The sequence below is a fragment of the Pleurodeles waltl genome, chromosome 6, assembly GCF_031143425.1.
Source record: "Pleurodeles waltl isolate 20211129_DDA chromosome 6, aPleWal1.hap1.20221129, whole genome shotgun sequence".
Classification (NCBI taxonomy): Eukaryota; Metazoa; Chordata; class Amphibia; order Caudata; family Salamandridae; genus Pleurodeles; species Pleurodeles waltl.
The window spans coordinates 346,979,839-347,124,017 of NC_090445.1; the positions used below are offsets into that span (position 1 = coordinate 346,979,839).

Consider the following 144,179-nt stretch of genomic DNA (forward strand, 5'->3'; position numbering starts at 1 on the left):
AACTTTTTACCTGCACTAGTTATATTAAATCCAACAACTGGAAGTTGTGGGATTTATTATAACAATCAATTTGATACCAAATTCTTGGTATGTAACATTTAAGGAGACTTTAAAATTTAAAATAAAGTCTGCCCATTCTAGCCTATGAAGGCCATTTACTTCAATGAGGGAAAAACGAATTTGGCTGTTTTTACCTCACCAGGGCTTATAAATCTATTTTTATAAAGTCCCTGCTTATAGTTACATGGCACCCAGCCCTAGGGGCACATAGGGCACACCTTAGGGGTGACTTATATGTAAAAATAAGGTAGTTTAAGACTTTGGAAGTACCTTTAATTCCAAAGTCGAATTTGCATATAACTTTAATTTAAAAGCAGCCAGCAAGGCAGGCTTGCTTTTAAAATGACACTGGGCACCTCAGCAATGCACCTAGGTGTGCACCACCTATGCTGTGGTCCCTAAACCTACATGCCCTACCATATACTAGGGACTTATAGGTAGGTTAACTTAGCCAATTATAATTAGCCTAATTTGCATATCCATTTTACACAGAGCACTGGCCCTGGGACTGGTTAGCAGTACCCAGGGCACCATCAGAGTCAGGAAAACACCAGCATAAAGTGGAAAATGGGGGCAAAAAGTTATGGGGCCTCTGCAATCAGCCCCAGTTTCTCACACAACCCCCCCCAGCCCACACGCCCAGGAGACTCAGCCCAACCCTGGGAGAGTCTTCCTGGCTTGTTAGGCGAGGAAGACAGTGAAGAAAACTGGCTGTCCCTTTGCAGGGCCTACTCTGCCTTACATCCTCCTGTCAGGGTCTCTCCCTCTGGGTAGTGAACCCACCCCAACAATGAAAGGACCCATTTCAAACTGAAACTTCCCTCTAGGGGGGTCTTCCTCCTCTCTCTCTGCCAACTTGGGTAGTGAGGTGCCCACCTCCCCTACTCCAAACTTTGCTAGGGCAACACCTAGCTTACCCAAAGAGGTCACCCAACACTTGAGCAACCCCACCATGACCAATAGGGTCAGGGGGCCTACTTTGCTATTGGCCCTGGGGTCTGCCTCCCAGGCCAAGTACAGTGCTGCCAGGAAGGCTAGCACCCAGCAGAGGCTACTGACAGCTGTCAGTACCCAGAACCACACCCTAAGCTCTCCACTGACAGGTGGCTGAGCTGCTTTAGGGGCAACTTTGGGGTCCTGGCACCCCTCTTGCTGTCTAGAGTGGGGGGCTACCACCTCCTGTGGCAGACACCCTCCTTCCACTCTCCCTTCTGTCAGTGCAGGGGCAACACCTTGCATCTGGACAGCTGCCTGACTACTCAGGACTTCCTTGGGGTCAGGTGAGGCCTCACCAGTGCCAACTCTGGGCTCCCCCCCTACTGGGGCAGAAGGCCCTTGGCTCCCTGGAACTCTCTTTAAGAGTGGCCTACCCTTCCTTTTCTTCTTTCCTTTTCTTGGGGACCCCTGTCTCTTAACTGTAGGGACTGACTCCCCAGGACTTTGGGTTGGGGGGGCGCCCTGGGCGACCACCCCATCTGTGACCAGACTCATCTCTGGGAGGTCATTGCCCAGGATACAATCTAGGGGGAGGTCAGCACTGACTACCACCCTAATCCAGTCAAGGATACCCTCCCTCTCTAGGGGCACTATGGCTACAGGTTTGGAGGTGACCTCCCCTGTGGCTATCCTGACTTTCTTTGTCTTTCCTGGGACATACATGTCTGGCGTCACTAACCGGTCACTCACTATAGTGTGACTGGCACAGGTGTCCCTCAGGCCAGTGGTAGGGATCCCATTCACTTGAATGTGGTGGAAGTGCCTACTCCCACCCTCAGGGATCACCAGCTTACCATCTGGTCCTGTCTCCCAGCACAATGCTAGGAGGACTTCATCATCTGAGGAATCCTCCTCTATGGCTACACTGGACAGCCCAGTGCTAACCACCTTCCTTGGACAGGCTGCATCTCCTCTGAAGTGACCTGTCTGCTGACAGTCAAAGCAAGCCCTACTGTCCAAGAGTTTTTTTAACCCTGGGTCTCCCTGTCTCTGCTTGTCAGAGTGGGAGTGGGATTTATTCTCCTCCTTCTTAGGGTTCTGGGGTACAGAGGGAGTCTCTGTGGTGGGCTTACCACCTCCCTCCTTAGGTTTTTGGGGACCTGTCCCCCCCTTCTTGGAGTTTCCCCCCTGGGACTTGACAACCACCCTGGTTCTCAACCACTCATCAGCTGCCTCCCCTAGCTCTCTAGGGTTGGTCTGCTTAGAGTCCACTAGATGCTGGCGTAACCTTTCTTGGATACAATTGGTCAAGATGTGCTCTCTCATGATCAGATTGTATAACCCCTCATAAGTATCTACTTTGTTACCAATAATCCAGCCCTCTAGTGCCTTTAGTGAAATGTCCACAAAGTCAACCCAAGACTGGGTACTGACCTTCTGGGTGTCCCTGAACTTCATTCTATATTGCTCTGGGGTCAGACCAAACTTCTTGGCTAAGCACCTCTTCATACTAGGGTATGAATCTGCCTCCTCCCCCCTTAAGGTCAGAAGCCTATCCCTCCCTGAGTTGGGGACCAACTCCCACAAAAGGGAACCCCAGTATTGAGGCCTAACCCTTCTCATTTGGAGTGCCCTCTCAAAGGCCCCCAGCCACTTATCTATGTCATCCCCCTCTACATAAGCAGGAACTACCCGCTTGGGTAATCTGGGGCAAACTCCCCCACCCATGGACACCTCAGCTTCTTTATCGCTGCTTCCATCTCTTTTCTCTTTGTATGCCCACTTTTTCTTTTCTAGGGCCAACTTCTCTGCTTCCAAAGCTATGTATGCTAGCTGGGCCTCCAGCTCTCTTTCTCTGATGGATGGGTTCTCTCCTCCTGAAAGGACCCCCTTCCCACCACTAGCTTTGGATCTGCCCCTAGTGACTGTATTTACTGAGGACCGTTCTTCCTCGTCCTCACTTAGGGTCAGATGCCTTCCCTCCCCTGAGTGGTTAGAGCTTGCATCCTCCCTTCTTTCTCCCTCCTCTGGAGCTTCTTCTGACTCTACCTCTTGGGCCTCAGCCCATGCTGTCAGGGATGTGATCAGGATTTGCTTCCTGAGATCAGTGGTTCCAGGCAACCCTCTTTCAATACACAACCCCCTAAGCTGGACTACTGTCAGTGTGGGTAGGCTAGCCAGATCAAGCTCCATGGTTCCCTAGTTTTGTGTCAACAAAAACTTTTTGCAAAAATTGGAAACAAGAATTTAGAAAAATTACAAAAATTCAATAATTGAAATTAATCCAAATTAAAAATTAAAAACAATTTTTGCACTAGGACAATTTAAAGGATTTTTAATTTGTTTTACCCAAAACTGTAACGTGATATTGAACACAAGTACAGGATCCCACCGCTGCCACCAATTATGTTGGAAAATGGGTTATTGGTAGGGCAGGTAGGTACCTACACCTAGCAACAAGCCACTAACCTCCACATAGGTACAGTTAGGTCTCAGTAAATTAATCCCAGCTCTACCCTTGGTAGCTTGGCATCGAGCGTCAAGGCTTAACTTAGGAGACAAAGTGTAAAGCATTCAAATATCACAAAACAGTAATTAAATAAAACACAGGAAACAGTTTAAAAATCCAAAACCAATTTATAAAAATAGCTTATATTTTTATCTTTAAAATGACACAAAAACGATTAAAATCGGTTCAGGGGAACCGGAGATATGAATTTTTAAAGTATTATTATTTTCTAGCGCTTAGAAACAAAAAGCGCCAATCGGGTCATCTGGTTGCACCAGGACCGGGGCAAAGTCAAACTTTCAGGCCGACCGCGATGGAGCCCTGCTCGGCTACAGGTCGCGGGAGGCCTCGGTTAAAAAGTTACCTTCTGACTTAGTCTTTATTTTGAAGTTTTTCTTCACCGGGACGAACCTGCCAGTTGAATCCGACCTCCTGGAGCCCTTGTCCGGATACGCGAAGTCGGTTTCCTCGGTGGTGATTTTTACCTTCGGACTTAGTCGTTTTTTCGAGATGAAAATCCTTCGACCGGGGTAAACCTGGATCTTGATCCGACGTCCATGGAGCCCTTCTCGGATACGATGGCTGGGAGGTCCCGGTCAACTTTTTACGTTCGGACTTAGTCTCTTTTTTGGATGTTTTTCTTTACCGGGACGAACCACGAAGTCAGGCCGGGTCGCGGTTGAGGCAAGCCGGCTAGAATTTCCGCGGCGGGTCGGTCCCTCTCTGGAGCTTTTTTCCAAAAATTCTCAAATCTTTTCCAAACTTCTGGGGCTTCACCCAGATGTTCTTTTAAGGTTCTTTTGGGATCCACAGCTCACCCCAAGGGTCCAGAAGTTCTGTGATGGTCCTTGGGGGGTGCGGACTTCAACTCCCAGAATGCACCTGGCGCAAACTCCTTTTTGGCCACTGGACAGTGGTCAGCTGGTCGCTTTCTTCAGGAGTTGGTGCAGGGGACTCTGGTTAGCAATTTTTCCCCTGTAGCAAACAGGGAGTCCCTCCTTGAACCAGCTGAAGCCAGGCAAAGTCCTTCTTGTGGTGAAGCCCAAGTGTGCAGCTGGTGCAGTCCTTCTGAGTGCAGGTTCCAGGTGCAGGCCAGGGGTCCAGCAGGGCAGTCCTTCTTCTCCTTAAGTTCTTTCTTCTTGAAATTTGGTGGGGATCTGAGGCGTGGGTGCAGGTCTGCCAGTTTTATCCTTGCTCCTGGGTGAAAAGCAGGGGGGCCCTGGTTCTCCAATCAGGGACAGGGTCGTCCCCCTGTGATGACCACTTCCTGGAAAGTGTGGCAAAAATCCATCCCAGAAGGCAACAGTCTCTAAAAATCCAAAATGGATGAATCTGATTTTTGGAGGAGAGATCTGGCTGAGCCCACCCACTGGTGTGGCTAAAAATCATAAACACACCCCTCTCCTGCCCTCTCCTAATCTAATCAAGGGGGCACCTAGCTGTCTGGGGTTGCAGGATGTGGGGGTGTTGCTGGGTGCTCCAGATGTCCTTCTCTGCCTTTGAAGACCAGTTTGGCAGCCCTCCCCCTTCCTGCCTCACCATCTGCTGAGGGGAGATTCTCTCCCCCAAGCACATTCCTTTGTGTGAAGCCAGGAAACTTCACACCTCATTAAAGTAGCCTGGCAGAAGCTGCTGCAGGCTGGCCAATCAGAGCACAGCAGCAAAAACAATGCAGAGCTGAAATTGGCAACTTTTTAGGTAAAGTCTAAACTTTTTACCTGCACTAGTTATATTAAATCCAACAACTGGAAGTTGTGGGATTTATTATAACAATCAATTTGATACCAAATTCTTGGTATGTAACATTTAAGGAGACTTTAAAATTTAAAATAAAGTCTGCCCATTCTAGCCTATGAAGGCCATTTACTTCAATGAGGGAAAAACGAATTTGGCTGTTTTTACCTCACCAGGGCTTATAAATCTATTTTTATAAAGTCCCTGCTTATAGTTACATGGCACCCAGCCCTAGGGGCACATAGGGCACACCTTAGGGGTGACTTATATGTAAAAATAAGGTAGTTTAAGACTTTGGAAGTACCTTTAATTCCAAAGTCGAATTTGCATATAACTTTAATTTAAAAGCAGCCAGCAAGGCAGGCTTGCTTTTAAAATGACACTGGGCACCTCAGCAATGCACCTAGGTGTGCACCACCTATGCTGTGGTCCCTAAACCTACATGCCCTACCATATACTAGGGACTTATAGGTAGGTTAACTTAGCCAATTATAATTAGCCTAATTTGCATATCCATTTTACACAGAGCACTGGCCCTGGGACTGGTTAGCAGTACCCAGGGCACCATCAGAGTCAGGAAAACACCAGCATAAAGTGGAAAATGGGGGCAAAAAGTTATGGGGCCTCTGCAATCAGCCCCAGTTTCTCACACAACCCCCCCCAGCCCACACGCCCAGGAGACTCAGCCCAACCCTGGGAGAGTCTTCCTGGCTTGTTAGGCGAGGAAGACAGTGAAGAAAACTGGCTGTCCCTTTGCAGGGCCTACTCTGCCTTACATCCTCCTGTCAGGGTCTCTCCCTCTGGGTAGTGAACCCACCCCAACAATGAAAGGACCCATTTCAAACTGAAACTTCCCTCTAGGGGGGTCTTCCTCCTCTCTCTCTGCCAACTTGGGTAGTGAGGTGCCCACCTCCCCTACTCCAAACTTTGCTAGGGCAACACCTAGCTTACCCAAAGAGGTCACCCAACACTTGAGCAACCCCACCATGACCAATAGGGTCAGGGGGCCTACTTTGCTATTGGCCCTGGGGTCTGCCTCCCAGGCCAAGTACAGTGCTGCCAGGAAGGCTAGCACCCAGCAGAGGCTACTGACAGCTGTCAGTACCCAGAACCACACCCTAAGCTCTCCACTGACAGGTGGCTGAGCTGCTTTAGGGGCAACTTTGGGGTCCTGGCACCCCTCTTGCTGTCTAGAGTGGGGGGCTACCACCTCCTGTGGCAGACACCCTCCTTCCACTCTCCCTTCTGTCAGTGCAGGGGCAACACCTTGCATCTGGACAGCTGCCTGACTACTCAGGACTTCCTTGGGGTCAGGTGAGGCCTCACCAGTGCCAACTCTGGGCTCCCCCCCTACTGGGGCAGAAGGCCCTTGGCTCCCTGGAACTCTCTTTAAGAGTGGCCTACCCTTCCTTTTCTTCTTTCCTTTTCTTGGGGACCCCTGTCTCTTAACTGTAGGGACTGACTCCCCAGGACTTTGGGTTGGGGGGGCGCCCTGGGCGACCACCCCATCTGTGACCAGACTCATCTCTGGGAGGTCATTGCCCAGGATACAATCTAGGGGGAGGTCAGCACTGACTACCACCCTAATCCAGTCAAGGATACCCTCCCTCTCTAGGGGCACTATGGCTACAGGTTTGGAGGTGACCTCCCCTGTGGCTATCCTGACTTTCTTTGTCTTTCCTGGGACATACATGTCTGGCGTCACTAACCGGTCACTCACTATAGTGTGACTGGCACAGGTGTCCCTCAGGCCAGTGGTAGGGATCCCATTCACTTGAATGTGGTGGAAGTGCCTACTCCCACCCTCAGGGATCACCAGCTTACCATCTGGTCCTGTCTCCCAGCACAATGCTAGGAGGACTTCATCATCTGAGGAATCCTCCTCTATGGCTACACTGGACAGCCCAGTGCTAACCACCTTCCTTGGACAGGCTGCATCTCCTCTGAAGTGACCTGTCTGCTGACAGTCAAAGCAAGCCCTACTGTCCAAGAGTTTTTTTAACCCTGGGTCTCCCTGTCTCTGCTTGTCAGAGTGGGAGTGGGATTTATTCTCCTCCTTCTTAGGGTTCTGGGGTACAGAGGGAGTCTCTGTGGTGGGCTTACCACCTCCCTCCTTAGGTTTTTGGGGACCTGTCCCCCCCTTCTTGGAGTTTCCCCCCTGGGACTTGACAACCACCCTGGTTCTCAACCACTCATCAGCTGCCTCCCCTAGCTCTCTAGGGTTGGTCTGCTTAAAGTCCACTAGATGCTGGCGTAACCTTTCTTGGATACAATTGGTCAAGATGTGCTCTCTCATGATCAGATTGTATAACCCCTCATAAGTATCTACTTTGTTACCAATAATCCAGCCCTCTAGTGCCTTTAGTGAAATGTCCACAAAGTCAACCCAAGACTGGGTACTGACCTTCTGGGTGTCCCTGAACTTCATTCTATATTGCTCTGGGGTCAGACCAAACTTCTTGGCTAAGCACCTCTTCATACTAGGGTATGAATCTGCCTCCTCCCCCCTTAAGGTCAGAAGCCTATCCCTCCCTGAGTTGGGGACCAACTCCCACAAAAGGGAACCCCAGTATTGAGGCCTAACCCTTCTCATTTGGAGTGCCCTCTCAAAGGCCCCCAGCCACTTATCTATGTCATCCCCCTCTACATAAGCAGGAACTACCCGCTTGGGTAATCTGGGGCAAACTCCCCCACCCATGGACACCTCAGCTTCTTTATCGCTGCTTCCATCTCTTTTCTCTTTGTATGCCCACTTTTTCTTTTCTAGGGCCAACTTCTCTGCTTCCAAAGCTATGTATGCTAGCTGGGCCTCCAGCTCTCTTTCTCTGATGGATGGGTTCTCTCCTCCTGAAAGGACCCCCTTCCCACCACTAGCTTTGGATCTGCCCCTAGTGACTGTATTTACTGAGGACCGTTCTTCCTCGTCCTCACTTAGGGTCAGATGCCTTCCCTCCCCTGAGTGGTTAGAGCTTGCATCCTCCCTTCTTTCTCCCTCCTCTGGAGCTTCTTCTGACTCTACCTCTTGGGCCTCAGCCCATGCTGTCAGGGATGTGATCAGGATTTGCTTCCTGAGATCAGTGGTTCCAGGCAACCCTCTTTCAATACACAACCCCCTAAGCTGGACTACTGTCAGTGTGGGTAGGCTAGCCAGATCAAGCTCCATGGTTCCCTAGTTTTGTGTCAACAAAAACTTTTTGCAAAAATTGGAAACAAGAATTTAGAAAAATTACAAAAATTCAATAATTGAAATTAATCCAAATTAAAAATTAAAAACAATTTTTGCACTAGGACAATTTAAAGGATTTTTAATTTGTTTTACCCAAAACTGTAACGTGATATTGAACACAAGTACAGGATCCCACCGCTGCCACCAATTATGTTGGAAAATGGGTTATTGGTAGGGCAGGTAGGTACCTACACCTAGCAACAAGCCACTAACCTCCACATAGGTACAGTTAGGTCTCAGTAAATTAATCCCAGCTCTACCCTTGGTAGCTTGGCATCGAGCGTCAAGGCTTAACTTAGGAGACAAAGTGTAAAGCATTCAAATATCACAAAACAGTAATTAAATAAAACACAGGAAACAGTTTAAAAATCCAAAACCAATTTATAAAAATAGCTTATATTTTTATCTTTAAAATGACACAAAAACGATTAAAATCGGTTCAGGGGAACCGGAGATATGAATTTTTAAAGTATTATTATTTTCTAGCGCTTAGAAACAAAAAGCGCCAATCGGGTCATCTGGTTGCACCAGGACCGGGGCAAAGTCAAACTTTCAGGCCGACCGCGATGGAGCCCTGCTCGGCTACAGGTCGCGGGAGGCCTCGGTTAAAAAGTTACCTTCTGACTTAGTCTTTATTTTGAAGTTTTTCTTCACCGGGACGAACCTGCCAGTTGAATCCGACCTCCTGGAGCCCTTGTCCGGATACGCAAAGTCGGTTTCCTCAGTGGTGATTTTTACCTTCGGACTTAGTCGTTTTTTCGAGATGAAAATCCTTCGACCGGGGTAAACCTGGATCTTGATCCGACGTCCATGGAGCCCTTCTCGGATACGATGGCTGGGAGGTCCCGGTCAACTTTTTACGTTCGGACTTAGTCTCTTTTTTGGATGTTTTTCTTTACCGGGACGAACCACGAAGTCAGGCCGGGTCGCGGTTGAGGCAAGCCGGCTAGAATTTCCGCGGCGGGTCGGTCCCTCTCTGGAGCTTTTTTCCAAAAATTCTCAAATCTTTTCCAAACTTCTGGGGCTTCACCCAGATGTTCTTTTAAGGTTCTTTTGGGATCCACAGCTCACCCCAAGGGTCCAGAAGTTCTGTGATGGTCCTTGGGGGGTGCGGACTTCAACTCCCAGAATGCACCTGGCGCAAACTCCTTTTTGGCCACTGGACAGTGGTCAGCTGGTCGCTTTCTTCAGGAGTTGGTGCAGGGGACTCTGGTTAGCAATTTTTCCCCTGTAGCAAACAGGGAGTCCCTCCTTGAACCAGCTGAAGCCAGGCAAAGTCCTTCTTGTGGTGAAGCCCAAGTGTGCAGCTGGTGCAGTCCTTCTGAGTGCAGGTTCCAGGTGCAGGCCAGGGGTCCAGCAGGGCAGTCCTTCTTCTCCTTAAGTTCTTTCTTCTTGAAATTTGGTGGGGATCTGAGGCGTGGGTGCAGGTCTGCCAGTTTTATCCTTGCTCCTGGGTGAAAAGCAGGGGGGCCCTGGTTCTCCAATCAGGGACAGGGTCGTCCCCCTGTGATGACCACTTCCTGGAAAGTGTGGCAAAAATCCATCCCAGAAGGCAACAGTCTCTAAAAATCCAAAATGGATGAATCTGATTTTTGGAGGAGAGATCTGGCTGAGCCCACCCACTGGTGTGGCTAAAAATCATAAACACACCCCTCTCCTGCCCTCTCCTAATCTAATCAAGGGGGCACCTAGCTGTCTGGGGTTGCAGGATGTGGGGGTGTTGCTGGGTGCTCCAGATGTCCTTCTCTGCCTTTGAAGACCAGTTTGGCAGCCCTCCCCCTTCCTGCCTCACCATCTGCTGAGGGGAGATTCTCTCCCCCAAGCACATTCCTTTGTGTGAAGCCAGGCCACTTCACACCTCATTAAAGTAGCCTGGCAGAAGCTGCTGCAGGCTGGCCAATCAGAGCACAGCAGCAAAAACAATGCAGAGCTGAAATTGGCAACTTTTTAGGTAAAGTCTAAACTTTTTACCTGCACTAGTTATATTAAATCCAACAACTGGAAGTTGTGGGATTTATTATAACAATCAATTTGATACCAAATTCTTGGTATGTAACATTTAAGGAGACTTTAAAATTTAAAATAAAGTCTGCCCATTCTAGCCTATGAAGGCCATTTACTTCAATGAGGGAAAAACGAATTTGGCTGTTTTTACCTCACCAGGGCTTATAAATCTATTTTTATAAAGTCCCTGCTTATAGTTACATGGCACCCAGCCCTAGGGGCACATAGGGCACACCTTAGGGGTGACTTATATGTAAAAATAAGGTAGTTTAAGACTTTGGAAGTACCTTTAATTCCAAAGTCGAATTTGCATATAACTTTAATTTAAAAGCAGCCAGCAAGGCAGGCTTGCTTTTAAAATGACACTGGGCACCTCAGCAATGCACCTAGGTGTGCACCACCTATGCTGTGGTCCCTAAACCTACATGCCCTACCATATACTAGGGACTTATAGGTAGGTTAACTTAGCCAATTATAATTAGCCTAATTTGCATATCCATTTTACACAGAGCACTGGCCCTGGGACTGGTTAGCAGTACCCAGGGCACCATCAGAGTCAGGAAAACACCAGCATAAAGTGGAAAATGGGGGCAAAAAGTTATGGGGCCTCTGCAATCAGCCCCAGTTTCTCACACAACCCCCCCCAGCCCACACGCCCAGGAGACTCAGCCCAACCCTGGGAGAGTCTTCCTGGCTTGTTAGGCGAGGAAGACAGTGAAGAAAACTGGCTGTCCCTTTGCAGGGCCTACTCTGCCTTACATCCTCCTGTCAGGGTCTCTCCCTCTGGGTAGTGAACCCACCCCAACAATGAAAGGACCCATTTCAAACTGAAACTTCCCTCTAGGGGGGTCTTCCTCCTCTCTCTCTGCCAACTTGGGTAGTGAGGTGCCCACCTCCCCTACTCCAAACTTTGCTAGGGCAACACCTAGCTTACCCAAAGAGGTCACCCAACACTTGAGCAACCCCACCATGACCAATAGGGTCAGGGGGCCTACTTTGCTATTGGCCCTGGGGTCTGCCTCCCAGGCCAAGTACAGTGCTGCCAGGAAGGCTAGCACCCAGCAGAGGCTACTGACAGCTGTCAGTACCCAGAACCACACCCTAAGCTCTCCACTGACAGGTGGCTGAGCTGCTTTAGGGGCAACTTTGGGGTCCTGGCACCCCTCTTGCTGTCTAGAGTGGGGGGCTACCACCTCCTGTGGCAGACACCCTCCTTCCACTCTCCCTTCTGTCAGTGCAGGGGCCACACCTTGCATCTGGACAGCTGCCTGACTACTCAGGACTTCCTTGGGGTCAGGTGAGGCCTCACCAGTGCCAACTCTGGGCTCCCCCCCTACTGGGGCAGAAGGCCCTTGGCTCCCTGGAACTCTCTTTAAGAGTGGCCTACCCTTCCTTTTCTTCTTTCCTTTTCTTGGGGACCCCTGTCTCTTAACTGTAGGGACTGACTCCCCAGGACTTTGGGTTGGGGGGGCGCCCTGGGCGACCACCCCATCTGTGACCAGACTCATCTCTGGGAGGTCATTGCCCAGGATACAATCTAGGGGGAGGTCAGCACTGACTACCACCCTAATCCAGTCAAGGATACCCTCCCTCTCTAGGGGCACTATGGCTACAGGTTTGGAGGTGACCTCCCCTGTGGCTATCCTGACTTTCTTTGTCTTTCCTGGGACATACATGTCTGGCGTCACTAACCGGTCACTCACTATAGTGTGACTGGCACAGGTGTCCCTCAGGCCAGTGGTAGGGATCCCATTCACTTGAATGTGGTGGATGTGCCTACTCCCACCCTCAGGGATCACCAGCTTACCATCTGGTCCTGTCTCCCAGCACAATGCTAGGAGGACTTCATCATCTGAGGAATCCTCCTCTATGGCTACACTGGACAGCCCAGTGCTAACCACCTTCCTTGGACAGGCTGCATCTCCTCTGAAGTGACCTGTCTGCTGACAGTCAAAGCAAGCCCTACTGTCCAAGAGTTTTTTTAACCCTGGGTCTCCCTGTCTCTGCTTGTCAGAGTGGGAGTGGGATTTATTCTCCTCCTTCTTAGGGTTCTGGGGTACAGAGGGAGTCTCTGTGGTGGGCTTACCACCTCCCTCCTTAGGTTTTTGGGGACCTGTCCCCCCCTTCTTGGAGTTTCCCCCCTGGGACTTGACAACCACCCTGGTTCTCAACCACTCATCAGCTGCCTCCCCTAGCTCTCTAGGGTTGGTCTGCTTAGAGTCCACTAGATGCTGGCGTAACCTTTCTTGGATACAATTGGTCAAGATGTGCTCTCTCATGATCAGATTGTATAACCCCTCATAAGTATCTACTTTGTTACCAATAATCCAGCCCTCTAGTGCCTTTAGTGAAATGTCCACAAAGTCAACCCAAGACTGGGTACTGACCTTCTGGGTGTCCCTGAACTTCATTCTATATTGCTCTGGGGTCAGACCAAACTTCTTGGCTAAGCACCTCTTCATACTAGGGTATGAATCTGCCTCCTCCCCCCTTAAGGTCAGAAGCCTATCCCTCCCTGAGTTGGGGACCAGCTCCCACAAAAGGGAACCCCAGTATTGAGGCCTAACCCTTCTCATTTGGAGTGCCCTCTCAAAGGCCCCCAGCCACTTATCTATGTCATCCCCCTCTACATAAGCAGGAACTACCCGCTTGGGTAATCTGGGGCAAACTCCCCCACCCATGGACACCTCAGCTTCTTTATCGCTGCTTCCATCTCTTTTCTCTTTGTATGCCCACTTTTTCTTTTCTAGGGCCAACTTCTCTGCTTCCAAAGCTATGTATGCTAGCTGGGCCTCCAGCTCTCTTTCTCTGATGGATGGGTTCTCTCCTCCTGAAAGGACCCCCTTCCCACCACTAGCTTTGGATCTGCCCCTAGTGACTGTATTTACTGAGGACCGTTCTTCCTCGTCCTCACTTAGGGTCAGATGCCTTCCCTCCCCTGAGTGGTTAGAGCTTGCATCCTCCCTTCTTTCTCCCTCCTCTGGAGCTTCTCCTGACTCTACCTCTTGGGCCTCAGCCCATGCTGTCAGGGATGTGATCAGGATTTGCTTCCTGAGATCAGTGGTTCCAGGCAACCCTCTTTCAATACACAACCCCCTAAGCTGGACTACTGTCAGTGTGGGTAGGCTAGCCAGATCAAGCTCCATGGTTCCCTAGTTTTGTGTCAACAAAAACTTTTTGCAAAAATTGGAAACAAGAATTTAGAAAAATTACAAAAATTCAATAATTGAAATTAATCCAAATTAAAAATTAAAAACAATTTTTGCACTAGGACAATTTAAAGGATTTTTAATTTGTTTTACCCAAAACTGTAACGTGATATTGAACACAAGTACAGGATCCCACCGCTGCCACCAATTATGTTGGAAAATGGGTTATTGGTAGGGCAGGTAGGTACCTACACCTAGCAACAAGCCACTAACCTCCACATAGGTACAGTTAGGTCTCAGTAAATTAATCCCAGCTCTACCCTTGGTAGCTTGGCATCGAGCGTCAAGGCTTAACTTAGGAGACAAAGTGTAAAGCATTCAAATATCACAAAACAGTAATTAAATAAAACACAGGAAACAGTTTAAAAATCCAAAACCAATTTATAAAAATAGCTTATATTTTTATCTTTAAAATGACACAAAAACGATTAAAATCGGTTCAGGGGAACCGGAGATATGAATTTTTAAAGTATTATTATTTTCTAGCGCTTAGAAACAAAAAGCGCCAATCGGGTCATCTGGTTGCACCAGGACCGGGGCAAAGTCAAACTTTCAGGCCGACCGCGATGGAGCCCTGCTCGGCTACAGGTCGCGGGAGGCCTCGGTTAAAAAGTTACCTTCTGACTTAGTCTTTATTTTGAAGTTTTTCTTCACCGGGACGAACCTGCCAGTTGAATCCGACCTCCTGGAGCCCTTGTCCGGATACGCGAAGTCGGTTTCCTCGGTGGTGATTTTTACCTTCGGACTTAGTCGTTTTTTCGAGATGAAAATCCTTCGACCGGGGTAAACCTGGATCTTGATCCGACGTCCATGGAGCCCTTCTCGGATACGATGGCTGGGAGGTCCCGGTCAACTTTTTACGTTCGGACTTAGTCTCTTTTTTGGATGTTTTTCTTTACCGGGACGAACCACGAAGTCAGGCCGGGTCGCGGTTGAGGCAAGCCGGCTAGAATTTCCGCGGCGGGTCGGTCCCTCTCTGGAGCTTTTTTCCAAAAATTCTCAAATCTTTTCCAAACTTCTGGGGCTTCACCCAGATGTTCTTTTAAGGTTCTTTTGGGGTCCACAGCTCACCCCAAGGGTCCAGAAGTTCTGTGATGGTCCTTGGGGGGTGCGGACTTCAACTCCCAGAATGCACCTGGCGCAAACTCCTTTTTGGCCACTGGACAGTGGTCAGCTGGTCGCTTTCTTCAGGAGTTGGTGCAGGGGACTCTGGTTAGCAATTTTTCCCCTGTAGCAAACAGGGAGTCCCTCCTTGAACCAGCTGAAGCCAGGCAAAGTCCTTCTTGTGGTGAAGCCCAAGTGTGCAGCTGGTGCAGTCCTTCTGAGTGCAGGTTCCAGGTGCAGGCCAGGGGTCCAGCAGGGCAGTCCTTCTTCTCCTTAAGTTCTTTCTTCTTGAAATTTGGTGGGGATCTGAGGCGTGGGTGCAGGTCTGCCAGTTTTATCCTTGCTCCTGGGTGAAAAGCAGGGGGGCCCTGGTTCTCCAATCAGGGACAGGGTCGTCCCCCTGTGATGACCACTTCCTGGGAAGTGTGGCAAAAATCCATCCCAGAAGGCAACAGTCTCTAAAAATCCAAAATGGATGAATCTGATTTTTGGAGGAGAGATCTGGCTGAGCCCACCCACTGGTGTGGCTAAAAATCATAAACACACCCCTCTCCTGCCCTCTCCTAATCTAATCAAGGGGGCACCTAGCTGTCTGGGGTTGCAGGATGTGGGGGTGTTGCTGGGTGCTCCAGATGTCCTTCTCTGCCTTTGAAGACCAGTTTGGCAGCCCTCCCCCTTCCTGCCTCACCATCTGCTGAGGGGAGATTCTCTCCCCCAAGCACATTCCTTTGTGTGAAGCCAGGCCACTTCACACCTCATTAAAGTAGCCTGGCAGAAGCTGCTGCAGGCTGGCCAATCAGAGCACAGCAGCAAAAACAATGCAGAGCTGAAATTGGCAACTTTTTAGGTAAAGTCTAAACTTTTTACCTGCACTAGTTATATTAAATCCAACAACTGGAAGTTATGGGATTTATTATAACAATCAATTTGATACCAAATTCTTGGTATGTAACATTTAAGGAGACTTTAAAATTTAAAATAAAGTCTGCCCATTCTAGCCTATGAAGGCCATTTACTTCAATGAGGGAAAAACGAATTTGGCTGTTTTTACCTCACCAGGGCTTATAAATCTATTTTTATAAAGTCCCTGCTTATAGTTACATGGCACCCAGCCCTAGGGGCACATAGGGCACACCTTAGGGGTGACTTATATGTAAAAATAAGGTAGTTTAAGACTTTGGAAGTACCTTTAATTCCAAAGTCGAATTTGCATATAACTTTAATTTAAAAGCAGCCAGCAAGGCAGGCTTGCTTTTAAAATGACACTGGGCACCTCAGCAATGCACCTAGGTGTGCACCACCTATGCTGTGGTCCCTAAACCTACATGCCCTACCATATACTAGGGACTTATAGGTAGGTTAACTTAGCCAATTATAATTAGCCTAATTTGCATATCCATTTTACACAGAGCACTGGCCCTGGGACTGGTTAGCAGTACCCAGGGCACCATCAGAGTCAGGAAAACACCAGCATAAAGTGGAAAATGGGGGCAAAAAGTTATGGGGCCTTTGCAATCAGCCCCAGTTTCTCACACAACCCCCCCCAGCCCACACGCCCAGGAGACTCAGCCCAACCCTGGGAGAGTCTTCCTGGCTTGTTAGGCGAGGAAGACAGTGAAGAAAACTGGCTGTCCCTTTGCAGGGCCTACTCTGCCTTACATCCTCCTGTCAGGGTCTCTCCCTCTGGGTAGTGAACCCACCCCAACAATGAAAGGACCCATTTCAAACTGAAACTTCCCTCTAGGGGGGTCTTCCTCCTCTCTCTCTGCCAACTTGGGTAGTGAGGTGCCCACCTCCCCTACTCCAAACTTTGCTAGGGCAACACCTAGCTTACCCAAAGAGGTCACCCAACACTTGAGCAACCCCACCATGACCAATAGGGTCAGGGGGCCTACTTTGCTATTGGCCCTGGGGTCTGCCTCCCAGGCCAAGTACAGTGCTGCCAGGAAGGCTAGCACCCAGCAGAGGCTACTGACAGCTGTCAGTACCCAGAACCACACCCTAAGCTCTCCACTGACAGGTGGCTGAGCTGCTTTAGGGGCAACTTTGGGGTCCTGGCACCCCTCTTGCTGTCTAGAGTGGGGGGCTACCACCTCCTGTGGCAGACACCCTCCTTCCACTCTCCCTTCTGTCAGTGCAGGGGCAACACCTTGCATCTGGACAGCTGCCTGACTACTCAGGACTTCCTTGGGGTCAGGTGAGGCCTCACCAGTGCCAACTCTGGGCTCCCCCCCTACTGGGGCAGAAGGCCCTTGGCTCCCTGGAACTCTCTTTAAGAGTGGACTACCCTTCCTTTTCTTCTTTCCTTTTCTTGGGGACCCCTGTCTCTTAACTGTAGGGACTGACTCCCCAGGACTTTGGGTTGGGGGGGCGCCCTGGGCGACCACCCCATCTGTGACCAGACTCATCTCTGGGAGGTCATTGCCCAGGATACAATCTAGGGGGAGGTCAGCACTGACTACCACCCTAATCCAGTCAAGGATACCCTCCCTCTCTAGGGGCACTATGGCTACAGGTTTGGAGGTGACCTCCCCTGTGGCTATCCTGACTTTCTTTGTCTTTCCTGGGACATACATGTCTGGCGTCACTAACCGGTCACTCACTATAGTGTGACTGGCACAGGTGTCCCTCAGGCCAGTGGTAGGGATCCCATTCACTTGAATGTGGTGGAAGTGCCTACTCCCACCCTCAGGGATCACCAGCTTACCATCTGGTCCTGTCTCCCAGCACAATGCTAGGAGGACTTCATCATCTGAGGAATCCTCCTCTATGGCTACACTGGACAGCCCAGTGCTAACCACCTTCTTTGGACAGGCTGCATCTCCTCTGAAGTGACCTGTCTGCTGACAGTCAAAGCAAGCCCTACTGTCCAAGAGTTTTTTTAACCCTGGGTCTCCCTGTCTCTGCTTGTCAGAGTGGGAGTGGGATTTATTCTCCTCCTTCTTAGGGTTCTGGGGTACAGAGGGAGTCTCTGTGGTGGGCTTACCACCTCCCTCCTTAGGTTTTTGGGGACCTGTCCCCCCCTTCTTGGAGTTTCCCCCCTGGGACTTGACAACCACCCTGGTTCTCAACCACTCATCAGCTGCCTCCCCTAGCTCTCTAGGGTTGGTCTGCTTAGAGTCCACTAGATGCTGGCGTAACCTTTCTTGGATACAATTGGTCAAGATGTGCTCTCTCATGATCATATTGTATAACCCCTCATAAGTATCTACTTTGTTACCAATAATCCAGCCCTCTAGTGCCTTTAGTGAAATGTCCACAAAGTCAACCCAAGACTGGGTACTGACCTTCTGGGTGTCCCTGAACTTCATTCTATATTGCTCTGGGGTCAGACCAAACTTCTTGGCTAAGCACCTCTTCATACTAGGGTATGAATCTGCCTCCTCCCCCCTTAAGGTCAGAAGCCTATCCCTCCCTGAGTTGGGGACCAACTCCCACAAAAGGGAACCCCAGTATTGAGGCCTAACCCTTCTCATTTGGAGTGCCCTCTCAAAGGCCCCCAGCCACTTATCTATGTCATCCCCCTCTACATAAGCTGGAACTACCCGCTTGGGTAATCTGGGGCAAACTCCCCCACCCATGGACACCTCAGCTTCTTTATCGCTGCTTCCATCTCTTTTCTCTTTGTATGCCCACTTTTTCTTTTCTAGGGCCAACTTCTCTGCTTCCAAAGCTATGTATGCTAGCTGGGCCTCCAGCTCTCTTTCTCTGATGGATGGGTTCTCTCCTCCTGAAAGGACCCCCTTCCCACCACTAGCTTTGGATCTGCCCCTAGTGACTGTATTTACTGAGGACCGTTCTTCCTCGTCCTCACTTAGGGTCAGATGCCTTCCCTCCCCTGAGTGGTTAGAGCTTGCATCCTCCCTTCTTTCTCCCTCCTCTGGAGCTTCTTCTGACTCTACCTCTTGGGCCTCAGCCCATGCTGTCAGGGATGTGATCAGGATTTGCTTCCTGAGATCAGTGGTTCCAGGCAACCCTCTTTCAATACACAACCCCCTAAGCTGGACTACTGTCAGTGTGGGTAGGCTAGCCAGATCAAGCTCCATGGTTCCCTAGTTTTGTGTCAACAAAAACTTTTTGCAAAAATTGGAAACAAGAATTTAGAAAAATTACAAAAATTAAATAATTGAAATTAATCCAAATTAAAAATTAAAAACAATTTTTGCACTAGGACAATTTAAAGGATTTTTAATTTGTTTTACCCAAAACTGTAACGTGATATTGAACACAAGTACAGGATCCCACCGCTGCCACCAATTATGTTGGAAAATGGGTTATTGGTAGGGCAGGTAGGTACCTACACCTAGCAACAAGCCACTAACCTCCACATAGGTACAGTTAGGTCTCAGTAAATTAATCCCAGCTCTACCCTTGGTAGCTTGGCATCGAGCGTCAAGGCTTAACTTAGGAGACAAAGTGTAAAGCATTCAAATATCACAAAACAGTAATTAAATAAAACACAGGAAACAGTTTAAAAATCCAAAACCAATTTATAAAAATAGCTTATATTTTTATCTTTAAAATGACACAAAAACGATTAAAATCGGTTCAGGGGAACCGGAGATATGAATTTTTAAAGTATTATTATTTTCTAGCGCTTAGAAACAAAAAGCGCCAATCGGGTCATCTGGTTGCACCAGGACCGGGGCAAAGTCAAACTTTCAGGCCGACCGCGATGGAGCCCTGCTCGGCTACAGGTCGCGGGAGGCCTCGGTTAAAAAGTTACCTTCTGACTTAGTCTTTATTTTGAAGTTTTTCTTCACCGGGACGAACCTGCCAGTTGAATCCGACCTCCTGGAGCCCTTGTCCGGATACGCGAAGTCGGTTTCCTCGGTGGTGATTTTTACCTTCGGACTTAGTCGTTTTTTCGAGATGAAAATCCTTCGACCGGGGTAAACCTGGATCTTGATCCGACGTCCATGGAGCCCTTCTCGGATACGATGGCTGGGAGGTCCCGGTCAACTTTTTACGTTCGGACTTAGTCTCTTTTTTGGATGTTTTTCTTTACCGGGACGAACCACGAAGTCAGGCCGGGTCGCGGTTGAGGCAAGCCGGCTAGAATTTCCGCGGCGGGTCGGTCCCTCTCTGGAGCTTTTTTCCAAAAATTCTCAAATCTTTTCCAAACTTCTGGGGCTTCACCCAGATGTTCTTTTAAGGTTCTTTTGGGGTCCACAGCTCACCCCAAGGGTCCAGAAGTTCTGTGATGGTCCTTGGGGGGTGCGGACTTCAACTCCCAGAATGCACCTGGCGCAAACTCCTTTTTGGCCACTGGACAGTGGTCAGCTGGTCGCTTTCTTCAGGAGTTGGTGCAGGGGACTCTGGTTAGCAATTTTTCCCCTGTAGCAAACAGGGAGTCCCTCCTTGAACCAGCTGAAGCCAGGCAAAGTCCTTCTTGTGGTGAAGCCCAAGTGTGCAGCTGGTGCAGTCCTTCTGAGTGCAGGTTCCAGGTGCAGGCCAGGGGTCCAGCAGGGCAGTCCTTCTTCTCCTTAAGTTCTTTCTTCTTGAAATTTGGTGGGGATCTGAGGCGTGGGTGCAGGTCTGCCAGTTTTATCCTTGCTCCTGGGTGAAAAGCAGGGGGGCCCTGGTTCTCCAATCAGGGACAGGGTCGTCCCCCTGTGATGACCACTTCCTGGGAAGTGTGGCAAAAATCCATCCCAGAAGGCAACAGTCTCTAAAAATCCAAAATGGATGAATCTGATTTTTGGAGGAGAGATCTGGCTGAGCCCACCCACTGGTGTGGCTAAAAATCATAAACACACCCCTCTCCTGCCCTCTCCTAATCTAATCAAGGGGGCACCTAGCTGTCTGGGGTTGCAGGATGTGGGGGTGTTGCTGGGTGCTCCAGATGTCCTTCTCTGCCTTTGAAGACCAGTTTGGCAGCCCTCCCCCTTCCTGCCTCACCATCTGCTGAGGGGAGATTCTCTCCCCCAAGCACATTCCTTTGTGTGAAGCCAGGCCACTTCACACCTCATTAAAGTAGCCTGGCAGAAGCTGCTGCAGGCTGGCCAATCAGAGCACAGCAGCAAAAACAATGCAGAGCTGAAATTGGCAACTTTTTAGGTAAAGTCTAAACTTTTTACCTGCACTAGTTATATTAAATCCAACAACTGGAAGTTATGGGATTTATTATAACAATCAATTTGATACCAAATTCTTGGTATGTAACATTTAAGGAGACTTTAAAATTTAAAATAAAGTCTGCCCATTCTAGCCTATGAAGGCCATTTACTTCAATGAGGGAAAAACGAATTTGGCTGTTTTTACCTCACCAGGGCTTATAAATCTATTTTTATAAAGTCCCTGCTTATAGTTACATGGCACCCAGCCCTAGGGGCACATAGGGCACACCTTAGGGGTGACTTATATGTAAAAATAAGGTAGTTTAAGACTTTGGAAGTACCTTTAATTCCAAAGTCGAATTTGCATATAACTTTAATTTAAAAGCAGCCAGCAAGGCAGGCTTGCTTTTAAAATGACACTGGGCACCTCAGCAATGCACCTAGGTGTGCACCACCTATGCTGTGGTCCCTAAACCTACATGCCCTACCATATACTAGGGACTTATAGGTAGGTTAACTTAGCCAATTATAATTAGCCTAATTTGCATATCCATTTTACACAGAGCACTGGCCCTGGGACTGGTTAGCAGTACCCAGGGCACCATCAGAGTCAGGAAAACACCAGCATAAAGTGGAAAATGGGGGCAAAAAGTTATGGGGCCTTTGCAATCAGCCCCAGTTTCTCACACAACCCCCCCCAGCCCACACGCCCAGGAGACTCAGCCCAACCCTGGGAGAGTCTTCCTGGCTTGTTAGGCGAGGAAGACAGTGAAGAAAACTGGCTGTCCCTTTGCAGGGCCTACTCTGCCTTACATCCTCCTGTCAGGGTCTCTCCCTCTGGGTAGTGAACCCACCCCAACAATGAAAGGACCCATTTCAAACTGAAACTTCCCTCTAGGGGGGTCTTCCTCCTCTCTCTCTGCCAACTTGGGTAGTGAGGTGCCCACCTCCCCTACTCCAAACTTTGCTAGGGCAACACCTAGCTTACCCAAAGAGGTCACCCAACACTTGAGCAACCCCACCATGACCAATAGGGTCAGGGGGCCTACTTTGCTATTGGCCCTGGGGTCTGCCTCCCAGGCCAAGTACAGTGCTGCCAGGAAGGCTAGCACCCAGCAGAGGCTACTGACAGCTGTCAGTACCCAGAACCACACCCTAAGCTCTCCACTGACAGGTGGCTGAGCTGCTTTAGGGGCAACTTTGGGGTCCTGGCACCCCTCTTGCTGTCTAGAGTGGGGGGCTACCACCTCCTGTGGCAGACACCCTCCTTCCACTCTCCCTTCTGTCAGTGCAGGGGCAACACCTTGCATCTGGACAGCTGCCTGACTACTCAGGACTTCCTTGGGGTCAGGTGAGGCCTCACCAGTGCCAACTCTGGGCTCCCCCCCTACTGGGGCAGAAGGCCCTTGGCTCCCTGGAACTCTCTTTAAGAGTGGACTACCCTTCCTTTTCTTCTTTCCTTTTCTTGGGGACCCCTGTCTCTTAACTGTAGGGACTGACTCCCCAGGACTTTGGGTTGGGGGGGCGCCCTGGGCGACCACCCCATCTGTGACCAGACTCATCTCTGGGAGGTCATTGCCCAGGATACAATCTAGGGGGAGGTCAGCACTGACTACCACCCTAATCCAGTCAAGGATACCCTCCCTCTCTAGGGGCACTATGGCTACAGGTTTGGAGGTGACCTCCCCTGTGGCTATCCTGACTTTCTTTGTCTTTCCTGGGACATACATGTCTGGCGTCACTAACCGGTCACTCACTATAGTGTGACTGGCACAGGTGTCCCTCAGGCCAGTGGTAGGGATCCCATTCACTTGAATGTGGTGGAAGTGCCTACTCCCACCCTCAGGGATCACCAGCTTACCATCTGGTCCTGTCTCCCAGCACAATGCTAGGAGGACTTCATCATCTGAGGAATCCTCCTCTATGGCTACACTGGACAGCCCAGTGCTAACCACCTTCTTTGGACAGGCTGCATCTCCTCTGAAGTGACCTGTCTGCTGACAGTCAAAGCAAGCCCTACTGTCCAAGAGTTTTTTTAACCCTGGGTCTCCCTGTCTCTGCTTGTCAGAGTGGGAGTGGGATTTATTCTCCTCCTTCTTAGGGTTCTGGGGTACAGAGGGAGTCTCTGTGGTGGGCTTACCACCTCCCTCCTTAGGTTTTTGGGGACCTGTCCCCCCCTTCTTGGAGTTTCCCCCCTGGGACTTGACAACCACCCTGGTTCTCAACCACTCATCAGCTGCCTCCCCTAGCTCTCTAGGGTTGGTCTGCTTAGAGTCCACTAGATGCTGGCGTAACCTTTCTTGGATACAATTGGTCAAGATGTGCTCTCTCATGATCATATTGTATAACCCCTCATAAGTATCTACTTTGTTACCAATAATCCAGCCCTCTAGTGCCTTTAGTGAAATGTCCACAAAGTCAACCCAAGACTGGGTACTGACCTTCTGGGTGTCCCTGAACTTCATTCTATATTGCTCTGGGGTCAGACCAAACTTCTTGGCTAAGCACCTCTTCATACTAGGGTATGAATCTGCCTCCTCCCCCCTTAAGGTCAGAAGCCTATCCCTCCCTGAGTTGGGGACCAACTCCCACAAAAGGGAACCCCAGTATTGAGGCCTAACCCTTCTCATTTGGAGTGCCCTCTCAAAGGCCCCCAGCCACTTATCTATGTCATCCCCCTCTACATAAGCTGGAACTACCCGCTTGGGTAATCTGGGGCAAACTCCCCCACCCATGGACACCTCAGCTTCTTTATCGCTGCTTCCATCTCTTTTCTCTTTGTATGCCCACTTTTTCTTTTCTAGGGCCAACTTCTCTGCTTCCAAAGCTATGTATGCTAGCTGGGCCTCCAGCTCTCTTTCTCTGATGGATGGGTTCTCTCCTCCTGAAAGGACCCCCTTCCCACCACTAGCTTTGGATCTGCCCCTAGTGACTGTATTTACTGAGGACCGTTCTTCCTCGTCCTCACTTAGGGTCAGATGCCTTCCCTCCCCTGAGTGGTTAGAGCTTGCATCCTCCCTTCTTTCTCCCTCCTCTGGAGCTTCTTCTGACTCTACCTCTTGGGCCTCAGCCCATGCTGTCAGGGATGTGATCAGGATTTGCTTCCTGAGATCAGTGGTTCCAGGCAACCCTCTTTCAATACACAACCCCCTAAGCTGGACTACTGTCAGTGTGGGTAGGCTAGCCAGATCAAGCTCCATGGTTCCCTAGTTTTGTGTCAACAAAAACTTTTTGCAAAAATTGGAAACAAGAATTTAGAAAAATTACAAAAATTAAATAATTGAAATTAATCCAAATTAAAAATTAAAAACAATTTTTGCACTAGGACAATTTAAAGGATTTTTAATTTGTTTTACCCAAAACTGTAACGTGATATTGAACACAAGTACAGGATCCCACCGCTGCCACCAATTATGTTGGAAAATGGGTTATTGGTAGGGCAGGTAGGTACCTACACCTAGCAACAAGCCACTAACCTCCACATAGGTACAGTTAGGTCTCAGTAAATTAATCCCAGCTCTACCCTTGGTAGCTTGGCATCGAGCGTCAAGGCTTAACTTAGGAGACAAAGTGTAAAGCATTCAAATATCACAAAACAGTAATTAAATAAAACACAGGAAACAGTTTAAAAATCCAAAACCAATTTATAAAAATAGCTTATATTTTTATCTTTAAAATGACACAAAAACGATTAAAATCGGTTCAGGGGAACCGGAGATATGAATTTTTAAAGTATTATTATTTTCTAGCGCTTAGAAACAAAAAGCGCCAATCGGGTCATCTGGTTGCACCAGGACCGGGGCAAAGTCAAACTTTCAGGCCGACCGCGATGGAGCCCTGCTCGGCTACAGGTCGCGGGAGGCCTCGGTTAAAAAGTTACCTTCTGACTTAGTCTTTATTTTGAAGTTTTTCTTCACCGGGACGAACCTGCCAGTTGAATCCGACCTCCTGGAGCCCTTGTCCGGATACGCGAAGTCGGTTTCCTCGGTGGTGATTTTTACCTTCGGACTTAGTCGTTTTTTCGAGATGAAAATCCTTCGACCGGGGTAAACCTGGATCTTGATCCGACGTCCATGGAGCCCTTCTCGGATACGATGGCTGGGAGGTCCCGGTCAACTTTTTACGTTCGGACTTAGTCTCTTTTTTGGATGTTTTTCTTTACCGGGACGAACCACGAAGTCAGGCCGGGTCGCGGTTGAGGCAAGCCGGCTAGAATTTCCGCGGCGGGTCGGTCCCTCTCTGGAGCTTTTTTCCAAAAATTCTCAAATCTTTTCCAAACTTCTGGGGCTTCACCCAGATGTTCTTTTAAGGTTCTTTTGGGGTCCACAGCTCACCCCAAGGGTCCAGAAGTTCTGTGACGGTCCTTGGGGGGTGCGGACTTCAACTCCCAGAATGCACCTGGCGCAAACTCCTTTTTGGCCACTGGACAGTGGTCAGCTGGTCGCTTTCTTCAGGAGTTGGTGCAGGGGACTCTGGTTAGCAATTTTTCCCCTGTAGCAAACAGGGAGTCCCTCCTTGAACCAGCTGAAGCCAGGCAAAGTCCTTCTTGTGGTGAAGCCCAAGTGTGCAGCTGGTGCAGTCCTTCTGAGTGCAGGTTCCAGGTGCAGGCCAGGGGTCCAGCAGGGCAGTCCTTCTTCTCCTTAAGTTCTTTCTTCTTGAAATTTGGTGGGGATCTGAGGCGTGGGTGCAGGTCTGCCAGTTTTATCCTTGCTCCTGGGTGAAAAGCAGGGGGGCCCTGGTTCTCCAATCAGGGACAGGGTCGTCCCCCTGTGATGACCACTTCCTGGGAAGTGTGGCAAAAATCCATCCCAGAAGGCAACAGTCTCTAAAAATCCAAAATGGATGAATCTGATTTTTGGAGGAGAGATCTGGCTGAGCCCACCCACTGGTGTGGCTAAAAATCATAAACACACCCCTCTCCTGCCCTCTCCTAATCTAATCAAGGGGGCACCTAGCTGTCTGGGGTTGCAGGATGTGGGGGTGTTGCTGGGTGCTCCAGATGTCCTTCTCTGCCTTTGAAGACCAGTTTGGCAGCCCTCCCCCTTCCTGCCTCACCATCTGCTGAGGGGAGATTCTCTCCCCCAAGCACATTCCTTTGTGTGAAGCCAGGCCACTTCACACCTCATTAAAGTAGCCTGGCAGAAGCTGCTGCAGGCTGGCCAATCAGAGCACAGCAGCAAAAACAATGCAGAGCTGAAATTGGCAACTTTTTAGGTAAAGTCTAAACTTTTTACCTGCACTAGTTATATTAAATCCAACAACTGGAAGTTGTGGGATTTATTATAACAATCAATTTGATACCAAATTCTTGGTATGTAACATTTAAGGAGACTTTAAAATTTAAAATAAAGTCTGCCCATTCTAGCCTATGAAGGCCATTTACTTCAATGAGGGAAAAACGAATTTGGCTGTTTTTACCTCACCAGGGCTTATAAATCTATTTTTATAAAGTCCCTGCTTATAGTTACATGGCACCCAGCCCTAGGGGCACATAGGGCACACCTTAGGGGTGACTTATATGTAAAAATAAGGTAGTTTAAGACTTTGGAAGTACCTTTAATTCCAAAGTCGAATTTGCATATAACTTTAATTTAAAAGCAGCCAGCAAGGCAGGCTTGCTTTTAAAATGACACTGGGCACCTCAGCAATGCACCTAGGTGTGCACCACCTATGCTGTGGTCCCTAAACCTACATGCCCTACCATATACTAGGGACTTATAGGTAGGTTAACTTAGCCAATTATAATTAGCCTAATTTGCATATCCATTTTACACAGAGCACTGGCCCTGGGACTGGTTAGCAGTACCCAGGGCACCATCAGAGTCAGGAAAACACCAGCATAAAGTGGAAAATGGGGGCAAAAAGTTATGGGGCCTCTGCAATCAGCCCCAGTTTCTCAAACAACCCCCCCCAGCCCACACGCCCAGGAGACTCAGCCCAACCCTGGGAGAGTCTTCCTGGCTTGTTAGGCGAGGAAGACAGTGAAGAAAACTGGCTGTCCCTTTGCAGGGCCTACTCTGCCTTACATCCTCCTGTCAGGGTCTCTCCCTCTGGGTAGTGAACCCACCCCAACAATGAAAGGACCCATTTCAAACTGAAACTTCCCTCTAGGGGGGTCTTCCTCCTCTCTCTCTGCCAACTTGGGTAGTGAGGTGCCCACCTCCCCTACTCCAAACTTTGCTAGGGCAACACCTAGCTTACCCAAAGAGGTCACCCAACACTTGAGCAACCCCACCATGACCAATAGGGTCAGGGGGCCTACTTTGCTATTGGCCCTGGGGTCTGCCTCCCAGGCCAAGTACAGTGCTGCCAGGAAGGCTAGCACCCAGCAGAGGCTACTGACAGCTGTCAGTACCCAGAACCACACCCTAAGCTCTCCACTGACAGGTGGCTGAGCTGCTTTAGGGGCAACTTTGGGGTCCTGGCACCCCTCTTGCTGTCTAGAGTGGGGGGCTACCACCTCCTGTGGCAGACACCCTCCTTCCACTCTCCCTTCTGTCAGTGCAGGGGCAACACCTTGCATCTGGACAGCTGCCTGACTACTCAGGACTTCCTTGGGGTCAGGTGAGGCCTCACCAGTGCCAACTCTGGGCTCCCCCCCTACTGGGGCAGAAGGCCCTTGGCTCCCTGGAACTCTCTTTAAGAGTGGCCTACCCTTCCTTTTCTTCTTTCCTTTTCTTGGGGACCCCTGTCTCTTAACTGTAGGGACTGACTCCCCAGGACTTTGGGTTGGGGGGCACCCTGGGCGACCACCCCATCTGTGACCAGACTCATCTCTGGGAGGTCATTGCCCAGGATACAATCTAGGGGGAGGTCAGCACTGACTACCACCCTAATCCAGTCAAGGATACCCTCCCTCCCTAGGGGCACTATGGCTACAGGTTTGGAGGTGACCTCCCCTGTGGCTATCCTGACTTTCTTTGTCTTTCCTGGGACATACATGTCTGGCGTCACTAACCGGTCACTCACTATAGTGTGACTGGCACAGGTGTCCCTCAGGCCAGTGGTAGTGATCCCATTCACTTGAATGTGGTGGAAGTGCCTACTCCCACCCTCAGGGATCACCAGCTTACCATCTGGTCCTGTCTCCCAGCACAATGCTAGGAGGACTTCATCATCTGAGGAATCCTCCTCTATGGCTACACTGGACAGCCCAGTGCTAACCACCTTCCTTGGACAGGCTGCATCTCCTCTGAAGTGACCTGTCTGCTGACAGTCAAAGCAAGCCCTACTGTCCAAGAGTTTTTTTAACCCTGGGTCTCCCTGTCTCTGCTTGTCAGAGTGGGAGTGGGATTTATTCTCCTCCTTCTTAGGGTTCTGGGGTACAGAGGGAGTCTCTGTGGTGGGCTTACCACCTCCCTCCTTAGGTTTTTGGGGACCTGTCCCCCCCTTCTTGGAGTCTCCCCCCTGGGACTTGACAACCACCCTGGTTCTCAACCACTCATCAGCTGCCTCCCCTAGCTCTCTAGGGTTGGTCTGCTTAGAGTCCACTAGATGCTGGCGTAACCTTTCTTGGATACAATTGGTCAAGATGTGCTCTCTCATGATCAGATTGTATAACCCCTCATAAGTATCTACTTTGTTACCAATAATCCAGCCCTCTAGTGCCTTTAGTGAAATGTCCACAAAGTCAACCCAAGACTGGGTACTGACCTTCTGGGTGTCCCTGAACTTCATTCTATATTGCTCTGGGGTCAGACCAAACTTCTTGGCTAAGCACCTCTTCATACTAGGGTATGAATCTGCCTCCTCCCCCCTTAAGGTCAGAAGCCTATCCCTCCCTGAGTTGGGGACCAGCTCCCACAAAAGGGAACCCCAGTATTGAGGCCTAACCCTTCTCATTTGGAGTGCCCTCTCAAAGGCCCCCAGCCACTTATCTATGTCATCCCCCTCTACATAAGCAGGAACTACCCGCTTGGGTAATCTGGGGCAAACTCCCCCACCCATGGACACCTCAGCTTCTTTATCGCTGCTTCCATCTCTTTTCTCTTTGTATGCCCACTTTTTCTTTTCTAGGGCCAACTTCTCTGCTTCCAAAGCTATGTATGCTAGCTGGGCCTCCAGCTCTCTTTCTCTGATGGATGGGTTCTCTCCTCCTGAAAGGACCCCCTTCCCACCACTAGCTTTGGATCTGCCCCTAGTGACTGTATTTACTGAGGACCGTTCTTCCTCGTCCTCACTTAGGGTCAGATGCCTTCCCTCCCCTGAGTGGTTAGAGCTTGCATCCTCCCTTCTTTCTCCCTCCTCTGGAGCTTCTTCTGACTCTACCTCTTGGGCCTCAGCCCATGCTGTCAGGGATGTGATCAGGATTTGCTTCCTGAGATCAGTGGTTCCAGGCAACCCTCTTTCAATACACAACCCCCTAAGCTGGACTACTGTCAGTGTGGGTAGGCTAGCCAGATCAAGCTCCATGGTTCCCTAGTTTTGTGTCAACAAAAACTTTTTGCAAAAATTGGAAACAAGAATTTAGAAAAATTACAAAAATTCAATAATTGAAATTAATCCAAATTAAAAATTAAAAACAATGTTTGCACGAGGACAATTTAAAGGATTTTTAATTTGTTTTACCCAAAACTGTAACGTGATATTGAACACAAGTACAGGATCCCACCGCTGCCACCAATTATGTTGGAAAATGGGTTATTGGTAGGGCAGGTAGGTACCTACACCTAGCAACAAGCCACTAACCTCCACATAGGTACAGTTAGGTCTCAGTAAATTAATCCCAGCTCTACCCTTGGTAGCTTGGCATCGAGCGTCAAGGCTTAACTTAGGAGACAAAGTGTAAAGCATTCAAATATCACAAAACAGTAATTAAATAAAACACAGGAAACAGTTTAAAAATCCAAAACCAATTTATAAAAATAGCTTATATTTTTATCTTTAAAATGACACAAAAACGATTAAAATCGGTTCAGGGGAACCGGAGATATGAATTTTTAAAGTATTATTATTTTCTAGCGCTTAGAAACAAAAAGCGCCAATCGGGTCATCTGGTTGCACCAGGACCGGGGCAAAGTCAAACTTTCAGGCCGACCGCTATGGAGCCCTGCTCGGCTACAGGTCGCGGGAGGCCTTGGTTAAAAAGTTACCTTCTGACTTAGTCTTTATTTTGAAGTTTTTCTTCACCGGGACGAACCTGCCAGTTGAATCCGACCTCCTGGAGCCCTTGTCCGGATACGCGAAGTCGGTTTCCTCGGTGGTGATTTTTACCTTCGGACTTAGTCGTTTTTTCGAGATGAAAATCCTTCGACCGGGGTAAACCTGGATCTTGATCCGACGTCCATGGAGCCCTTCTCGGATACGATGGCTGGGAGGTCCCGGTCAACTTTTTACGTTCGGACTTAGTCTCTTTTTTGGATGTTTTTCTTTACCGGGACGAACCACGAAGTCAGGCCGGGTCGCGGTTGAGGCAAGCCGGCTAGAATTTCCGCGGCGGGTCGGTCCCTCTCTGGAGCTTTTTTCCAAAAATTCTCAAATCTTTTCCAAACTTCTGGGGCTTCACCCAGATGTTCTTTTAAGGTTCTTTTGGGGTCCACAGCTCACCCCAAGGGTCCAGAAGTTCTGTGATGGTCCTTGGGGGGTGCGGACTTCAACTCCCAGAATGCACCTGGCGCAAACTCCTTTTTGGCCACTGGACAGTGGTCAGCTGGTCGCTTTCTTCAGGAGTTGGTGCAGGGGACTCTGGTTAGCAATTTTTCACCTGTAGCAAACATGGAGTCCCTCCTTGAACCAGTTGAAGCCAGGCAAAGTCCTTCTTGTGGTGAAGCCCAAGTGTGCAGCTGGTGCAGTCCTTCTGAGTGCAGGTTCCAGGTGCAGGCCAGGGGTCCAGCAGGGCAGTCCTTCTTCTCCTTAAGTTCTTTCTTCTTGAAATTTGGTGGGGATCTGAGGCGTGGGTGCAGGTCTGCCAGTTTTATCCTTGCTCCTGGGTGAAAAGCAGGGGGGCCCTGGTTCTCCAATCAGGGACAGGGTCGTCCCCCTGTGATGACCACTTCCTGGGAAGTGTGGCAAAAATCCATCCCAGAAGGCAACAGTCTCTAAAAATCCAAAATGGATGAATCTGATTTTTGGAGGAGAGATCTGGCTGAGCCCACCCACTGGTGTGGCTAAAAATCATAAACACACCCCTCTCCTGCCCTCTCCTAATCTAATCAAGGGGGCACCTAGCTGTCTGGGGTTGCAGGATGTGGGGGTGTTGCTGGGTGCTCCAGATGTCCTTCTCTGCCTTTGAAGACCAGTTTGGCAGCCCTCCCCCTTCCTGCCTCACCATCTGCTGAGGGGAGATTCTCTCCCCCAAGCACATTCCTTTGTGTGAAGCCAGGCCACTTCACACCTCATTAAAGTAGCCTGGCAGAAGCTGCTGCAGGCTGGCCAATCAGAGCACAGCAGCAAAAACAATGCAGAGCTGAAATTGGCAACTTTTTAGGTAAAGTCTAAACTTTTTACCTGCACTAGTTATATTAAATCCAACAACTGGAAGTTGTGGGATTTATTATAACAATCAATTTGATACCAAATTCTTGGTATGTAACATTTAAGGAGACTTTAAAATTTAAAATAAAGTCTGCCCATTCTAGCCTATGAAGGCCATTTACTTCAATGAGGGAAAAACGAATTTGGCTGTTTTTACCTCACCAGGGCTTATAAATCTATTTTTATAAAGTCCCTGCTTATAGTTACATGGCACCCAGCCCTAGGGGCACATAGGGCACACCTTAGGGGTGACTTATATGTAAAAATAAGGTAGTTTAAGACTTTGGAAGTACCTTTAATTCCAAAGTCGAATTTGCATATAACTTTAATTTAAAAGCAGCCAACAAGGCAGGCTTGCTTTTAAAATGACACTGGGCACCTCAGCAATGCACCTAGGTGTGCACCACCTATGCTGTGGTCCCTAAACCTACATGCCCTACCATATACTAGGGACTTATAGGTAGGTTAACTTAGCCAATTATAATTAGCCTAATTTGCATATCCATTTTACACAGAGCACTGGCCCTGGGACTGGTTAGCAGTACCCAGGGCACCATCAGAGTCAGGAAAACACCAGCATAAAGTGGAAAATGGGGGCAAAAAGTTATGGGGCCTCTGCAATCAGCCCCAGTTTCTCACAACACGCAAGGCTATTTTCATTATGGTACACTGTTCTGGTTTTGTTAATGGCAGAACAGTGCCTGCTGGGAGTTGTAGTGCTGTCAGTAGCCATACTACCCACACCATACACAAACACTGTGCCCCCAGGTGAGTTTAGTTTACATGTGGGATGCCAGGCAGGGGTATTTGGACAGTTGGACACCGGGGTGGTGATTGGGTTGGCTGGTAAGTTGTGAAAAGGTGATCAGGGAGCATCCAAGACAGTACTTTAGGGTGACAATATTGGTGTAGTGACTTACCCTACTCAACTCTCCCAGGTATTCCTGTCAAGCCCTCAGGATGCAAGATGCCCAAGACCTTCTCCTCCCATTATGTGAACATTGGGGCAGGAGGTAGGGGACCACCGGCAGTCTTGAGGACTGCCAGCTGGTGCCTGGCAGTCATGGAACGGGCCTACCCCATGAGGTCATTCCATCTCTTCCTGATGTCCTCCCTTGTGTGTGGATAGCTGCCTACAGAATTCTCCCTGTTGACTATTATTTACAACATCTCCATTTTCCAGGCAATAGAGGTTTGTTGGACTTGTGCTCCAAATAGGAGTGGCTCTACTCTGATGATTTCGTCCACTACAACCCTCAACTCATCGTCTGTGAAGCTGGGATGTTTTTGTGGGGAAATGGTGGTGGTGGAAAACATGTAAAAGAGGGAAAAAAAGGGTGATGAGGTGTGGGTGCTGTGTTGTGTTGTGATGTGCAGGTGTGGGATGAGTGGTATTTTGAATGTGGAGGGGTGCCTAATCTATGGTTCTGGATTTTTAATTGGCGCTCTGTTTTCTGTGTGATGTTCTGGTTGTAAAGGATTGTGGGGTGTTAAGGAGTGTGTTTTATAGTGCAGTTTGTAGGTGTGTCCCATGTGTGGATGTCTGTCAGGTGTGTGGAATTCAAACTGTCCAATGTGGTGGTGTGTATCAAGTTGGTGACCACCGCAGTTCACACCGCCATTGGTTTTCAGCCATTGAAGAACTGCTATTGTGATATGTGGGTCATAGTAGGTTGAAATTATTTTTGACGATCTGGAAGTGCTAGTGGTGGAACTGCCTCTTTCCCGCCCTTCAGAGTACTCATGGTGTCAGAATTTTAGTCTGTCCTGGCTGTGTAACTTATAATATGGCTGTCTGTATGACCGCCAACATGGCGGTCTTTTGGCGGCTGCCATCGCGGGGGTCTTGCCAGAAGACAGCCAAACTCTTAAGGAGGACCTAAGTCTTTATCTGCGGGTCTTAATATGAACTGGTGGCTGCTGGCGGGGGCCACCGGCACTCATTTTTGGGTACAGGCAGGAAAAAACACATCAAGTGGAAAGACAGAGGATGTGGGATGAGAAAGAAGGAAAACTGTCACAAAGGAAGAAAGCAGGAACCTTAAGAGTGAATTAAAGCATTAGAGGGTGTCTGTTAATGGATTAAAGAGATTTGAGGTGAGTTTAACTAAGCAGCCTTGGTATACAGCGCAGCAACATGTTATTGCACTTGACACGGGTTTCATTGTGAGCTTTGGGCACCAACACTCACTTTTTTACAAGCTAAGCAGTGGGTATCTGTAGAGGGCCGGTGCTCGGCCAGAGAATATCTCTGCAACCTGTCTACTGGGTTCAAGAATGAATCAGTGTGCGATATCACCAGCTGCTGTGAATGGAGATAGTGTACATTGGCTTGATGTCTCTACAGGATCTCTTGAATATGTTTTTAAGTTGGATGATTGCGTTTTGTTTATAAAGACCTATGTATTAGCACTGTGAGGGGTGCCAAGTAGCTCCAGAGCACCTGATTCTAGTCTGCTGCTGCCCTGTGTTGCCTGTGCTTACGTTTGCATGATAACAGAGGTAGCCATCTGAATCAGGATTTCTGCAGCACACCTTCAAAGTCCCAATAACAGAAACTGTATGCAAACCCATGCCTAAGAAGAGTGAGACATGTCAGCTACAGATACCACTCAGAAAGGCTTTAAACAGCAGTAACCAATCAGAACAATCTATTTGGGCAAAGGCATGCTTCCTTTACTCCCCTTTAAGACCTTTAATGTGCTCTTTTCTTACAAGTTAGCCATCAAAGGTCCCCGCGGGAAGTATGCTCGTCAGTGCTATAAGTGCAGAGCCGCTGCCGAATCAACAAAAACACCTGCTGCTCCTACACACCATGTTTGTTTGACTTTCCACACGAGAGAACCTTGTGGCTAATCAGAAGTCAACGTTACACCACTAATGGACATAGTGTCTCCTTGACACTTTCCGGGCATATATAGAATCCGCACTTCACACGCTCGCCTGCACATCCTGGGTGAAGCTTTCACGGCACCATGACTCTCCTCCCTCTGCTGTGCTCCCTGGCCCTGGTCAGCACCGCCCTTTGTAAGTGACAACAGTAAGACTTCATCACTGCTTGCTGCTAGGGAGTCCTCGCCCCCAGACCAGGAAGTCATCTGTAGTTCTTATTATCCGGTCTCTGAGAGACAGCAGTTGTACTTCTCTGCCAGAACCTAAAGGGCTATCTTCCAAGCTGGGACAGATTTGTTTTCAGAAGGAAAATGCCCTCGGTTCACAACCATATGTCTGCTTTTGAGCAACCTCTTGGTTAGAAACGTGGTCAAAAACACTTAACCTGTGGTCTTCCATCGATGACCCTGAACAAACGATCAGGGCCAGAAGAGTTTCTTTTTGTCAATCTAACGAGGCAGAGGGCGCAGGAGCAACCCCAACCTTCCTCTATTCGACAAAGATGACAAGGGTTCACCTTATTCCTTTAACGGGTCGTCGAAGAGTACCATGTTGCACAAAAGCACGTTTGTAACATGCCTACCTAACATGGTGAGGCAAACTAGTAATGTTTCACATTGTGATGCTTTTGGACTCAAGTCAACTAGTGTTCTCTATTAGACTCGAACGATAAACTGTGCCCTTCTGTTTCTAGGCTGTGGGGTCCCACAAATCCACCCGGTGCTGAGCGGCTTTGCTAGGGTTATAAAGGGCGAGGAAGCTGTCCCTGGATCTTGGCCTTGGCAAGTCTCCCTGCAGGTAAGGACAAGTGTGCAAATCCAAATGGAGATAATATACCAGCAAGATAGTGTCCTATGGGAGTGGGGCTACGGTCCCACCGGAAACTTCTAACAGGACCCCCAAGTGCAGTTAAAGGAGGCCATGACGGCCAATATTGTGCATTCTGCTGGCTGTGCTTTGTGAACAAAGCTGTGTTTCTGCAGCTTTATAAGAGAGAATTAAACATTGGGTGAGTGGACGGTTGATTTTCATGTCGGCTTTATGTTAAAAAAATCGGGAATGGGGCCCCAACTTTGAACACTTTACAGGGATAGAAATAGGGACACAAATAGTTGTGAGTGGTCATTTTGGATTCGTTTCTAAATTTTCAAATTAATTTAGGGCAGGAAGGTTCTATGAACTTTGAGGACAGATTCTTCCAAAATGGGAGCCTATTTCAATTCCGATGCATCAGTATTACCATCCAGGGCAAGGAAATCCTGAAAGCTACACCTTCAATCCGTAGCTCTGGCACTCTTCACTTTCCCTCATATTGTAATAATCGATTGTCAGGCTGTGAATAAAGCCAATGAGCTCTGTCTATCCCCAAGTATATACATTATACAGACAAATATTGTCTAAGTGACTAACATGATTTGGTGAAATTTGTTGCATTCAACTCCAATGTAAATCATTTTTTGACTTACCTTTTTCTATGTAAGGGTTGCAGAATTTGTTTTTTAGTGTTTTGGCTGTTTCCAACGGTTTGCAGACCAAAGTTGTGTACAGGGGCCCTCTTTTGTTTTCACGTATCCCCAAGGAGGTTCAAAAGGAATGCCTGTCTATTTGAGAGCTGCAGTAGCACATATTGGAAATCTTCGGACAGCCCTATTGAATATAGCATTTAATATCTCTGTCTTGTAAGTTCAGAGCTTGGAGTATGTGAAAGAATGTTAAGTAAATACCATCAGAATAGACAAAATGCGTCCGACCTGCGTGCATCCTTGTCATGAAGTGTCGCTGGTTTTTAGGACCAGTGCTACATTACTGTAATCAAAGTATTCTTTCCTGAAGCACTGCTAGCTGTAAACATGCTCAGGTATAAAACTCATTCCATCCCTCATATGAAATAACCCTACTCAGGTCGGATTCCCATAGTTTTAGTCCAAGAGATCGCACTTTCTTGGATGGCCTGATAAGCATTATATTTATATATAAAGGTATATAGAAAATATAAAGGGATTGAGAAAGGTCGGGTACCATTAGGTTTGACACTGGGTCTTGCAAATCTGACACTGGGTCTTGAAACCATTCATTAAACATTCGTTCTAGATGCATTTTAAAGAACAAAAAATGGTGCACAGAAAAGAGCTGACATCAAACATGCATGAATGAACCACCTTGGCTCATTAATGTCAAAATGTCACTGCAATTTCATTCCTGCGTGCTCATGTTGCACAAAAATATTTGATATGTAAATAAATAGTTTCAAGTTTATTCGAAAACATCTAAGCAACAGATAACTCACTTTTAGTAAATTAAGATTATAGGTTTGACAGGAGGTCCTGTCAAACTTTGGAAAACATGAGGAGCGATGATCATTAAATAATGGATGCTCACTCTGGAACGAGCCCAAGTGCTGGATCTTTTTATTAGCATACATGCTTGTATGAGCTGGGTTTCTCTCCAAGGGACCACAACTCTGTATATTCTGTGCACTATTGTGGATGACCCACTTGCATGTTGTGTTTATTTCGCAGGAAAAGGACGGATGGCATATTTGTGGTGGATCCCTCATCAGTGCGCGGTGGGTCGTCACCTCTGTCACATGTTCAATTACGTAAGTGGTCAACATTTTTCATATCAAACATCAGAAGCAATAACAGGATTAGACAAGATCTTTTCATTTGTGGTAGGTGTATAGTCCATAATTGGGTATAGTATGGCTTTTAACATGTTTATGCATACAGTAGTTTTTATTTCTGCACCTTACATGTGCTACAGAAGGTAGGTGCTTAAAGTGATTGTGATGTCACGAGAAAGCAGAAAAGGCTTTTTGATCAAAGATATCCCTAAAGCCTGCAATTTTATTGAGTTCAAAGGATTTGCATATAATGAAAACAAAAGTGTTCGATGTGTAATAGAAGAAATATATTAAGTGTTTATCGACCACTTTATTGTGACCCACTCCAATGAAAACAGTGGATTAACACTGAGTCTAATTAAAGTGTCTATCAAATATCTCACAAAGCATCAATACAAAGAGTGTTCCTAGTAAAACACCAATATTTTAGGACGTGCTTGTTGGAAAGAGCAAAAAGACTTTTAAAAAACAGTACATAAAACAGACTTGCAACCATGTAATTGAGACACCTTGGGCAATAACTCACCAGCATTCATATTTCATATAGATCCAGATGTTTTATCCATGTTTAACTGAATAAATTCCCTGAATGGTAACAATATATTAGAGCCCAGAACCAAACTGACCTGATGCTAAATTTACTTCCAGCAATCTGAGTGGATGGAGTACTCTGCAAACATGTCTAAACCATTTTGTTACATGCCACTTTCACTGCATTTTCCATCTTCTGGAAACAAGTTTCATCATTTCCAGAAGTGTCCAATAAAGGTTTAACACAATTTGCAGTTCCTAGGTTAATACTCATTATTGATACATTCTTCAAGTATCTGGACCAATAATTTATTTTCATGAGGTGATCAAGCTCAGATTACTAATCTGGTTTATTTTTGGTCAATAAATGTAAATACTCCTCACAGAAAAACATGTGTTTGCTTACAAATGAACCATGTATGTAAGGTCAAGCAGTCTCTAGAACTTTATTTGCCAAAAAGGTGTTCACCCGTATTATAGAAAAGCACTTGGATGGTGTTCATTACTGGTAAATAGTTGTTCTTCTGATAGCTCATATCTAGACCTCAATTTCTGAAAATGAGAAAAACCTCCCCTCACATCTTAGTTTATAGAGACCACGTTATTTAGTCTTTTTGTGTTGCATAGCTACTCTAATTATATTTTGCACTCTATACATCATATCCAAGAGTATTCTACCTAGAATACACTTGAGGTAGACTGTTGTGCAAAGAAAAGATGAAGGGCCTCATTACGAGTTTGGACGTTGGACGAGCCAGCATGAGATCAATGTCATCCCAGGGGCCTCACCCCCATCGTATTGCGATGTTCCAACTGGGCTATGACGACATTCCTGCTGGTCAGGCCGGCCCGGCGAGAACAGTAAAACGTTACTGGTCTCGGCTCCCAATACCATAGCACAACAGCACCCTCGGAATGCGCACTGTCTGCAGACAGCAGCAGTACGCATGCCGAGAGTGCTGGGCAGGGGGGCCACTGCACTGCCCATGACATAGTCATGGACAGTGCAGAGACCCCCTTGTGGCCACAGCACTTCCTTTCCACAGGCTTTGAAAAGGCTGGTGGAAAGAGGAATCTCAATCAGCATGGCGGTGCTGAACTCATCACCACCGTGGCTGACCATAAATCCACCTGCCCTCAGCCTGTCAGGAACCATGTTCCTGGCAGGGACGGTGGCCCCCTGGCAAGCCACCCACCAGGGTGGTAATGTGGCAGTCAGACCACCTGGAGTGTGGGGGTCTGACTGCCACCATAGGCTGGAGGTCTCAGAACCTCCAACCTGGTAATGAGGGCCTAAATAAGTATTTAACAGGTCTGCAAGTCACATTCTGCCTAAGTAGTTTATGTACACTTTCAATTACTCAACTCAAATCCGATTGGGCGTTAAAGGATGCCTCACCACCCCCAAGAACCTGGCAACCAATAATGCTGGAATAATTTTCAGAATGGGATTGTTGCCATCAATGTTATTTTACTGAAGTCATAGCCATTTTTAAACATTCAGGCATCGCACGCGGAATAGCAAATGAGCCATGCTAATTCAGCAGGAGAGTGGTAAGAATGTAGTTTGTAGTCTGGTGCATTTTGATGTACACTGTCACAAATATGATATAATATTAAAGGATGATGTGGTATGCATTGTCGTTTGCAGGCACCAACTTTTCCATTGAAACAGCAGCAAAATTCACACTGACCACACTGACATGCAGTTTTACTAATGAAAATATATAGCACATGTTGGACCTGGCTTTCTCTGATGGGTCATCCCCAAACTTGTTTTTTTTCTTCCCTCCTGTTTTGCTGAATTTGTTTATGTTGTCCTTAGGTCTCTGTGCACTTTACCACTGCTAATCAGTGGTAAAGTGGTTGTGTTCACTCCCTAAAACATGGTAACATTAATTACACTTGATTGGCTTAGTTAATTTTCTTATACATCTCTTGTAAGTGGTGCATTGTATATCGAAGTCTGGTAAATTAAATGTTAATAATGGGTCCGCAGCACTTACTGTGCCATCCACTTAAGTAGCACTTTCAGACATGTCTCACGCCAGCCATTTGCAGCCTGGTTGCAGATTAAACTGGTAATTCAACTTAACTTGTCAAAATAACCCACTTGCTAAACTCCAAACTCCCCTTTTAATACATATGAGTCACTCCTAAGGTAGACCCTAAACAACTCATTGGACAGTGTGCATTATATTTACAAAGTTGGCCATGTAGTTTTGAGTTTTACATGTCCTGGTAGTGAAAAACGAAAGAAATCATATTTCACTACTGTGAGGCCCACCTCTCCCATAGGATAACATTGGCTTACCGTATTATATTGAATAAGCGATAACTCTGGTGTGGGAACAGGTAGAAATGTCATTTTTGGTGCCTAAGAAATTGTAATTTAAAATGTTCTTTGGATTTTGAGTCCCAATTTTGGAAATGTCATGTTTAGCAATTTGCCATTTTCTTGTCCTAGCCATTTAGTGGTTGCAGCCTGTTTCCTGAGTGGCATTACTAGGTGTACATGGAAGATGGCCTATGTATATTCCTCCAAGACAGCCATACAATGGGGGACTGGATGTAAGCAAGATGGGCTATCTTGGCAGGATGGGAGGGTGGAATTGAGCACTTCCCCACTTGCACTTCATAAACATTGCCTCAGCACACACACAAAGAACTTCATTCTAGCCTGTTGTGGACCCAGACTCAGTGGAGCCTGGGCAAGGAGTAAGGGAATTTCAGACACTTCTGTGTGGGTTTTTTGTTCCACTTCATAGCTGGCACCAGGTAAAATAAATAGGACCTTTAGACACACTCTTTAGTTCACACCTGGACCTGTGGATGACTCTCATAGGACTGTCCTACTGCCTGTGACTTACTATACTTGCTTGCTGTACTGCTAGGACTACCTGATGCCTGAAGAGTGCCCTGATGCTTGAATCCTGCTTCTCTGCTTGCACCCAGGACTACCAGAGTGTCTCAAAGAGGTTATTGACTGGCATCCTGATAAGAACCTCAGTGATAGGAAGGGCCCCAACCATCTTGAACCTGCACCTGGACCCAGTCTGAATGAATTTTGATCCTACCAGTGGTGCCCCTCCAGTCTTGGACCATTGGAAGTGGTGCCAAATCCAAAATAGGCCTTAGCACATTTTCTGCCAAAAACTGCTTTGAGAGACGAGAGGAGACCAGGACCTACCTGCTCGTCGATTTGCCTGAAATGCTTTACTGGTTGGCCCGACTTTTCAATAGCTCCCACTACATTCTTTTCTGTAGCAGCAAATCCTGTTAAGCGGCTCGCTATCAGAAGGTTATTCTGCTTCATGGAGCCCTTGTTGCCTATAGCATGCACCTTTGTTCCGCTGTGGATTTTTGACTTCCAAAGAAAAGACTAAGGGCCTGATTTAGATTTCGGTGGATGGTTTACCCTATCACAACGATGACGGATATCCTGTCCACTGAAATATAAATTCAATAGGAAGTAATGGGATTCATATCACCATTGCGATGAAGGAACCCTTCCGCCGAAATCTAAATTAGGCCCTAATCCGAATGTAGAAATCTACCCAGGGACATCATATAGCACCTCCATGATGATGATGTCTCCTTCTTGGAGATCACCAGCTGCCGTGCCACACTGAAATTTACCTTCTAAGACATTGTTTTTTGACATGTTTTCAAAGTCTGAAGGTAAGTGGAGACCTGCCCTAAACCCCTTTATGTATCCAAACTGTGGTCCACTGCGGTCAGCCATAACTTTTAACTTTGTTCAGGTCTTGCACAACTAGATGTCTGTGGTTGGTGCTTTCATCTTTTAAGCATGAGATTTCACTTAAAGCATTAAAAATTCATAATTCTGGTTCCACTGTTTGGATTTTCTTGTTTTGGAGTCAAATAATTTATTACATTTTACTCTATTTTTCTAAATTGGGGTTGGGATTTTTCTTATGTTGTGTTTTCACTTTATTACTGCTTGAGTGCTGCAGAATTACTTTACACATTCCCTCTAAGTTAGCCAGAGGGCTAGGGACATGTTAATTTAGTGGTTCACTGTGAGAAGGCATGTGACTGGTGCTTGAGAAACCCTCCTCAACCAACAGCCCAATTTCTACCAGTGCCGAACAATAATGTGTGGAAATCAGGATCAGCAAATATTTATTTTACTGCAAATTACCCAGTAAAGTGTCTTGCTTTGTTTTGATTCTATTTAAATCTCTGTTTCCATCACACTTCAATTTTACAAAGATTTGCTTTATTTATTCTTTCCTAACTGCTGATATATTCATGTGCAGGTATTTAAATGTTGTTGTGTGTTAAAAAAAAAACTGACATTCTACAGCCTTTTCTTTCTCACTCCCTGTACCCCAGCAAGTTTGTCAAGGAGTTCACGCTACAAAATCCTCTAGCCTTTAAGTCCGATAAAGAAAAGTAAACATCAATCTGCATGTTAAAAGAATAAGCAGCAATTAGTCAAAAGATGACGCCTGCTACTTGACCTCTGTCTTTCAAAGCATAGCAAATGTGAGAAGATAAAAACAAAATTTAAAGTCACCTTTATTGCTCATTCACATTCTGAACTCCTGTGTGTTTACTTTGGGTTTACTGCAGAAGCACCCACAAACATACTTTCAGCACCTATGCACTCTCTGTGCTGAAGCCTCCAATATGTCTGCTGTTATTACCCTTGAGGAGTTGGGAAAAGTGACATTAGAGGCTCTGGTCCTTCACAAATAGGTCTTCAAAGGCCCTAGACACTGGCCCTTCCTCCTCCGCAAATGCCTGATAGGATAAATGACTAATCTTATTTGTACGTAGAGTTGGTTGTGTGGGACATAAACCTAAAGAACTGGAGGGTGACTGTATTGTCGTGAACTTTAGAAACCCACAGATAGCTGGTGAACTGCTACAGATCCTTAACTGCAATTCAGCTGGCCTCTGATGTATTAAAGCTTTAATCCTGGGTTTCTTTCATAGGACACATAGGGAGGAGAAGTACTCCTAAAACACCCTGAAAATTCAGTAAGCACATTGGAATCTTCCACAATGATCTCCCTAATGTCACCTATTAATAAGTATTCAGTACTTTCAGGTTTAGAGGAGCAGAATTGACTTGAATACCCTACTTTAGAGGGGTTTGATAACACAGCAAGGGAACCATCAATAGTAATGCCTCAGCTAACCACTAGTGAATTAGAAGGCCCATCTTGTGTAACCTCAGTGGAAGAAGCTATTCCTCAACCCTGCATGCTGTGTTCCAAGTCTAAGGAGTCTGTCAATCTAAATGGGAGGCGTAAAGAGATCAAGGGCCTGATTATGAGTTCGGTGGACAAGATGACCCATCTGCCGAACTTCTGATGGGGAGGTTGCCGCCATACTGGCTACCTCCACAGCGGGCCCATTACGACATTCCCACTAGGCTGATGGGTGGAAACCAAAGTTTCCATCAATCAGCCCAGGGTGAAAGTGGAGGCAGCATTGTCACTGGCTTGCAATGCTCACTGCCTGCACAGCAGACAGTGATTAATGCGAGGGTGCTGGGCAGGGGGACCCCTGCACTGCCCAATGCGAAGTGCATGGGCGGTGCAGGGGACCCCCTGTTCCTGTTCTCTGCCAGCCTTTTCATGGAGGTGAAGCCACCATGAAGAGGCTGGCGGAGAACCAGGTCATAATCAGCAGGGTAGTGCTGAGTTCAGCGACCCCCTAGCTGACTCCGACCTGGACTGCTGTCAGCCTGTTGGGAACATTGTTCCCCGTGGAGACGGCGGTCGTTTGGTGGTTTGACTACCAATCTCTTAATTTGGCAGATGGACCGCCAAACTGGCGGCAGTCAGGACTGCCACCATGAGGCTGGCAGTCACAAGACCACCAGCCCCGTAATGAGACCCTAAATCTTGAGTTGGAGCATCACAGGGACAGCCAAAAAAATGATAATAATAGTTGGATGAAGTATGTTAAATTACATGACATAGTTCTCTTGCAGGAATTTCATTAACCCTGCAGCCCCTTCACCAGTGAGGCAGGTGTGGAAGGGCTGACCGCTTGGTTCAAAACAACATTGGCATGCTCTGTGAAGCCAGTTTCTACTAATGCTGATTTATTCCAAGGCTCCCTGTTGACATGGAATGATAAATTCAAACTTTGATATACATTTTTAGAATGAGAAATTCTCTGTGCCAATCTAAATTTTGTTCAGCTATTTGATTTTACAGATAATCACATGAAAGCTTCTTTTCCAGAGACATGGAACTTTAAGATTAGGCGGACATAGCAATATCCTGGCTCTGTGTCTCTTCAATGGGGGGGGGGCGGTGAAAGAGACCCGCCAGCACAGGGGATGGAATCTTGCTGCTCCCTTATATTCTTCAATATAATCTCTGCAGTGCCATTGATTTCTTGGACACCTCACCAAGTAGAATTCCCACCCATGACTCTATAAGAAACCAGTCAGTGATAGATTGTATTTTTCTCTGTGGATATCTCTTATATCAATTAGTGGCAGGAGGTATTGAGTCCAGCATCTATAGTGATCATAACTCCCTAATAATTACCATCGGTATGTCTGATGAGAAAAAGAAGGGCATGGCGGTGGGTACTAGGGAGCTCACACTAAAGACAACAATCGAAGGCTAGTGTGGAGTGGGGCTGACTTTCAAGGGATTGTGTGTTATGTAATGATAAATTGCCCCTGGTTAACAAATGTATCTCAAATGAGCAAACCTTTACTCCAACAGTAGGGGATTTTGAAATGCTTAGGCAATTTATTCAAAATTATTTGACTAAAACAGTTAGGATTAGTAAAAAACAATCCCAGCTTTGGTTCGATAGGGAGTGTAGGCTAGCTGCGCCTGTTTACATCATGATCTCCATGCTATTCCTAGAGATAGTGCTAAAAAAGCCAGATGTAGGAAATACTATATACTAATCCTGCAGAAAAGAAAAGTGGACTACCAGTACTAAGTATGGGACAGCTTAGTCGCTGCATGAAAGGTGTAAAATGCCAGTTTGTTGTGGAATACAGAAAATAAAAGTGAACTGTCCAATGGTATTTACGCAACACTGGGGCACTAGTATAGGTCCTAATAAATGGGTAGATCATTTTGCCTGTATGTATAGCCTGGGTGATGCAAGTGAGGAGGGCATAAATCAATATCAGCTAAGATTCCTGCTGGACATTGAAGGCCTAAGTCACAAAAGTCCATGCAGTCACAGCAGACTCCCCACAGTTGTGGTGAGGGTGGCTGCAGTCACAGTGGGGTCCTCTCACTCGAGGAGTGACCCCTGCAATGGAAAACTTCTGTACAGAGGTCCCCGCCACAAGTGTGGGACCCCTGCCGCAGCTGTAGAGGGTGCTGCCACGACTGTGGGGCCTCCACCGCGACTGCAGGGCCCTTTTGTGAATTAGGCCCTGATTTTTTTTCAGAAGAAGTTATTGAGGCAATTAATGCCAGCCTCTCAAATAAGTTCACGCGCTTTATGAAGGCCAGATGGATTTATTTACATTACATTTGCAGTTGTGGGCCCATATTATTGCATATTTTATCAGGCATGAAAAACTGCCTTGCTGCAATTGAGGAGAATGATCATAATTGTCCCCCTATTTAAAAAGGGGTCTTGAAGTAATACTAACTGTTATGAGCCAACATCTCTTATGAACTCCACGGTTAAGATAGTTGGAAGGATAATTTTGGAAAGGATGTTAGTTTGGGCACAGACAATGGTATTTTTTAGAGACTTCAGTATGGGTTTAGAGACCGAATGGGGGCAATTAAACAATTCCTCAATTTGCATCTTATAATTAATAAATACACCATAGCAAAACAAGGGGCCATCTATCTAGCCTTCATGGACCTCACCTGAGCCTCTAGCAGTGTGGTGATGTCCACATTGTGGGCTAAGCTAGAGAGCCTAGGGGTTGACAAGGGCCTCATAGAGTTTTTGAGGGCCCTGCATTATGATCTCTCTGCTACCGTCAGGTATGGACCTAGAGTTCAATGCACCAATCCATTTTCAACACTCAGTTACTTTTCCTTCTGTATGTTAATGGCCTAGAGGAGGCATTGGTGACCAAGGGGGCCGACATGCCAATGATCAAGAATACTCCTATCCCTGCCTTAATTTATACAGATGGTGCAATGCTACTTGCCAGAACTACCAAGGGTTTGAAATTATTAATACAAGGCTACATTGTTTTTATGACCTCTTTGAAGTTGGTAGTGAATCACTCCAAGACCTTTGTAATGGCCTGCATTTTAATATGCCGACTTTGACCGTAGATGTAAAAACAATAACATAAGTTAATGAATTTTCTTATCTTGAGATAACTTTTGGCTCACAGGGTTTCGAGTGTGCATGCGGGTCCAGGGCAAGACTCTGATTTCTTAGTTGTATTGGGTTTATTTCTAACCTGGCTTCTTTTATTGGTAAGAAAGTCATTGTCCCTTTTTAAAGAAGTCTATAGGAAGAGATGTCTCCCAGTTTTAACCTATGGTACGAAAATGTGGGGATACAGAAAACTGTCTACCCTACAGCGTGGGAAAACAGAGTATGCAGAAGACTCTTAGGCCTTCTGCGTAGTAGCCCAAGTTTGATATTGTATGAGGAGCTTGGCTTTAAGTACGTTGAGGATCACATTAATATGGCCCCATTGCTACTGTGGTGCTCTCTATGGAGCAATCCTAAAGCCCTGCTTCATACAGATATCATTGAGGACTGTCTATCTCGCAGCATGGGTCCTCAAATTCCATGGCTGGTTTACATCAAGTGGTTGTGTTGTTTATTGGGTAGGCCAATTGTTTTCTTAAACTGGAAGGGCTGGGTAAAATCAACAGATCCCAGCTGAAATAATTGTTTCCTGAAATGAGACAGTGAGAAAGAGAAGTAGGATAATTAGGTAAAACCCAGAACAAGGATTATATTTTGATCCAACCACTCTAGGGCTTGAGTCATGTCTAGAGTCTGTAACAAGCACATGGAACTGGATTCACTTAAGTAGATCCAGACTTGGGTATTTTAGATGGCACCTATGTTTTCCCCTTAGGCATTATGACTTATCTTCTATCCTTCTCTGCCGAGACCATGAAAGTCTCCACAGAGTTTGTTGGATTTGGTGTTTTTTTGTAGATTATATTCATGTTTTACAGGGTGCCTCTATTTGCTATCATAAATGTAGGTAATCTATAGTGTACTTGCGGACACTGAGCTCACCACAGATCTGTGTTAGCATTACCTCATATCTTAAAAGCACTCCTAGTGATATGAGTCTTTTGAACTAAAGATATAAGATAGTCAGGATTTTAACATAATGTTTTTAATGCAAAATTAAGTGTGACTATTATGTATTTGCTTTTATTATCATATTTAATATAAGAATAAATCTACTAATTGATTGATAGATTGAGCAATCTAGTCTGAGCTGCTACAGAGCCAATCAGACCAGACTATGGCCTTCATTATGAGTTTGACGGATGGGAAAGCCCGTCTGCCAAACTCCCAACAGGGAGGCTGCCACCATACTGGTGACCATCCCATCAGACCTATTAGGAGTTTCTCGCTAAGCTGATGGGTGGAAATCTCAGTTTCCGCCCGCCGGCCTAGTGGGAAACCAAGATAGAGCATTTTCTCTGGCACGTAATTGAGCCAGCGACAATGCTGTAGCCCGCAGGGTGCACCAGCACCCTCTCAACAGACAGTGAACATTGAGAGGGTGTTAGGCAGGGGGACACCTGCACTGCCCATGCCAAGGTCATGGGCAATGCAGGGGTCCCCTGTAGTCCCCCACACCTGTTCTCAGACAGCATTTCCATGGTGGTGAAACTGCCATGAAAAGGCTGGCAGAGAATGAGGTTGTAATCTGTAGGGCAGTGCTGCATGCAGCGCTGCCCTGGTAGATTACAATCTCCGCCACCACCAGGTCATCAGGATCACCAATCCCTGTGGTGCTGGTCTCACCACCAGGGTCTTTATGTGGGTGTCGGACCGCCACAGCAGTGGATGTCCTGACTGCCATCGCTTGACTGGTGGTCTGAAGACCTCCAGCCTCGTAATGAGGCCTTAACTGTTGATACCTGCTTTGATTAGGTGAGAGCAGCTACTCATATTTTTGAAAAAGCTCCTGCTAACCATAACCATGAAGAGCCATGCCCCTCAGACCATATTTTGTTCCAATGAAGCAAGGAAGCCAGGCTGCATAAGTACAATGGTTTTCACATGTTAAGCAGAAAATGTATTTTTGTGGTCTGTGTTTGAAGGTGATTTTTGTTATTTTAGGATGCTGTGCACCACAAAGAGGTGGATTGTGAGTTCTTTGAATCTGGGTAAGAATGCTAATCTAGTCCCATGGCTGCAAATAGGTTGGTCATCATCATGAAAGACAGATGCGCTTCCTGGCCATTCTTTGCAAGTCTAGATAGATGGGTACAATCACAGCTGCAGGTGTGTGGCCTGCAAACGTTTGAAAGGTAATATTATAAACACCCTCTTTCTAGCCTCCAACTGTGATTCCTTTATTCTAAGGATGTGTGATGTTACAAAGAGTTTTCCTCCACAACATAGTAAAGTTCATGTTTAAAACTTCAAAATCCTTATGAATTTTGAAAACCCAAAGAGAGAAACTTCTTTGTGGGAGAAAAATTGCAGAAAATGTAGTTGAAGTTGGTAAGCTCAGCAAAGACTGAAGGCCTCTTTGTCGGAAAGTATCCTCTTTTTGATATGGTTACCCACAATTTATGCCTGATGTCAGTGTGCTTGACTGTGTTCACAGGGATCCTGCTAACCAGGACCCCAGTGAGTATGCTCTCCCTCCTCTAAATGTGGTTGTTGCATACTTGTAACCCAGTATTTCACCCACAACTGGCATACTGGTGCCCCCTTATAAGTCCCTAGTATATGGGATTAGGTACCCAGGGCATTGGGGTTCCAGTGGATCCCTATGGGCTGCAGCATATGTTTTGCCACCCATAGGGAGCCCATGCAAAGGCTTCTGCAGGACTGCCATTGCAGCCTGCGTGAAAGGGTGCAGGCACCCTTTCACTGCCATTTACACTGCACCAGGTCACTTCTAAGTCACCCTTATGGCAGGCCCTCCAGCCCTGAGGGCAGGGTGCAAAGTACCTGTGTGTGAGGGCACCCCTGGACTAGCCATGATGCCTCAATGACGCCTAGGACCATTTTCCCAGACTTCGTGAGTGCGGGACACTGGACATAGGTGTGTAAAGGACATGGCTCACTACATATGTGTAGGAAAGTAGCCTCTTTCTAGCATGGTTACCCCCACTTTTGGCCTGTTTGTGCATGTGTGTCAGTGTGTTTTTACTGTGTCACTGGGATCCTGCTAGCCAGGACCCCAGTGCTCATAGATAAAAAAAAAAAAAAAACTATATGTCAATGTGCTTTGCCTGTCTCACTGGGTTCCTGCTAGCCATGACTCCAGTGCTCATAGTATGTGGCCTAACTGTGTCACTGAGGCTCTGCTAATCAGAACCTCAGTGCTTATGCTCTCTCTGCTTTCAAATTTGTCACTGTAGGCCAGTGAATCCATTTACCAATTTTAATTGGCACACTGGACCCCCCTTATAAGTCCCTAGTATATGGTACCTAGGTACCCAGGGCATTGGGTTTCCAGGAGATCCATATGGGCTGCAGCATTTCTTTCGCCACCCATAGGGAGCTCAGACAAACCCTTCCACAGGACTTCTTTCGACATCTGGTCTTAGTCCCCTTCCTTTGCAGGTCTTCAGTTCCAATAATCCAGCAGTTGTTCTTTGAGGACTTGGTAGGCTGCTACAAAATCCCAAAAACGAGGTGTAGTGTGACCTAAGGAAACTTGAAGTACTTTATGTAGGAAGCTGGCCTGGCTTATAGTGGGTACCTGATGGTACTTACACCTTGTGCCAGGTCCAGTTATCCCTTATTAGTAGGTTGGTAGTGTTCTAGCAGCTTAGGCTGCTAGAGGTAGCTATAGCAGAGCAGCTTATGCTGAACTAGGAGACATGCAAAGCTCCTACTATACCACTTATATCATATAGTTACTATATCATAAGAAACACAATACTCAGGGTTACTAAAGATAATTTTAGTGATAAATATATTTTAGTGACAATGTGCCAAAAATATCTCAGAGGATATACTCCCTTAGGAGGTATGTAAAATATACAAAATATACACACAAACCAAAATCAGGTAAGTAAAACAGTCAGAAAGTAGTGCAAACACTGTAGAATACAATAGGATGCAATAGGCCTGGGGGCAACACAAACCATATACTCCAGAAAGTGGAATGCAAACCACGAATGGACCCCTAGGCTAGTGTAGTGTGTAGAGGTTCGCTGGGAGAGTAAGAAAACACTAAGGGTGTCCAAGATACCCCACCCCAAGACCCTGAAAAGTAGGAGTAAAGTGATACTACTTCCCCAGAAACACACTAAACTCGTGATAGAGGATTCTGCAAAGATCACAACAGACTGCAAAGCCCTGAAGATGGATTCCTGGACCTCAGGACCTGCAAAGGAAGGGGACCAGGTCCAAGAGTCGTGAAAGTGTCCGGGGGCCAGGAGCCCACTAAACCCCGGATGAAGGTGCAAAATGGCTGCCTCTGGAAGGAAGAAGCTGAAGATTCCGCAACAACGAAAGGTGCTAGGAACGACGAAAGCTTTGTGCAGAAGATGTCCCATGTAGCGCTGGAGGATGCAGAGTTGTTTTTTTAGAGAAAGTCAACAAACAAGCCTTGCTAGCTGCAAAGGTCGCTGTTGAAGAAAAAGGGTGCTGCCCAGGCCCAGGAAGTACCAGGATAACGCCACTTGGGAGAGGAGACAGAGGGGGCACTCTGCAATAGAAAGAGCCCATGCACCAGAAGGCAGCACCCGCAGAAGTCCTTGAACACGGGTTCAAGAAGACTGAGTACGGCAGTTGTCTCAACACTACAAAAGAGGTTCCCACGAAGCCAGTGGTCAACTCAGTGAGTTGAGCAATGCAGGACAGAGTGCTGGGGACCTGGACTAGGCTGTGCATGAAGGATTCCTTGCAAAAGTGCACAGGAGCCCTAGCAGCTGCAGTTCACACTGTGCACAGGATTACTGTCTGGAGAGGGGAGGCAAGGACTTACCTCCTCCAAATTTGGACCACTAGACAGTCTGGGACACTTGGGTCCACCACCTGTGTTCCAGGGGCCATGCTCTTCAGGAAGAGAGGGGTCCCAGAGTACCGGTGACGCTGAAGTTTGGTGCCTGCTGGAACAGGGGGATGATTCCGTTGACCCACTGAAGATTTCTTCTTGGCTTTAAGTGCAGGATGAAGGCAGGCATCCCCTAAAGCATGCACCACCAGGAAACAGTAGAGAAAGCCGGGAGCATTAGACTCTACAATGTCGCTGGTAGTTTTCTTGCTACTTTGTTGCAGTTTTGCAGGCGTCCTAGAGCAGTCAGTGGTCGATCCTTGGCAGAAGTCAAAGAGGGAGATGCAGAGGAACTCTGGTGAATTCTTGCAAGTCATTATCTGAGGAAAAGCCCACAGGAGAGACCCTAAATAGCCCTAAGAGGAGGATTGGCAACCTAGTGAGGTAAGCACCTATTAGGAGGGGTCTCTGACGTCACCTGCTGGCACTGGCCACTCAGAGGCCTCCATTGTCCCCTCACACCTCTGGATTCAAGAAGGCAGAGTTCTGGGACACACTGGAGGAGCTCTGGGCACCACCACTGGGGTGGTGATGGACAGAGGAGTGGTCACTCTCCTTTCCTTTGTCCACTTTCGAGCCACAGCAGGGACTGGGGGTTCCCTGGACCGGTGTAGACTGGCTTATACAAGGAGGGCACCATCTGTACCCTTCAAAGCATTTCCAGAGGCTGGGGGAGGCTACTCCTCCCCAGCCCTTAACACCTATTTCCAAAGGGAGAGGGTGTAACACCTTCTCTCAGAGGAAATTCTTTGTTGTGCCTTCCTGGGCTGCCCAGACCCCAGACGGGAAGAACCCTGTCTGTGGGTTTCAGCAGCGGTAGCAGCAGAGAAAACCTCAGATAGCAGGTTTGGCAGTACCCGGGGTCCATAGTGGAGCCTCAGGGATGCATTGGATTGGCACCCCAATACCAGATTTGGCATGGGGGGACAATTCCATGATCTTAGACATGTTACATGGCAATATTCTGAGTTACCATTGTGAAGCTACATATAGGTATTGACCTATATGTAGTGCACGCGTGTAATGGTGTCCCCGCACTCACAGATTCTGGGGAAATTACCCTGAACTATGTGGGGGCACCTTTGCTAGTGCAAGGGTGCCCTCAAACTTAGTAACTTTGCACCTAACCTTCACCAAGTGAGGGTTAGACATATAGGTGACTTATAAGTTACTTAAGTGCAGTGTAAAATGGCTGTGAAAAAACGTGTGCGTTATGTCACTCAGGCTGCAGTGGCAGTCCTGTGTAAGATTTTTCTGAGCTCCCTATGGGTGGCAAAATAAATGCTGCAGTCCATAGGGATCTCCTGGAACCCCAATACCCTGGGTAACTAGGTACCATATACTAGGGAATTATAAGGGTGTTCCAGTGTGCCAATTAGAATTGGTGAAAATGGTCACTAGCATACAGTGACAATTTTAAAGGCAGAGAGAACATAAGCACTGAGGTTCTGGTTAGCAGTGACACAGTTAGTCACTATACAGGTACACACATTCAGGCCACAAACCATGAGCACTGGGGTCCTGGCTAGCAGAATCCCAGTTAGACAGGCAAAAACAAACTTACATACATGTAAAAATGGGGATAACATGCCAGGCAAGATGGTACTTTCCTACACAACCCCCCCCCCCCAAACGAGGGACAATAAGGCTAACCTTGCCCAGATGAGTCTTCATTGTCTAAGTAGAAATATCTGGAGAGTCCATCTTCATTGGAGTGCGTACTCCTAGGTCTATGTTCCACTATATAGTCCATTCACTGTAGGGAGATGGACCACCTCAACAATTTAGGGTTTTCACCTTTCATTTGTTTAAGCCATAATAGAGGTTTGTGGTCTGTCTGAACAATAAAGTGAGTACCAATCAGGTATTGTCTCAACTTTATCAGTTCCCAGACCACAGCAAAGGCCTCCCCCTCTATGGCAGACCAACGCTTTTCTCTAGGGGTCAACCTCCTGCTGATAAAAGCAACAGGTTGATCCTGGCCCTCAGTGTTAAGCTATGATAGAACTGCCTCTACCACTAATTCAGACGCATCAGTCTGGACTATGAATTTCTTGGAGTAACAAGGGCTTTTTAGGACAGGTGAAGAGCACGTGGCCTGTTTGAGCTCATCAAAAGCCTTTTGACAGCTAGCTGTCCACAATACCTTTTTAGGCATCTTTTTGCTGGTGAGGTCATTAGGAGAGGCAGGTATGGAGCCATAGTTCTTAATGAACCTCCTATAGTACCCTGTGAGGCCTAGGAAGGCTCTCACCTGGGTTTGAGTTGTAGGGGGAGCCCCTTCCATAATAGTTTGGATCTTCCCCTGCAGTGGTGCAATCTGTTCTCCATCTACCAGGTGGCCCAGATAAACCACCTTCCCCAGCACTATCTGGCACTTTGAAGCCTTGATAGTGAAGCCTGCCTTTTGCAGGGCCTCTAAAACTTTCCATGGGTGGACCAGGTGATCATCCCAGGTGGAGATAAAGACAGCTATATCATCTAGATATGCTGCACTAAAAGCTTCCAATCCTTGCAGGACTGTATTCACCAACCTCTGAAAAATGGCAGGTGCTTTTTTCAAACCTGAAGGGCATAACAGTGAACTGATAGTGCCCTCCAATGGTGGAAAAAGCTGTTTTTGGTTTAGCATCTTCTGACAAATTAATCTGCCAATACCCTGCAGTTGAGTCAAAAGTGCTTAGATACTTGGCAGAAGCCAGTGTATCTATTAGCTCATCTGCCCTGGGTATAGGGTGAGCATCAGTTTTGGTTACTTGATTGAGACCTCTATAGTCAACACAAAACCTAATTTCCTTTTTACCATCTTTACTATGAGGTTTAGGCTCAATCACTCCCAGATTTAACATTTTCTGTACCTCTTCTTTTATGCAGTCTCTGACATGGTCAGGCTGCCTACAAATCTTACTTTTGACAGGTAAACTGTCTCCAGTGTCGATTGTGTGCTCACACCAGGTAGTTGTACCTGGGATCAGTAAGACGAGGTCGGAGAACTGGTCCAGGAGATTTATGCAGTTGTCCGTCTGTTCAGCAGTAAGGCAATCTGCAAGCACAACCCCCTCCACTAAGCCATCAGCTTCAGTGGTGGAGAAGAGGTCAGGGAGAGGGTCACTCTCTTCTTCCGGCCCCTCATCAGTTGCCATGAGCAGGGTTAAGTCAGCCCTGTCATAATAAGGTTTTAGGCGACTGACATGGAGCACCCTAAGGGGACTCCTGGCAGTGCCCAGGTCTACCAAATAGGTGACCTCACCTTTCTTTTCTACTATGAGATGGGGTCCACTCCATTTGTCCTGGAGTGCTCTTGGGGCCACAGGCTCCCATACCCACACCTTCTGTCCTGGGTGGTACCGGGTCAGGACAGCCTTCTGATCATGCCATTGCTTTTGGAGCTCTTGGGTGGCCTGAAGGTTTTTACTGGCCTTTTTCATGTACTCAGCCATTCTGGATCTTAGGCCAAGTACAAAGTCCACAATGTTTTGCTTAGGAGCTTTTAGACGTTGTTCCCAATCCTCCTTAACGAGAACAAGGGGGCCTCTTACAGGGTGCCCAAAGAGGAGTTCAAAGGGGCTAAAGCCCACTCCTTTTTTGGGGTACCTCCCTATAAGCAAAAAGGAGGCATGGCAACAGGACTTCCCATCTCCTCCTGAGTTTTTCAGGGAATCCCATGATCATACCTTTGAGAGTTTTATTAAACCTCTCAACCAGACCATTTGTCTGAGGATGATAAGAAGTAGTGAACTTGTAAGTTACATCACAATCATTCCACATAGCTTTGAGGTATGCAGACATGAAGTTACTACCTCTGTCTAACACCACTTCCTTAGGGAAACCCACTCTGGAAAACATACCCAGGAGGGCTTTTGCCACTGTAGGAGCTGTAGTGGTCCTTAAGGGGATAGCTTCAGGATACCTAGTGGCATGGTCCACTACTACAAGGATAAACCTATTGCCTGAAGCTGTTGGAGGGTCTAGGGGGCCAACTATGTCAACCCCTACCCTTTCAAAGGGCACCCCAAACACGGGTAGTGGAATTAAGGGGGCCTTAGGTGTGCCACCAGTCTTGCCACTGGCTTGGCAGGTCACACAGGAACGACAAAACCCCTTAGTGTCCTCTGACGTGTGAGGCCAGTGAAACAATGGAGCAAGTTTTACTCTGGCCCAAATACCCAGCCAAAGGAGTATCATGAGCCAAAGCCAGAAGAAACTCCCTATACTGCAAAGGGATGACCAATCTCCTGGCAGCTCCAGGTTTAGGGTCCCTTGACTCAGTGTAGAGGAGGTTATCTTCACAATAGACTTTATGGCTGTCAGTGATATCCCCATTCTGCTGTTTGACAGCTTGTTGTCTTAAACCCTCTAGTGTGGGACAGGTCTGCTGTGCCACACTCAGCTCTTCCCTAGCAGGCCTCCCTGCACCCAAAAGCTCTGCAGTGTCTGCTGCTAGCTCCTCTGGTGTTGGCTCTGCACAGGGAGAGGATTCGTCTTCCTCTAAAGGGGAATCTTCTGGAGAGGGAGGGATAGTGGGCAAGGATTTATCCTTTCTACCCCAGCTTTTGGGAGCACTTGGTCCACTGTTCCAGGATCCAAGTTTCCCTGTCCTCTTTGCCTCTGGGCCTGAGCCCTTGTAAGAGCAAAGATATGCCCTGGAATGCCCAGCATTGCTGCATGAGACTCCAACTCCACTTCAGGCCAAGCTGATGCCTCCAAATCATTGCATAGTAAGCAGTCTACAGGTAAATCAGTGTCTACCACAACTTTCTTTAGACCAGTAACTCCCCCCCAGTTGAGATTCACAACAGCCATGGGGTGGCTAAGAGTGTTGTTATGAGCATCAATCACGTGGTACTGCTGGCCAAGTAGGTGTTGATCAGGGTGAACCAGTTTCTCAATAACCATAGTGACACTGGCTCCTGTATTCCTGTAGGCCTCAACCTCAACACCATTTATTAGGGGAAGTTGCTTGCACTTACCCATATTAAGGGGACAAGCAACCAATGTGGCAAAGTTAATACCACCATCAGAGACTAAAACAGCCTCTATGGTCTCCCTAACAAGACCAACCCCAACTACATTACCAATGGTAAGCCCAGCTACACCCTTTGATTGGCTATTTGTGGTATTCTTCCCACCACCACTGCTATTACTAGGTGCAGTAGAGGACGCAGTTGGGGTTGTGGTAGTGGGAGCCTTGGTGTTTTTCTTTGGACAAGTGGGATCACTTGCCCAATGGCCTTTACTTTTACATAAATAACACCATGGCTTCTTTTGATTGTTAGAAGAGGATTTGGACCCACCTATCCAGATGATTTTTGTGGGCCTGATGAAGACTCAGAATGTTCTTTATCTTTGTCCCCACCCTTGTCAGAAGACTTACTATCCTTCTTCTTGCCATCCTTGAAACCACATGTATGAGCTTTTCTGCTCACTCTTGTTCTGACCAATTTGTCTGCCTTCTTTCCCAGTTCTTGAGGAGAGGTCGGATATGAGTCTATAAAGTACTAATGCAACAAGTCAGACACACAATTATTCAAAATATGCTTGTGAGAAAGTAGCCTCTTTCTAGCCTTGTTACCCCCACTTTTGGCCTGTTTGTGAGTGTATGTCAGGGTGTTTTCACTGTCTCACTGGGATCCTGCCAGCCAGGGCCCAGTGCTCATAGTGAAAACCCTATGTTTTCAGTATGTTTGTTATGTGTCACTGGGACCCTGCTAGTCAGGACCCCAGTGCTCATAAGTTTGTGGCCTATATGTATGTGTTCCCTGTGTGGTGCCTAACTGTCTCACTGAGGCTCTGCTAACCAGAACCTCAGTGGTTATGCTCTCTCCTTACAAATTGTCACTAACAGGCTAGTGACCAATTTTACCAATTTACATTGGCTTACTGGAACACCCTTATAATTCCCTAGTATATGGTACTGAGGTACCCAGGGTATTGGGGTTCCAGGAGATCCCTATGGGCTGCAGCATTTCTTTTGCCACCCATAGGGAGCTCTGACAATTCTTACACAGGCCTGCCACTGCAGCCTGAGTGAAATAACGTCCACGTTATTTCACAGCCATTTTACACTGCACTTAAGTAACTTATAAGTCACCTATATGTCTAACCTTTACCTGGTAAAGGTTAGGTGCAAAGTTACTTAGTGTGAGGGCACCCTGGCACTAGCCAAGGTGCCCCCACATTGTTCAGAGCCAATTCCCTGAACTTTGTGAGTGCGGGGACACCATTACACGCGTGCACTACATATAGGTCACTACCTATATGTAGCTATACAATGGTAACTCCGAATATGGCCATGTAACATGTCTATGATCATGGAATTGCCCCCTCTATGCCATCCTGGCATAGTTGGCACAATCCCATGATCCCAGTGGTCTGTAGCACAGACCCTGGTACTGCCAAACTGCCCTTCCTGGGGTTTCACTGCAGCTGCTGCTGCTGCCAACCCCTCAGACAGGCATCTGCCCTCCTGGGGTCCAGCCAGGCCTGGCCCAGGATGGCAGAACAAAGAACTTCCTCTGAGAGAGGGTGTGACACCCTCTTCCTTTGGAAAATGGTGTGAAGGCAGGGGAGGAGTAGCCTCCCCCAGCCTCTGGAAATGCTTTGTTGGGCACAGAGGTGCCCAATTCTGCATAAGCCAGTCTACACCGGTTCAGGGGACCCCTTAGCCCTGCTCTGGCGCGAAACTGGACAAAGGAAAGGGGAGTGACCACTCCCCTGACCTGCACCTCCCCTGGGAGGTGTCCAGAGCTCCTCCAGTGTGCTACAGACCTCTGCCATCTTGGAAACAGAGGTGCTGCTGGCACACTGGACTGCTCTGAGTGGCCAGTGCCACCAGGTGACGTCAGAGACTCCTTGTGATAGGCTCCTTCAGGTGTTGCTAGCCTATCCTCTCTCCTAGGTTGCCAAACCCTCTTTTCTGGCTATTTAGGGTCTCTGTCTCTGGGGAAACTTCAGATAACGAATGCAAGAGCTCATCCGAGTTCCTCTGCATCTCTCTCTTCACCTTCTGATAAGGAATCGACTGCTGACCGCGCTGGAAGCCTGCAAACCTGCAACATAGTAGCAAAGACGACTACTGCAACTCTGTAACGCTGATCCTGCCGCCTTCTCGACTGTTTTCCTGCTTGTGCATGCTGTGGGGGTAGCCTGCCTCCTCTCTGCACCAGATGCTCCGAAGAAATCTCCAGTGGGTCGACAGAATCTTCCCCCTGCAACCGCAGGCACCAAAAAGCTGCATTACCAGTCCCTTGCGTCTCCTCTCAGCACAACGAGCGAGGTCCCTCGAATCCAGCGACTCTGTCCAAGTGACCCCCACAGTCCAGTGACTCTTCAGTCCAAGTTTGGTGGAGGTAAGTCCTTGCCTCACCTCGCTGGGCTGCATTGCTGGGAACCGCAACTTTTGCAGCTACTCCGGCCCCTGTGCACTTCCGGCAGAAATCCTTTGTGCACAGCCAAGCCTGGGTCCACGGCACTCTAACCTGCATTGCACGACTTTCTAAGTTGGTCTCCGGCGACGTGGGACTCCTTTGTGCAACTTCGGCGAGCACTGTTTCACGCATCCTCGTAGTGCCTGTTTCTGGCACTTCTCCGGGTGCTACCTGCTTCAGAGAGGGCTCCTTGTCTTGCTCGACGTCCCCTCTCTCTTCAGGTCCAATTTGCGACCTCCTGGTCCCTCCTGGGCCCCAGCAGCGTCCAAAAACGCCAAATGCACGATTTGCAACTAGCAAGGCTTGTTGGCGTCCTTTTGGCAGGAAAACACTTCTGTACGACTCTCCAAGGCAAGAGGGATCCGTCCACCAAAGGGGAAGTCTCTAGCCCTTTTCGTTCCTGCAGAAACCTCAGCTTCTTCTGTCCAGTAGAAGCTTCTTTGCACCCGCAGCTGGCATTTCCTGGGCATCTGCCCATCTCCGACTTGCTTGTGACTTTTGGACTTGGTCCCCTTGTTCCACAGGTACCCTAGATTGGAAATCCACAGTTGTTGCATTGTTGGTTTGTGTCTTTCCTGCATTATTCCTCTAACACGACTTCTTTGTCCTTAGGGGAACTTTAGTGCACTTTGCACTCACTTTTCAGGGTCTTGGGGAGGGTTATTTTTCTAACTCTCACTATTTTCTAATAGTCCCAGCGACCCTCTACAAGGTCACATAGGTTTGGGGTCCATTCGTGGTTCGCATTCCACTTTTGGAGTATATGGTTTGTGTTGCCCCTATCCCTATGTTTCCCCATTGCATCCTATTGTAACTATACATTGTTTGCACTGTTTTCTAAGACTATACTGCATATTTTTGCTATTGTGTATATATATCTTGTGTATATTTCCTATCCTCTCACTGAGGGTACACTCTAAGATACTTTGGCATATTGTCATAAAAATAAAGTACCTTTATTTTTAGTATAACTGTGTATTGTGTTTTCTTATGATATTGTGCATATGACACTAAGTGGTACTGTAGTAGCTTCACACGTCTCCTAGTTCAGCCTAAGCTGCTCTGCTAAGCTACCATTATCTATCAGCCTAAGCTGCTAGACACCCTATACACTAATAAGGGATAACTGGGCCTGGTGCAAGGTGCAAGTACCCCTTGGTACTCACTACAAGCCAGTCCAGCCTCCTACATTGGTTGTGCAGTGGTGGGATAAGTGCTTTGAGACTACTTACCACTCTTGTCATTGTACTTTTCATAAGAGAAAAATATACAAAACAAGGTCAGTGTATATACACATAGCCAAAAAGTTTTGCATTTCCTCTTTTCACTCTTTTCTAAGTGCTGAAAAGTACTTCTAACTTTCTAAAAAGTTCTAAAAAGTTTTAAAAGTTTTTTTCTCTGTCTTTCTAAAAGCTCTGACAAACTTTTTATCTTTTACTATCACTTTAACTCTCTCTAAAAATGTCTGGCACAGGCCAAAATGTTGATCTGTCCAAACTTGCATATGATCACCTTAGCTGGAAAGGAGCAAGGAATCTCTGCATAGAGAGAGGTTTGAGTGTAGGGAAGAATCCTTCCTTAGAACTGTTAATTAACATGCTTAGAGTACAGGATAAGGCCATAAGTGCCCATCTGTTGAAAAAGTAGCTAATGGTTCTCAATCTGATCCAGGGACTCCCCCAGGAAAAGATTCAGGAAAGAAAATTCCTAGCCTGCCCATTACTAGACAGTCTAGCATAGTTGGTAATGATGATGAGCCACACCATATAAATAGTGTTGTCTCACATCATAGCAAAAGCATTTATTCTCACCATACTGGTAGTGATGTTTCTGTTAGCCAAGCTGTTATGGTGGCTTCTGTAAGGGACAGGTCTCCTTCTGTTCATTCCCATCATACCTCTGTATCTAGAAATGTCCCTCCCACCCACCCTGATGACAGATTGTTAGAAAGGGAGCTCAATAGATTGAGAGTGGAACAAACCAGACTGAAGCTTAAAAAGCAACAGCTGGATTTGGATAGACAGTCTTTAGAATTAGAGAAGGAAAGACAGAAGTTGAGTTTAGAAACCCATGGTGGCAGCAGCAGTATTCCCCATAGTCATCCTGCAAAAGAGCATGATTCCAGGAATCTGCATAAGATAGTTCCCCCTTATAAGGAGGGGGATGACATTAACAAGTGGTTTGCTGCACTTGAGAGGGCCTGTGTTGTACAGGATGTCCCTCAAAGGCAGTGGGCTGCTATCCTATGGCTATCATTTAGTGGAAAAGGTAGGGATAGGCTCCTTACTGTGAAAGAAAGTGATGCCAATAATTTTACAGTTCTTAAGAATGCACTCCTGGATGGTTATGGCTTAACCACTGAACAATACAGGATAAAGTTCAGAGAGACCAAAAAGGAGTCTTCACAAGACTGGGTTGATTTCATTGACCATTCAGTGAAGGCCTTGGAGGGGTGGTTACATGGCAGTAAAGTTACTGATTATGAAAGCCTGTATAACACAATCCTGAGAGAGCATATACTTAATAATTGTGTGTCTGATTTGTTGCACCAGTACCTGGTAGACTCTGATCTGACCTCTCCCCAAGAATTGGGAAAGAAGGCAGACAAATGGGTCAGAACAAGGGTGAACAGAAAAGTTCATACAGGGGGTGACAAAGATGGCAATAAGAAGAAAGATGGTGAAAAATCTCAAGATAAGCATGAGGATAAGGGTAAAACCAAAGATCCCACTTCAAATCTTAAACACTCTTCAGAGGGTGGGGATAAAACTAATTCTTCCTCTTCTTCTCAACCTGCACACATTAAAAAGCCTTGGTGCTTTGTGTGTAAAAACAGAGGCCATAGGCCAGGGGATAAGTCCTGTCCAGGTAAACCCCCTGAGCCTACCACCACTAATACATCAAGCTCTAGTGCCCCTAGCAGTAGTGGTACTAGTGGTGGGACTGCTGGCAACAGTCAAGTGAAGGGTGTATTTGGGTTCACTTTTGGGTCCATAGTAGAAACTGGGGTAGTCACTCCCAAGACAGTTTCTGTCACACCTAGTGGCATTGGTCTTGCCACACTGGCTGCTTGTCCCCTTACAATGGATAAGTACAGGCAGACAGTTTCAATAAATGGTGTTGAGGCCTTGGCCTACAGGGACACAGGTGCCAGTATCACTTTGGTGACTGAAAACCTAGTGCACCCTGATCAACACATCATTGGACAACAGTATAAGATTATTGATGTCCATAACTCCACTAAGTTTCTTCCCTTAGCTATAATTCAGTTTAGTTGGGGTGGAGTTACTGGCCCTAAGCAGGTGGTGGTATCACCTAGCTTACCTGTAGACTGTCTCTTAGGTAATGACCTAAAGGCCTCAGGTTGGGCTGATGTAGAGTTTTATGCCCATGCAGCCATGCTGGGCATCCCTGAGGAATTGTTCCCTCTCATTTCTACTGAAATGAAAAAGCAAAGGAGAGAAGGCCTGAAAACTCAGGATCCCTCTCCATCAACAGGTATAAAGGGTATCACAGTATCCCCTAACCACCCTACCATTCAGGATACCATTCCTGTGGTGGGAGAAACCTCTCCTGAGGTGGCACCTGTTCCAAGGGAATCATCAGCTGGCAAAACTGGACTCCCTGAGATAGAAGTACCTCTCTGTGGGATAACTAACATTGGTGACAAAAAGAGCACCATTTTAGTTAACATGGAGCATCCCTCCAACCCTCCCAGAGAAACTTTAGTGCAGAAACCCTGCACTGCCTCACAACACTTAGGACAGCATCCCTGCCCTAGTGTGGAGCTCATAGGACAGCATCCCTGCCCTGCTCCAACTCAAGAGAAACAGCATCCCTGTTCTCTCTTCCAGCCATATGGACAAAGTTTTTGCCCAACTATGGCTTTTCTGAGACAGCATCCCTGTCTGGCATTTCCATCACTACAAATAGGTTCAGTGGACAATTCCCACTGCTCTAAACTAAAACTTACTGATAGAAACTCTGAAAATACATCTTCACATTGTTGCTTAGCTAAAAAACTTCAAACAGGGTGGTTTACATCCCCACAGGGAAGTAACCATAGAGTGGATGATAAAGGGAGTAACCAGTCTTTTGCAGAGCTACTCTCTACTTATCACCACTTAGACAATAAAGTCTCAACTGGCCAAGGTTAGCCTTATTGTCCTTCGTTTGGGGGGGGGTTGTGTGAGAAAGTAGCCTCTTTCTAGCCTTGTTACCCCCACTTTTGGCCTGTTTGTGAGTGTATGTCAGGGTGTTTTCACTGTCTCACTGGGATCCTGCCAGCCAGGGCCCAGTGCTCATAGTGAAAACCCTATGTTTTCAGTATGTTTGTTATGTGTCACTGGGACCCTGCTAGTCAGGACCCCAGTGCTCATAAGTTTGTGGCCTATATGTATGTGTTCCCTGTGTGGTGCCTAACTGTCTCACTGAGGCTCTGCTAACCAGAACCTCAGTGGTTATGCTCTCTCCTTACAAATTGTCACTAATAGGCTAGTGACCAATTTTACCAATTTACATTGGCTTACTGGAACACCCTTATAATTCCCTAGTATATGGTACTGAGGTACCCAGGGTATTGGGGTTCCAGGAGATCCCTATGGGCTGCAGCATTTCTTTTGCCACCCATAGGGAGCTCTGACAATTCTTACACAGGCCTGCCACTGCAGCCTGAGTGAAATAACGTCCACGTTATTTCACAGCCATTTTACACTGCACTTAAGTAACTTATAAGTCACCTATATGTCTAACCTTTACCTGGTAAAGGTTAGGTGCAAAGTTACTTAGTGTGAGGGCACCCTGGCACTAGCCAAGGTGCCCCCACATTGTTCAGAGCCAACTCCCTGAACTTTGTGAGTGCGGGGACACCATTACACGCGTGCACTACATATAGGTCACTACCTATATGTAGCTTCACAATGGTAACTCCGAATATGGCCATGTAACATGTCTATGATCATGGAATTGCCCCCTCTATGCCATCCTGGCATAGTTGGCACAATCCCATGATCCCAGTGGTCTGTAGCACAGACCCTGGTACTGCCAAACTGCCCTTCCTGGGGTTTCACTGCAGCTGCTGCTGCTGCCAACCCCTCAGACAGGCATCTGCCCTCCTGGGGTCCAGCCAGGCCTGGCCCAGGATGGCAGAACAAAGAACTTCCTCTGAGAGAGGGTGTGACACCCTCTCCCTTTGGAAAATGGTGTGAAGGCAGGGGAGGAGTAGCCTCCCCCAGCCTCTGGAAATGCTTTGTTGGGCACAGAGGTGCCCAATTCTGCATAAGCCAGACTACACCGGTTCAGGGGACCCCTTAGCCCTGCTCTGGCGCGAAACTGGACAAAGGAAAGGGGAGTGACCACTCCCCTGACCTGCACCTCCCCTGGGAGGTGTCCAGAGCTCCTCCAGTGTGCTTCAGACCTCTGCCATCTTGGAAACAGAGGTGCTGCTGGCACACTGGACTGCTCTGAGTGGCCAGTGCCACCAGGTGACGTCAGAGACTCCTTGTGATAGGCTCCTTCAGGTGTTGCTAGCCTATCCTCTCTCCTAGGTAGCCAAACCCTCTTTTCTGGCTATTTAGGGTCTCTGTCTCTGGGGAAACTTCAGATAACGAATGCAAGAGCTCATCCGAGTTCCTCTGCATCTCTCTCTTCACCTTCTGATAAGGAATCGACTGCTGACCGCGCTGGAAGCCTGCAAACCTGCAACATAGTAGCAAAGACGACTACTGCAACTCTGTAACGCTGATCCTGCCGCCTTCTCGACTGTTTTCCTGCTTGTGCATGCTGTGGGGGTAGCCTGCCTCCTCTCTGCACCAGAAGCTCCGAAGAAATCTCCCGTGGGTCGACGGAATCTTCCCCCTGCAACCGCAGGCACCAAAAAGCTGCATTACCGGTCCCTTGGGTCTCCTCTCAGCACAACGAGCGAGGTCCCTCGAATCCAGTGACTCTGTCCAAGTGACCCCCACAGTCCAGTGACTCTTCAGTCCAAGTTTGGTGGAGGTAAGTCCTTGCCTCACCTCGCTGGGCTGCATTGCTGGGAACCGTGACTTTTGCAGCTACTCCGGCCCCTGTGCACTTCCGGCGGAAATCCTTTGTGCACAGCCAAGCCTGGGTCCACAGCACTCTAACCTGCATTGCACGACTTTCTAAGTTGGTCTCCGGCGACGTGGGACTCCTTTGTGCAACTTCGGCGAGCACCGTTTCACGCATCCTTGTAGTGCCTGTTTCTGGCACTTCTCCGGGTGCTACCTGCTTCAGAGAGGGCTCCTTGTCTTGCTCGACGTCTCCTCTCTCTTCAGGTCCAATTTGCGACCTCCTGGTCCCTCCTGGGCCCCAGCAGCGTCCAAAAACGCCAAACGCACGATTTGCGACTAGCAAGGCTTGTTGGCGTCCTTTCGGCGGGAAAACACTTCTGCACGACTCTTCAAGGCAAGATGGATCCGTCCACCAAAGGAGAAGTCTCTAGCCCTTTTCGTTCCTGCAGAAACCTCAGCTTCTTCTGTCCAGTAGAAGCTTCTTTGCACCCGCAGCTGGCATTTCCTGGGCATCTGCCCATCTCCGACTTGCTTGTGACTTTTGGACTTGGTCCCCTTGTTCCACAGGTACCCTAGATTGGAAATCCACAGTTGTTGCATTGTTGGTTTGTGTCTTTCCTGCATTATTCCTCTAACACGACTTCTTTGTCCTTAGGGGAACTTTAGTGCACTTTGCACTCACTTTTCAGGGTCTTGGGGAGGGTTATTTTTCTAACTCTCACTATTTTCTAATAGTCCCAGCGACCCTCTACAAGGTCACATAGGTTTGGGGTCCATTCGTGGTTCGCATTCCACTTTTGGAGTATATGGTTTGTGTTGCCCCTATCCCTATGTTTCCCCATTGCATCCTATTGTAACTATACATTGTTTGCACGGTTTTCTAAGACTATACTGCATATTTTTGCTATTGTGTATATATATCTTGTGTATATTTCCTATCCTCTCACTGAGGGTACACTCTAAGATACTTTGGCATATTGTCATAAAAATAAAGTACCTTTATTTTTAGTATAACTGTGTATTGTGTTTTCTTATGATATTGTGCATATGACACTAAGTGGTACTGTAGTAGCTTCACACGTCTCCTAGTTCAGCCTAAGCTGCTCTGCTAAGCTACCATTATCTATCAGCCTAAGCTGCTAGACACCCTATACACTAATAAGGGATAACTGGGCCTGGTGCAAGGTGCAAGTACCCCTTGGTACTCACTACAAGCCAGTCCAGCCTCCTACAATGCTCTCTCAAAATAAGATTATATAGGCTTTCACAGTCAGTCACCTTACTGACATGTAACCATCCCTCCAAGGCCTTCATTGAACAGTCTACAAAGTCTGTCCAGTCTTGAGAGGACTCTTTTCTGGTATATCTAAACTTTATCCTGTATTGTTCAGTGGTTAAACCAAATCCATTCAAGAGTGCATCTTTCAAAACTTTGTAGTTGTTGGCATCACTTTCCCTGACAGTAAGGAGCCTATCCCTACCGTTGCCAGTGAAAGATAGCCACAAGATAGCAGCCCACTGTCTTTGAGGGACCAAGTGTACCATACAGGCCCTCTCAAGTGCAGCAAACCACTTGTTTATGTCATCCCCCTCCTTATAAGGGGGGGACAATTTTATGCAGGTTTCTTGAATCTGTTTCTCTTACAGGATGACTATGAAGAACACTGCTGCTGCCACCATGGGGAACTAACCCCAACTTCTGTCTTTCCCTCTCTACATCTAGAGACTCCCTGTCTAAGGCCAACTTCTGCTGTCTCAGCTTTAGTCTGGCCTCTTCCAACCTCAGCTTTCTGAGTTCCCTGTCTAGGGTGTTATCCTCGGGGTGGGAGGCATGGGAATGCTCTGACACAGAGGTGATGTGGGAATTGGCAGAAGTGGACCTTTCTCTAATTGCCTGAACTCTAGTTACCTTGCCTTTTGGAGTGAAAGGTGCCCTACTGATGTGTGACCCCCTCCCACTACCAGCTTCACTAGATGGCCTGTTAGCTGACAGGTCTTTGGAGGAACCCTCCCCAGAGTCCGCAGGGCCCTCCCCTGATTCTACCTGGATACCCTCCTCCTCTACCTCTTAATCCTGGGATGGGCCAGACTGGTTCTGGTCACTTTCTAGGAGAAGGCTAAGGAGAAGATCTTTGGTAGGATTGTTACCAATGCTTAAACTTCTTTCTATGCAGAAACCCCTCAATCCTTTAAAGTTTAAATTTCCATAAGTTGTCTGGATAACTTTGGAAGTGGCCTCTACTACAGACATAGTTGCAAGAAGGAGTTTAGGATAGAGAGAAAAACATTCAGAAACTTTTAAGGAGAAGAGAAAACACTTTTTCAAACTTTTCAAAACTTTTTGAAACTTTTTAGAAAGTTTTCAGAAAGAGAGTTAGAGTGTTTAGGTTAACTGTGTATATTTTTAAGTATTTGGAATATGTTTTTCTTATGAAAAGCACAAATGACAAAGTGGTAAAGCAGTTACAAGTACTTATCCCACTGCTGCACCACCAATGTAGGAGGCTGGCCTAGCTTATAGTGAGTACCTGATGGTACTTACACCTTGTGCCAGGTCCATTTATCCCTTATTAGTAGATTAGTAGTGTTCTAGCAGCATAGGCTGATAAAGGTAGCTATAGCAGAGCAGCTTAGGCTGAACTAGGAGACATGCAAAGTTCCTACTATACCACTTATATCATATAGGTACTATATCATAAGAAACACAATACTCAGGGTTACTAAAGATAAAGGTACTTTATTTTAGTGACAATGTGCCAAACATATCTCAGAGTATATACTCCCTTAGGAGGTAAGTAAAATACACATAATATACACACAAACCAAAATCAGGTAAGTAAAACAGTCAGAAAGTAGTGCAAACACTGTAGAATACAATAGGATGTAATAGGCCTAGGGGCAACACAAACCATATACTCTGAAAGTGGAATGCGAACAACAAATGGACCCCTAGGCTAGTGTAGTGTGTAGAGGGTCACTGGGAGTGTAAGAAAACACCAAGGGTGTCCAAGAAACCCCACCCCAAGACCCTGAAAAGTAGGAGTAAAGTGATACTACTGCCCCTTAGGGTGGTGATGGACAGGGGAGTGGTCACTCCCCTTTCCTTTGTCCACTTTTGCACCAGAGCAGGGACTAGGGGTTCCCTGAACCAGTGTAGACTGGCTTATGCAGGAGGGCACCATCTGTGCCCTTCAAAGCATTTCCAGAGGCTGGGGGAGGCTACTCCTCCCTAACCCTTAACACCTATTTCCAAAAGGAGAGGGTGTAACACCTTCTCTCAGAGGAAATTCTTTGTTCTGCCTTCCTGGGACTGGACTGCCCAGACCCCAGGAGGGCAGAACCCTGTCTGTGGGTTGGCAGCAGCGGTAGCTGCAGGGAAAACCCCAGAGAGCTGGTTTGGCAGTACCCAGGGTCCATAGTGGAGCCCCGGGGATGCATGGGATTGGCACCCCAACACCAGATTTGGCATGGGGGGACAATTCCATGATCTTAGACATGTTACATGGCCATATTCAGAGTTACCATTGTGAAGCTACATATAGGTATTGACCTATATGTAGTGCACGCGTGTATTGGTGTCCCCGCACTCACAAAGTCCAGGGAAATTGCCCTGAACTATGTGTGGGCATCTTTGCTAGTGCAAGGGTGCCCTCACACTTAGTAACTTTGCACCTAACCTTCACTAAGTGAGGGTGAGATATATAGGTGACTTATAAGTTACTCAAGTGCAGTGTAAAATGGCTGTGAAAAAACGTGTGCGTTATTTCACTCAGGCTGCAGTGGCAGTCCTGTGTAAGATTTGTCTGAGCTCCCTATAGGTGGCAAAATAAATGCTGCAGCCCATAGGGATCTCCTGGAACCCCAAAATCCTTGGTACCTAGGTACCATATGCTAGGGAATTATAAGGGTGTTCCAGTGTGCCAATTAGAATTGGTGAAAATGGTCACTAGCCTATAGTGACAATTTTAAAGGCAGAGAAAGCATAAGCACTGAGGTTCTGGTTAGCAGAGCCTCAGTGACACAGTTAGTCACTACACAGGTACACACATCCAGGCCACAAACGATGAGAACTGTGGTCCTGGCTAGCAGGATCCCAGTAAGACAGGAAAAAACAAACTTACATACATGTAAAAATAGGAATAACATGCCAGGCAAGATAATACTTGCCTACACTTTACTCCTGCTTTTCTGGGCTCTGGGGTGGGGTAATTTACTTACCTTTACTGTATTCTTACTCTCCCAGTGATTCTGCACACACTACACTTGTCTAGGTGGGAAATTGTGATTCACATTCCACTTTTTTAGTATATGGTTTATGTTGCCCCTAGACCTATTTTCTCCCATTGCATTCTATATGTCACGGGGTCCTTTCCTCGGGATCTGCACGTTGCTGAACAAAAGGTCCACCTCCCGACGTTACTAACTCAGAAAGCTATTATAGCACAGAGTTATGGTGAAGCCAGTTGGGGGAAGGGAATTTAGGGAAGGGAAAAGCAGGGAGAGAGATCTGAAAAGGAAATGTTAGAACCATATGCATTTACTCATTCATAGAAAACATAAATCATTTAGAGACTCTTGACTAAATGTGTCTCCGAGATATCAAGGAGGAGACCTCTTCTAAAATGCAGGCGAAGCCCCTTGTGAAAATACAACCTCAGATTCAAGAGATGGCAAGAACGTTGAACTATGATTTTTACACAGAATATCAATCCGGTAACATTTATGTATTCACATCATAAACCTCTGATCATGACTTAGAAAGTCTCAAAGACTTAAATGTTTTTTCATATCTTAAGTTATTCAAAGAACAATGAAAACTTTGATTAAAAGTCAAAGCCCCTGCTCTGGCATGAAACTGGACAACGGAAAGTGGAGTGACCACTTCCCTGTCCGTTACCACCCCTGGGTGGTGCTCAGAGATCCTCCAGAGGGCCTCTCTGTTTTGCCATCTTGTATTCCAAGGTGGTAGGGAACTCTGGGAGCATCTGAGTGGCCAGTGTCAGGAGGTGACGTCAGAGCCCTCCCCTGATAGGTGCTTACCTGGTTAGGTGACCAATCTACATTTCAGGGATATTTAGGGTCTCTCTTTTGTGTGGTTCTTCAGATTCGGATTGCAAGACTCCAGCAGGAATCCTCTGCATCCTCCACTTTAACTTTTCACTGCAGAAACTGCATCTGGACCCTCCAGGAACTCTACAAACTGCAACAAAGTAGCAAGACACCTTCTGCAAAATTCTATCTTCAGCTCCTGCCAGCAACTGCAACTGTTTCCAGGTCATGCATCCTCTGAGGATAGCCCATCTTCAGACTGCACCAGAGGAGCGAAGGAATCTTCCTTGGGGTGAAAGAGTCACTCCCCTGCTTCAGCAGGCACCAACTGGAATGACGACCGGCTACGTGGATCCCCTCTCCTGCTTAGCTGCATGGATCCTGCATCACGGGTGGTGGACTAAAGTGGTCCTGACGGTCCTGACGTCCTACTGCCCAACTTTGGTGGAGGTAAGAGGTTGCCTCCCATGCAAGACAGTACCCCCAAGCACTGCGTGTTTTGCAGGTGACCAGGCTTGTTGGCATCCTTCCACAAAGTTCTTCATGCATCTTGCAGCTCTGGCCCCAGCACTCATACTGTGACGCACAGCTTCCTGAGTGGTTCTCTGGCGCCGTGGGAGCCTTTGTCGTTGTGCTGCATGGACCTCTTTTGCACTTTCTTTGCTCCATGCTGTGGGACTCCTGTGCATGCTGCCTGGTCTTCTGTGTGATCTCTGAGTTGCTGAGAGCCCCCTGTTGCTCCCCCTCCTGGGTAGAGTCCACCTGACCCTTCCTGGTCCCGGGTAGCGCCATTTACCGCTAACCTCAAGCTGTGCGTGTGCCATGGCTCGTTGGCGGACTCCAGTGACGTAAAGCAGACTGCAATCATCCATACGGCGTGAGACATCTTTTGCACCAACCAGGAACTGACTCCGTCTTCTTGGGTGCAGTACTGACTGTTCTTCACCGGTGGTTCTTCTTTTGCACCTCCATCCAGGTTAGGAGGGGCTCCTGTTCTCCCTGGACTCTTCTGTGCTTCTTTGACTTGGTCTCCTTCTTCCACAGGTCTTCAGGTCCAGGAATCCACTGTTGGTGTCTTACAGTCTCTTCTGGTTCTTGCATAATCTTCTTTTTTGTGTCTGTGTGTGTTCTGGGAAAGTTACTGTGATTTACTCTTGCTTTCCTGGTCACGGGGGCAGGTTCTAGTACTTACCTGTGGGGTTTTCTAGTACTCCCAGCTCCCCTCTACACACTACACTTATCTAGGTGGGAAACCAACATTCACATTCCACCTTCTTAGTATATGGTTTGTGTTCCCCCAGACCCATTTCTAACTATTGTGATTTTCACTAATTGCACTGTTTTCTAACTGATTTTACATCTGTTTTTGCATACTTGTGTATATAATTTGTGTGTTACTTACCTCCTAAGGGAGTACAGTCTCTATGATATTTTTGGAATTTGTGTCATCAAATTAAAGTACCTTTATTATTGTAACACTGAGTATTTTCTTTCATGTGTGTGAGTACGGTCTGACTACAGTGGTATTGCATGAGATTTGCATGTCGGCTCAGCTACAACTATCTCTAGAGAACCTGGCATCTAGACACTGCCTACATTTCCCTAATAAGGGATAACTGGACATGTTATGAGGTGTAAGTACCTTAGGTACCCACTAGAAACCAGGCCAGCCTCCTACACTCTTTACGAGTGTGGCGGCCCAAGGACCGCCACACTCGCATTGCTGATCGGACCACTGCAACTTTGGCAGTCTGACTGCCCAAATAAAACCCTGGTGAGCAGACCCACTTGAGGACCGCCTTCCCCCTGGGAACATGGTTCCCAATGGCATGTTGGCAGTCGGGTTTGTAACCAGCCAGGGTGGCGCTGAACTAAACACTGCCTAGCTGCTTAAAACCTCCTCTTTCTGACAGCCTTTTCATGGAGGGGACCCCGCCATGAAAAGGCTGGTGGAAAGTCAGTACAGGGCCCCCCCTGCCCAGGACCGTCAGAATGTGCACTGTCTGCTTTTCAGCACCGTTGTGGCTGGCTACAACCAAGATCACCGTCAGCCCCTCAGGTTCTTTGATCCTGGCAGGGACAGTGGTCTGTAGCTGGGTTCGTCGGCCTATCTTATAATGTGGTGGTTGAACCGCCACAGCTGCGGCGGTCAGACTGCCACCACTGGTCTGGTGATCCTAGGACTGCTAGCCTCCTAATGAGGCTATAAGTTAGAAGGTAAAAATTTGACCGAGGCCTCCCACTTGGTGTAGTCGAGCAGGGCTCCATCGTGGTCAGCCTTCACTTTTGACTTTGCCTGGTCAAGTGCGATCAGATGTCCCCCAGTGGTGTTTTTGGTTTTTAGGCACTAGAAAGCATTTTTTTTACTTCAATCTTTAAAAATTCATATCTCCAGTTCAGCGCATTGGATTTTTGTCATTTGGTGTAATTTTAAAGATAAAATATTTCCTATTGCTATAAATTGGTGCTAGATTTTTATTGTGTGCTGTGTTTTACTTAGTTGCTGTTATGGTGATATTAAATGCAGTCTCCTAAGTTAAGCCTAACTGCTTGTCGGCCAAGCTACCATGGGTTGATCAAGGATTAATCTACTGAGACCTTGACTGGACCTAGTGGGGGTCTTTGGCCTATTGCTAAGTGTAGGTACCTGCCTGCCCTTACCAATAATATACTTTCATACACTCATAATGAACTAAAGTGCCACATTTGGCAATTTGTCCAAGACAAAGAGGTTTAAGTGTTAAGAACTCAGTCAGATCAGTATCTCCCATCACACACTATAACTGTTATGACATTTGAAAGATCAGTCAAGGCCTCCCTGAAATCACAATTTAACTAATGGGGAAACTTTTTCTTTGCCAGAACCTCCCACCTTGTGATTCTTGGAGAACACGACAGAGCAAATAACACAGAGGTCATTAAAACTGTCGGCATTGCTGAGGTGAGAACAATTACCATGATTTACACTGAAAGTCTGTGTTGAGCTTTGGTGTTCATTGTTTCTGAGGGCTGCAGTTTCAATAGAGTCTGAGGGCCATTAGTACCAACGCATTTTCCCATAGACACAGAATGGGTAAAACCCTTTGATACATCTGGCCCTGTATCTGATGGTCACCATGATTTCAATGGGCTGGCAGTATTGGGGCGTGGAGTGGTGGTGTTGGTGGTTTTTGTGCATGCCCTTCACATGAGCACCACATGTCACGGATTCAGTAGCAGGGACAAATCCTTACTTGAGCAAAAGACCAAAACGCCAGAGATTGACAAGAGCCCGGCGATATCCACATTGGAGGCATGGTAAGTCATCGGTAAAACTGTTGTCGAAGGCCATCCTCCGCGTGTTTGCTACATGCACTGGCTTTCAGATCTCCAAAATGGCGGATGTTGCTAGAAAGTTAGAGGTCTGGTGTTTGCACGCAAGCTGAAATCTGAACTCGACATGCAAGCGCTCGTCAAGGAAGGCTGCGCACTTCAACTGGACTCCTGAGGCACTGGTAGTGTCTCTTCAGCATGCATATTTACCTCACAAAAGATTCCTCGTCAGAAAGGACACCACTCTACCTGGTCATGGAATGTAGCTCTTGCACCTTGGAGTATTGTCTCTTTGCTGTACAGCAAGTATTTCAGTTATCTGCAGCACTCATAGTTCAAAGGGTGTTTGAGTGCTAGAAGGTCAGATAAGAGATACCTTTTCGAGTGGCAAAATGTTTTAGGAAAATTCAAGACTTTCTACATTACGAGAAACTTTTCTCAGAGAATTCTCACAACTCAGTTCAAATATTGTGAATAATTAAAAATACATGAACTTTGCTCATTATCCAATGCAAACATCTATTCTCGTGTCATTTGGAGCACAACTACGAAAAACGATAGATTTCTTCACTATCGAACTGTATCCATTTACTCAGTCAAATACTACAACAGCTATACTGGCATACTGTTGCAGGGTTAAAATCATATACTAATTTAGGAAAATTCTAAATCTTATTCTATTTGCGACAGAGTTTATTTACAAGAGAGGAGCACAAGTCTTTCTCTATAGGGGTATGGAGTATTGATGTACATGTAATAGAAATAGAGTTTAGAAACATTAGAGTATGAATTGAAATGCAAATTGCATGTTTGTGTTTGTCTTCCCTTACAGGCAGATGACATTCATAACATCAGGCAAAAACGAAATATAGCAGTAAAGATTCAACTGCAAGGCAGTCTCTCTTACTTCTCTATCCATTTTCCCTTCCCCCCCATTGATATTTCACACTGGTAATAGAAGGTCAGTGTGGATATTAGTGGAGGGGTGTTGGGACTAGCTTCTGCTCCTGAGGAATCCAGCTGTCCAGTACTTGACACTCCTGACACCACTTCACATGGTCCTAGAAGTTCTAGACCTGGAGATTAGAGCTTCCTCTGAATCCTTCCTCAGTTACAAATATCAAGATTGTGTGTTTTTTCTGACCCACAATAGTGAAAGTTGGTATGTTTCCTTTACAACACCTATATCCACTATTAACACTGAAAAACTAGGCAGAGGCTTGAATATGCCACCACACTTACACAATGCACATTTGCAAAACCTTCATTCAGAGCAGTGCCATTTAACATGGATGAACCATGGGACAGACAAAATTGTTCAAAGTGATATGAAGCATCGCAAATTCTTGGAAGGAATTTTATTTCTCAGCACAAATGTATTGTGAGGTGGTAAAGTGCTTTTGTCTGAGCACAAATTCTGCTTTCTGCTGCTTTGCACGTTGCACCACTTTGTGTCGGGTTATTACATGGGTGTTACATAGGTGGAACAGTGTGAGTACCCATAGTTTTAAGACTGGTCTATTAATGTACCTAGATCAGATTTGGCATAAATAAAATCCTAATTCAAGTGAGCACTAATAACACGAAATGCATTAGTTTCTCCAAATATTCCACACGCTGTATGTATGCTCCACTGTACTACACACATGCAATATGTAGAATGTTTAGTAGCTTGACTAGACATAGGATATTGTACAGGAAGAGTATCTTTCCAGAACAATCCTTTGTTAGACAACACACATGCCCCTCTGAACCTTAGTACAAAGGTTAGCATGGAACTAAACAGTCTGCTTGTGCACCAGGACAGTTAAAATGAGCAGTAACAGTGCATTATTAATAAATATGGCTCTGGTCAGCTTTCTCCTCATTGCACACTACAGCACAGCAACTTAGGTTGTGCTGTGCTGCGTTGTGCAAAAAAATATTAAATCTGTCAATAGGGGTCTTGTTCACATAAATGCCCCCAGGTACAGGCCATAATGGGTCCCTGCATCTAACAACTTGGTTAACCTGGTGTGAGAAACTGGGGCTGATTGCAGAGGCCCCCTAACTTTTTGCCCCCATTTTCCACTTTATGCTGGTGTTTTCCTGACTCTGATGGTGTCCTGGGTACTGCTAACCAGTCCCAGGGCCTGTGCTCTGTGTAAAATGGATATGCAAATTAGGCTAATTATAATTGGCTAAGTTAACCTACCTATAAGTCCCTAGTATATGGTAGGGCATGTAGGTTTAGGGACCACAGCATAGGTGGTGCACACCTAGGTGCATTGCTGAGGTGCCCAGTGTCATTTTAAAAGCAAGCCTGCCTTGCTGGCTGCTTTTAAATTAAAGTTATATGCAAATTCGACTTTGGAATTAAAGGTACTTCCAAAGTCTTAAACTACCTTATTTTTACATATAAGTCACCCCTAATGTGTGCCCTATGTGCCCCTAGGGCAGGGTGCCATGTAACTATAAGCAGGGATTTTATAAAAATAGATTTATAAGCCCTGGTGAGGTAAAAACAGCCAAATTCGTTTTTCCCTCATTGAAGTAAATGGCCTTCATAGGCTAGAATGGGCAGACTTTATTTTAAATTTTAAAGTCTCCTTAAATGTTACATACCAAGAATTTGGTATCAAATTGATTGTTATAATAAATCCCACAACTTCCAGTTGTTGGATTTAATATAACTAGTGCAGGTAAAAAGTTTAGACTTTACCTAAAAAGTTGCCAATTTCAGCTCTGCATTGTTTTTGCTGCTGTGCTCTGATTGGCCAGCCTGCAGCAGCTTCTGCCAGGCTACTTTAATGAGGTGTGAAGTGGCCTGACTTCACACAAAGGAATGTGCTTGGGGGAGAGAATCTCCCCTCAGCAGATGGTGAGGCAGGAAGGGGGAGGGCTGCCAAACTGGTCTTCAAAGGCAGAGAAGGACATCTGGAGCACCCAGCAACACCCCCACATCCTGCAACCCCAGACAGCTAGGTGCCCCCTTGATTAGATTAGGAGAGGGCAGGAGAGGGGTGTGTTTATGATTTTTAGCCACACCAGTGGGTGGGCTCAGCCAGATCTCTCCTCCAAAAATCAGATTCATCCATTTTGGATTTTTAGAGACTGTTGCCTTCTGGGATGGATTTTTGCCACACTTCCCAGGAAGTGGTCATCACAGGGGGACGACCCTGTCCCTGATTGGAGAACCAGGGCCCCCCTGCTTTTCACCCAGGAGCAAGGATAAAACTGGCAGACCTGCACCCACGCCTCAGATCCCCTCCAGAATTCAACAAGAAAGGAACTAAAGAAGAAGAAGGACTGCCCTGCTGGACCCCTGGCCTGCACCTGGACCCTGCACTCAGAAGGACTGCACCAGCTGCACACTTGGGCTTCACCACAAGAAGGACTTTGCCTGGCTTCAACTGGTTCAAGGAGGGACTCCCTGTTTGCTACAGGTAAAAAATTGCTAAACCAGAGTCCCCTGCACCAACTCCTGAAGAAAGCGACCAGCTGACCACTGTCCAGTGGCCAAAAAGGAGTTTGCGCCAGGTGCATTCTGGGAGTTGAAGTCCGCACTTCCCAAGGACCATCACAGAACTTCTGGACCCTTGGGGTGAGCTGTGGACCCCAAAAGAACCTTAAAAGAACATCTGGGTGAAGCCCCAGAAGTTTGGAAAAGATTGGAGAATTTTTGAAAAAAAGCTCCATAAAGTGACCGACTCGACGCGGAAATTCTAGCCGGCTTGCCTCAACCGCGACCCGGCCTGACTTCGTGGTTCGTCCCGGTCAAGAAAAACATCCGAAAAAAAGACTAAGTCCGAACGTAAAAAGTTGACCGGGACCTTCCAGCCATCGTATCCGAGAAGGGCTCCACGGACGTCGGATTAAGATCCAGGTTTACCCCGGTCGAAGGATTTTCATCTCGAAAAAACGACTAAGTCCGAAGGTAGAAATCACCACCGAGGAAACCGACTTCGCGTATCCGGACAAGGGCTCCAGGAGGTCGGATCCAACTGGCAGGTTCGTCCCGGTGAAGAAAAACTTCAAAATAAAGACTAAGTCAAAAGGTAACTTTTTAACCGAGGCTTCCCGCGACCTGTATCCGAGCAGGGCTCCATCGCGGTCGGCCTGAAAGTTTGACTTTGTCCCGGTCCTGGTGCAACCAGATGACCCGATTGGCGCTTTTTGTTTCTATGCGCTAGAAAATAATAATACTTTAAAAATTCATATCTCCGGTTCCCCTGAACCGATTTTAATCGTTTTTGTGTCATTTTAAAGATAAAAATATAAGCTATTTTTATAAATTGGTTTTGGATTTTTAAACTGTTTCCTGTGTTTTATTTAATTACTGTTGTGTGATATTTGAATGCTTTACACTTTGTCTCCTAAATTAAGCCTTGACGCTCGATGCCAAGCTACCAAGGGTAGAGCTGGGATTAATTTACTGAGACCTAACTGTACTTTTGTGGAGGTTTGTGGCTTGTTGCTAGGTGTAGGTACCTACCTGCCCTACCAATAACCCATTTTCCAACACCTGGTTTAGTGTTCCTAAGGCTACTCACACACAGATCTGAAATGACTGAGGAGCACTATCACACACCTTGAACCCAAAGACAATGAACTAGGCAAAGATTCATCAAGGTCCAAAAGAGTATAACCATGATTTCCAACAAAATCTATTGTCACCTTTCAACTATTCTAATAGTGTGAAGCAAGATGTTCTCAAAAAAGAGTTTATGTCAAACATATCCCTTGTGAACTTCCTTCACTACTACACCCCTTGAATATACAAAGTAATGCTCACTGCCTTCCAGGCAAAGTAGACGCCTACATTCAGAATGTTTATTAGGTGAAGGGCCTACCCTCTGCCACTTTCTGTCACTCACCCTCAGCCCCTGACAGCACTTTCAAAGAATTTCGCATCAGTATACAGGCAAATGAGAAACATTTGAGAGTCTGCCATGAGAAAGTCACATTGTTTGATGTCTTTGTGCCTGTGACACTACGCATGCAATGCAAAGTAGTGAAAATCATGCTAGACCTACAGTGTTGACCATCAAGGTGCTTCATGCAATGGAAACCTGTGAGAATGGTCTTACACTTGCAGTACTGACCATCAAAAGTGTTCATATAATGGAAAACAGTGAAAATCATGTTAGCTTGGCATTACTGGCTATGAAAAGGCTTCATAATGATGGAAAACTGTGAAAACTGTACATTTTTACATGTTACATTTAACATACTGACCATCAAAAGGTTTCCTATAAAAGCAAACAATCAGACTGGTCTTAGGCCTTCAGTACTATCCATTAAACTGCACCACATGATTTGAAACAGTGAAAATGGTGTTACACCTACATTCCTGGCCATCAAAGCGCTTCATGTAATTTTTCTGCTTCTTTCCTTACAGGTGTTTGTCCACCATGACTGGAAACCAGAAACAAAAGAGTTTGACATAGCTCTTCTCAAACTTGCAACTCCTGTTGGTTTCACTAAAACCGTTTCACCAGTCTGCATCCCAGAAGAAGAGGAAGAGTACACAGGTTTCGAACTGTGTGTCACCACAGGATGGGGCCTGACCCGAAACAATGGTGAGAAGATGCACATATTTCCAAGAAATTTCCAGGTGGAATGAAGACACTCCTCAGAATTAAAAAAAAAACCCTCACTCTCACCAAAACAACTCCCTGAAATGCTCTGTGGCTTGCAGACCACAATAGCTTTTTATCCATGGCTTTACAAGACTATCCGCTGATGGGAAGGTGACAGAAATAACATCAGAACTGTGAGAAAGTAGCCTCTTTCTAGCATGGACACCCCCATGTTGGCCTGTTTGTCAATGTGCTTGACTGTGTCACTGGGATCCTGCTAGCCAGGACTCCAGTGCGTATGGTTTGTGGCCTACTTGTCAGTAAGTTTCACTCTTTTCATCTGTATGCTTGACTGTGTAACTAGAGTCCTGCTAACCAGGAACTTATGCTCTCTCTGTTCCCAAATTTGCCACTACATACTGGTAACCCAGTATTTCATCCCAAATTGGCATGCTGGTGCACCCTTATAAGTCCCTAGTATATGGTACCTAGATACCCAGGGCATTGGGGATCCCTATGGGCCGCAGCATTACTTTTGCCACCCATAGGGAGCCCATGCAAAGGCTTCTACAGGACTGCCATTGCAGCCTGTGTGAAATAGTGCATGCACTAGTTCATAGCCATTTTCACTACACCAGGGGCCAGATGTAGGTATATTCCAATTTGTGACTTGCAAATTGCGAGTCAGAGTGACTTGCAATTTGCGAGTCGCAAATTGGAATGTAGGATGGTGTCCCTGACACCATCTGCGACTAGCAAGGGGGTCGCAAAGGCCCACCTCATTAATATTAAAGAGGTGGGTCGCAATTTGCGACCCCCCTTGAGACTAGCGGCACTCACAGGGATGGTGGCCTGCTGGAGACAGCAGACGACCTTGTCTGTGACTGCTTTTAAACAAAGCAGTTTTTTATTTTTGTAATACAGCCCGTTTTCCTTAAAGGAAAACGAGATGCATTACAAAACGAAAAAATGAAACGTTTTTGTTTCATTTTTTCAGAGCAGGCAGTGGTCGATAGGACCACTGCCTGCTCTGGAAATATTTTTTAATGCCATTCACAAAGGGGAAGGGGTCCCATGGGGACCCCTTCCCTTTTGCGAATGGGTTAGCACCCATTTGAAGTGGGTGCTAAGTGCGATTGCTTTGCGACTGCGTTCGCGGTCACAAAGCAATCTGGCATTGCACTGCGACTCGCAATTAGGAAGGGGACTCCCCTTCCTAATTGCGACTCCCAACCCGTTTTGCGATGCGGTAACCAGGTTACCGCATCGCAAAAGGGGTTTTGTGCGTTGCCAAGTGCAGTTTGCACGTCGCAAACAGCGAAATTCGCTGTTCGCGACTTGCCAACTGTTTGCTACATCTGGTCCCAGGTCACTTATAAGTCATCTATGTCAGGCCTTCCAACCCTGAAGGCTGGGTGTAAAGTACCTGTGTGTGAGGGCACCCCTACACTATCAGAGGTGCCCCCACATTGCCCAGGCCCATTTTCCTGGACTTCGTCAGTGCAGGGACGCCATTTTACTTGTGCACTGGTCATAGGTAAATACCTGTATCCTTCTTCACAATGGCAACCCCGAACATGGTCATGTAAGGTGTCTAACAACTGGGAATTGTACCCCAATACTGATTCCAGTATTGATTGTACATTCCCATGCACCCTGGGGGCTCCACTATGGACCCCCAATACTGCCATACCAGCCTTCTGAGGTTTTCCAGGTAGCCCGAGCTGCTGCCACCTCACGGTACAGGTTTATGCCCTCCTGTTGCTTGAGCAGCTCAAGGGCAGGAAGACAGAACAAAGGATTTCCTTTGGGAGAGGGGTGTTACACCCTCTCCCTTTGGAAATAGGTGTTACAGGCATGGGAGGTGTAGCCTCCCAGAGCCTCGGAAATGCTTTGAAGATCATGGAATTGTCCCCTCATGACAAATCTGGTATTGGGGGTGCCAATCCCATGCAGCCCCGGGGCTCCACTATGGGCCCTCTGGAGCTCTCTGGGGTTTTCTCTGCAGCTACCGCTGCTGCCAACCCAGAGACAGGGTTCTGCCCTCCTGGGGTCTGGGCAGTCCAGTCCCAGGAAGTCAGAACGAAGAATTTCCTCTGAGAGAAGGTGTTACACCCTCTCCCTTTGGAAATCGGTGTTAAGGGCTGGGGAGGAGTAGCCTCCCCCAGCCTCTGGAAATGCTTTGAAGGGCACAGATGGTGCCCTCCTTGCATAATCCAGTCTACACCGGTTCAGGGACCCCCAGTCCCTTCTCTGGCTTGAAACTGGACAAAGGAAAGGGGAGTGACCACTCCCCTTTCTATCACCACCCCAGGGGTGGTGCCCAGAGCTCCTCCAGAGTGTCCCTGGGTTTTGCCATCTTGGATTCTAAGGTGGTGGGGCACTCTGGGAGCATCTGAGTGGCCGGTGCCAGTAGGTGACGTCAGAGACCTCCCCTGATAGGTTCTTACCTGGCTAGGTGACCAATCCCCCTTTCAGGGCTATTTAAGGTCTCTCCTCTGGGTGTTTCATCAGATTGAGGTTGCAAGACTCCACCAGGAATCCTCTGCATCCTTTACTTCATCTTCTACTGACGGAATCACAGCAGACCTCTCCAGGAACTCTACAAACTGCAACAAAGAAAGAAAGATGACTTCTGCAACATTGTAACTTCAGGTCCTGCCAGCAACTACAACAGTTTCCAGGTCGTGCATTCTCTGAGCGCTGCCTGTCTTCAGCCTGCACCAGAAGAACCAAAGGAATCTCCCGTGGAGTGACAGAGTCACTTCCCTGCTTCAGCAGGCACCTTTCTGCAGCGACGACAGATGGCGTGGGTACCCATCTCCAGAAGACGAGTGTGGATCCAGCAACACGGGTGCTAGACTAAAGTGACCCCGACAGTCCCAACATCTAGCTGTCCAACTTTGGTGGAGGTAAGAGAGTACCCCCATGCACCATGTAACTTGCAGTTGCCAAGGCTTGTGTGACCTTCCAAGAAGTTCTTCATGCACAGCACAGCTTAGGCTCCCAGCACTCCATCCTGCGACGCAGAGCTTCCTGAGTGGTTCCCTGGCAGCATGGGATCCCTTGTGTTGTGCTCCATAGGCCTCCATTTGCACCTTCTTTGCCCCATGCTGTGGGACTCCTGTGAATGCTGTCTGACCTTCTGAGGGCTCTCTGAGTTGCTAAGGGCCCCCTCTGTCTCTCCATCCTGGGTAGAGGCCACTAGGTCCTTCCTGGTCCTGGGCAGCGCCCTTTTCCTCCAACAGGGAGCTTTGCAAATGCCAGGGCTTGTTGACGGAATCCAGTGACGCACATCAGACTGCAATCATCCTTGCGGCATGGGACATCTCCTGCACCAACCAGGAACCCGCATCTGTCTTCTTAGGTGCATAACTGACTTTGTCTTCTCACTGGTGGTTCTTCTCCTGCACCTTCATCAGGGTTAGCAGGGGATCCTGTTCTCCGTGAACTCTTCAGTGCTTCTTGGACTTGGTCCCCTTCTTTCACAGATGTTCAGGTCCAGGAATCCATAGCTGGTGTCCTGCAGTCTCTTCTGGTTCTTTCATAATCTTCTATCATGACTTTGTGTGTGTTTCAGGAAACTGACAGTGATTTACTCCCGTTTCCCTGGGCTCTGGGGTGGGATCTATTACTTACCCTTCAGACACTCCCAGCACCCCTCTACACACTACACTTGCCTAGGTGGGAAATCGACTTTCACATTCCACTATTTTAGTATATGGTTTGTGTTCCCCCTAGGCCCTTTGCAACCTATTGTGATTTTCACTGTTTGCACTGTTTTCTAATTGTGTACTTACTTGTTGTTGGATACAAGTGTATATATTGTGTATATTACTTATCTGCTAAGAGAGTATAGTCTCTAAGGTATTTTTACCATTTGTGTCACCAAAATAAAGTACCTTTTATTTTTGTAACACTGAGTATTGTCTTTCATGTGTATGAGTACTGTGTGACTACAATGTTATTTCAAGAGCTTTGCAAGTCTACTAGTTCAGTCATGGCTATTCTGCTACAAGCTACCTCTAGACAGTCTAGCTGCCAGACACTGACTACATTTCACTAATAAGGGATAACTGGACGTGGTATGAGGTGTAAGTGCCTTTGGTACCCACTACCAACCAGGCCACCCTCCTACAAGAACTGCAAGCTGTTGTTTCATCTATGAACAGTATAAGTGATTCTTGCATTATTGCCACTGCACTAATCAATTGATTCAGTGAACATCTGAGGATGGGTTGCAGACTTTTCAATACATGAATGATTTATACTTTAATACGTATATTCACTGAAAAAAACATGTGTTAAAAGACATCATGTCTAATTCACTAAAGTATTTACCTCATTTATGTCTTCCAGGAATTCATAAATGTTTAACAATTATTTTGCTGGGATTTAGTAGTAATTGTATTGTAAATTCTTATTATTGTAATGTTAAGTATATCTAATTTTTTTGACTTGTTTATTTTTTTTCTATTGGTAATATGTTTTTTGTTACTGATTTAATGTATTTACTGATGGGTTGATAGGTTTGCAGGAGACTAGGGTGGGAAGTTTTTTAATATTTATTTTTAACAGTTTATGTATTTTATTTATTTAGTAACCTGTATGGTGTTATTGTGATTATTTATTATAGAAATAATTATATTTTTACATTATTTATTAACTTTGTAAATATGTGGCAATTAATTGTTTAAATTAATTGGTTAATTTGATACTTGATTTTGTAAATTGTTTAATTTTGTTCAATAGGTTTTTGTGTTAAACAATAGAATTATGTTTGTAGTTTTTGTTTTTTGGAATAATTAACTTCTCATATTATTTTATTTAATTAATATGTATTTTTATTTTTTCTAAAATTATTTTTTTTGTTTTGTGGTTGTTGGATTTGTGGGGTAAGAGGGTGGGAAGTATTTCAAATCTATTATATTTTTAATATTTTAAGGAGGTAAATCATGTTAATGTAATCTTTTTTTGTTTTTGACAATTATTATACATTATATAATATTAAAAATAATTGATATATTTTATATAGTAGCTGGAATATAATTTATGCTTCTATATTTTATTTATGTTTAATTTAGATGTAGTAGTCATAAATGTGAACTTTGGACAGTTCAACACTTTTCCTGCTGTTGCTTACACTGGAGTGGGAATAGTATACCCAACCCCTCCAAAAGCCAACACTTTTCCTAATGTTCTTTATGTTGGAGGTGGAATAGTAAATGTGACCTCTCCAAGTGCATCACCTTCCCTGTTGTTGCTCAGGTTGGAGTGAGAAAAATAAAATTTGATCCCTCCAAAGTCCAACACTTCTTTAAATATTATTACTCAGGTTAGTGTGTGACTAGTTTTCTGACCTGTGCAATGTTCAACATTTTCGCTACTGTTGCTTACACTGGAGTGTGACTGGCAAATCTTACACCTACAAATTCAAACAACTCCCCTACTGTTGCTGAGGTTGGAATGGTAGAACTTAATTTGACCCCTCCAAAGTCCAACAGGTTCCCTACTGTTACTCATGTTAGAGTGGGAAAAGTAAATCCTGCCTGGCAACGAAGATCCCGAAGTGCTGGAGGGGTGCCGTCTGAGGGGCTGAAGGAGTGGCGGCGTAACTCAGACCCCAGATAGTAAATACCCCAGGCTATCTGACGTTCTTACTCATACAGTGCCAGAGTCCGAAGTGCTGTCTCTGCTGATCTGGAGACAAGGAGGCTGAGTGGCCTGGATTCTGCCCCGTGCGCTCTGCTCCCCTGAACAGTGGAACAGCGACCCTGCTCTCGCCGTAGAAGTGCTCTGGTGCTCTGGTGCTCCAGGCGCTACAGTCCACGCTTTGAGGCAACACGTGGACTTACCCCACAGCGGAGTACCGGGAAGTTTTTGCTCTCTCAATTTTACCTGACCTCACAGCGGCACTTCAAGCGCTTGGGATTATTGCCGGTCTTGTTCAAACCCGCCATAGTCTTCCGCCTCTACGGGTACGACATCCAGCCTCACGACACGAACACGCCCTGCTTGCTGGCTCGGTGAAAGTGTGGCGGCCATCTTGTAGGGGAGTACCCTTCGTTGAATACGAAGGCACGGAAAACAAAAGCTGTTACATGAAAAAGTTCTCATGTTTATACTTTTGTCGTTTGCAGCTTATAGGAGGGAGCCGCTGCAGTTGCTTTGTCCCCTGGGTTATAAGGTGCTGTAGCTCACGCGTTTACTGATTTGTGAGTTGAAGCGACGTACATGTGATGGAAACCTAAACTTTAGCGCGTGCAGAAGCAGTGGAAAGAGCACGGCAGAGCGGGAGGGGGGCTGCTCCTTGAAGCCTCACATCTAAAAGCAATTGGGAAACCATAACCAGGGGATACCTTCGGACTTGCTGTTTGCTGCTGGTTTGCCTTTGGACTCTCCTCTGCTTCGCGGGTCCCGCTGCGGCGAGTGCAGGGGCTGCGAGCGTCGGGACAGGACTACGTCTCCCAGCAGTCCTGTTAACCCGCGCCTCCTGTCACCTGGCCGCTCTCCCTGCAAGCCCCGCCCCACTCACAGCCTGAAAAACCACTTCTGAGCTCCAATCCCCTGGGATACCGTCGGACTTGCTGTTTGCTGCTGGTTTGCCTTTGGACTCTCCTCTACTTCTTGCGGAACCCGCTTCGCGGGTCCCGCTGTGGCGTGAGATCCGCTTGTGCAAAACCTACGGACAGTTTCAGTGAGGGACTGGGCGAGTGCAGGGCTGCGAGCGTCGGGACAGGACTACGTCTCCCAGCAGTCCTGTTAACCCGCGCCTCCTGTCACCTGGCCGCTCTCCCCACTCATAGCTTAACTTTTCTCTTATAAATTCAAACAGCTACTTCCGCGTCGCGGGAGCGCGCGGGAGCGCCCGGGGATAAGCCCGGGACAAGGGCGGGACCGTCTGTGGCCGTCAGGGCAAGCAGGAGGCTGGGCTGGGCCCACTCTCTTTCACCTGCATTTCCTTGATCCTACTTGGTATGCGAAAAAGGTTCTGGGTATGCCATCATCAGCCCTAGGTGGAACAGCAGCGAAGGAGGGGGGAGCCAACACTGGGACTCTGGACAATTACTTTAAATCGGTAAAGGGTGATGGGGGAATCGAAACCTCTCTGGAGATGCGTAGGACAGAGCGTCGTCGCTCGATTGAACACATGAAAAATAGGCCCCTCAGTGACATAACTCCCTATCCTATCTCCCAAGAGGAAGGTTCCCTCAATGGCAGCCCGGATCTTTCATCCCAAGAAGACGTTCCCCTATTACTCCGGGATAGTTCTCCCATTTCTGGCCCACCTCCCAAACAAACTACGGACACCACTCCACTATTAGTTGCCAGTAGTTCGGCAGTTGACTTATTCACCCAAACACACACCAGAGCCAAAACCAAGATTAATAAGCTAAAGAAAACTGTGGTGGCAGAGGTGTATGACCTACCACCAAATAAACGCAGAAGGAAGATGAGGGGTGGTCAGGGGAAGAAAAAGATCCCCCACTCTGATTTTGGAAAGTCACTCAAGTCCGTACCTATGTTGGACAGGCCTTTAGTTAATGTGCAGAAGGCTACTCCCCCCAAGGGTACTAATATTATTACCACTGCTTCCATTAGCGACAAAGGGAAGAGCCCACTTAACACATTACTTCCCGGTAGCTCTTTGGGGAGCATTGAATCCTTAATTAGATCACTCTTGTTGCCCATTAGCGAGAGCTTGCAGAAAATAGAATTCAGGCTGACCACTCTGGAGGCAACTTTAACCACCCTGAAAATTTTGGACAACAAACAGAGTAGAACCACTGAGTCCAATCTACCAATAGGAACCTTCCCCAATATACAAAACCCACCGATCCACACGGGGCCTCCCTTGGGCACCACTGCCTCCCCTCTTTTACAGCCACCTATGGCTATCCCAGTTCCAATTTTACCTACTAACTCTAACATCCTACCATCAGAAACAGATGGCCCAGCACTCCAACGTATACTCCCTGGTAAGCCTGCCCCTAGACCACGAGGACCCGACTTACCACTAGAGGCTAACAGCCTCATGGTGGTGTTGGCTGGTGTTCCCTCTCTAGAATTGGGTGAAAATGAGAACTATCACTCACTCAAGAGGAAAACCATTAAATGGTTGAATTGGAACAGACCTCTTCCAGCTCACCTCAACAATGAGATCATTATGGTAAGAAGGGTACCATGGTTGGGGAAGTCGGGGAAATCAATAGCAGGGGACTGTATCATTGTGTTTTTTCGAGACCCTGGAACAGTACTATACATTTGTGCTGGGTCAAATAGATCACTGGATTCTACCATACAGACTTTGCCAGTTTCTTTCTTTTTCCCTCCCATTCGCTTGCACCATGACTTGTCACAAGGTAACTGGACAAGGGTGGAATGAAGATCTAGACATAGGGGATATGCTCCACGTCCAGTTTATCGACCTTCGGAGACTCCCTTTTTGGACCACAATCGTTTTAACTGTCTGAATGGTCTGGATGGTGTGGACTGACTGCCCCCAAACCCGAACTCAAATCCTGTGACCTCGGATAATGGTCCCAGTAAACTGCCTGATCCGGCTGAACCCACTTCTGAAAATGACCCTGTTAGAGTAATTGGTGTAGTTTCTGGCTTTGGTACTGGCTCTTCCCCCCACTCCATCCCTGCAATCTGTTCTGTGGCTTCCCCAGCGCACATGAGACTAATTTGGTGGAATGTGGCTGGTTTAGCCAGCAAACTGGGCACCCAAGATTGGATAACTTACATTGAGTCCGGGGATGTTTGCATGTTCCAAGAGACTTGGGCAAGGGAAGATTACAACCATCAAGGTTACGAGTCATTTTCCATCTCGGCTAGGTGGGAGGGTAAGGGCCGCCCCTCTGGTGGACTCACAACTTGGGTGGCTTCCCACTTAGGATGTCAGGCTTCACGCCTACCCGTGCCATCAGATGATATCCTAGTGGTTTTATTAGCCTGGCCGAACCTAGCGAAACTTGCCCTGATAAATATTTACTCCAGGCCAGTGGGAGCTTCGCGTGAATCCCCCACTATAGAGGAGCTCTCAGTATATTTAGCGGAAATGCCAAGAGATATCCCTTACATAGTGGGAGGGGATTTAAATTCCCATTTCGAGCCGTTGGTCGGTCTCGTAGAGGGATCTCCCATGGAAGAAGAGTTCAGGTGGTCAGTACCCTCTGTTGTAGCACCTTCCCCAAAGGCATGGACGCCTGTGGCTTTGCAGATTACTGCTCTCACCCTAAAGCATGGAATTAGAGCCTGCAATGGACGTATTAAGTCTGATGTACCAAGCAAAACCACGTACAACAGAGTGGGAAGAGAGTCCCGCTTGGACTATGCTCTTGTACAGATAGTGAACTGGTCTTCTATCCTGGACTTTAGGGTGGTGGAGAGACTGGATAGTGACCATAACGCCCTTGAACTCGATCTTAGCCATCCTGGGCCAAAGGCCTCCATAACAACCATGGGGGAGTCCAAACCTGAACTACTATTCCACCATGAGAAATTATATCAGGCTCATGAGGACCTTATAAAGGGAGCGGCCTCTGAGCTTTTTACCAGGGTTCAGAATCAGAAGAGGATCCAACAACATAACTCCTTATGGTACAATGCAGTCTGCAGGAAGGCAAAGGGAGAACTCCTCAGATGCATCAAGGAGGGAACAGATAGAGAGAAGCTGCGAGAAAGTAGACGGGCTTATAAAAAACTGGTCATCCATGCTAAAACCGAATGGGAGGAGAACCAGTGGGAGGAGCTTACCACTTCCCTCGCAACAAGAGACCACCGAATGTTTTGGAGAGTAGTAAACGGGGGGTCGGGGAACCTCCATTCGGCAATAGAACCAAATATTGCAGCAGGGGTGTGGCAGGCACACTTCCAGTCTCTCTACAGTTCCGAGCAGGGAGAAACTAAGATTGATTTCGGTACTGGACTGGTAGAGTATGGCGGGGATTTGATAACAGTGGGGGAGGTGAAGGTAGCACTAATGGGACTTAAAGCTGGAAAGGCGCCAGGATTGGACGGCCTGCCCGGGGACCTGTTAAAGCAGGAGCCCGGTTTTTGGGCCCCCTATCTGGCTGCAGTGTTTAATGGAGTTTTGTGTGGCATGAAAATTCCGAGTACTTGGCTGGGGGCAGAGGTGGTTCCTATATTTAAAAAGGGCTCGCCCCTGCTCCCAGCCAACTACAGACCAATCAGTCTAATTGACGTGTCACAGAAGCTGTTTGGCAGGATACTGCTGAATCGGCTTCAGGACTGGGTGGAAGAAACGGGTGCCCTCAGTCCGTATCAGGCGGGATTTAGAAAGGGAGTTTCTACAGTGGACCAGGTTTTTCGTCTGAACGTTATCTATTGGAGGGCAGCAATATTGGAAGGGGGTAGTTTATACACTATATTTGTGGACCTGAGTGCTGCGTTCGACCTCGTGCCCAGAGGGAAACTCTGGAGTGTTCTGGCTGAGATGGGGGTCCCCCCAGACATCCTGATAATTTTAAAGAGATTGCACCATAATAACTATGCCCGGGTCAGGTGCGGGAAATACGGGGAATTAACGTACAGATTCCCCGTTGACAGGGGGGTTAGACAGGGCTGTGTATTGGCACCGACCCTGTTCTGCCTCTTCGTCAACGGGGTAATCGCCCATCTCAATGGAACTGAATACACTGATGCCCCAAAATTGAATGGCAGCAGGGTGCCTGCAATCATGTTTGCAGATGACACCCTGCTGCTGTCCAAAACCCCCATGGGGATACAGAGGATCCTTGATTCTTTTGTGGCTTTTTGCACAGATAGGGGGTTAGAAATCAATGCTAACAAAACCAAGTTTATGGTTATGAACCCAACCCCAAGATCACGCCCGAACCCCTTACTGGGAGCTTCACGTTTAGAGAGAGTCTCCACCTTTGAATATCTAGGTGTAACGTTGAATGAAACCATGTCCTGGGGAACTCACCAGACTAGGGTTAATCTTAAATTAGTGCAGACCACTGGCGGCATTGCTCGGTTGATGAGAAGCTCTACATATCGACCGCTGGGGCCGCTTATCCAAATATACAAGGCACAGGCTAGAGGAGCTCTGATGTACGGGTCACACATCTTCCTGCAGTTTGTCTATAACTGAGAACAACTTCATTAGACAGATAGTAGCACTCCCGTCCAGTACTCCGCTCCTCCCCCTGAGGATGGATCTGGGTCTGAGACCAATAGCAGATGAATTAGGTCTCAGACCCATAGTCTTCTGGCGAAGGCTATGGAGCACCGAAGAACTCTCTTCTTATAGGGCGGAACTGAGGGAGTTTTTAACCCACCCTAAAGCTCTACAGATCCCGTGGATAAAATATATAAAAAAGTCCTGTATGGGATTGGGCCTCCCTGACCTGTGGTCGGATCCAGCTAACGCCTCACTAAGGATCCCACGAAGAGCTTTGGTCAGTGCTTACCACGAGCAGAAATTAGCTATGGCCCTAGACTGCAAGAACGAGGGGTCATTAACATCTGTATTCGCGCAAAGCAAGGACTCATACCGCTTGGAGAGGGTTCTGGATGCTATGTCTCCTGTGCTGGCCAGGAAGCTATTCCTCCAATGGAGATATGGCACATTGCCTCTGCGATCTTACACCTGCTCCTGGTCAACACTGCCATCTACCAAGCTTTGTCCGACATGTGTGGGAGCAGAGGAAAGCGATCTGCATGTGGTCTTGTTTTGTCCAACTTACAAGGCCGCCAGGAAATATTGGCTCCTACCACTTATTAGAAACCTTGGTTTTAGGGAGTTCCTCCCGGTGTACAGAATTTTAAAAACTGATGTTTCAGGTCCAATTGTGTTTGCACTAGCCAAATTCCTTACCAATGTCTGGCATATTCGTACCCGTATTTTAAAGTTGCAGGCTCCTATCTAACTTTAAGTTTTTATTTTAATTGTATGGTCTTTTATCTGATGTGTTTCCTGTTTACTTTTCCTTGATGGTTTTACATGTTCATATGTGTGTTTTTTGTGTACATCTTTTATGGCCAAATTGGCCGAAATAAAGATAAAAAAAATAAATAAAAAAAATCTGACCACTCCAAAGTCCAACACTTATCCTATTTTTACTCAGGTTGAAGTGGGAATAGCAAATCTGACCCCTCCATATTTTACCACCTTCCCTCCCGTTGCTTAGATTGGAGTGGATACAGAACATTTAACCCTGTCCCTGCTGTTGCTTAGCTTAAATTTGAGTGAGAATAGTAAATCTGTCCCCTCCAAATCAAATCACTTTCTCTACTGTTACACAGGTTGGAGTGAGAGTAGTGAATGTAACTCCTCCACGTTTCATAATTTGATGTGCTTTTTCCTGTAAAAAAACTATAAAAGTGATTGTATCCTAAATATTTTGAGTATATTTTTGAAGTATTGGTATCTTTATTCAAATATATTTTTCATTGTAAGAAATGTATTTTTTAAAGAATTTTCATTTCGGCTTCTGGTAATTATTATTGAATTGTTAGCATTTTTATTCTATTGATAATATTTATTTAAGAATTGTATTTATTTAAAGATATATTTATTAGTTTTAGATTTTTACAAAAATACATTTTTGTTTTATGTTTATAAATTATAATCTTGTTTTACTTTTTTATATATATATATACATATATATATATATATACATATATATATATACTTTTTAATTACATATTTGTTAAAGTTAATTTTTTAAGTTAATATAGTGTTTAATGTTTAAAATTTGAAATACTTCAATATGCTTACCTTTTTTATGAAGATATTTCAGTCATATATTTTTGTAGTCAATACATATAAAGAAGTTAAATGTGATGTTTTGACTGTGATTTTTTTGGCAATCTTTTTAATGACAATAGTTTTAATGGTGATTTTCCATCATACAACTAGTTTTACTACTGTGTATCTGTTATGAGTGTGGAGACATACTCAGTATTAAATGGCTCTCAGGGGGTCAGAGGTGTGAATTAAAAGGCCTGGATAGCCTAGTAAATGTTGAACATTTACAAATATTTAGTTTTGTTTACATTTCCAAACTGAAATTCAGCCCTTTCTCACCTTGCAAATGACCCAAAAGTTACCCCAATCAAGGGCTTAAGTAACTCAACTTCCTGGAGTTGAAGGGGAATTGATCACTCCAGATTTTCTGAGTTGCAGGGAAGGGCTTTTCCAAAGGCAAATAATGTTTTCCTTGCGGAAAAAAGTGTGTGTTTGCTCAGGGGGCTATATTGCCTTTGCACCTAAATCAGTATATAGATGGCTTTCAGCACAGAGGAACAGGGGATGTTGCATGATGGTCTCAGTAATACACCTGGAATCCATCACCTGGAAAAGTTTTCAAGCATATTCCTAGGAAGATTTGTGAATTCCCAGATAATCTGCTCGCATACATAGGTGCACTACTTTGGATGCAGATGTACTACTTTGTATGTGAATTGAACCCATTATATTGGAGCTAGAAAACTACAAAACAATGATTATTGGCACCACAGAAGCCAGTACCCTACCCAAAGACCTACTTTAGGAGACAGAGACATTTTGAAATAAAGATTTAAATAAATGTACTTCAAGCCAGTTATATCACATCTAGTCACACACTTTGACCCATTAGAAGAAATGTTTTGAATTTTTAAGCACTGCTTGAGAGCACAGCCCAAATGTGACTAAAATGTTTTTTATATCCACGTTTAGTCTTATTTGAGACTTTTGTGAAGATCTAACAAAGGGGTCAAAGTTATGGGAGAATCTTAAAAGTACTGACCCCATGATAATTCCCATATGGAGAAAACAGTTGCACAAACAGAAAAACATGTTGGATGGAATTTTATGAAACCTGGATGAAAAGAGGGGGTATGCTCTTGTTGAGAATTCTCTTCTGATTTCATGAAAAATCATATTGTGTTTTTCTTTTGAAAAGTGAAAAAACTCGGGGCCAAACGTAGTAATACAAAAATGATAGAAATCTTTACAGTTGGGTCTCATTGATGGAATTGCAAGATCTGTCAACTAAAATTGGAAAAGTAAATTATTCCCTTTGGAAGGAGGACAATGATTTCTCAAGGTAAAATTCCAATTCCTGGATCCTTAGACGATATGCATATCAAGGTTACCTCCTTCACTGGATACAGGTGTATACATATATCTAGTTGCTGGAATTCGCATTAGAGCCTGGTATTAGTGTTTAATGTATGTGAAGATATCTGTTACTTCAGAGTATTACTACAGCAGCTTTTTTCATTGATCTCTGTGAGGACATCTATTTGCAAGCAGCTATTATACAATTTGTATTTGTATTTATATCATGTGAGTTTTCATCTTATTTAATGTATGGAAGGATATTTATGATTAGAGGCTGTAATTACAGCATGTAATCCTCGTAAGACATTTAGTTCTTGGCAAAGGTATTGCAGGTTTTTATCTGCATCTAGTTTATTTTTAGGATGTTTATTGTTTGTGAGTGGAACCGAAGTAGCCTTTCTTCTATCAGTAATCTGTGGAAGGATATCTAGGTCCTGATTTAAAGTTGAGTGGATGTGGATCATCTGCCAAAGGCAACAGGTGTCCCTTCCACCCTATTTAGAGTGGATAGATGACAATACACTCAAAACAGGGTAGATGGGACATCCACCAAACTTTAAATCAGGCAGCTAAGTTTCATATATTGGAACCACAGATTTTTATTTGAAGTTAATGACTGTGAGAATATCTGCTACTGATGACTGGAACTTCATTAGTTTTTTCTCTTTTTATAATCTGTGAGAACACCTAGTTGCAGACAGTGATAGTGCATGCTTAATCTCCATGCATCTCCATTAGACTTTCTATTCAGTAGCAATTTGGCATTTCTTCTCAATATAATCTCTGTAAGGTCAATTCATTCCTGAATGTAGTTCTTTTCGTATGTGATGTATGGACTGATGGCATCAATGATGCCATCTGTGGCATGCAAGGTCATGTGTAGTGCTTTGGGGAACAGTAGTCACTTGAATCTAGCACAAAATCAGGAGAATTTTGTGAATGAACCCTGAATTGCTACACGTCATACCTGTCGTAGAAAATTTTATTGGGTGATTATTTAACATCTTTACAATCAAATTAAATCAGTCTTGACAGAAGGTGCATACATTTCTCTAAATAGGCCTATGTCAAAACAACGATGAACCTATAAAAATTGCAACCTAAAATCATAAAACATTTTTTCAATTGAAAAATAAGAGCTCAGCAAGACACTTCTTTGTGAACAGAGTAATCACTCCAAAAAGATCAAAAGCATATGTGCAGTATGTCATGATTGTTAAAGATCAAAGGCCTAAAACCTAAAAGAGGTAATTAGCGATACAATTCATCATAAAAAATACATTTTACCAGCTAAAATGTGCAAAGCGCCACACCGAGGATGATCAAATGTTGATAAGATGTTAGAAAGGCAGGGAGTTGTTAATGAGCCCTTTAAGGCTGTACGAGGATTATAATTAAAAACATTACTGCACCCTTCTGCTTTAAGGGGTAGAAGTCTGGCCGCTTGTGGTGCTCTCGTTCAGCAGCTTTTGAAATTGATAAACAAGTTTCCCAAATTTAGCAAGATCATATGGCTCCTTCAAAGTGAACACAATTGACCTTTTCTCATTGCAAGTTCTTAAGCCATGGCATAAAAAGAAAGGTTTTAATAAAGTACAACGTGCGTTCATCAATGTCGGGCAGCGGGATAGCAGATGATTGAATGACTCAGTTTTATATCCGGAGAGCCTACAATCCACAATTATGGAAAGTGAGTGCCATTTTGGGTTCATCTCCTTAATTTTGAGGGCTTTGTGTCAAGCAGGCTTTCCTAATCGTATACATTAGATATGGTTGTGCTAACAGGTGGTGCAAGCTGTTAGTGTAAGATGCTGCCACAGCCGCTAACACAGGTGTATTATTCAATTTTGCCAGGTCAGTTCTCCCAGAGAGTATTTTTATCTGCCTTTTCAACACAGTCTTAATAGCAGTGTGAGAAAGCACCAACTTGTTTAGTTCTGTTAGATCTATTTGGAGAAAGTCGAGCACTTTAGTTAGATACTGGAGCCAGGGATTCGTTTTTAAGTCAAAAATAGGGTGAAGGGATGAATTCAATGTGATGGGTGGGGCCATAACAATCCTGTAATAATATTTCAAATAAGACCCAATATTGACCCACTTCTGCCCTTCCAGGCTGAGTTCTAACCTTATAAAACACCCCCTATGTATAGCAGTAGCTTGAAGACTCACTTATAAGCTTTGACTTGAAGCTTTTCCACAAATTGTGAGTTGTCTCAGAAAAGCTTCATGACCGTGGTTTAGCACTGGTAAAAGGGATGCCCTGAACACACTTGGTGGATCTGTACTCAAGAGGGGCTTTCTATTAGATTGTTTAACTGACATATTCTTGTAATTATAAATTCAGCCTTGGCCTTAAGATGGCACAGATGAATTTCCCTTTGTAGTCAACCACACTTCAAAGTAGTTGCATAAGCTTGTTTGGCTGATCTTGAGGGGACCCATGTTCCAGCGGCAGTTTTGATATTTCGACATCCCCCGAAGGTTATTACTTTGGTCTTAGATGTGTTTGCCTTCATGTTGTTTGTTATGTTTTAGTCATAAAAGGCAATTAGTGCTTTTGAAGCCCAATACTCGAGTGGTCTAACAGGACAATAACATCCACATATTGTAAGAGGGTGATTTTGGGGTTCCCAATTTTTGGCGGTATCAAGTTAGCATGTCTTAGGACCAGGGACATGTCTGCTTGGAACAGGTTAAATAGAAGTTGGGCTAGGATGCACACTTGCTTTATGCAGTTGTCAGTGGGGATTTCCCTGCTAATAGTAGTATGGAACAGCTTAACCCTCAGCCAAGTTGATGTGTAAAGTGAGACTATTGCCCTTAATAGTTTGTTAGGAATACTCCAGCCTTGAGGCTTCTTCCACAACTGGTTTCTATTCACAGCATCAAAACCAACAGAATAGTCCACAAAACAGGTATAAAGAGGGGGCAAAGTCTTAGTGGCGGCCTAGTGTGTTAAATAGGAAAGAGCCACAATACTATCTGTAGTTGTGGAATTCACCTTAAAGCCTGTTTGAGAAAAAGGAACAATCCCATTGGCTTCCACCCAGTTTTCCAGCTCTTTTAGGAGAACCGAAGCGAGAACTTTGGCTTTGATGTCCAGTAGGGTAATGAGACGGTAGTTAGTTGGGTCTTGCCTGTCCCCTTTCTTATAAATTGGGTGTAGAAAAGAGCCCCTCCAGCTGGTGGGTGCCTCCTGAGTCTCTAAGCATGCGCAATACAGTGTAGAAAGAGTTAACAACCACAGCCCAATATCTTAAAGACGTGCAGGAATGCTATTAGGACCTTGAGTACCAGTAATCCTAATGCCATGCAAGATGGTAGAGATTTCCCTAGCAGAAGGAACCAGTGACCCACCAAGGTAGCAGGGTCAGTTGCATATAGTTTATTCACATGTACAGTAAACATCCATGACTAGAAAACTGAAAGAGGGATTTTAAAATGTTCCAAAATTTATGAAAAAGCAAATCATAGTTGTTAGACTTGTCAGTGTCAGGGTGGTCTTCCCCCAAACCTTTTGTCTGTCTGCCTCCATCTTGTCAGGATTTTTGTTCTGTTGGCCTTAGGACTCCCCTAAGCATGGTTTGATTGGCATATACCCGGTTGGCATATTTAATTTACATGCAACTCCCTTTTAGAGTGGTATACCATATACTGAGGGCCTGTAAATTAAAAGCTACCAGTGGGCCTGCAACACTTATTGTGCCACCCACCTACGTAGCACCTTAAACCATTTCCCAGGCCTGCCACTGCAGCCTAAAGTCAGTGGCCCACTGTCATGACTTGGCATTTAAAACCCATTGCTAAGCCTTAAACTCCCCTTTTATTACATATACGTCACCCATAAGGGATGACCTAAGTAGCCCACAGGGCAGGGTGCAGTGTAATTAAAGGTAGGACATGTACTTGTTAGTTTTACATGTCCCAGTAGTGAAAAATTACCAAATTCATTTTCTCACTACTGAGAGGCCTACCTCTCCCATAAGGCAACATTGAGGATTCCTCATTAAAAATAATACATTGTAATTCCTAAACCAGAGGTGGTAGATATGTCAGGTGTGGTACTAATTAACTTGTAATGAGAAGTCATCTTTAATGGTAAAGTTGGATTTATTATCACAAGTATGAATGTGCCACTTTTAAATAGTTGCCATTTTCCTGCCCTTAGCCCTCTGTGTCTGTGTTAGAAATGATGTCTCTGGTTGACAGTCAGTTTGCACTCTGTTCAAGCAGGGACCCTCACTCTAGTCAGGGTAATGGAGATACACACTTAAGATAACCCCTGCTCACCCCCTTGGTAGCTTGGCACCAGCAGGCAGGCTTATCGCAAAGGCAATGGGTAAAGTATGTGTACCAACATACACAGTAATACAGTGAAAACACTACAAAATGGACACAACACCAGTTTAGAAAAATAGCTAATATTTATCTAAATCAAACAGGACCAAAATGACAAAAATGCAACATACACAAGCATAGGTATGAATTTTCAAGGGTTAAACTTCTATAAAGCGCTAAGAAACACAGATTTCTCAATTTGGTGATATTAGGGTGTTGTGACGGAGTGATTCCCAACAATCTGACACCAATGTCACTAGTCACGGAGTCACACGGACCCCCAGGTACAGTACCTTGTGAAAATGAGGAAACAAGCCAGGGCACGGAGTCGGGGATCGAGGTGTCGATGGATCCGGTGCGGCATCAGTTCTGGGGCTGCAGAGCAGAGGAAAGGAGGCATCGGTGTGAGGCACCAGCTCCTTGCTGTGGAGCTGTGGGGATGAGGCGGAATCAGTGCAAAGCGTTGGTTCCTTACACTTCCGGCAGAGTCAGGTGTTATGGACGTCGGTGACACAGCACTTTGGGACTCACGGAGTCATGGACTGCAGCGAGGCTGCAGCGGCGTCGGGCCTTGGGAGTCGGTCTGGGTCATCACACTCCATCGGGACCCCCAGGTACAGTACCTTGTGAAAATGAGGAAACAAGCCAGGGCACGGAGTCGGGGATCGAGGTGTCGATGGATCCGGTGCGGCATCAGTTCTGGGGCTGCAGAGCAGAGGAAAGTAGGCATCGGTGTGAGGCCCCAGCTCCTTGCTGTGGAGCTGTGGGGATGAGGCGGAATCAGTGCAAAGCGTTGGTTCCTTACACTTCCGGCAGAGTCAGGTGTTATGGACGTCGGTGACACAGCACTTTGGGACTCACGGAGTCATGGACTGCAGCGAGACTGCAGCGGCGTCGGGCCTTGGGAGTCGGTCTGGGTCATCACACTCCATCGGGAACTATGGCTACATTTGCAGGTGGCATTGCGGGATCCAGGAGCAGCGTCCGTCTGGGCATCGTTCGAAGTCGGTGCACCTGTTTTTTTTTTGTTTTTTCACCAGCTTCCCTCCCAAGGGCCCGTCAACTGGAATAGGCACCACCTGGCAAGTTAGAGTCCACAGCAAGTGAACCCAGAGGCTGGTAAATGAAGTTTTTGCTGTCCCTGAGACTTCTTAACAGGAGGCATGCTCAGTCCAAGCCTTTGGAGAAACATCATAAACAGGATACACAGCAAAGTCCAGTCTTTGCCCTTTTTAAGGCAGAAACAGCAACTGCATTCCAACCCAGCAAAGCGCACACAACAAAGGGGCAATGCTCCTCCTCCAGCTCTTCAGCTCTTCTTCTTGGCAGAGATTCCTCTTCATCCAGAAGTGTTTTAAAAGTATAGGGTCTTGGGTCCACTACTTATAGTCCTTTCTGCCTTTGAAGTAGACAAACTTCAAAGGAAAGCCTTTGTTGTTGACAAGATCCTGCCTTGCCCAGGTCTGGCCCCAGATACTCACAATGGGGTTGGAGACTGCATTGTGTGAGAATAGGCAGAGCCCTTTCAGGTGCTCCTCCCTCCCTACTCAAGCTCCGGAGACTCATCAGGATATGCAGGCTACACCCCATCTCCCTTTGTGTCATTGTCTAGAGGGAATTCATAACAACCCAGCTGTCAGTCTGACCAGACGTGGAATGCACAAGCAGGCGAAGGCATAGAATGGCTAAGCAAGAAAATGCCCACTTTCTATAAGTTGGATTTTCAAACTGACAATCTCAAAACCAACTTTACCAAAAGATGTATTTTTAAATTCTGAGTTCAGAGATCCCAAACAACAGATCTCTATCTGCTCCCAATGGGAAACACACTTAAAAGATTTTAAAGGCAGCCCCCATGTTCACCTATGAGAGAGACAGGCCTTGCAACAGTGAAAAATGAATCTGGTAGTATTTCACTGTCAGGACAGTATGGTACATACCCTACCTTTAACAAACACTGCACCCTGCCCATGGGGCTACCTAGGGCCTATCTTAAGGGTGCCTTACATGTACAAAAAAGGGAAGGTTTGGGCCTGGCAAGTGAGTATACTTGCCAGATCTAATTGGCAGTTTAAAACTGCACCTACAGGCACTGCAGTGGCAGGTCTGAGACATGTTTACAGGGCTACTGGTGTGGGTGACACAATCAGTGCTTCAGGTCCACAAGTAGCATTTGACTTACAGGCCTTGGGCACCTCTAGTGCACATTACTAGGGACTTACCAGTAAATCAAATATGCCAATCATGGAAAAGCGAATTGCACATACAGTTTACACAGAGAGCACTTGCACTTTAGCACTGGTCAGCAGTGGTAAGGTTTCCAGAGTACTAAAATCAGCAAAAACGAAGTCCAGCACAAAGTCAAAACATAGGAAGCAGAGGCAAAAAAAGAGAGGGGAGACCATGCCAAGGATGCCAGGTATAACAGCCTGTAACCTGCCTTATGCCACATGACTGGGTGTAACTGACAGTTTGGACTTTGTGAATTCACCTCAGACAGTCACACAATAGGGTGATTAGCAGAGCCTGAATGGGCCATTAACTGACTTGATGTGGGGCGGGGGGGCAGAGCTAAGCACAGCCCCACTTGCAGCTAAATAGGCTGGGCTCTGCTACCACACAATAGGCGTAATAACCCCGTATTGTCAGTGCAGCCAGCTAAGAGCAAGGGCAGGGGAGGCAGGAAATTCCTGGAACTTCAGGGAACCTTTCTGGACACTTCAGCCAACTTGTAGTAGCAGAGCACCATGGTATAAAAATAGGGCTCTAAGACCTGTTCCTCAGTTCTCTACTGGCCCTGCGGAAGGACTCTCAGAGGACTGCCTGCTGCTGTGACCTGCTGTGCACTCTGCCAGACTGCTGCTCTACTTGGCAGGACTGCTTTGATGCATGGAGCCTGCTTAGAACTTTCAGAGGCCAGCCCTGCTGTAGAGCCCTGATTCACCACCTGCACATCGGACTTGAAAGTGACTCTAAGGGCTAGTTTAGTTGGTCTCCTGTTCATGAGCCACAGGGACACAACAGGATCCCATCATCTGAAACCTGCACCTAGACCCAGCCTGAGTGAGTCTTGAACCAAGAGGTGTCCATCCACTCCTGGACCGTTGGTTGTGGTGGTAATGGTACCTAGGTGGATATTTTTCAAAAGAGAGGCAATGCTATTTTGAATCTTAACTTTAACAATTCTGAACTCTGGATGTATTATTTGGATTTTCATGATTTTGGTGTCAAATCATTTATTACATTTGTTCTCTATTTTTCTAAATTGGTTTGGGATTTTTATTGTGTTGTGTTTTCACTGTATTGCTGTTTGTGTAATGCATAAATACTTAACACTTTGCCTCTAAGTTTAGCCTGACTGCTTTTTGTGCCAAGCTTCCCAGGGTTAAGCACAGATTAGATTCATGACTTTTTGTGGTTCACCCTGCAAGGGATTGTGGATGTTGCTTGACTAGGGCTCACACCCCAGTCACCCAAAAACCCAATCTCTCACATTAGTGAAATATTCGGAAGGAGAATATGTGCAATTCTACAAATTAAGAATAAAGGGCCTGATTTAGAGTTTGGCAGTTGGTACATCCTAATGCTCCTGTCATAAAGTGGGCAGAATGGGATTTCCATTGTGTTTGTGATGAAGTACCCATCCGTCAAACTTTAAATCAAGTCCACGGTCTTCTGGTCTCCATTTGCTGAGGAGGTTACTTAGAACATTGAACCATGAATATGTATTAGAAGGCAGACCAAGTAATGGTATTTTTTCTCCTTCCTGTACAAAAAGCTGTAGTACTTACTTGAAATTCATCCTTGAAACAGGCTGCTGAAGATATGAGGGTGAGATTACCCTATACTCATTTACAGAAGCAGTTGGGAAGACAAAAGGAACATACCTGGAAGAAACAAGGTGCAAATCAACAAAGTAGCTGCATATAGTTCAATGTCAGCTTAGGTGGATACACGCAAAGAGGGCATCATGTGAAAACATAGGCTACACTAGCATATTGTCCCTTAATGAAGTCTTCAAAGCATAGAGTACCACAGCCTCAATGTTACATATAGTGCATAGCTCCCTACAATCCCATTATCAAGCATGTATCTCAGATATGCTGAGGTTAGAGTTAGAGTAAATTACATAAGGCAAAATCCATGAGGGAAATGAGTCTTGCTAGATTTAGGAATTAAATGCTGAGCTTTGTTTTTGTAGGGGATATTTATGTATGCTCAAGACTGGTATACTATATCTTGAAATATATACTTTTTGCAGAGTATGCTTTTGCAGTCCATGGATGTCATTTGGACTTCAGTAGGCATTCCACAGGTCCACCAAGTGGGTGCCCTTGCCTCTGCTCCCAAATTTAGAGATCCCAACCTGCCTGTCAGGGTCCACACTGACTTTGCCCTACAAATGTTTGTTTTTTGTAAAACAACATCCCAAAGCAGGAGTTTTTTTTTAAAAACAAAAATAAAAACTATAGCACTACCGCATAAGGATGTTTCTCCCTGCACTTCAAGGCTGTTGATTTATTTCAAGTTTTAGAGGTCCGGTGCACTGAAATCCAGTGACAGTTGTGCCACCCTAAATACAGCGGATCACCATTACAATGACCTGGCTGTCCAGTGGCAGACTGGTCGTAATGTCAACCGATTGCAAGAGTGGAGTAAGCTGAGACTCCACTGTTGGAAACATTGCAGTTTCCCCAACTCTAAATTGGTGGAGAATTGTGAAATTGGTGGGAGGGGGGTTCTGCCATCTTTTGTCATATGCCCCACATCTACTGAACACAAAGTACCATCTCGTCACCTACTTTGATGTTATTATGTTTTTTGTAATGCAGATCCAATAATAATTTCTTGTTGTCTTGATGTTCCTCTTTCCACAGCATTATTTTCTCCAAATAAATTGCACCAGGCGGCTGTTCCTCTCGTGATGAATATAGACTGTGAGGCCTTCTATGGCAGTGTCATCTTTGACTCAATGATCTGCGCTGGAGGTGCAGGCTCGGCCTCATGTGCGGTGTGTATAGCTCAGGCTTGATTGTGTCTTATAGACTCTCCTTTAGATCTTTATGGAAGGAGACCTCTCTCCACTAAGTTTCTGCTGCACAATTCCTTCTGAAAATTACAAGGCAACGGCCAACAGAAGTCTTCCACCATGCTGTAATGGTATGTCAGTACTTGTATGATATTGGGTTATTAGTTGTGCTGGATGTGAGGCCTGCGCATGTAAAAGGTCCACAATTTCCCCTTACTGGGAACCAAGGGCCACATGTAGCAACTTTCAGATGCGACCCGCAAATTGCGAGTCAGAGCGACTCACAATTTGCGAGTCACAAATCTGAATGGTGGATGGTGTCCCTGACACCATCTGCGATTCGCAAGGGGGTCGCAAATGCCCACCTCATGAATAATCATGAGGTGGGTCGCAATTTGCGACCCCCTTGCGAATGGCGGCCCTCACAGGGATGGTGGCCTGCTACGGACAGCAGACCACCATGCCTGTGACTGCTTTTCAATAAAGCAGTTTTTTTTTTGTAATGCAGCCCGTTTTCCTTAAAGCAAAACAAGATGCATTACAAAAAGGAAAAATGAAACGTTTTTGTTTCATTTTTTCAGAGCCGGCAGTTGTCCGTAGGACCACTGCCTGCTCTGAAAAAATGTTTACAGTGCCATTCACAATGGGGAAAGGGTCCTATGGAGACCCCTTCCCTTTTGCGAATAGGTTACCACCCATTTGGAATGGGTGCAAAATGCAATTGGTTTGCGACCGCGTTCGCGGTCACAAACCAATCCTACATTGCACTGTGACTTGCAATTAGGAAGGGAACACCTCTTCCTAATTGCGAGTCACAAACCCGTTTTGCGATTCGGTAACCAGGTTACCGAATCACAAAATTGGCTTTGTGCATTGCGGTGTGCAAAAAGCTTGCTACATGTGGCCCGTTATTCGGTAACCAGGTAACCGAATCGCAAAACGGGGTTTGTGCATTGCGATGTGCTTTTTGCATGTCGCAAACAGTGAAATTTGCTGTTTGCGACATGCAAATAGCTTGCTACATGTGGCCCCAAGTGCCTCATTGTAGCACCTGTCTCTCTGAGGGAAGCGAAGCAGAGCCATCAAAGGCCTACTCAAGGGAGGTAGTGTGGGCTATTCATCACCATTTGCTGGCACACAATATTAACACTCAAGAAATGATTGTCCAGCCAGTGCTTTGTCTTTAGGAACAGTGTTCCATTCACCTCTACCAGACCACACATCACTATGTAAGGGGGTATCACCTTAGATAAAACAGGCCTATTGGCTTTATCAAGGGATCTTTATTACAGGAACAACAAACCACATGGTAAAACACCATCATTTTGAGCATAAATGCAATGATGAACAATAACCATGGGTGAATACCATTATATTATATCAATAAAGCAAATCAACCATCACTAGTACTCACTGTTAGCAATATTACATCAATAATCATTTTAAAATTATCAAAACATGTATCTGTGGTTAAATATATACGTTCAGGCCTCATAAATGCAACCATAAAAAATAACCCCTAAAGGGTGCCATTTCATGTATTTTCTTTCTAAACCCTCAGGCCATATAAGAAGCAGCCCTACAAACAGCCCTTAGAGAGTGCTGTACTACCAGCTTTAAAGCATAATTTCTAGTGTTTGGAGCACTTAAAAAAATAAGAAATCCTAGCATGGTGCTGAATTCCGGGACCCCAGAAAATTAGAGTCTGTGTTTTCCATTTCTGGAGGGGGACAGTGTAGCACTCCTGCAGCTGCCACCCCTCGTCACTCTCTTTCCATCATTGGAAGCACCTCTGCCCATTTTAGGACCGCCACAACCCAGGAAAATAGGCAACTCAAGATGCCCTGCAGGGCATAATGGGGCACTCCCTCAGAAGCTGTCAGTATGTAATGAGCAGCTTTCCCACTGTGGTCGGACCGCCGCTTTGGCCGACAGCCAAACTATGACCGTGGCAGGAGCGTTGCGGTCCAACTGCCGGCACTGTCACTTTTTCACCGGCCAATGGCCTGGCGGTGCTGGCAGTCTCAATCTGCCAGGGCAACGCTGCAAGCAGCGTTTCCCTGGGGATTACAACACCCATATCAGCCAGCTTTTGCTGGCGGAAATCGGATGCCGGGGGCCCCATGGGGACCCCTGCCCTCCCCATGCACTGGCATGGGCAGTGCAGGGGCTCCCATGGACAGCCCGTTGCGCTTTTCACTGCTTGAATTACAGGCAGTGAAAAGCGCAACGGGTGCTCTCGCACCCGACGCACTGTAACGTTGCTGCCGGATCCATTACGAGCCAGCGTCAATGTTGTGGACAGTTTCCCACTGGGCCAGTGGGCAGAAATGGTGTTTCCTCACACTGACCCAGCGGACAACTCGTAATAGGCCCAGGGGACGGAAGACCAGATTGACGGTCTTCTTACCCAAAGAGTTTGCCGGGCAGCCTCTGCTCTGTACAGCACAGCCTGTAACTTTATTACCTGTGAAGAAGATCCACAGGGCCATGCCTGCTGGAAGCTTGTGCCACAATATCTCTGGGGAGTCTGTAACATCCTTCCTCTGGAGGACAATAGACAGGAGTGTGGAAACACCTTTAGGTGCAAAAACACATATATGTGCAAAATCACATTTAGGCACATCATTAGATTTAGGTGCAAAACCACAAAGGTTGCAAAATTGAACAAAACTGTGGTGCAACTCTTAGTGTAGCATCGGCAGCACTGTCCGGGCTCTTTTGAGTGCAGAAATCACACTTAAGAGCAAAGAAACTCTGAGATGCGAAATCTCTCTTGGTACAAAGTCAGCACTTCAATCTGGCCCTTATGCTTATGGTTTCCCAATATACACAGTTATCGCTTTGCATCATGATGGTTTTCCACCTTACCTTCAGTAGCTCTTTGGACCTCTGACTACTTTTCATCTCCTTGCATCCTAGCACTGAAATACCCTTCCCTTAATCTTAGAGAATTGATCATCCATTCTGCGTTCAAGAAGAGGCTCAGCACACATCTTCCACCTTAAAATATTCTTGGTCTCCTATAATCTCATCTCCGTGAGGTTACTGTGGTCTTAGTCCGCCATTCATGCATCCCTCGATTTTTTAGAATATCTCTGGTTGACCCTCTTCCTGGCCCATTTCTATCTGTTTTTTTTCATACAATGTCTGCTGTGTCATTTACAAAGACATTGCATGCCCACTGTTTTAGTAGAATAAATAAATACGTGAGAGCAAGGTTTTGTCTCCGCCATTTTCTGTGGCTTATAGTATCTTGCTTTGTTTTTTTGTAACGCCGGCTACTTCAGTCTTCAACTTTGTCAAGACAAAACAAATTAAAACTGTTTTCATTTGGTGCTTCAGAAAGTTGTGCAGACATGAATTCAAATTAATGATAAAACAATTAAACGAGCGAGCCATTATTTATACTGCATTCTAAGTGCACGTTTTCTGACAGTCTCATGCCTTCTTGTTTACAGGGTGACATTGGGGGTCCTCTGGTGTGCGAGAGATACGGCGCCTGGTACTTGGTTGGTCTGTCGTCATGGACGAGCCCTAACTGTTCTTCCACCTTGCCTGCTGTCTATTCGCGCCTGACCTGGTTTCGAGAATGGATTGATGAAATTGTCATGGCCAATTGAATCCAGTGAGGAGAGGGTGTTGCCTTTACACTGCTCATAGCTACTTATCCCGATTCTTGTGAGGGCCTGCTCTTTTTCATTGCTAAGTTTCTTATGCAGCGCACAAGTCCTAAGAAAAAAAAGTGGGGGGACTAATCAAGTTAGGCAGTATGCAAGTGACATCATGGTGCGTGACATCACAGTGTGTGACGTCATGGCACATTGCATTGCATGTAGCATCATAGGAAGTGGCAGCACAACCCATGACCTCTCAAGAAGAGACACAGGTTTAACGGGACGACCATGTTTACATTTGAGCTCATCACAATGTTTAACAAATGAGAATTTGCGTTGGGCTTGTGCCAAAAAAGTGACAGAACCTGACGCAAAATCTGTGCCTCAACTTACACATTTATTTTTTAAGAACCCTGCCACAAAAAAATTGGAAACAAGATACGTGACACTACATCCATTCTGCTTAATTTGTTGCAAAGTCTACATTTACAAATATCTTATGGGTTTAAGGCACCTGCTGCAGAGTTTTGAATCAAAGTAGCATAGAGAGTTAACGTGTCTGCTTCAAAGCACATAATCTAACTGCAAATGACAGACTTTTATCATCTGTTGCTAGGTAAGTGAGTTACCGATTTTAACACAGAGATCCTTTTGTTACTCGCAGTTCATAAATGGTAATTTTTGTAATATTTCAAGCTATGAAGGACATATGACTCCTACACCTTGTAACCCTCACTGTCTTATGTAACACATTTTATACATTGATTTCCACATTTATAGGATTTATTGCCAATGTATAATGTTTACGTGTGATATAAAACTCTTTGACACCCTGCAGGATGAGTAGCGCTGTAAAACAAATAAAACAAAATAGTGGTACTCAAATTGTTATTTGTGCAAACACTGGAAAAGACTAACAAATCTGACATTCTCATAGTGCATGAAAAACTCTCATAAACTGGGATTGAACAATGTAAAAAACATGCCGCTCTTATGTATTTGTGAAGTGAGAACAACAAGCTTCGTGCCTTTGTTTCCCCTCCCCTGCATTTGCATCTAGGTGTAAGGCTCAGATAGCTCCCAATCACAATTAGAACAAAATGAATTCTGATGGCCACTTAAATTCGGCTTTTGTTATGGGCTCAGTTGGAGTTTGAAACATGAAAACCCCCTCGCCGCCTGCTGTTTGTGTCCTGGTGTACGAAAATGACACCGGAAAAGTTCAGCATATCTCAGTGGGGCCCACTTCTTGCAGGGTGGACGGCATCCACCCTGTGAAAATAGTGGGTGGACTCTGTGTACTGCGTGTACCCCCGACTTGTGCCTGTACTTATGTGACCCATACTTACCTGTCATTGTTTAAGAACAACGACTGCACCATTTCTGACTCAGTCATGTTTTCATTTCTTCGTGCCAACTTAAGTGTGTGTTTGTGTGTGTGAACGCCTGTGTGCAGTTCTCTGGGCGTCTCTGCATCGGTGCCCCCCTTTCATGTCTGTGTATACTTTTGTGCCTGTGAGTGTCATCTGTTTTTGCATCTGCGCAAGCATGTATGCGTGCATTGAGTTTCTGAGCTTATGTTTGTCTGTCTTGGTTTTTGTGGACATATCAGTGTGCTACTTCTTATTTCTTGAAGAGCTTCTACAGTATTATGGGATCTCATTGCTGTCATACATTTCCTTATCCTCTTGTCTATTTCTGTAGAGGGGCTGTAGTATTGTATTGTATTGTAATAGTATTTATATAGCGCTTACTACCCCTGACGAGGCGTCGAATCGCTTTTCGGTGAGTAGCACGCTACTCTGGAACCCAACAAGAATTAGTGATGGATTAGTATCGGGAAATATGAGTACAGTTTTAGTATTATTATGAGTTAATTTGAGTCGCGGATATGAGAGTTTGTTAGTTAGATTGACTGGAGTAATGGAGGGGTGGAGGAGGAAAGAAATCCAGAAGTGTTAATTGGGAGTTTTTCCCTCATTTATTAAACTCAAAGGCTTGGGATGAGTAAAGGGGGATGGAGGAGGGAAGAGTCTGTGGAAGGGTTAGGGAGAGCATAGTAGCAGGGTGAGATAAATGAGGGAGAATTTAGTAGGGTTGTGTGGGAGGTCATAGTAGTAGAGTGAGGTTTGGTGAGTTAGTTGTGGAAGCGGAGGGAAGAGCTTAGACAGAGTTATTTAGGAGATGAAAGTAGTAGAAAGGATTTGGGATGAGTCAGAGTGGGAATGGAGGATAGTTTGATAGAGACATTACATATGATGATGGGTATATAAGTGTGATAAGATGAGAGCAGGGATTCATAGATATCTAGCATAACAACCCACCCAGGAGCCATGCAATGACCCACGAACATGCCAAGCACAGAAACAACATATATATATACATACAGACATATATATATATATATATATACATACACACACACATACAAACACACATGAATACACACACATATATGTACATACACTACATGATTAGAACCATGGGTGAATATATAAGGTATAAGGTGTAAGTACCTAGGGTACACTACAAACCAGGCCAGCCTCCTACAACAGTACCTTGCGTTCGGTTCACAAAAGTCTACCAAGAACACAGTTTTAGACAGAGGTTTAGTGATCTTAGTTTAGAGTTTATGGGGTGCTTAAATATTAACTCCTGGCAAAAGATTTCAAAATTACAGCACATGGTGTGGGGTAGCAAATTTAGACAGGCATACAGTTTGCAGGACGGATGTGTAGAAGTGTGCAGATTATATTGGCAGTTCTCACATTTACAAGAGGCTCAGGAGACTGGAAAGACTGATCAAATACCTCATACTAGATTATCAGTATTCCCCTTAGAATATTTATGTGGCTACCAATTCAAATTGTCGGCTTCAGCTTCTGGTAAGACTTGTGTAGACCAGAGTGACCAGAGTGACCTCAATCAGTTTAGTGCCAACATTTGCCCTAGTCATTCATTCATATATATTGCAGTTTTCTAGCATGCAGACAAGACTTAAATTGGGGGGCGTGGGTCAAATAGCTTTACACAGAACATAATTACAAGTGAGAACCAACACATCAAAACGTTGAACTATTTTTTTTTATAAGGCCATTTCCATGGCTCTATATAGACTTATCACAGGTGAGTGCGATACAGAAGTAACTGATATTTTGATCCTCTTTAGAAGGTTTTGAAGAAATTATTTTGGCACACACTCAGGCAAGGGTTGTCAAAGAGTTCCTTTCATTTGGAAGGCTGTAGCTCAGTAAGGAGGATACAATATGTTCAGTTTACCCAAGGCTAACATATAGGCTCATAATGCACTGGGAGAAAGATTTAGTCACAGTGGCTGGTGTGAAAATGTAACAGGTGGAACGAGCCAGCCCATTTAAACTTCTATGAGCTGGTCAGATAACCTCCTGTGTTTGTATCCACATATTTGTTTATATGTTCTCCCCTGTGTATGCCTGGGTGCTCCTCTGTGCCAGCAAATGTACTATCCTTTTAAAAAGGTGAAGTTATCACAGGGCTCATTTCTTACACTCTACCGGCTACATTTACAGGAGGGGTGATAACTGAACATCTGATTAAAAACGGATGTATATATTTATGATGCAATTTACATAGTAGAGGAATGCAGGCTAATAGAGGAGCAGTCATTAGCACCTTCACTGATAAAAAAAACCCAAAACATTATGGAGCACATGATGCCACAGAAAAAGTCCTCTGAGAAAGTGGGCAACTAAAAAAAGGTGGTTTAGACTTCAAGAGTGTGCTGCAGGTGCTGCTTCCAACCGAAGACATTTCATCCAATAAGGATCTGTCATATTGATTTAAATCATCAGGAAGGGTCAAATGCCAAGGATCTATAATGATAGTCGGGAGACCAGTGATAAAGTTGATTTGGAAAATATTTTGAATAGTATTTTCAATGTGACTCCAGAGGGTTATAATATCATCACAGTATAAGAGAAGAGCATGTATTCTAGATCAGCCATATGTACTGAGCAATTCCAACATTTTGAGGAATAAGTTAGGCCACGCTTATTAAGTTTCTCAGGGGAATAGAAAGATTTATGAAGGACGCATAGTTTACACTGCTATAATAGTGGGAGTACTTATGTTTCATTGAGTTTTCAAGGACATGGGACCACGTTTGTTTAAGGAGTGGCAATCAAATGGTCAAGAGAGCTTTGCCATTTCATTCGGATATAGGAGATATCTGAGGGTTTTGTTTGATAGAGTATTTGGTATGTACTTGTGGCTATGTGAGTAAGAGAAGCAATTTTGGTGAGGAAATGTATAGTGTCTGATTCATGTAGTTTATTAATTCTCCTCAAGGGACCTCTGAGCCTGACAAATTTGTAGAAGTCCTTTTGGGCTTCGCCCTTTCTGCAGGGTCATCCCCAAACATTTTACCTTCTCCCTCCTGTTTGCTGAACTTGCTTTTGTTGGCTATCAGGACTCTCCACACTTTACCAGTGCTAATTAGTGATAAGGTGCTTGTGCTCCCTCCTCTAAACATGGTGATATTGCCATACACCTAACTACCATTCTTAATTTACTTACACTTCCATAGTTAAGTGGTACTACACCTACACAGTGCCTGTAAAGTAAATGCTACTAGTGGCCCTGTAGCATTGATTGTGCCACCCACTTAAGTAGCCCTTTAAACATGTCTCACATCTGCCATTGTAGCCTGTGAGTGCAGTTTAGACTACCACTTTGGCCTGGCGGCAAAATAAACCTTTTGCTAGGGCTAAGTTTTTCTTTTTAATACACATCACCCCTAGGTTAGGCCCAATACAGCCCAGAGGGTGGGGTGCAGCATATTTTAAATGTTGGACATGTACTTTTACATTTTACATGTCCTGGTAGTGAAAAACTCTTAAATTAATTTTTCATTACTCCAAGGCCTGCCTGGGTTAACTTATTACATTTAATAAGTGATACCTTTCAATTGGGAGCAGGTGGAAATGTTGAGTGTGGTTTGTACAGAATTGTAATTTAAAATTCTCTTTAATAGTAAAGTTAATTTTTATTCACAATTCTGAAAACGCCACGTTTAGAAAGTTGTCATCTTCTTGTCCCATCCTGTCCCAGCCAGCAACCTCTTACTGTGGTCCTATGACTAGGTCTAGCTGACAGTTGGTCTCTGTGTAGTGAGAGTGACTCCAATGGCTTATTGGCTAGCTCCTGATCAGAGTTTCAGGGGGCAGAAAAAGCTGCAACCACTGTGAACAAAGCACCTGGATTCAGTCTGCTGTGAGTCTTGCCCCCGCCCTCAAATGGTGCCATCCCATTCCTGGACCCCTGGAAGTGGGTCTGAAGTTGCTCTGTCAGCCTAGCTGTGGTCTGTGAAAAGAACTGATACATCATGACGCCTCTTCCTGCAGCCGCTATGAATCTGCCACTGCTCAACACATCCCCAATGCAGGACTTTGCAATACAGACTGTAAACCCCACGGAACCACCACTGCCAGACTCATTTCCAAGGCAGGCCTTTGCATCATAGACCTCTTGTTGATGGCATCCTCAGCGATGATGCAGGACTCAGAATCGCAATCCCACAGCTCCTTGGAACCGCCGCTGTGTGGCGCATCCTCAATGCAAGATCTCAGAACGCTCGGCAAACAAGGATTTAAGGTTCTTTTGTTCAACAGGCCTAAGATGCTCCATCGCAGTCAGTAGGAACTTGTGACTTTGGGCCAGATGTAGCAACTTCCGCATTTGCGATTCGGAAATTCTGAGTCTGTGCGACTCGCAGTTTCCGAATCGCAAATGCGGATGCAAAACGGTGTCTCAGATACCATCTGCGACTCACTATGGGGTCGCAAAAACCCACCTCAACAATATTAATGAGGTGGGTCGCATTTTGCCACCCCATAGCGAGTCCCTGCACTCACAGGGATGGTGGCCTGCTGAAGTCAGCAGACCTCCATGCCTGTGACTGCTTTTTAAATAAAGCAGTTTTTTTATTTATTTTGCAGCCCGTTTTCCTTAAAGGAAAATGAGTTGCAAAATAAAAAAAATAACGAAACCATTTGGTTTCGTCTTTTCAGAGTAGGCAGTAGTCCATTGGACCACTGCCTGCTCTGAATAAACCTTTTGGGCAACATTCACAAAGGGGAAGGGGTCCCGTGGGAACCCCTTCCCTTTTGCGAATAAGTTACCACCAGGGTGACACTGGTGGTAACTGCGAATTGCTTTGCGACCGCATTCGCGGTCACAAAGCAATTCTGCATTTCGATGCGAGTCACAAATAGGAAGGGAACACCCCTTCCTATTTGCGAGTCGCATTCACAATTTGCGAGTCGGTACCGGCTCGCAAATTGTGAATGTGCGTCGCAGAAGGCTGTTTGCATGGCGCAAACTGCGATTTTTGCAGTTTGCACCATGCAAACAGCTTACTACATCTGGCCCTATGTCCCAGCTTGGTGTGACCAGATAACCATAGTTGGTGCTTTGTGCACTTAGGCACTGTTTTCACTTAAATCTTAAATCTCTTGTTCTATTGATTAGTTTTTTGTCATTTCGGTGTAAAAAAAATAATCACATTCTATTTTTCTAAAATGGATTGAGTTGTATTTTCACTTTATTACTGCTTGAATTGCTCCATAAATACTTTACACATTGGTGCTCATTATGAGTTCCGACGGGGAGGTTGCCACCATACAGGCTATCTCCTCACCGCCCCATTAAGAGTTTCTCGCTAGGTCAGCGGGCAGAAACTCAAGTGTCGGTCTGCTGGCCTAGCAGAAAAAAGCCTACAGCATTGACTCTGGCTCCTAATTGAGCTGGCCACAATGCTGTAGAGTACAGGGTGCACCAGCACCCTCGCAATGTTCACTGTCTGCTTTGTAAGGCAGACAGTGAACATTGCGAGGGTGCTGGCCATAGGGGCCCCTGCACTGCCCTTGGCATGGGCAGTGCAGGGGCCCCTCTAGGGCCACCTGCACTGTTTCTCTGCCAGCTTTTTCATGGTGGCTGCCACCTCCATACCACTGGGATCACCAATCCTGGTGGGGCTGGTGGTTTCATGGCGGCCCGGCCAGGGTTGTGTTGAGGTGCTCGGACTGCCGCATTGGCGGCGGTCTGACCTCCGTCTTTGAGTCTAATGACCGCCAGACTTGTAATGAGGCCAATTGTCTCTAGGGTAAGCCTCACTGCTTTATGCCAAGCTACCAGAGTATTAAGCACAGGTTAATTTGAGGTTTACTTGTGACATCATCCTAACAGGAATTGTGGTTGCGGCTTGAGTAGGGTTTCAGACCCTCAAACAGTAACCCATTTTCCAAAAACTCTGTATTTTGGCCTTTGTATTTCTCCTGCAGCATCGCAAATGAGAGAAGATCATTAGGTATATTTCCATGGTCCTTTACCAACCTAATAGCTTTGTTTACCCAATCTTGCCAGAGAGTTTTCTTCAAGTCTATCCGTATGGTAGAGTTAAGCCAGAGGGAAGTAAGAACCGAGCTCCAGAATTGGTGAGCAAAACACTTATCAATAGTTTTAAGAGCCTTTATTGAGCCCTTCAGTATCATTTGTAAGTGGGCCATTTTGGGTATGACTGATATTATGTTAATTATAAAAGATAGAGGATAAATTCAATTAGTTCCAATCTTCACCCAGGATGGAGAATGTGAGTTTAAAGTTAAGAGCCAGTGGCAGGTTTGTCTAGACAAGAAGGTAGTTTGGTAATTAGAAAATGCGCTAGGTTGAGAACACCACCAATCAATCAATCAATCAATCAATCATGGTATTTATAAAGCGCGCTATGTACCCGTCAGGGTTTCGAGGCGCTGAGGGGGGGGGGGGGAGCGCTGCTGGGTTAGCGGTCGAAGAGCCAGGTCTTGAGGAGCCTTCTGAATGTGAGGAGGTCCTGGGTCTGGCGAAGAGATGTGGGGAGAGAGTTCCAGGTCTTGGCGGCGAGGAAGGAGAAGGATCTGCCGCCGGATGTCTTGCGCTGGATTCGGGGTACGATGGCGAGGGCGAGGTTGGCGGATCGGAGTTGACGTGTTGGAGTGTAGAAGTTGAGTCTGGTGTTGAGGTAGGAGGGTCCGGTGTTGTGAAGTGCCTTGTGAGCGTGGGTCAGGAGTTTGAAGGTTATCCTCTTGTCTACCGGGAGCCAGTGGAGTTCCTTTAGGTGAGGGGAGATGTGACTTCGGCGAGGTATGTTGAGGATCAGTCGGGCGGAGGCATTTTGGATACGTTGGAGGCGTTTGATGTCTTTGGTTAGTATGCCTGTGTAGAGTGCGTTGCCGTAGTCAAGTCTGCTGCTGACGAGGGCCTGGGTCACCGTCTTTCTGGTTTCTGTTGGAATCCACTTGAAGATTCTGCGGAGCATTCGAAGGGTGTTGAAACAGGAGGAGGAGACGGCGCTGATCTGTTTGGACATGGTGAGGGCGGAGTCCAGGATGAAGCCGAGGTTTCGTGCGTGGCTGGCAGGGGTGGGTGGGAGTCCGAGGACGGAGGGCCACCATGAGTCGTTCCAGGCCGAGGGAGTGCGTCCGAGGATGAGGACTTCCGTCTTGTCGGAGTTGAGTTTCAGGCGGCTGTTGTTCATCCAATCGGCGATGGATTTTAGTCCCTCGTGGAGGTTTGTTTTGGCGGTGAGCGGGTCTTTGGTCAGGGAGAGGACGAGCTGGGTATCGTCGGCGTAGGAGATGATGCTGAGGTGGTGTTGGCGGGCCAGTTGAGCGAGGGGGGCCATGTAGACGTTGAACAACGTGGGACTGAGGGAGGAACCTTGGGGGACGCCGCAGATGAGGTTGGTGGCTTTGGAGCGGAAAGGGGAGAGACGGACTCTCTGCGTTCTGTCGGAGAGGAAGGATGAGATCCAGTGGAGGGCTTTATCTTGGATGCCGGCTTCTTGGAGGCGGGTCAGTAGGGTGCGGTGGCAGACGGTGTCAAAAGCGGCTGATAGGTCGAGGAGGATGAGGGCTGAGGTTTCGCCGTTGCCCACTTTCCTTAGCTTGAGTGTGGACAAAGAGATTCTGGCTTTTTTTTCTACAGAAGCTCAAAGACAGTTTGGTCAATAGAGGCAAACAAAATCAGAAAAAATACAGAGGAATATGCTAGTAAGGAAATATTTGTGGGGATAACATGATTTTGATATATTAGGCTCTTCTTCCCCAAGTAATTAACTTCAGGACCAGGACTGAGTTAATTATTTTATTTGTAGTTTCAATTTGTTCTATAGTCTCACATTTTTCTTAAATTCAATACTGAGGTTGTCCTGTTGGCTTCCATTGTACCAATGAGACTGCTAGATTTGGGTGGCAGCACCCATGGATTGTGGGGAACTGAGTTCAATCCAACACCATGTGACAACTGTTGGTCTAGCCCTTCCGGCCAGCTAGCAGTACCTCACCGCCACCCGAAAGTGGTGGTGATTTGTGGCAGCCATGCACATGACATTCTGATTTCTCAGGGAAATCGTGGTGGAACAGATCTTATCCTTTTCTCGCAGTTACATTTGTCTCACATATGGAAAGGCAAACAGAAGCAGGAATTGGTTCAATGCATTTCATTGAATCAACTGTGTTCTAGATAAAGTGGCATGTACTGCAATGATTACGAAATTGAAACATAATAACAGCAGAGTGGTGACAAAGAAAGTGAAACATAAGAAAAGCCCCACCATAGTGTCACAATGCTTAGTATTGGAATTCCTACCTATGCCACTAAGGTACAATATCAGAGCACAGCAGTGTTAGCCTTAATCCACCTTTCAGGACCCCTGGGAAGACACCATCCCCCATACCTGAATATGGTAGTTGCAAAGAGGCCTTTTGGTCTGCCGAGAGTCCGTTCTCCCGTAGGCAGAAAAGACGCCAAGCCTCAGCAGACAGCTGCAATGAAGCAACAGCATACAGTGGCAATTTCTTGCAGGAAAGTCCCTCTAACCTACAGGGCTGGAGAGATGTTTTATACTAAAGCAGCTGGTGTTTTAAGAAAACTGCCCCAATGTAAGAAACATATGTTTCCATGAAGTGGCAGAGATTGTGGTGCTCCACTTTGCACTGACAACAATATCAGGTACAGTTTTGTGCTAAACACAGAACGAAAATTACAAGTTGCAAAGAATGAAAACAGTTTCTGAACTAAAAGTGTATTAGGTAAAAGAAATACAAACATCACCACAGAATGAAGTGTTTGCTCAGAAAATGATATGAATTATTACTAGGCTAAAGGGCACAAGCTGCAGCCTATGGCTAAAATAATGTGCCCATAAAAAGCTGCTAATATATCCTCACAGCGTATTTCAGCTGTTCATTTTGTCATTTGAGGTTTGTCTCTTTGGTGATCTCTGGAAGGTAGGCGTTATTCAAAGGTAACAGTTCAGTTTCATCCTGGTTAAGAGAATAGCTAGATACACTTCCATAGTTAGTGGTAGTCTTTTGGGGTGGTTAACAACTTTAAAGGTGATAAGAACATCATCAGAATATGCTGCAAGCTTCTGTAAGCCTCATTGGATGGGGATACACTTGTTGTTTGGGTTAGAGCAGATGTCAATAAAAAAAGGTTCAGTGGCTAGCAAGAAGATCAGAGATGAGACGGGCAGCATTGCCTGGTTCCCTGAACAATACAAAAGTGATCAGATCTGATACCATTGACTCATATTGACAGAAGGTTGTGTTGATGGATAAAAAGATGTAGGACTTTTGCTAGTCAAAAGGTAAGAATCTTTGGATACATTTTGCAACCCACATTGATAAGCAACATTGGGCAATAGTTTTTAGTGCCATGGGCGGTCCTTACCTTCCTTAGGAATAACAACAAATGTTGCTTGAGAAGCTATTCCTTTAATTGACCCAGATTAGGCAAAGTGAGAGAACAATCAATAATTGAGAAATAAGGATTTCCTGGAATGTTTTGTAAAAGGAGACAGATAGACCATCCTGGCCTGGAGCCTTACCACAATTTAAAAATTGAATGGCCTTAATAATTTTGAAGTTTTGGTTATCCTCATTGAGTTCCTGTCTAAGGTCAACATTAAGAGAAGGGAGATCAAGATTGCCCAGGAAAGTTTAACACATGTCAGAATCAATTAAAATGTTGGGTTACAGAGAGTTTCATAAACCTACAAAAGGTTTTAACATTATTGTTTGGGTCTATGTAATACTTGCCTCAGTAGTCAGTGATAGCACTGATCTGAGTGTGTTGTTTCACTTTAAGATTTCACTAGGATTTTCACAGCCTTCATTTGTTCAATAATGCCCACAGCCTTGTACAATTGAACCCATTTATGTGCCCTCTCACTCAAGATTTTATTGAACTCATATCTGAATTATTTCAGAGGAGGAAGATTGGACGTGTCTCTTGTAACTATAAGATCATGTCATTTGCTTTTGATGTCATTAAGAGTGGAATTTAGGTCTTTGTTCTTTTTGGCTTTAATACCTGTAATAATGTCAAATTATTACCTTCATGGCATCCCATAAATTTTCTGTAGAACTATCTGGGAAAGGGTTCTATTCAAACTAGGTTATTAAGGGAGATTTAATAACTGTCCTCATTTCTCAGTTTTGTAGAATGTCATTATTCACTGTCTAGATTTTGTCCTTAGAAAGGGCTATGTTGAGATTCAAATCTAAGGAGATGCAGCATAGTCAGAAACTATGATTGGTTCAATCTTTATGTTTGAGAATTTAGAGATGAGACAGGTTTGTTTAAAAGGTAATCAATTCTCATAATAGTATTGCATGATAGTGAAAAGACAGTATGCCAGATGGATTATAAAGTTGCTGTGTGTCAGCAAGGTTATGTGATTTGATAAGGTTCAGAAGTTATCTCTGAAATCTGCTCAAGCTGTAGGGGCAGGAGAACAATCTATATAGTGCCAAGTAGATTAAAAGTTCCTCCTCCTAAGATTTCTTTTCTGCTATTTTGGCAATGAAGTGAGGGACATACAACCATTTATATCCGACAACAGAAATTGGGGCATAGTATTATGAAAGGTTGGTATTATCTTATCTTGGAAATAAGCCACCTGCCTTCTGTATTGTGGGTGGAGTTTTTAATGGTGGTATTAGAATTCTTTGAAATTAGGGAGAGGACTCAGTTCTTCTTTTTAATGCCTAGGGAATAAGTACCTTCACTGATCCAAAAGTTAATGCCTTAAAAGGGCCCTATTCACTTTGATTCTTCATTCCTGTCCAATTATACTATCCCCTTTACATTTGTAAGAATAGTTTAATTGTTGTTTTCTTTTAACTGGGTGATTGAGGTCTTAGGCATTCAGAGACAGCATTTTCAGTGACATCGCATAAGTCATTTTTTTTCATAATGTGATGGTCCAAGTGTAAAAAAATATTCCCCATTGAGGAGCAGCTGAGAATTGCAAACATATGCATGGATCTGTCACAACATGAAAGAAGGAAAATGACAGGGCAAGGTGTGGCGGAGTGGGGCAGAGGATAGAGGGATAGGAAGGGAGAGCAGAGATACAGAGATAGGAAGAGATGAAAGGAGACACAGATAGGAATATTACCACTGAATATGTTTTTTATGACTGCTGTTACTTCGGCGCAGACCTGGAGAGCTTCAAGTCCTCTTGGTAAAAACATTTTAGACACTCTTGATATTCCAGACAAATTGATATTGAGAACTCAGGCAATCTTTTTTTATTTATACCCTTTTTAAATGTGCTACTTTTGCAGTTATTACTTTGGGAGTCATTACTTGCAGGCAAATATTTTGGGAGAATCTACAGCAATCATAATTTTTACTACTAATAATTCATTAATATTCTACTTTTCACATTAGTAGCTTTGGCAATGGTTAAATATACATATATTTTAAATATATTTATATACATGCATGTACATGGTGTGATCACAAATATGGCCACATGTTTCGCCAGAGCCTTTAACTGGCCAACACACACACACACACACACACAAACACACACACACACACACACACACACACATACCTATATATGTATATCAACAATCCAATGTTGTTCCTATTACCGCTCAGTCCAAATGATGGCGGTTCATGTACGGGTCAGGCTCCCGTAAATCTGCAGATCTAAATCTGCAAATCTGATGCCAGAAGAATAAACAAGAACTCAGCAGTGTAATGCATAATGGTTTAATAAATTTCCATAATCACCGACTGGCACCAACAGTCAACCCAACGCGTTTCAGTGTATCACGCCTTGCTTTTACCCGTGAGCAAGGCATGATACGCTGAAACGTGTTGGGTTGGCTGCTGGTGCTGAGTTTGTATACATTTTTTTGGTATCGGAAGAGTTTGTGTGGATCTGCAGTTATATATGTATATATATATATATATATACATATATATATATATATATATATATATATATTCATATAAATTCTTCATGAAAAAGCACACACAGGTCAGCCCCCAAACGCGGCAGGCTGCAACAGGGTCGCGAACCCTACAATAAACAAAACAAATCACTTCCAACCAGAAGAGAAAGTTGCAGCCACTCGTGTCACTAAAGGTAAATTTAATTTTAATGTGGCAGAAAAAACAAAAAGGCAAAAAAACACTCTAACGCGTTTCAGGAGACAAAGCTCCCTTGTTCACAGAGTTATTTACCACCCCCATTTCCCTCTCTATTTTACATACTACCAAGTTCAATAACATAAGAAACGGACTCAATTTCCTGCACAAAATAATGGCTGCCATCTTTAAGTGTACTGCTGATACCATTAACTTTACCACTATTAAACATAAAAATCTACTTTGTTCAATTGTTTCTCCTTATAATTGTAATCCATTTATACACATTTTATATCTCATATAGCTTCCCATATACGTCTAACAGTTGACTTTATGTATAATTTTAACACAATTTTAACATGGTTCTTTACATAATTTCTTCAAGTGGTACTTCTTATTAGCATCAATACATTAATTCAAAGAGACCTCACTAAGCTTATCATACCTCATATAATTAGTGGAATAGTCTCTAAGCCATGCTTTTCGTGAAGTCCTTGAATTGAATTGATATAATAGCTCTTTTGCTTTTAAATTATTGTGATCTCCTGTTGAGAAATAGAAATGAGGAAAAATTAATTAATGATGTCACATCAAACTGATCAAAATACATACAGTGAAATAACTAATGTTAGATCTACAAAATCTTGATAGCAGAGAAGCAAATACTGGAATCTCAACTAATCAGTGCAAATGTAAGGATAATTCTTCATCCCTGTTCATCCCTATAGGTTCCATCGTATTACATTGTATAATAAGCCTGGATTCCAGTTTCCTCAAATCCAGAGTCCTATTGCCACCTCTTGCTCCCATATGGATCCTATCAAGAACCATGAACTGTAGTTTGTTTACGTTTTTTTGGTGATATTCTTTGAAATGCCTAGCCACAGGATATGACTTGTCTTAGTTTTTAATAGCTCTCATGTGCTCCAGGACACACTTTTTAGCTGTATGTATCGTACTACCAATGTAAAATTTGTTACACGGGCATCTTAATGCAAAAATGCAATAATCCGATATACATGAGACATGTTTCCTTATTACAAAGGATTTTTTTGTCCCCGGAAACTCAACCTCCTTACAGTTGGAGCTATACTTACACGCTTTGCATTTACCACAAGTGTAAAATCCTTGAATAGGCTTTGCATGTTCCTCTTTTGATATCAAACTGTGACTTAACACATCTTTCAAAGAACGACTTCTTTTAAAAGTGAAGGCTGGATAGTCATCTAATAGTTTACCTATATTCTCATCCGTTTTAAGGGCCGGCCAAAATCGTAAAAAGGCCTTTTTGATATCATCAACCCTCTTATGATAAGATGTTATAAATCTTATCTTCATGTTCTCTTTACTGGTGTTATTCATCTTCTCAACCAGGAGATCCTCCCTTTTAATTTTTCTGACCCTACTTATTGCTTTATTGATAACTGTCTGTGGATAACCTTTTTCTCTAAATCTATTAGACATTACTTCAACCTCCTTCTCAAATACAGTGTCTAAACTACAGTTTCTTCTGGCCCGTAATAGTTCTCCATACGGGATGCTGTAAATTAGGTTCTTCGGATGGCTACTAGTTGCATGGAGAATGCTGTTACCAGCTGTATTTTTCCTATAAAATTCACATTCTAATTTATCCTTCACCACTTTAATTCTAACATCCAAAAATTCAAGTTCAACTGGATCTATGGTACAGCTAAATTTTAAATTTAACTGATTATTATTTAATTCCTCAACAAAATGAAGGGCTGATGCTTTGCTACCTCTCCAAATACAGAAGATATTATCAATATACCTGACCCAGAGGACGGCCCGGTCATCATAACCATTGATGTTCCAGACCACCTGTTCCTCCCACTAGCCTAGGTATAAACCCGCATAGCTGGGGGCGAAGCAGGACCCCATAGCAGTCCCCTGGCGTTGGTGGTATAGTGTGTTATCAGCTATATAGCTATAGTTAGGACTTTTTTTTAAGATAGACAGAACATTTTGTTGTTTTGCCAATAACTTTGGCACCACTAGATGAATCTTGAAGAAATTTTCGAAACATATACTTTGGTCAGTACAGCTGCTTTGTATATAGTTTTGGGGTAAACTGTCAAGCAGGGGCAGATAAAATCACCTTTTCGCCATTCTATTTCAATGGGATTTTCACAGTGTATAAAAAATATAGATTTATAGGGACGCAGGTACTCTGCGAATCCGACTGTCACCGTGCAGATATCTGATTTACTGCCATCACTTCAACAAGGAAGTGTTGGCAGCCATCTTGGGACTCGGCTTCAGCCCAGTTCCAGAAAAAAAAGTTTTTTTTTAAAACGGAGAGGGGCTGGGTAGGGACGCCCTGACCCCTTAGCTCTGCTGCTGGGGTCCCAGAGGGAACACGCCAGAGCTTAAAAGCATTTTTTTAAAACATTGAGAATATCCATAGATCTGAAACAGCTGATTTGTTTTACGTTTAAAAAAAATGGGCGGTTTCCCGTCCTTTTCATTAAGCCCCTGGGTGGGCTAGGTCCTGGGGGCAACTGAGAAATAAGGAGGGGGTGTCTGGGGCCCTCCTTTCTGGGCTTCCCAAAAGCCCAGAGGACCGCCATCTCCCTGGGGTAAAGATTTTGTTTGGGTAGGCCAGGCCCTGGGGGCAACTGAGAAATATGGATGGGGGTGCATAGAGCCCTCTTTTCTGGGCTTCCCAAACCTCTGGGGACCGCCACCTCCCTGGAGGCAATGTAATATGGTATGCAGTGGGGCTGCATGCCCCCCCACCATCCCTGGAGACCGCCACCTCCCCGGGATTTGAATAAATGAAATGCAGGGGACTGCTTGGCACCTCTCCGAACTCCATTAAGGGGGTGCCTGCCCACCCTGCAGCCCCAGGGACTGCAACCTCCTTGGGGCTTTAAATTAATCTAACAGAGGCCACCTGGCCCTGGGGCTTTAAACAAAACTAATAGGGGGCTGCCTGGCCCCTGCAGCCCCAGGGACTGCTACCTCCCTGGGGCTTTCAACAAATATAAAGAGTGGAGCCACTTAGCCCACCCACAGCCCTGGAGACTGCCACATTCCTGGGGCTTTAAACAAATCCAACAGGGGCCACCTGCCCCCCCCCCCCCACAGCCCAGGGGACCACCACCTCCCAGGGCTACTGATGTTTGAGAGGGGCCATGCTGCCCACCTCTCAGAGCCAGTGATGGCCTGGGGCCCACCACCTCTCCTAATATGTCCTGTGTTACCCACCCACATGACATAGCTTCTTGCTATGACTTGGCAGTAGCTTTGATAGCTCCCACCAAGTCGCAGCAAACACTCCGCTTGCAGTGAAAACTGTCAAACCTCACATATATGATGTCACTCATGACATGGTCAGTGATATCACTAATGACAACTCAAATGACATCACTGATGACATCATTCAGTGACTGTAAGTGGTTGTATAGATGTGTGAGTAGGAATATGAGTGGCTGTACAGATGACTGGGTGCTTGTTTACTTGTATGGGTGAGTAATGGAGTGCGTTTGCGACTGTATCAGTGAGTGAGGGAGTGTGTCAGTGCCTGTACGAGTGAGTGAGTGGGTCTATCACTAGGTTTTTTCATAAGTGTGTGAATGTTTCAGTGCCTTTATAGGATAATGAATGAATGTGTGAGTATCTATATTGGTTAGTTTCTGGGTGTGTCAGTGTGTGCATTGATGAGTGAGTGGGTGCATGAGTTGTTGCATGGGTGAGTGAGTGGGTGTGTGAGTGGTTGTATGGATGAGTTAGTGGATGTGTTAATGACTATATTGGTAAGTGAGTGGGTGAGTCGGTGACTGTATGGGTGAATAAGTGGGTGTATGAGTGACTGTATACGTAAGTGACAGGCTGTATCAATGACAGTATGGGAGAGTTAGTGGATGTGTGAGAAGTTCTCAGTAAGTTAGTTGGTGTGTCAGCATCCGCATCGGTGACTGGGTGTGTCATTGCTTGTACAGGTGAGTGACTGGGTGTGGTAGTTGTTGAACAGGTGAGTTACTTTGTGCGTAAGTGTCTGTATTGGAGAATGAGTGGCTATGTCTGTGACTAGATAGCTCAGTGTTTGGCTGTGTGACTGCTTGTATGGGTGAGTGAGTGGGCATATTAGTAGCTGTGTTGGTATGTCATTTGTTTTGTGAGTGGTTCTACAGGTGTATGCGTTTGTGTCTGAATGGCCAAATAAGTGGGTGTGTGAGTAGCTGTAGGTGTATGAATAGCTGAATTAGTAATGTATGGTGATTGAGTTGTGTTAGTGGCTGTGTGAGTCAGTGGTCTTTTGGATGTATGACTGAGTGTGTGAGTAGTTGTGTGTGTGGATATACAATTGTTTACATGGGGTATGAGTGGATGTTTGAGCTTTTATTGTGGATGATGTCATGAGTGATGTCATTTGAGGTGTCATCAGTGATGTCACTGGCCATGTCATGAGTGATGTAATATGAGAAGTCATAAGAAGTGCATTACGGCAGCAAAAATTATAGTTAGCTGCGGTAACCATAACTGCTGAATTTCACTGGTTTTGTACATGTGAAATGTGAGCCTAACTATAACGTCCCTGTAACCTTTTTGTTTTAGTGAATCAATCTATCTATCTATCTATCTATCTATCTATCTATCTATCTATCTATCTATCTATCTCTCTCTCCATATATATATATATATATTGCTCTTTGGCTATTTAAAAATGTTACTTTCAGTATGTAGGAAAGTCCTCCTTGTTGCCCTGGTCACCCCCAAACTTGTTGGACAGATACTGGTGGTTAATGACTCTTGGCTGTGCCCTGGGTAATTCTAACCAGTCCCAGGTGCAGTTCTCTTTGTAAAATGGATTATGCAAATTAGGCTCATTGTAATGGGCTGTATCAACCTACCTATAAGTACCTAGTATATGGTAGGGCATGCAGGGTTAGGGACCCCAGCATAGGTAATGCACCCTTAGGTGCACTGCTGAGGTGCCCAGTGCCATTTTAAAGGCAGGCCTGCCTTGCTGGCTGCTTTTAGTTTAAAGTTAAACCCAAATTTAACTTTGGAATTAAAAGTACTTCCAAAGTCTTAAACTACCTTATATAAGTCACCACTAAGGTGTGCCCTGGATGTCCCCAGGGTTGGGTGCAGTGTAACTATAAGCAGGAACTTTATCAAATGTGTTTTATAAGCCATGGTGAGAGAAAAATAGCTAAATTTGTTTTCCCCCATTGTAGTGAATAGGCTCCAAAGAATAACATGGGGTGACTTTATTTTTAATTAAGAAAGTCTCAAAAGGAGCTAAATATTTCAAGTTTGGTATCAAAGTCATTGTTATAATAAATCCCAAAACTTTAAATGTTTGAATTTAATACAACTAACTCTGGGAAAGAGTTTTAGAACTCTACCTGAATGTTGCCAGTTTCAAATCTGTAGTGCCCTTCTTTGATTGGCTAGCCTCTGGCAGCATGACCAGGCTGCCTTGATGAGGTATGAAGTGGCCTGGGCTGAACAAAGGAAGTACCTTGGGGAGGAGAACTGTCTCAACAGATGGTGAAACAGGATGGGGGGTGGCCAGCCAAACTGTACTTCAAAGGAGGGAAGGACATTTGGTCCCGCAAGAGGACCTCCCCCATTTCCTGCAAAACCAGACAGCCAGGTGCCCCTGATTAGATGAGGAGAGGACTGGAAAGGTGTGTGTTAAAGGAAACTTAGCCACATCAGTGGTGGGCTCAGCCAAACTTAACCTCTGATATTGAATTTCTGCCATTTTGGATTTTTGAGTAGTGTTGCTCCCTGGGATTGATTTTTTCCACATATTTCTCAGGAAGTGGTCATCCAAGAATGTGATGGCCTGCCTGAGATTGGACAGTTGCCCCCCCACCCCCCGCTTTCCACCCAGGAGCAAGGAAAAATATGTCAGAGCTGCACCTACACTTCAGATCCCTACAAGGAACAAAGCAAGAAGAAGAAGGAATGCCCTGCTGGACCCCTGACCTGCACCTGGACATTGCACTCTGAAGGACTGCACCAGCTGCACACTTGGGCTTCACCACAAAAAGGACTTCGCCTGTCTTTAACTGCTTCAATATGGGACTCCCTGTTTGCTGCAGGTAGAAAACAGCTGACCAGAGTCCCTTGCATCAAGTCCTGAAGAAACTGACCAACTGACCAGTGGCTAGTGAACATTTTTGGATTTTAACCAGGTGCATTCTGGGAGTTGGAGTCCTAACCTTCAAAGAGCAACTCAGAGCTTCTGGAACCTTGGGTTGAATTGTGAACTCCTAAAGGACATTTAATGACCTTCTGGAAGAAGATCCAGAAGTTTGGAGAAGATTTGAGAACTTTTGGAAAAATGCTCCATAAGTGGACCGACTCGACGTCCTGAGTCAAGCTGGCTTACGTCGACCGCGACCCAGCCTAACTTGCAGGTTCATCCCGTTGAAAACCTCTGGAGGTCCAGACTTCCAGGAATCCACCGGGGGCTCGTGGAAAGGCAAACCGATGATGTTGACTCGAAATCAGCTTGCGTTGGAGGGTTGTCTGATGTCGGAGAGAAAAGGCTCCAAAAAAGTGACAAAGTTCGCACGTAAAAAGTTGACCATGGCTTCCTGCACTATGTATCCCAAGAGGGCTCCAGGGAGGTCAGATCCAATTTTAATTCTGGCCCAGATGAAAATTTCTGTCCCCAAAGTTGTCTAAGTCCGAAGGTAGAAATTTTCACCAAGGTCTCCTGAGACGTGAATCCGAAGAGAGATCCAGGGAGGTCGGGTCCAACTTGCGACTTCGTCCCGGGGAAGAAATTTGTCCTGAAAAAAAGGGCCTCATTACGAGCGCGGCGGTCTTCAGACCACAACACTCGGTGGCGGTCAGGACCGCCACTGTTGCAGCAGTCCGACTGTAACATTAAAACCCTGACGGTAAGACCACTAGGTTCTGCCACCACTGCCAGGATACATGATACCCATGGCCTGGCAAAGGTGGAGATTGTAATCCGCCAGGGCAGCTCTGCATGCAGCACTGCTCTGCGGATTACGACCTTGTTTTCCACCATCCTTTTCATGCTAGTAACACCGCCATAAAAAGGCTGGCAGAGAACAGGACAGGTGGAGGGGGTCCCCCCTGCCCAGCACCATCGCAATGTTCACTGTCTGCTTTGCAGACAGTGAACATTGCAAGGGTGCTGGTGCACCCTGCGGGCTACAGCACTGCCACAGGCTCAATTACTAGCCAGAGACAATGCTGTACCTGTTTCCCACTAGGTCAGCAGGTGGAAGCCTCAGTTTCCGCCTGCTGACCTAGATGGAAACTGTTCATAACTCAGGAGGGGTGGTTGCCACAAAGGCGGTGACCACCCTGTTGGGAGTTTGGCAGACGGGCTGCTTTCCCATCTGCCAAACTCTTAATGAGGCCCTAAGTCAGAAAGCAAAACCTTGACCAAGACCACCCTCTTACTGTAGCCAAGCAGGGCACCCTCGCGGTTGGCCTCAAATTTTGACTTTGCCCTGGTCGAGTGCAAACAGATGTCCAAATTTGCGCTTTTTGTTTCTATGCGCTAGAAAACATTTAAGGCCTATTTAAGAGTTTGGCACGAAAGAAAGTGTTATGCTAGCCATCTACATCTGGTTGTACAATTACATCACAACAATAGGTCTACTTCACATATCTGTCTTTCAGTTGGAGTACTGATTGGTGAGATATGGCCTAGAATCTCCTGCTTCATCTTCCTCTGTTTTCTCATCACTTGGCATATCAGCATTTTCACCCACAGGTTCAGCTGCCTCCCCCTCATCTGGTATCAATGGTATCTGACGTCTCAGGGCTAGATTGTGGAGCGTGCAGCAGGCAACTATTATTTGACATACCTTGTGAGGCGAGTAGAGGAGGGCTCCTCCAGACAAGTCCAAGCACAAAAAGCTTGCCTTCAGGAGCCGAAGGCATGGTTGGGTACCTCACTGGTGTCAACAGCCAAGGATGGTTTGGATAGCCAGAGTCACTTGTGAACACAATGTGAGAAATACACAAACATACATGTGTGACATGCTATATTGTTATCACAGGAGACATAAATCGCAAACACAAATTTCAGTGGTAACTTACCAACCAGCCAGGTCCTCTTTCGGTAGGATTGTGTCATTAGCAATGGAACACTGCTGTTTTGCATGATGAAGGAATCATGCACTGAACCTGGATACTTGGCTGTGGCTTGTGAGATGTACTGGACAGCCAGAAACACCACCTGAACGTTGATTGAGTGGTAATTTTTCCTGTTCCTATACACCTGTTCAATGGCACTAGGAGGGACCAAGACTACATGGGTGCCAGAAATGGCTTTTACCACATATGGAATGTGTCCCATCTCATAAAAGTCTGCCTCCACATAGGCCAAATCCACTTGGTGGGGGAACCTGATGTAGCTGTCCAGGTGTTTCAACAATGCACACAGTACACCTTCAAAACCAGACTGAACATGGGCTGAGAGCATCGTTGCTGTTAGAGCCGCTGTATTTTGGAAGGACCCTGTGGCCAGGAAGTGTAGCACTGAGAGGACTTGAATGATGGGAGGTATGCAATATGGATTGCGAATGCCAGGCATCAAATCTGGCTCCAACTTGTGAAGATCCATGAAGGTATGATGATTCAGACGATATGTCTGTATGCAATGTCTTTCCTCCATGGTGTGCAGGTCTACTGGTGGACTGTACACTGGTGGTTGTCTTACTTTCCTCATGACAGGATAACTATGTGAAAACATGCCAATACAGTATGAGAAACGCAGAATGCACACATATCTACAGCTAAATACATTTCGCACACTTAACAGCTGTAGAGGACGGCTAGTACATCTGTCATATACAGTACATCACATAGCTATGCATCTGATTACACCCTCCTTGGTGCACATTGCCTACTATAATTATGGGATTGAACTTATGAAATCAACTGTCACTATTAATGTGTGTGAGACTAATCTGTTATACATGATTCCCACATATTGTTAGATTTCATTGACATTTTTCTGACAAATAGGATCCTCTCAGTAGCTGTACCTAGCTACAACCACATGTCCTCCGAAAACACAGCATTTACAGCACAAATGCACAAATGTACAAAAAGCTACCTAAACACAAGGGCAGTACTTTCAGATGTACAGCACAATATGGAGTTAACTTAATGACGCAGATTATGAAACACTTCCATGCATGAAATGTGCTCAAAATGGCAGGCGCCTAACCTACTGTACTGGACAGGCAGAAGTGACCTAAGTCCGCCGGCAGAAGTCGTCATGGCGGTAGTTGGTCACAACCGTGGTGTAAGTAGCCATTGAAAGACATTGCTGCCTTTGGTGGACTTGGGCCAATGGCAATGTTCGCCGACAATGACAGTCATGTACGTGGCGGCCGTGACCGCCATTTTCTGCAGTATTGCTCACTTGACTCTTGACACTGCTGCCAGCTAGACCTCCATGACCTGAGCTAGTGTGCACTGCCTCTGGGAGCTATCATGCCACGTCCTGCAGGTGATAGGGCCCCTGCTTTCACCCCTGCAGAGCTGGAGAAGGTAGAGGAGGAGGTTCTACCCCTGTATGAACAGCTATTTGGTGCACCAGAGGAGCAAGTGAGTCCGATGTCACACCAATTTGTGATAGGTATGGTGTACCGTGAATGTAAATTAGTGAAGGTGTTGATGCATGCAGATGGTATATTGGGAAGGTGTGTAAGCTGAGAGGATGGGAATGTGTGCCAACTTGCTTTGACTGTTGTGTACTGTCCACTTCTATTGGCATAGAGCATGTGGACATGACTTTCTCCTTTTGTCTGTGTCATCCATGCAGATCAATGTACATCAGAAGAAGGGGATTTGGTGAGCCATCGCCAAGCTAGGGCGGACCCTGTGGGTCCACAGCTAGCAGAGCACCCACTGTAGGAAGCGGTGGGATGACATGAGACACTGGGCCCGGAAGACCGCTGAGGCCTAGCTGTGGATGCCCTCGCAATGAGGAAGGGGTGCCCGTCAGACCCTGACCCCTTCTAGTAGCCCACATTTTGGCAGTGGTCTCCCCTGAGGATGACGGGCGTTTTTAGGCCAGCATAGCAGCCATAGGGGATAAGTACAGACAGCACCAATGTACTTTCCTCAGATAGTTTGGTGAATGCTGTCTCAGTATTGCAGTTGTGACGATGTTGTAGGTGCTACAGGTCTGTTGACTACTGGGAATACATGGTACTCCAGTGGCCAATATAGAGACAGAGATGTGGCCTTTGTATTGTTCATGGAAACATGTTGATCACCTGTGTCCTCAAAATGTATGACTGCATGTGGAGATGCACATGTGACTGAGCCATCTCTGTGACTCTACTCATCCATATATGTCTGTAAGCTGCTGTTTCATCCTTCCCACCTAGTGTCCCCAGGTCCAATCATACAAATGCTGTGTTATGTAGCTCTAAGATGTCAGGCCACTCCTATTTCAACTGATCTGCTCTATGTGCAACTTTGGGTCTGACATATTAGTTACAGGGCCTAGTTATCCTGTGTCCTGAAGCAGGTGGAGACTTCTTGTGAGACTGACATCCAAATTAGACTTTTAGTATGGCCAATTTTGAACTGTCCCTATGAGGTTTGAAGAGGTGTCCCCAGTGCCATGTAATATTTATACAATGGGGTATGTGAAGTTTGAGAAGGATGGATGTTAGAAATTGGGTCTTTGGTGGCAGTCAGGTTACCCCCTGTCCAAGCAAGGACCCTCACTCTAGTCAGGGTAAGTCACACACAATCCAAAATATCCTGTGCCCACCGTCTGGTAGCTTGGCACTGAGCAGTCAGGCTTAACTTAGAAGGCAATATGTGAAGTATTTGTGAAATAAATCATACAATACCACAATATAACTCCACAAAAATACACCACACAGTGTTTAGAAAAATGTATAATATGTATCTGAATGAATGTAGGTCAAAATGATTAAATATGAAATAAGCAAATGTAGGGATATCAATGAAAGTGATATAAAGTGTCCTTAGAGTGAAAGGATTACTGTAAAAGCAATAAAAAAGTGTCTTAAGTTCTCCTAGAAACAACAAGTGTCTCTTGCAGGGCAAAGTACCTGGTTTGAATTGAAAAATCCTCGCAAGGGACTGCAGAGGAGGAGATGCATGGAAAACGGTGAGTGTGCGTCTGTTTTGCACATGGACTTGCGTTGTTATTTTCCACGCAGGGAACACATTGCGTCGATTTCTGGCACGCTGACTTGGATCCTCTTCGGGTTGCAGGGTTTTCAGACACCCCGGGGACAATACGTGGAATCCTGGGCTTGCGGAGCGAAGTCACATTGGCTGCGTGGATTCTGGTAAGCGATGCGTGGAATTTTCTTATGCATGGCACGCGCTGCGGCGATTCCTCTCAGGAAGTCGGGGAGTGTCGTTCTGAGTCGGCTTGCATCGATCCAGTAGGGCTGTGCATTGAAGTTCCAGTCGCGTTGCTGGCACTTCGTCATTCTTCTGTTGCAAAGCCGGGCTCCGTCGTTCTGGACTCGGCGTGTGGTGAAATTTTCTCTGCGACCAGGCTCTGCATTGTTCTTGATTTCCGCTGCAGGAGAGAAGTCTTTTTGGTCCTGAGACTTCGTGGAACAGGAGGCAAGCTCTATCCAAGCCCTTGGAGAGCACATCTGCAGCAAGGCAAGAGAGCAGCAAGACAGCAGGGCAACAGCAAGGCAGCAGTCCTCTTCAGAAAGCACTCAGGTGAGTCCTTTAGGCAGCCAGGCAGTTCTTCTTGTCAGGGTGCAGGTTCTGGTTCAGGTTTCTTCTCCAGGAAGTGTTTGAGGTGGTAAGGCAGAGGCCCTGTTTTTATACCCATATGTGCCTTTGAAGTGGGGGAGACTTCAAAGAGTGGCTTAGAAGTGCACCAGGTCCCCTTTCAGTTCACTCCTGTCTGCCACGGTCCCAGAAGAGGGTGTGGCAGTCCTTTGTTTGAGAGCAGGCCCTCCACCCTCCCAGTCCAGAAAGACCCATTCAAAATGCAGATGTATGGAAGTGAGGCTGAGTATCCTGTGAATGCACAAGGAGCTGTCAACTAAACCCAGCCTGACGTGGATTGTAAGGCACAGAAAGATTTAAGTGCAGAGAAATGCTCACTTTCTAAAAGTGGCATTTCTAAAATAGTAATATTAAATCCAACTTCACCAGTCAGCAGGATTTTGTATTACCATTCTGGCCATACTAAATATGACCTTCCTACTCATTTCAGATCAGCAGCTACCACTCAAACAATGCAGCCCCAATGTTAGCCTATAAGTGGAGCAGGCCTCACAGTAGTGTAAAAACGAATTTAGGAGTTTTACACTACCAGGACATGAAAACTACACAGGTACATGTCCTGCCTTTTACCTACACAGCACACTGCTCTAGGGGTTACCTAGGGCACACCTTAGGTGTGACATATGTAGAAAAAGAGTTTTAGTCTTGGCAAGTACTTTTAAATGCGAAGTCGAACTGGCAGTGAACTGCACACACAGGCCTTGTAATGGCAGGCCTGACACAAGGTTAAGGGGCTACTGAAGTGGGTGGCACAATCAGTGCAGCAGGCCCACTAGTAGCTTTATATCTACAGGCCCTGGGCACATACAGTGCACTCTACTAGGGACTTATAAGTAAATTAAATAGCCCAATTGGGTGTGATCCAAAGTTACCATGTTTCAGTATGGGGAACATGGCATCCCGCTGAGACGCGCAGACCGCGGTCTCAGCCCTCTGCTCGCTGCATCGCCGGCTTCCCCGTTGCGGGGACGAGCCTCGGTTCTTTTTTTTTTTTTTCACCTACCTGGTACCCGCGGCAGATGGGCGCTCCATGTTTAGGTGCCCCCTTCGAGCCACTGCTCCCTCCACGCTGGATCCAAGCAGCCTGGTGGCTTTGCCGACATAGAGCGGCGGCGGCCAGGTTTTGCCTCCAGGGCAGCAGGGGCAGAGTCAGCACAGGCTTGTGCTTGGCTCTGCCTAGGCTGAATCAGGATCTTCAGGGGGAGCAGGCCTTGGAGCTCCCTAGCAACAAGGACGTTTGCCACCATCATTTTACGCCCCAGGTCTTCCACCACCGGCCCTCCTGCATGACCCCTAGGTGTCCATCTGGTCTAGGGGCCAGAACTCGGTTACAGGGGCAGAAGCTGCAATCTTCAAAGCCTGGATTGGACCCCCCAGCTTCTCTTCCAGCTTCATCAGCGCTGTCTCTACTGGGTCCTGGGGTAAGGAGCAAGTGCGCTAACAAAGGTAAAGCCTCTTTACTATTTTTTCCTCCTCATCCCCGAACTGAGGGAGGGGTTTCTCCTCTAGAGTATCAAGCCCCACCAGCTAAAATCACAGCAAGCTTTACCACTGGGCGACTCAAAGTTACTTTATCTCTTAGGTCCTTATTTAAAGTACTAGACCAGTCCAGCGCTCTACAAACTACGCCCACTTCCTTGGCAGATACAGCTGTGAATTTGGCTAATATGGTGGCAGTTCCCCCCTCCTCATCTGTTTTATCACATAGCCCATCTATGCAGGAGGCAGAACAAGATACAGTCGGGGGTGTCTGCGTTTCCGCACGAGGTAGAGTCTGAACGAACTAGTGCATCCCACACGGACTCCCTTATTCAGTCATTACTTTATGAGATGAGAGACAAATTTGCTGTCTCGGAATCCAATCAAGTTAAAATCCAGGGGCTTTGTGATGGCAAAAATCACTAATTTAATGGAGAGGCTAGGGGTTATGGAGTCCTTTATCTGTACACTGCAGGCAGATGTGGAGTCGAACACCCATGAGGTGCAAACGCTGAAGCAAAGTGAGAAGGAACTGAGAGAGAAACTAGATTCCTTGGAAAATCACTGCAGTAGGAACAACCTCAGATTCTTGAATATTGTAGAAGGGGCGGAAGGAGACAATACTAAAGACTTTATAATATCTTTGATTAATGATCATATCCCGATGGTGACCTCCCTAGATCTGGCCTTGGAAATTCAGAGAGCCCACCGGGACCCTTTCAAGAGAAACTTTAACAAGGAGAAACCTAGAAAGGTTCTGGTTAATTTAGCCTCATATTGAGTAAAATAACTGATTCTTGGAGAGCTTCTGCAAGTCCAGGGCTTTCGGCATGAGGGTTGTCCATTCCTAATAAGATCTGATATATCCAGTGCAACGCTAGATCGACGCTAGGACCTGGGGAAGGTTATGCATGATTTTAAGTCTCTGGGTACCACTCTACAATTGAGGTTCCCTGCCACCTTGCGGGTAATGTGGAAAAACAAAATGTATAATTTCCATGATCCCCAAGAAGCTAGGGCTTTGATTGATCAGATAAAAGGGGAGAGCCAGCGAGCTGCGAAGGGCTGAAGCCCAATGGGTAGTATGGGCCACCCAATATGGTTTCAAGGAGGGGTCCCCAGGGAGGGTATTGGGAAGGGTAGTGTGTCATGTGTTTTAACAACTCATATAAGGTCACGGCCACACTGGGTGGGGAACAGATGGGGAAAAATGAAAAAAAATGAGTTCTTGCTCGGTTGTACAACTTTTGGGGTTAGACAAGAGTTCTCCATCTGGATATAAAGACATGAGGATGGGACCCGGCGATACTTTTAAACATAACATTCTGACTTAGAATGTAAACGGCCTTAGAGTGACAGCAGAAGGAGGAGAATTTTTGAGTGCCTAAGACTATCTGATAAACAGATTATTCTCCTGCAGGAGACTCATCTAAGACATGAGGAGTGGATGGGTATTCTTAAGTCACAAAAGTGGATCACCCACTTTGCTTGTACTAATCAATCCTGCAACGTGAAAGGGGTAGCAATTATCGTAAACAGCAAAGTTCGAAGGCAGCTGACAGATGTCAGTGCTGATCCCAGGGGGAGATGGGTCTTGGCAAATATCAGGTTAGGAGGAGTTCAACACTCCCTGGTTTCCTATTCTGGCCCCAACGCAGACGACTTGGGCCCACTCAGAGATCTATACGAGCAACTGAGTGGAAGATCTCAGAACTTGATAATAGCCGGCAGGGACTTTATTGTTTTGTTTAACCCCTCCTTGGATAGGTCTACCCCCCAGCCCGACCGTTAGTACACCTAATATGAGAACTTGCCTGCATAACATAATGGAAAATGTTGGTCTGATTGACTCTTGGTGCAACAGAATGGGTCAGACTAAGGAGTTCACTTTTCAGAATAAGAAACTTAGGCATGCTCTAGAATTGACTCCTTTCTGATAGATGCAAAACTTTGAAATCATTTAATGGGAATTTCCCACCAGCCTAGTCATCTCTCAGACTATTCAGCTGTTCAGCTGGTTATAAACTTTGCTGACTCTCGTACATGCACTAGATGGACACTGGATCGTTCTCTTTTGGGGGAAGAAGAGATCGTGTAAAGTTGAAAATGGACTCTAAGGAATTCTTTGAGATTAATTTGGGTTCCGCGTCAATAGCCATGGTCTGGGAAGCGTATAAGACTTTTATTTGCAGAAAATTGGTTAGCTATGCTGCTTTTAGAACTAAGAGAACCAGAACCAGAATAGAGTCTCTTGAGGATAAACTCCGTGCTCTGCAAACCCAAAGTCAATCCTCCCAGGATGCAACAATGCACACGGACTTACAGCACCAAATCCAGGAAGTGCAAAATTCAATTGAGGTCTTTTTAGAATCAATTGTGAAGAGCAAATGGGAAACTAGTAAACTGGTGCATTTTGAGTATGGCGAAGGCTGTGGCAAGTTATTAGCATGGAAGACGAGGTCCGACAAGGTCAGGAATAAGATTAAAGGAATGATACTAGCTGAAACGGGCAGAACCTCCTCAGATTACGATATCGAAGGAGAATTTGTCTAGTTTTTTTCTACACTATACAGAGATGACTTGGAGACCTCAGTGGAGGCAATTGAAAATTGGCTAAAGGGGGATACACTCCCTAGATTAGAACCAGCTAAGACTTTGAGCCTTAATCAATGCTTTCGCCTTAGTGAGGTAAATAGTGTTATTGCTGGCCTGAAAAATGGGAAAGCACCTGGTCCAGATGAGATACTGGCAGAAATATATAAACTCTTGAGAGAAGAGCTTGCGCCAGTTTTGACAGAGTTGATGAATTAGATCTTTATAGATTCCCTTCCGGTTCCGCCCTCTTGGAATGAAGCTACCATAATCTTAATATTAAAGCCCCAGAAAGACCCGTGAAGATGTGAGTCTTATAGACCCATTTCATTGCTCAATAATGATAATAACATTTTTTCCCAAATACTTGTTAGGAGGTTGGATAAGGTGATTGGCGACTTAGTGCATATTAATCAGAAAGGATTCATGAGAAATCGATATTTAGGAGACTTGACTCATGACTTAGTTGTTGCAATCGATTTGGCAACTACTAAGAATATGCCTCTAACCATATTAACAATTGACTCTGCCAAGGCGTTCGATAGAGTGAGTTGGCACTTTCTGCAGGCGGTAATGGACCGCAAAAATTTGGGAAATAACTTTCTTAATGCAATTAAAGCTATCTATAAGGTTCCCTCTGCTCGGGTTCTGGTTAACGACATTCTATCCTCACAGGTTAAGATTGAACGGGGCACTCAAACAGGGCTGTCCTCTCTCTCCTCTTCTATTTAATCTTAATATTGAACTGCTGGCTAGGAGAATCAGGGCAGATCACAGAATTACACCTTTTCAGTATCATGATTGGGTCCAGAAGGAAGCCCTTTATGCAGATGACCTCCTGATACAAACACAGAACCCCCAATGTGCTTTCCCGCCAGTCTGGGAAATTATTGCTAGTTTTGGAGGGATCTCTGGATATTCAGTTAATATAGATACATCTGAACTAATGACTTGGAATGGCCCTCAAGATAACCCATTAGAAAAAGACAAAATTCAATATCTAGGGGTTAAAGTGGTAAAGAACCTATCAGAGATGGCCCAAGTGAATTTTGTGCAGCGCATTAAAAAAACTAAGAAGCTACTCGTTCAATGGTCACATTACGTCTTTCTATATTAGGTAGAACAAATCTAATAAAAACAGTGGTGCTGCCAAAATTCTCATTTATCTTTAATGCTATCCCACTATCTTTTAAAACTGAATGGCTAAGGAAACTGCAGGGGGAACTAGTTAGTTTTATCTGGTCTTATAAAAACTATAGAATAGCTTGGAAAAAATTGAGGAAGAAAAAGCTAGATGGGGGAATTGCACTTCTGGATTTTCAGCTTTACTATTGGGCATTCCAGCTGAAAAAGATCACTCCTCTCTAAGGAACATTTAGCCCCTCGACTTCAGGCACTGGCAGGGTGTTTCTGGGACCAGGGTCCACCGTTTCTTTACAAATGTGGCCACCCCAAATACTACAAAAAAGTTAGGCAAATAGTTCTCTATAATGCTTGCAGCATCTGGTATACAATGAGAATGAGATTGGGAGTCCGTATTGTAGTGACTTGGCCCCAATCTGGAACTCTCCCTGTACCCCGATATGTCTCCAGGACGTATTAGCTAAGCCATTGATAGAGGTAGGTATTATGCATTGGGAACAGCTATTTGGGGAGGTTCCATTAGTTCCTGGGAATCTCTATCTCAAGCAACTAATGCTAAATTGTCCAGATTTAAATATGTGCAGATTAAAGGCTGGGTGCACGGGGAACCGGAGGCTGGGTGTGCCACGGCTTGGGTGAGGGAAGTCACTGGTCCACAGAGCCAAAAAAAAAGAGGTCTCAAAGTGGTTCTGGGTACTCAAACAAGCAGAAGATGCATCTCCTCCCCCTCTACAGAGGGACGGGATCTTGTTTTTCCTGCCCTAGACCTTCTTTATTACTGGCGGGCCTTTATAAAGACTCTTTGGTCTGTGGTTAAACCTGCCCCCTTGCGGCAGAACCACTTGTTTACTACATACCGGGCATACTGGACCCCCAAAAAGTTTACTAAAATAGACATCCAAGGAAAGCAACTGCCCGAAGTGTGATCTAGAGGGAGCTGATGATATTCATCTTTGGCAGCAGTGCACAGGGATACATGTTTTTTGGGAACAAGTGGGAAAGTCGATTTTGTCTATTATAAATAGGCGTAATGAGATAACTGTACCAGTGGTTATATTTGGGCTATATGAGGCTGCCAATAGGAGTTTACTCAACAGATTGGAGAGACCTCTGAGGCCTCTCTTTTTTTATGCAGCCTCTTGTCTGTCTTTTGCTACATATGAGGACTCAAAAAACAAAACAAAACAAACCAAAAAGTTACCATGTTTAAAGGGAGAGAGCATATGCACTTTAGCATTGGTTAGCAGTGGTAAAGTGCTCAGAGTCAAAAAACATGCAAAAACAGTATCTCAAAAGTGGAGGGAGGCAGGCAAAAAGTTAGGGGTGACCACCCTAAGGCTGTCAGGTCTAACAATGGACATCCCACAATGGGGTACTCATGCTGTCTATTAGCCCTTAACATTTCTTGGTATTACATTGTAATGTTTACTAATAACTTACACTGGTCCACAGAGCCAAAAAAAAGAGGTCTCAAAGTGGTTCTGGGTACTCATACAAGCAGAAGATGCATCTTTTCCCCCCTCTACAGAGGGACGGGATCTTGTTTTTCCTGCCCTAGACCTTCTTTATTACTGGCGGGCCTTTCTAAAGACTCTTTGGTCTCCGGTTAAACCTGCCCCCTTGCGGCGGAACCACTTGTTTACTATATACCGGGCATACTGGACCCCCAAAAAGTTTACTAAAATAGATATCCAAGGAAAGCAACTGCCCGAAGTGTGATCTAAAGGGAGCTGATGATATTCATCTTTGGCAGCAGTGCATAGGGATACATGTTTTTTGGGAACAAGTGGGAAAGTCGATTTTGTCTATTATAAATAGGCGTAATGAGATAACTGTACCAGTGGTTATATTTGGGCTATATGAGGCTGCCAATAGGAGTTTACTCAACAGATTGGAGAGACCTCTGAGGTCTCTCTTTTTTATGCAGCCTCTTGTCTGTCTTTTGCTACATATGAGGACTCAAATAACAAAACAAAACAAAACAAAAAGTTACCATGTTTAAAGTGAGAGAGCATATGCACTTTAGCATTGGTTAGCAGTGGTAAAGTGCTCAGAGTAAAAAAACTTGCAAAAACAGTATCTCAAAAGTGGAGGGAGGCAGGCAAAAAGTTAGGGGTGACCACCCTAAGGCTGTCAGGTCTAAAAATGGACATCCCACATTGGGGTCCTCATGCTGTCTATTAGCCCTTAACATTTCTTGGTATTACATTGTAATGTTTACTAATAACTTACACTGGTCCACAGAGCCAAAAAAAAGAGGTCTCAAAGTGGTTCTGGGTACTCATACAAGCAGAAGATGCATCTTTTCCCCCCTCTACAGAGGGACGGGATCTTGTTTTTCCTGCCCTAGACCTTCTTTATTACTGGCGGGCCTTTATAAAGACTCTTTGGTCTGTGGTTAAACCTGCCCCCTTGCGGCGGAACCACTTGTTTACTATATACCGGGCATACTGGACCCCCAAATAGTTTACTAAAATAGATATCCAAGGAAAGCAACTGCCCGAAGTGTGATCTAGAGGGAGCTGCTGATATTCATCTTTGGCGGCAGTGCCCTGGGACACATGTTTTTTGGGAACAAGTGGGAAAGTCGATTTTGTCTATTATAAATAGGTGTAATTAGATAACTGTACCATTGGTTATATTTGGGCTATATGAGGCTGCCAATAGGATTTTACTCAACAGATTGGAGAGACCTCCGAGGCCTCTCTTTTTTTATGCAGCCTCTTGTCTGTCTTTTGCTACATATCAGGACTCAAAAAACAAAACAAAACAAAAAGTTACCATGTTTAAAGTGAGAGAGCATATGCACTTTAGCATTGGTTAGCAGTTGTAAAGTGCTCAGAGTCTAAAAACCAGCAAAAACAGTATCTCAAAAGTGGAGGGAGGCAGGCAAAAAGTTAGGGGTGACCACCCTAAGCCTGTCAGGTCTAACAATGGAGATCCCACTATGGGGTACTCATGCTGTCTATTAGCCCTTAACATTTCTTGGTATTACATTGTAATGTTTACTAATGACTTGTATCCCAATGGGTTTGTTGTAGAGCAGGCAAGTGGCTAGGCTGTTTTACCCTTTGCACATGTGCATTGTACAAGGTTATTTTTTCCTAAACTTACCTAAGCTGATCTAAGGCTGTTTTGACAGGTTTGGTTTTGGCTCTGCTCATTTTACCCTGATTTAATGGTGTGGCAGAAGTTCCAAACCACACTCACCTATTGAAGAAGTGTGGCTCAATGGTTAGAGCAGCAGACCCTGATGCAGAAATCTGGCCTGGGACCAGGGTTCAATTCCCACCTTGGCGGGTCTTGGGCTCAATTTCCTCAGACCTGATAATTCTCGCATCGGTGCCTGATCTAATTCATGGGTCCAACTCTGTAACTCTGGGCAATAGCTTGCTTAATCTCCACAACGGCCCCAACAGCACTGGAATGCCTGACTTCACCTTGGAGGTTGCCCAGGAGATGGCATGTCACAGGGAAAAGCCTGGAGGGGTTCCACAGTGGTATGTGTACAGCACCTTGAGACCCTAATGGGTGAGTAGTGTGACATACAAGTACGAAGTTTACAGTTTTATATGTTGTAAATAAAATAATTTCATGTAGGTTCATGTGTCATTCATGGGTACATTGTTTTTCAGTTTTGTAAGTGTTTAGTCAGGACTTAGATAGTGAGAATCACATGTCAGGGCAGCTGTAAGTGATGTAGGTGTGCTCATATTGTCATGTAGAGGCTCTGACTCAGCCTGTCCGGTGGAATGTTGTGAGCCCCCCCCAGCACACTGTATGCTGTCCATTGTTGTGTTGCTATAACTATGCTCCCTGTGATTGTCTGTGGATTTATCATGTGTGCTAAGTAGCCCCCAAATGCAGTACATGGAGTTGTTGTGTATTTGACAATGTCTGACTATTGACTGCAGAAATTCCTGTAAAAAATGTTTCTAGTATTTACATAGCTTTTTTCCAGAAATGGATTGTTAAATTATGATTGCCAGTGTATGGGACAGCCACGTGTTGTGTATTCATCAGAGAATATTGCCATTGTGTGAGTTATGTACAGAATGATCAGCTAGGCACATGATTGAAAGGCACGGTGCTGTGTCGTATGTGAAGTAAGGTAACTTTTCTTTCATGGAACATGACTTTTGTTGATAAACTGTGAAGGTATGGAGTCGGAGTAGGCATGACATTGTGTTATCTGTCACCTGCATTTCCTTAGACTGATATGATGATGGACAGTGATGAGCTCTATAAAATCTTTGCTTTAGCCCGCCATGATGAGCATGATGCTTTAGAGTGACAGGTGATATGATGGGATGGTCAAGTAGTGCTCAAATAGTTGGCTTATGTCGTCAGTGAAACATATGACAAATGGGATAGTTGGAAGTATCATATTTTAACATGAAGTAGGCTCTGAAGAGTTTTTAACTGGGACTTTCCTAGCAGGAGATGTGTACCTACTGTTGTGCATGTTGCAATGTGTGTGTGTGAAGAATGTGATGACCCTCTCTCTCCCTCTGTCTCTGTTTGTGTGATTCAGCATTGTCAGACAAAGGAGACCGGGCACAGGTGAGTGGGGAAGCTCCGGCCACAGGACCCCGAGTACTGAGACCACAAACAGCGAGGGTCCCAGTGGTCTAGAGGGTGAGGGGAATGCCACAGGGGAGACACTGGGGAGACTGGATTGACGTCATCATCCTTGGAATCCTCCAGCAGTGGACCCTCCCTGGCGGACCTATCTGGGACCACCCCAGCACCATCATTGTCCGCCACCCCCCTTTTTACCACCTCCTTCCCTGTAGTTCTCCACCCAGTTGGCCGTGCCCTCTCACCCAAGAGGGTGGACATCTCCTTTGCTGCAGGCACCTCTGCCCCTGCCCCCGCCCCTGTCAGCCCTGCTGCTCTCAGTGAGGAGGCTATTGACCTCCTGAGGTTGATCTCTGTGGGTCAGTCGCCCATTGTGAATGCCCTCCAGGGACTTGCTACTCAAGTCCAACAGAGTAATACATTCCTGGAGGGCATTCAGGGTGTCCTGCATGGCCACAGAACTCCTTTCAGGCTCTGGCTTCCACACTGATGGCACCCAGTCACCCTTTTTCTTCTGTCCCCCTCTACCTTCCTCTTCCCAAACCCCTCTTTTATGACCCAGCCAAAGCAGACAGACAGACAAGCATGCATCCACCACAACATCCAAGGTAAGCACCACAAGACATATCACACTGGCATGCACACAAGCAACATACACCTGCAGACAAGTCATGCTTGCTTGCTGCGCCACTGGATTCAAGCTAGCCTGGCTGATGAATGGTAACACCCTGAAACCGGTCCTAGGATGCTTGAATCCTGTCCAGGGAGGATCTGGCTTGGCAATTCGGGCTGGACTGCTCCCATAGGGAGCAGAGTCAAGATTAATTTGCATATGGCTGGTTCTGAACTGGGGTGACGTGACAAGCAAAATAAGAAAGGATTAACCCCAGATCTGTGACTGGGGGTGAGTGTTTGAAAAGTTTCAAAACTCCGTCCATCATTTTATTTTGTGATATTGCCTTGTGTGCTTTAAGTAGCTAGGGTATGCCCAGATGTGGGTCCCTTGCTTGCTGCACCACTGGATTCAAGCTAGCCTGGCTGATGAAGGGTAACACCTTGAAACCGGTCCTAGGATGCTTGAATCCTCTCCAGGGAGGATCTGGCTTGGCAGTTCGGACTGGACTGCTCCCATAGGGAGCAGAGTCAAGACTAATTTGCATATGGCTGGTTCCGAATTGGGGTGACGTGGCAAGCAAACTAACAAAGGATTAAACCCAGATCTGTGACTAGGGGTGAGTGTTTGAAAAGTTTAAAAACTTCGTCCATCATTTTATTTTGTGATATTTCTTTGTGTGCACTAAGTGGCTTGGGTATGCCCAGACTTGGGTCCCTTGCTTGCTGCGTCACGGGATTCATGCAAGCCTGGCTGATTAAGGGTGATACCCTGAAACAGGTCCTAGGATGCTTCAATCCTGTCTAGGGAGGATCTGGATTGGCAGTTCGGGCTGGTCAAGACTGATTTGCATATGGCTGGGTCCGAACTAGGGTGACGAGGCAAGCAAAATAACGATGCATTAAACCCAGATCTGTGACTGGGGGTGAGTGTTTGAAAAGTTTCAAAACTCCATCCATCATTTTATTTTGTGATATTGACATCAACAGTCATGACCTGCCCTGACACCCCCAGCATCACAGACACAACGCCTGACACACCTGTGCACACCACACCAACATTCACAGATCCAGCCACTACACCCATCTCACTCACAGACATCACTACAGCAGACCCTCAGACATCCACCCCACAGACATGCCTACATGCAGCACATCCACCATACATGCAGCCACCACCCCAACAGACAGTCACACATCCACCATAGAATCTCCCAGCATCTCCACCCCTGTCCTCCAAAGACAGATAAACACTCTCACCCACCCAACAGACACCCACCACCCAGAAGCATACCTCACACAAACATACACCCAAGACATCCACAACAACACCTCAGACAACCATTCCCTCTCCCTCGACACACCCAAACCCTTTTGTCATGACTGGCCCCGTGTGTCAAAGAAAGCTTTCCTCTTGGACTTTGCACTTTTCCCTACTCCTCTTCCTCCCCATGATACCCCTAAATATTTTGTGTCCACAAGTTCTGCCCTTCCGCCTCCAAGACCTCCCCTGTCCCCCTTGCAAGTACCCAGGCCCCTCCCCTTGCCAAGAAATCAACCCCTCCCAAGAGTACCCAACCCTCCCCTAAGCCTCGACTTAGGCCCCCTCGTTCTAGGCCAAAACTCAAAGGTCCCCCTCCCCATTCAAAGCCTAAACCCACTTCCCTTTGCCCCCAATCCCTAAGGTGCATGCCTGTCTTCTTGATGCCCCTACCTGTTGACTTTACAAGGCAGTCAGAAGTCAAGTTGGGGGGCACACACATATGCTTTGTGTGCATGTTGCACAATATTTTCTTGGACTGGCCTTTGTCCTTGGACATTTTAACATTATGTATTCAAATATGATATATTTGGACCAACCTGTTGTGGGTTTCAACGTCACATCTTTGTCCTGCATTTCTTTTCTTTGGGCAGATTTGTTCTTGGCTGACATTGCTTGTGTGTGAGAATTTGTGTGTCAGTGGTGGTTGTGCTACCTGTTTTGTCTGGGCAGCATGTGAGATTGTGTGCAGACAATTTGTCCCCAGTTATGAGTTTGTGTTGTTTGATGGGCATAAGTAAGTGTGTGTACTCACGGCTGCTGTCGTAGTCGCTGGTTTTAAAGTCGTTAGGCAAGCATGAGCAGCGAGAAGACGTGCAGTTCTGGTTGCATGGCTGCTCTGGACGAGTATGGCTTCCCGAAGGTGAGTGTCTCCTTTTATACAGCTGGTTTCTGTCTGGGTTTCCGTGGTGGTGTGACCGCAGCGGAAGCCCAGGCAGTGTGCAGTCTCATAATCTGTCTGCTGAAAACATGGTCTCCGTTGGCCTGCAGACCGATGTCTGTGGCGGCATGCCCGCACTGGCTGTACTGGCGGTGGCTTGGCTGTATTTTATTGTGAAAGGAAAAAACCTTGTGTAAAAAATTAGAACTTATCTCTTCCTATCTGTCTATCAAGGAATGTCTAAGACATGATCTGAAATGAAACATTGAATTGGGAAGAGAATTGAAACGGTGAAGGAGCCATATGGCAAAAAGAGGTTCAGCTACAGTCAACTTTTCTAAACATTCAATATTAAGCATAGTGTAGGTCGCCTCTTTTATTAGACATCAAATTCTACATTATTGTCAAATGATAAGGAATAAACAATTCTGTCAATACAAATAGTCCATGGCACTTGGTTTGATTTTAAACCTGCAATGTCCAACTCATATGTAAAATTGACCAAAACTGAGTCTGGTCATGTTGAAGCATAGACAAGTCATTCAGTGTGATATTGAAGGTAGATGACACAATATTATCTAATGGTTAAATACATGTTGACAATGTATTCATGTCATTATCTACAACAGCCAAATCCTTTTTCAAATTTTTACTTTCAATTTGTCTTAACCATTCAGTAGCTTCTCGTTAAGAATTTTTTTTAAATTTGCTATAAGTGACATATATTATACATTTAGAGTGTGGAGATCTGGGACAAAATAAAAAATCATGTAAATCCATATGATCTGAAAGGAGGGATTAGTGGCCTGTAGCTGGTTACAAGGTGGAATGTTCTAACCATTGTAGGCATAACTTTCCTACGGTATAGGTAGTAACCACCCAAGTGTTGTGACTGAATATACCCGGGGTGTGGCCTGCTTGCTTTAAGCCCCTTGGAAGAGTTTAAAAAATATGAATTGCAGCCATTGGTATCAGCTGGCCATAGTAACCACCACTTTAAAACAGCAATTGAAGAATTGTATGCTCAATTCTCCATCATTCTATTAAGTTTTGTGGTGTTCTTCCTTGAAATTAATGTACTGTTGCCAATTATCAAACTGTGCAACAGAAGGAATGCTAGGTGTATTCACATTTTTAGCATTGACAAAACCAAGATATGTAGTCTGTTGAACCTTTTTTTCACAAAGATCATTTGGCGAAGGATCAGACAAGCCCTGAATAAAGCATCAGTGCCCTGGGCCTGACAGTGCTGTGTACCCCAGACAGGCCAATACTGTATTTCCAATAGTCATAACCTTTTATGGCTAGTTGTGAAATGAAGGAGTCAGAAAATATATTTGTTTGTGTGAGCATATATTT

At 45.8% G+C, this 144,179-nt stretch overlaps 1 protein-coding gene across 1 annotated transcript; it reads left to right on the top strand.

The window, feature by feature from the left end:
* Positions 1-34,230: 34,230 nt before the first annotated feature.
* On the top strand, positions 34,231-106,348 carry LOC138299730 (chymotrypsinogen B-like). Its single transcript, XM_069238251.1, has 7 exons — positions 34,231-34,341; positions 34,901-35,004; positions 36,726-36,805; positions 71,890-71,968; positions 77,720-77,900; positions 101,196-101,329; positions 104,809-106,348. Exons 1-7 carry the CDS (start codon positions 34,290-34,292, stop codon positions 104,968-104,970), a joined length of 792 nt encoding a protein of 263 aa, XP_069094352.1. The 5' UTR covers positions 34,231-34,289; the 3' UTR covers positions 104,971-106,348.
* The last annotated feature ends 37,831 nt before the right edge of the window (positions 106,349-144,179 follow it).

What these genes read in the sequence shown, in the direction of transcription:
- LOC138299730 (XM_069238251.1), top strand. Translation starts at nt 34,290, where the DNA reads ATGACTCTCCTCCCTCTGCTGTGCTCCCTGGCCCTGGTCAGCACCGCC. An exon ending in CTTGGCAAGTCTCCCTGCAG is followed by an intron (nt 35,005 to 36,725) that starts GTAAGGACAAGT and finishes TTTATTTCGCAG; the next exon opens with GAAAAGGACGGATGGCATAT. An exon ending in TCTGTCACATGTTCAATTAC is followed by an intron (nt 36,806 to 71,889) that starts GTAAGTGGTCAA and finishes TTTCTTTGCCAG; the next exon opens with AACCTCCCACCTTGTGATTC.